Below are 144,179 nucleotides of genomic sequence, written 5' to 3' on the forward strand. Positions count from 1 at the left end.
CTTGGTAATACTTGCACAGTTCACCAGAACTGTAATTTATGAGAGAGAAAGAGGGGAGAAATCTGCAGCGGATTGAGTGCCAGAATAGATTTAGAATTCATATAGTTTAATGAGGTTTGGATTCACCGCTGTGGATGCTCTGATGCTGACTGAAATACATTACCCAGTCGTACTTAGACTGTGTGTTTGTGTGTGTGTGTATTTGATAAAGTTGAGGGAAAGTACAAAAAAGTTGGAGCTGGCACAATCCCTTCATGTATTGGTGCATAATATGTTAACTATCTGAATGAACATCATGTTTTGACCATGCTTCATTTAGTCACTGTCCATTCTAGCTTTTTTATTTCCCACTATCAAAGGCCTTGCACCATGTACAGGTTCCTGTTCCCTTTGAGGAGCTGGAGACAAAGGCAGGAGGGTCTCTCGTCTCTGAACATGAACACTTGGTGGGTCTTGGACAGACGTCTTGGGTTCACACTAAAATAATCAGCCCCAGTGCCCACCTCGTGCCAGAGAATTAGCCTGGGAAATTCACCAAAATGGGGGAACAGCTTGGTAACAGAAGGGTGAAAAGGGCTGTGTGTGTCCCCGTGTGCGTGTGTGTGTCCCCGTGTGCGTGTGTGTGTCCCCGTGTGCGTGTGTGTGCGTGCCAACCCAACAGTGCATGTCTGTGTGTGTGTGTGTGAGTGTGTGTGCTCTACAAGCTAATTCCATAGCAAACAGGGGAAAGCTCCTCCTAAGTAACTCAGCTCTAGTGTGTTGTGGCCCTGCTGGCCTCTCTTCTGTGGCTTCCATCATGGCTGCCACAGACCCTCTTCACATAGCTGCAGGTTTGGTCTCCCTCTCCCTCCCATCAGACATGCTCAATGGATTATAGAGAATATGGCATGGTGCAATTAATAAGGCCCCATTCATTTAGAGGTAATTTTACCTTTACATTTAGCATTGGCAAATATAGAAACCCAGTAACCTTTTCACATTTCAGTTTATTCATGGATCTCCTTTCACCCTAAAAAGTCAATCTCGGTTAGTCAGTTTAAATTCATTTAAATTCAGATTAATCTTTCTTTCCCCCGTATCATAGACCACAGGCAAGCTAAAACATCCCTGCATTACCATAGTCATGTCAAAGAACAGAGCTGGGTAGTGTGTATAGAGATCTGCAGTATGTTGGCGTGGTCTGGCATGCTGCAGGCTGGGTTTGGTTGGAGCTCACTGAGGTTAATGTTACCGCTGTTTCCTGGGTGACACCTTCAGTCTGTGACAAGGCCGTGAGGAGAGGGCCTGACGTTACTGGCTCTAAACACTGACTCCCCACTGCTCTGTGGCTTGGGCCCGGTTCAGGTGAAGGGCTGGCTGCTCAGTTCAGTACAGAACACGCCCTGCAGGCCCAGTTGACCTTCTTTTAGGAGCGATTGTTTGTATGTTTGGGGAGAAGGAGCGTGTGTTGAAACTGTAACCTACTACATGGTCGTTCTGTAAAGGGCCAGTCTAGACTTTCACTGTGATATTGTTGTAATGAGTCGGATGCACATGTTGAAGTAGACTTTAGATGGGAGATTTAGTTAGAGAGACATCATCACACACTATGTTATTCCCTTGAAAATGCATTTGTTTTTTTGGGATATGTATTTTCCTTTTTGACTTAACTACGTTTTTAACATTTTAAATAGTTGGCTGTACCATTGGTCAGTCTGTGTTCTTGGTCAGCTGACCGGTTGACCGTGGCGATGATCTGATGGCGATGCGTAAGTCTCTGCCATGCCCTAAGCCTTATCTGTGAGCACCACAGGCCGGCTGGCGTACAGTATGTCAGTGTGTTGCACGGGGATGGAGCCGGACATGCGGGCTCACGCTCTCACTACGCCGGCTGTTGTCCTCAAACTGCAGCACATTGCCACGTCGCCCCAGGACAGAGAATCAGGGACAGCAAAGGACAATGACATGCATAGGGAGCACAGTGCTGCTCAGTGTCCGTGTGCCATAGGTATGCTATGTTTTCCTGTATGTCTGCATGTCTTCATGCTGTATTTGTAAGCCCTCTGTCCAATGAACTGGATCTTTGTGCAAAAAGAAGAATATCCAATGAACTGTTGGTTTTCTAGCACGCACTGGAAGTTACTGTTGACCATGCTTTACGAAAACATCGCTTTTTTCTTTTTCTTTACAATAACAGCCTTTTTTAACCAAATCCCTGTGGCTTTCTAGTCGTGGTGCCGTTGTCAGCAATGCATCTGATACAGTTATGAGCACCCAAAGGTATAAATGATGCGTAGGAAGGAGTGTTGCTTCATTCATTGTTTCAGCTATGTGCTTGAATAGTGCATCTTCTCTGAGTGAATCCAAACATTAGATTGGATGTAATGGAGAGAAATGAAGCTGTGCTCCAGACTGTTAAACCCTCCTGCATAAAAGAGTGCTCCGCAACGCTCGCTGTTAATCTGCGATCAACTCGGAAATCATCTCTCATGAAGAGCTTACTAAACACTCATTTACGCTGTAAATGCTCCAATGAATTACCCATTCAAATAAAGAAGTGGATTATTCTCTGAGAAATCAGGCTTTTTGACAATCAGCCATACTGCATGGTGTAGGACGGAGAGAGTTCTAGAGGAGTACCAAAGACATGCAGAGACCTGAACATGTCAGTGTTCACGTATCCTGAACCTACTCTGTAACCTCCCGGTCATCCAGTGCATATGTCAGGGAAAGGGACAACAGATTTCTGCCAGAGTCTCATACCAGGCTGAATCTGTTACCATTAGACACACGCATGAACAGACATTTGCGCACTCTGTTCTACATTTTCAGACATATTTTATTGTGATTTTTTTAAATGAAATGTAGTGTGTTTTTACATTTTATTTTTATTTTTAATTTTTTACAAAAAGTAGTGTAGCTAAAACCAGGATGAAGGCTATGTAATATTTCCCAATGTATTGAAAGTTACCAGATTGTTTTCAAACATTTTGTCTGAATTTTGAATTAATGTATACAAGATATTAATGAAATTGAAGAGCATGCTTTGAAAATGACAAAAATGCAGGCAGAGCGACAGAGACAGAACTGATCACTGACATGTCATGCCAACCCTCAGTGTTCCACAGAGCGTTTCCATGACAACATCACCAACACCCCATCCACTCCACCACTGAACATTCTGTCACGCACCGTATTTTTTCCATTATTCAGGCTCAAAACAAGGTGTGTTTTTTATGTGCATGTGTGTGTGTGTGTGTTTACACCATCATTAAGGGCCCTGAGTGGATCGTGTGTTAGTTTTTTTGACAAATTGTGCTGTGTGCGTGTGCTGTGTGTGTGAGTGTGTGTGTGTGTGTGAGTGTGTGTGTGTGTGCTGTGTGTGTGTGTGTGTGTGTGTGTGTGTGTGTGTGTGTGTGTGTGTGTGTGTGTGTGTGTGTGTGTGTGTGTGCTGTGTGTGTGTGCTGTGTGTGTGTGTGTGTGTGCTGTGTGTGTGTGTGCTGTGTATGCCATGACGGGGCCAGTGGCAGCTGAAGAAGAGGACTGTATTTGTGGATGAACAGCATGGCTACAGAGAGGAGAGGAGATCCTGGGGGAGGCCTAATGGTTCCACTCCTTCCTGCGCAGAGATAAAGACTCCTAATAAGCGTGTATGCTCACCATCTGGCCCTGTGCATGTGGTCCTTATGGAGGCGAAAGCAGCGCAATCTGTAAACGATCAGGAGCCATAGCGCTCCCCCTAGAGAGGCCGCCATGCAATCAAGGTGACAGATGGCAGCGCCTCTCTGCTGTGGCCTCATGGAGAAGATCAAAATCACCTTCAATAAACTCTGACTGGAATGGGCACGGGCACGGGCACGGACTCCCTCAAAAAGTCACTTTGTCAGTCAAACTGTGGCAGCTTGCTGAAACAGGGGACACACACAGCGGCCCGTCCGACTGGCCAGCCGACCGCCTGATTTCCATATTTTCCGTCTGACTGGTCCTGAACTGTGATCTTTCTCCAGTAGACCTCTCGGCGCATGAGGTGGTGGTGCTGTGGGCGAGGAGGCTGCCAGGCCGAGCTCCGTTATTGGGGGGAATTGGGAACATGATGCTGTTAATAATATAGGGCAAAAGGAGTGGATGGCAGTGGGGACACGCAGGTGGTTATGAGGGTCGGGGACCCCTTTAGAATTTAGAATGACATGGCAAGGACATGAGAGGGGACTCTCTCTTTCCCCTCTCTCCTCCCTCTCTGTCTCTTTCTCTCCACCCACTCTGTCTCTCTCTTAATAGACATTCTAAAGCCAACCCCTTAATGACAGATTTACTGATTGTCAATGAAATACAGAATCTCTCTCAGATCTACACCCATAGATATACATACTGTCTACACCAAATGATAGAGCAGCATTGTCCCTGCCTCCGCATTGTTTCCTAGTCTGTTTCCTGTCTGTGTCCTGTCTGTTTCTGGTTCTATTTCCTGTCTGTTTCCTGTCTGTTTCCATGTCTATTTCCATGTCTGTTTCCATGTCTGTTTCCATGTCTGTTTCCGATCTGTTTCCATGTCTGTTTCCATGTCTGTTTCCTGTCTGTTTCCATGTCTGTTTCCATGTCTGTTTCCATGTCTGTTTCCGGTCTGTTTCCATGTATGTTTCCATGTATGTTTCCTATCTGTTTCCATGTCTGTTTCCATGTCTGTTTCCTGTCTGTTTCCATGTCTGTTTCCATGTCTGTTTCCATGTCTGTTTCCGATCTGTTTCCATGTCTGTTTCCATGTCTGTTTCCTGTCTGTTTCCATGTCTGTTTCTATGTCTGTTTCCATGTCTGTTTCCATGTCTGTTTCCTGTCTGTTTCCATGTCTGTTTCCTGTCTGTTTCCATGTCTGTTTCCATGTCTGTTTCCATGTCTGTTTCCATGTCTGTTTCCGATCTGTTTCCATGTCTGTTTCCATGTCGGTTTCCATGTCTGTTTCCATGTCTGTTTCCATGTCTGTTTCCTGTCTGTTTCCATGTCTGTTTCCATGTCTGTTTCCATGTCTGTTTCCGATCTGTTTCCATGTCTGTTTCCATGTCTGTTTCCTGTCTGTTTCCATGTCTGTTTCTATGTCTGTTTCCATGTCTGTTTCCATGTCTGTTTCCTGTCTGTTTCCATGTCTGTTTCCATGTCTGTTTCCTGTCTGTTTCCATGTCTGTTTCCATGTCTGTTTCCATGTCTGTTTCCATGTCTGTTTCCAATCTGTTTCCATGTCTGTTTCCATGTCTGTTTCCATGTCTGTTTCCATGTCTGTTTCCTGTCTGTTTCCATGTCTGTTTCCATGTCTGTTTCCTGTCTGTTTCCATGTCTGTTTCCATGTCTGTTTCCATGTCTGTTTCCATGTCTGTTTCCAATCTGTTTCCATGTCTGTTTCCATGTCGGTTTCCATGTCTGTTTCCATGTCTGTTTCCATGTCTGTTTCCAATCTGTTTCCATGTCTGTTTCCATGTCTGTTTCCATGTCTGTTTCCTGTCTGTTTCCATGTCTGTTTCCATGTCGGTTTCCATGTCTGTTTCCATGTCTGTTTCCATGTCTGTGTATGTGTCTGCTGAGCATGATGGAGACAGCATTGCTGGGCAACGCTATTTCACACATCCCCTTCATCTGAGCCACAGTCTGTCTGTCAGTCTGTCTGTCTGTCTGTGATGTGAGAAAAACAGGCTGACTCTCCAAGCTTTTTTGCTCCAGTGCAAAAGTTCAACATTGAAACACCATCTGTTCAATAGGACTAATCTAGGCAGGAGAGAACCAAGTCCAAGGCTTCCTTGATTATGAGGCTTTCTTGTCTTTGGACTTTCTGCCATTAGCTTGGACTTCCTGCCATAAGCTTGGACTTGAAACCAAGGTAGTGTAGATTGAGAGAATATTTATTTCAATGTTTGATTATATAATGAGAACAATATGAGACAAGTATTGTGTTTTAGTTAGAGTGATTATCTGAGGAAACAAACCTGAATTTTAATTGTAGTTGAGAGTAGTACCACTTTATCTATTTAATGTGATCACTGCATGCAGCTGGAGGTAAAAGGAGCATATCTTTAGCACTTTTATTGCATATGTCTGAATTTAAAAGCCCTTGATAGTGGACACTTTGAACACAGCCAACCCCTCAACCAGAGGTGGCTTCTTCAGTCTCCAATCAAAAGAGTGCTATAGGTACAGTACTTACACTAGAGAGAAATCCTTTGTCCTCTCTTTTCCCCTCCACTCCCCCCACCCCTCAACCTTAAGCACTCACTTAGTTAATTGCTGCACTTATTTGATTAATTGTACAAATTCCATTGTACTCTCTCTCCCCACTCGTTCAATGTCTCCCTTTCCTCCCCCCTTTCTCAGTCTCTCTTTCTTTCTTCCCTCTTTGTATCTCTCTCTTTCTCTTTATCGCTCTCTCTCTCACTCTCTGTACCTCTATGTTTTATTGGGGTGTCCTGAAGAACTCTTAATCATCCACTTTTACATTTTACGAATGTTAAATATGTGCACTTCAGCTAATAATTAGATCAATTACACTAATTAATATTAAGTTTCAAGTTTTAATGTCACTTGCACATTTACAGTAAAATGCGTTTCTTGAAATCTTTAAACACAACAATGCAGCAATCAATATCAAAGAAGTACTAAAATTAATTAGAAGGTAGATCAAAAACACACGAGCAATAAAGATAAGAAATCAGAAGAACGTGAGAAGTCAGTAAGCTGTATACAGAGTCAGTCAGTTCCAGTACCATGTTTACAATGTCCAGGAATACTGTGGAGTGATAGAGATACACACTGTAGGCATCGAGGTATGGTGACAGAGTAGTAGCAGGTATGATGATTGTATGTGAGTGTGTGCGCGTGCATGTTATGTGTGTGTTGGAGTGTCAGTGTGCGTGAGTAGGGTCCTGTGAGTGTACATAGAGATGTATATAAAACACAAGGGTCAACTCAGATAGTTTGTGTAGCCATTTTGTCATCTATTTAGCAGTCATATGGCTTGGGGACTTGATGCACTGTTACCGCTTCCTGTGCTGAAGCAGGGAGAACATTCTATGGCTTGGGTGGCCCCTTCCATTTCCTGTAGTCCACAATCAGCTCCTTGGTCTTACTGATGTTGAGGGAGATGTTTTTTCCTGGCACCACACTGTTGGGGTTGGGGTTGAGGGGGTTGAGATTGGTGTGGTCAGGGCTCTGTGCAGGCCAGTCACGTTCTTCCACACCAATCTTCACCAAACCATTTCTGTATGGACCTCACTTTGTACACGGAGGCATTGTCATGCTGAAACAGGAAAAGGCCTTCACCAAACTGTTGGCACAAAGTTGGAAGCACAGAATGTCATTGTATGCTGTAGCATTAAAACCCCAGACCATTATTCCAAACCTTACAGTTGGCACCATGAATTCGGGCAGGTAGCATTCTCCTGTAATCCACCAAACCCAGATTTGTCTGTCGATCTGCCAGATGGTGAAATGTGATTTATCACACCAGAGAACGGGTTTCCACTGCTGAGTCCAATGGTGGCAAGCTTTACACAACTCCAGGTGACGCTTGGCAATGCGCATGATGATCTTAGGCTTGAAAGTTACTGAGCTCTTCAATAAGGCCATTCTACTGCCAATGTTTGTCTAAGGAGATTGCATGGCTGTGTCAGCAACGGGTGTGGCTGAATAAGCTGAATCCACTAATTAGAAGGGGTGTCCACATATTTTTTAATATATAGTGTATATGTCACGCCTGCTCCCACTCTCCCCATCGGTTCTCGAGGGCGCCAGGCTGCCCTGCATTACGCACTCCTGCCACCATCATTACGCACACCTGCTTCCCTCGCGTATCATCGATTCATTGCACTCACCTGGACTCCACCTGTGTTATTTCCTCCCCTTTATCTGTCTGTTCCCCAGCTCTGTTCCCTGATTCAGCATTAATTGTCGTATGTCTTTGTATTACCCGGTTCTGACACTGTTCCTGTCCTGTTCCATGTCTGTGTAAATAAAATGTTCACTCTCCATACCTGCTTCTCATCTCCAGCGTCGGTTCTTACAGTATATATATTTTATTTTTATTAGCCACATGTTTTCAACTATGCTTTGATGTTTCACAAAAGTTCTGAACCTGTCTATTTTCATGGTTTCTTCAGATTGTAAATTAAAGAACGTTTTTTTGCTGCGAGTATCATTAATGGATTGACTATGACTTTCAGATCACCCAGAAGTGCTATTTGCAGAGTTAACTCCAGGTAAATGTTGTCCTTCTTCAGCCTTTCATGAAGCTGTGGCCAAAAACAAGCTACGTATGGACAGTACCAAAACAAATTATCTAATGATTCTGTCTCTTCACAGCAAAATCTGCAGAGCTGGGAAGGTTGTATCCCCCATATATATATCATTCTATTGGTTGCAAGAATGTTGAATAATAATGTCATCAGCAAACTTGATGATTGTTTTGGAGTCGTACATGGCCACGCAGTCGTGGGTGAACAGGGAGTACAGGAGTTTAATTAAAAACACTGGGAAGTGGTCGTGGACTCTGGATTTGTTATCCATAGTGTGGGCAGCTTGAGGTCTTTGTGACTTGAGTCTTTAATCTGTTCCCACTAATCCATGTGGCTTTACTCGGTAAGCCCTTTTCATAATGTTTGTCATTGTTGTAGAGCACCCTTGCTTTCCTTTGTTTGCTGTAGCGCATAGGCCCACCTGAACTCCCACCACAGATATCTTATTCATTTTTATCAGTAGTAACAATCAATTCTTTCTAGTGCTAGTACAATTCAATATAGCCCACAATCTCAGTAGCCGATGTAATTTGTAACTAAAATGCTGAAAACATATTGTTCGTATCTGCGATTTCGGTTAAAATTAAGAGGTGCTGCTTTCATAATCACAAAACAATTAGCGGGTGACCCAGCTAGGATATTTGGTATCTTGGAAGTTGTGGGAGCATACATTTTTGGTTTCCCATTGGTTCTGGTGTATTTCATTTCAGTGTATTCAAACAGACCCCATTTCAAAGGATCATTCATTAAGATCAGGTGTGGCCATTTAGTGGAAAAGGCCAACACACCTGAACACACTTATCAAGATAGAACTTAGAAACTTTGCTGAGAGTTACTTGTGGTATTTATAGAAACTTTTCTTAATTAACCTCTTAGAGCTCTAGGGGCGCTATTTCATTTTTGGATAAAAAACGTTCCCGTTTTAAGCGCGATATTTTGTCACGAAAAGATGCTCGACTATGCATATTCTTCCACAGTTTTGGAAAGAAAACACTCTGAAGTTTCAGAATCTGCAAAGATTTTGTCTGTAAGTGCCCCAGAACTCATTCTACAGGCGAAACCAAGATGATGCATCACCCAGGAATTAGCAGAATTTCTGAAGCTCTGTTTTCCATTCTCTCCTTATATGGCTGTGTTTGCGCAAGGAATGAGCCTACACTTTCTGTCGTTCGCCCAAGGTCTTAGCAGCATTGTGACGTATTTGTAGGCATATCATTGGAAGATTGGCCATAAGAGACTACATTTTCCAGAGGTCCTCCCGGTGTCCTTTGTCTAAATTTGTGCGTAATCTTCAGGTGCGGGCATTTTCTCCTGGGATTCAGGAGAGAAAGCATGTGTCCAAGAACGATGTATCAATGAAGAGATATGTGAAAAACACCTTGAGGATTGATTCTAAACAACGTTTGCCATGTTTTCAGTCGATATTATGGAGTTAATTTGGAAAAAAGTTTGCGTTTTGAGGACTGAATTTATGGATTTTTTTTGGTAGCCAAATGTGATGTATAAAACGGAGCTATTTCTAATACACAAGGAATCTTTTTGGAAAAACTGAGCATCTGCTATCTAACTGAGAGTATCCTCATTGAAAACATCAGAAGTTCTTCAAAGGTAAATGATTTTATTTGAAGGCTTTTATGTTTTTGTTAATGTTGCGTGCTGGATGCTAACGCTAATGCTAACGCTAAATGCTAACGCGAAATGCTAACTCTAGCTAGCTACTTTTACACAAATGATTGTTTTCCTATGGTTGAGAAGCATATTTTGAAAATCTGAGATGACAGTGTTGTTTACAAAAGGCTAAGCTTGAGAGATGGCATATTTATTTCATTTCATTTGCGATTTTCATAAATAGTTAACGTTGTGTTATGCTAATGAGCTTGCTGATAGATTTACACAATCCTGGATACAGGGGTTTTTTCATAGCTAAACGTGACGCAGAAAACGGAGCGATTTGTCCTAAACAAATAATCTTTCAGGAAAAACTGAACATTTGCTATCTGAGAGTCTCCTCATTGAAAACATCTGAAGTTCTTCAAAGGTAAATTATTTTTTTGAATGCTTTTCTGTTTTTTGTGTAAATGTTGCCAGCTGAATGCTAATGCTAAATGCTACGTTAGCCATCAATACTGTTACACAAATGCTTGTTTTGCAATGGTTGAGAAGCATATTTTGAAAATCTGAGATGACAGTGTTGTTAACAAAAGGCTAAGCTTGAGAGCTAGCATATTTATTTCATTTCATTTGCGATTTTCATGAATAGTTAACGTTGCGTTATGGTAATGAGCTTGAGTCTGTATTCACGAACCCGGATCCGGGATGGGGAGATCAGAAAGGTTAACATTCTGAGCACGGAATGTATTTAAAAAAAAGAAGTTCTTAGAATGTTCTCTGAACGTTTCATCAATGTTTGGTTTGTTTTTCTATGGAAAGTTTTAATGTTTTCAGAACAATTTGAGGACGTGACTTTAAATAGAACCACAAGGAAACCTGTAGGAAACGTTATGCTGAAGTACTGATATTCCCACAGAATAACGTTGTTAACATTCTTGGAACAATTTCAGAACATTCCCAATGTCAAACTGGTTGGATAATGTCCCTCGAACATTAACATTATCAACATTGAAATGAAATGTAACCATGTTTGAACTTTTAGGAAACGTTCTGTTTACGTAATGAAATACCAAAAAAATTAAGTTTTTTTGTCAAGTTTCTTAATAAATGCGATGAGAATGTTCTAAAGCCAAGCAACTCTCCTGCACCATTTCCAGAACGTTGTGGGAAGGTTGTATGCTAAATAACCTTAGGACAACTACAGTCTCACCAAACATATGGTTCTCAGAATATTATGTGCTAGCTGGGGAGTTTCTTGCTTGGTCATGGCATGGTGGAGAGTGGAAAGAAGGGTGTCAGAGTGTCATAGTCTACACTCTCACCCCAGATGGAAATGCAAAATTACAGTCTGGTAGGCTAAACAAAGTTTGAGTAGGTTGGCCATTTCATGCTTGACCATTGACCTTTATGGCCTCATCATTGGTTCATATTTTACTGATTCACTCAATTGACCTCAATGGAACAAGATGCAGTTTGTCATTCTGTAAAAGTTATTTCTACTACATCTAACTTAGAGCTGTTGTCAGATGTATTATTTATCCATATGACATGCATGAAAGCGGCCAGTGTTGAATGCATTTGCTTTACACAATAGTCTGATTTCGACACACTTGTCATATTTGTAATGTAGTACTTAATGCACACAGCATCACACAGTCAATTATATTAAGGGGTTCTTATGTTGTACGGTTCAGCTGTCGTTGTTACAGATGAAACTGTCAGGCCGAACACATCTTACATATCAGAGCACTTTGATGCTCACTGATAAGTCTGTTGATTACTCCCCCTGTATAAATAAAACAGCACACAAATCTAACAGCTGTCGCTATTGTTGGTAATAGATTAGATGGGAAGTTGGGGGATATTCTTTTCCTTGTACATTGAAAGGTCACAGCTGAGAGCTGAAGGTCGTCTTCAAACATGAAAGATACCTCTCAGACCTGAAATACTCCCTATACCAGTTAATGAAGATAGAATGTGACTATGAGAACAGTTCTGAAAAGGAAAACACACCAAGGCGATTGGTCTGATCCTGACTAGTAATATTTGTCTTTGGGGGTTTGTCTGTCTGTGTGATTGTGTTAAATCATATTGATTCATGAAGGAGCCTCAGACTGGTTTGTCAGATGAGCCTTTTAATTTCAGCCTCTCTGATGGATACCAGTAATTTATGCTGATTAGAAATAAAGCATCATATTTTCCTTTATCCCCCCTCTTTCGAACGGGGAAGATCTTTCCGGAAGGGTAGAGAGGAGAGCAGTTGATTAGTTGTAATGTGACCGCAGAGCCCCACGGGCTGAAATTTATGTCCATCATTTGAACTGTGGCTACATGTGCTGTATACATCAGGTTGGTTAATGAAATTTGTCGCCAGGAGGAACTCAGAGGCTGCTGCCTCTCTCAGCTTTGACACTTAATTGTGTGATGCACCAGAAAAACCTTTCTAACCTCCGCTCAACTTTCAGCTAATGTTCATGTTGTTTAAGCCCACATCACAATGTCCATGAGAAGGTGGAAAGTTTTAAGTTCCTCGGCTTACACATCACAGACAAATTGAAATGGTCCACCTCCACAGATAGTGTGGTGAAGAAGGCGCAACAACCTCAGGAGGTTGAAGAAATGTGGCTTATCACCCAAAACCCTGACAAACGTATACAGATGCTCAATCGAGAGTATCCCGTCGGGCTGTATCATAGCCTGGTACGGCAACTGCACCGCCCTCAACCGCAAGGCTCTCCAGAGGGTGGTGCGGTCTGCACAACGCATCACCAGAGGCAAACTACCTGCCATCCATGACACCTACAGCACCTGATGTCACAAGAAAGCCAAAAAGATAATCAAGAACAACAACCTCCCGACAACCTGTTCCCACCACTACCATCCAGAAGGCGAGGTCAGTACATGTGCATCAAAGCTGGGACCGAGAGACTGAAAAACAGCTTCTATCTCAAGGCCATCAGACTGCTAAACAACAATCACTAACTCAGAGGCTGCTGCCAACATTGAGACCCAATCACTAACTCAGAGGCTGCTGCCTACATTGAGACCCAATCACTGGCCACTTTAATAAATGGATCACTAGTCACTTTAAACAATGCCACTATAATAGTCGTTACATATCTTACATTACTCATATCATATGTACAGGTATATACTCTATTTTACACCATCTATTGCACCTTGCCTATGCTGCTCGGCCATCGCTCATTCATATATTTACATGTACATATTCTCATTCACCCCGTTAGATGTGTGTGTATTAGGTAGTCGTTGGGGAATTGTTAGATTACTTGTTAGATATTACTGCACTGTCAGAATTAGAAGCACAAGCATTTCGCTACAATCGCATTAACATCTGCTAACCATGTGTATGTGACCAATACAATTTGATTTGATGTACAAATACTGTGTGCTCTTGAATTAGAAAGTTGTGCTGACTTTATTCTGTTCCTCTGAAAGGATTTAATTTCACTGCCAAGCTATGGAAAGGGATACCTAGTCAGTTGCACAACTGAATGCATTCAACCAAAATGTGTCTGCTGCTTTTAACCCAACCCCCTCTGCTGCCTTAATCGACATCATCGGCACCTGTGAAGAAGTTGTTGGGGATTTCCACCTTGCCGGTTTGGGGATTGGATCCAGTGACCTTTTGGCTACTGGCCCAACACTCTAAACGGCTAGACTACCTGCTGCCCCATTCTGAGAACCATATGTTTCTTAAAGCTTGGTGAGAGTGTGGTTGTTCTATGGTTATTTTGCATACAACCATTCTGGGAATGGTGCAGGATAGTTGCTTGGCTTTGGAAAATTCTCAGCACATTTAACGAACTTGACAAAAAAAATCAGAATGTTTCCTTAAAGTTCAGACATGGTTACATTTAGTTTCAATTTTGGTAATGTTCTAGGATTGTTCTCCAACTGGTTTGACATTGGGAATGTTCTCAAATAGTTCAGAGAATGTTAAGAAACAACATTATTCTGTGGAAATTTCAGTACTTCTGTATAACGTTTTCTGCAGCTTTCTCCTGTTTAATTTTAAGTCATATTCTCAGAACATTAAGAAAACTTTCCATAAAAACCACAAGAAAGCATTAGTAATGTTCAAAGAACAATGTAAGAACATATACATTCTGTTCTCAGTGTCAACAAAACTATCTCACTAATTGGCCACACATGATCTTAATGAGTGCCTGTTTCCTTTGAAATGGAGACTGTTTGAATAGACTAAAATTAACAGCTTTGTATGAGTAAAAAATAACTTAAACATGGCATGTTGCTCCATCCTGGTGGACTAATTCCACAGCCAGCAAACAAAAGATCTGTTGGGTATGCTAGTTTTGTATTGTTTAGGGTTTTTGTATGTCTAGGGGTTTAGTAGGTCTAGGTATTTGTATGTCTATGGTGGCCTGATATGGTTCCCAATCAGAGGCAGCTGTTTATCGTTGTCTCTGATTGGGGATAATATTTAGGTAGCCATTTACCTTTTGTGTTGGTGGGTTCTTATTCTATGTGTAGTTGCCTGTCTGCACTATTCGTATTAGCTTCACGTTTCATTTGTTTTGTTGTTTTGTTAGTTTGTTCAGTGTTCTTTCTTTATTAAAAGAAGAATTTACGCATACCACACTGCACCTTGGTCTCCTCCTTACAACAAACGTGACAAGATCATAGGTTCAAATCGCACTGATGCTGTGACGCAATAAAAGAGAAATGTGTGTCACACCCTGATCTGTTTGACCTATCTTTGTGATTGTCTACACCCCCCTCCAGGTGTTGCCCATCTTCCACATTATCCCCTGTGTATTTATACCTGTGTTGTCTGTTGCCAGTTTGTTTTGTTTCGTCAAGCCTACTAACGTTTTTCCCTCTGCTCCTGTCTCCCGATTGTTCCTGTTTTCTAGTTTTCTGGGTGACCTTTTCTGCCTGCCCTGTCCCTGAGCCTGCCTGCCGCCCTGTACCTTTGCCCCACCTATTTGGATTACTGACCCCTGCTTGCCCTTGACCTGTCTTTTGCCTGCCCAGTTGGGTTAATAAACTGTTGTTACTTTGACGTTGTCTGCATCTGGGTCTTACCTGAAATGTGATAGAACGAACTGGTAACCCCACAGCCCCTCAGTAACTCAGCTGTTAGCAGCGCCATCTCATCAGTCACTACACCTTCTCGGGAGTCCTGCTTACCTCGCCAGAATGCTTCAAAGGAGAGCCGAACACCTGTCAGGCATTTCTAGCTCAGTGTGCCCTCATATTCGAGCTTCAGCCCTCCTTCTCCTAGGATCTCTCCAAGATAGCCTACCTTATCACGCTGATGTCCGGGAGGGCTCTCACCTGGGCTACTACTGTATGGGAACATTTGCGTTAGTCTGGAGGGGTTCGTGGGAGAAGTGAAGAAGGTTTTTGATGCCCCGTTCTCCGGGAGAGAAGCTGCCCGGGAGCTAATCCAGCTTCGGCAGGACTCCCGCAGTGTGGCAGACTATGCAGTGGATTTCCACACGTTGGCAGCGGAGATTGTTTGGAATCAAGAAGCACTGTTCGATATGTTCCTGCACGCCGTCTTGGAAGAGGTCAAGGATGAGCTTGCAGCTCAGGATTTCCCTACGGATCTCGATTCCCTCATCGCATTGACCATCCGTATCGATGGGTGATTATGGGAACGATGGAGGGAGAGGACATTTGATTTTGCTCGCACGTCCAGGGATTCCACCTTGCCTCATCCCGGAAGTCCCCAACAGTCCCGTTGATGAGGGAACCTGAGGCTTTCTGACCACCCCTGAGAGTCGCCGAAGACAGCTGAGTCACTGCATCCTGAGCCTATGCAACTAGGCAGAGCTGGGCTGTCGCCAGCGGAATGGCAATACAAGATCAACACGCAGAGTTGTCTGTATTGCGCGACTCTTGGTAATTTTGTGTCCTCTTGTCCTTTAAAAGACCAGGCTCACGGGTAGGAGCGAGTACTCTGGTGGGCCATATGGAGAACTTTTCTGCTTCCCTTGCTCACACACTTTTTCATGCCATTCTGCTGTCAGGAAACCAGTTTAAACTCTCCGGGTCCTCATTGACTCTGGGGCTGATGTAAGCTTTTTGGACGCTACCCTGGGTTCCGAGCTGAACATCCCCACTCAGCCCCTCTCCATTCCCATGGATGTTAGAGCACTTGACAGGCTCTCTATAGGCCTGGTCACTCATAATACCACTCCAATCAACCTACGGCTGCCATCATTGGCTGTAGTCCGTTCTGCCACACCCATTGTCTGAAGTCAGCGCAACCTGCCCCGGGACATCTTCCTGGGGGCTTGGAAGGTGTCTCAGACCTCTCCGCCATCCCCGCAGAGTACCAGGACCTACGGGAGTTGTTCTGCAAGGCCCAGCAACTTCACACCGTCCCTATGACTGCGGGATTGACCCTAACACCACGCCACCCGAGGGATGTTGGTACTCTCTGTCGGGACCGGAGACCAAGGCTATGGAGACCTACATGCGGGACTCCCTAGCTGCAGGATTTATCCATACCCTCTTCCTCTCCCTCTGGCACAGGGTTCTTTTTCGTGGAGAAAGCCTTCTGTAGAATCAGCTGTTTGTGAAGGTGGAGAAGTGCGAGTTCCATCGCTCCAACATCCCCTTTCTGGGTTACATCATCTCTGCTGGGAGTATGCAGATGGATCCCGGGAAGGGGAAAGTGGTGGAGGATTGGCCTCAGTATACGTCCAGGGTGCAGCTCCAACATTTCCTGGGGTTTGTCAACTTTTATCGCAGTTTTATACCTTTATACCTTTCTAGCGCAGGGGTTCCGCTGGAACACCTCGACAACATTTAGCTGAAAAGGCAGCGCGCAAAATTCAAAAATATTTTCAAGTCCAATACAGCAAATGAAAGATAAACATCTTGTTAATCTACCCATCGTGTCCAATTTAAAAAATGCTTTACAGCTAAAGCACAACATATGATTATTTTAGATCACCGCCAAGTCAAAAAAAACACACAGCCATTTTCCAGCAAAAGATAGGAGTCACAAAAAGCAGAAATATAGATAAAATTAATCACTAACCTTTGATGATCTTCATCAGATGACACTCATAGGACATCATGTTACACAATACATGTATGTTTTGTTCGATAATGTGCATATTTATATCCAAAAATATATATCTCAGTTTACATTGGCGCCTTACGTGCAGTAATGTTTTGATTCCAAAACATCCGGTGATTTTGCAGAAATACTCATAATATACATTGATAAAAGATACTAGTGTTATTCACAGAATTAAAGATAGACTTCTCCTTAATGCAACCGCTGTGTCAGATTTCAAAAAAACTTTATGGAAAAAGCATAATCTGAGAACGGCGCTCAGAACCCAAAACAGCCAGAGGAATAGCTGCCATTTTGGAATCAACAAAGTTAGAAACAACACCATAAATATTAACTTACCTTTGATGATCTTCATCAGAAGGCACTCCTATGAATCCCAGTTCGACAATAAATGACTGATTTGTTCCATAAAGTTCCATCATTTATGTACAAATAGCCACTTGTTGTTAGTGTGTTCAGCCCAGTAATCCATCTTCATGAGGCGCAAGCATTTCATCCAGACAAAAACTCGAAAAGTTCCATTACAGTCCTTTAGAAACATGTCAAACGATGTATGGAATCAATCATTAGGATGTTCTAAACATAAAACATCAATAATGTTCCAACCGGAGAATTCCTTTGTCTTCAGAAAAAGCACTGGAATGCGAGGTAACTCTGTCGGGAGCGCGCATCATGAGACCGAGGCACTATGCCAGACCACTGACTCAAACAGGTCTCATGAGCCCCTCCTTTATAGTAGAATCCTCATTCAAGTTTCAAAAGACGGTTGACATTTAGTGCCAGCCCTAGGAAGTGCAACCTCATCCATATCTCAATGTGTACTCGGGAGGCCAAGCTTTGAAAAACTACAAACCTCAGATGTCCCACTTCCTGGTTGGACTTTTCTCAGGTTTTCACCTGCCATATGAGTTATTTTATACTCACAGACATCATTCAAACAGTTTTAGAAAGTTCAGAGTGTTTTCTATCCAATGATACTAATAATATGCATATATTAGCATCTGGGACAGAGTCGGAGGCAGTTCACTCTGGGCATGCTATTCATCCAAAAGTTAAAATGCTGCCCCCTACCCCAAAAAGTGTAAAGCATCATGGCTTCCCCACTGTCTGCACTCACCTCTACCAAGGTTCCGTTCATGTGGTCCTCTGCCGCTGACCAGGCGTTCCAGGACCTCAAACACGGCTTCACCACTGCTCCTATCTTGGTTCATCCTGACCCTTCCCATCAGTTCGTGGTGGAGGCCGATGCTTCGGATGTCAGAGTGGGGGCTGTCCTGTCCCAATGTTCTGCTCTGGACCTTAAGTTGCATCCCTGCGCTTTCTTCTCCCACCGCCTCAATGCCTCAGAAAGGAACTACGATGTGGGGAATCGGGAGCTTCTCATGATGAAGATGGCATTGAAGGAATGGAGGCACGGGCCGGAAGGGTCAGAACATCCGTTCATTGTGTGGACCGACCACAAAAACCTGGAGTATCTCCGCACTGCCAAGCGCCTCAACTCCAGGCAAGCGAGATGGGCCCTGCTGTTTACCTGGTTCAACTTTTCCCTTCTTACCAGCTGGGGTCCAAGAACGTTAAGCCGGATGCCCTGTCTCGCCACTATAGCCCCACGGTTACCATCCCGGAGCCTGAGACCATCCTCCCCACCTCGTGCCTGGTGACGGCACTCAGCTGGGGTATAGAGAAACAGGGGGGGGAAAGATAACCGGATGTTTGTGTCTGACGGCGTCCGCTCCGCGGTCCTGGAGGGGGCCCAGACCTCCAGGCTTGCCTGCTCCCCTGACTCCCGTCGGACCCTGTCCTCCATGCGACAACACTTTTTGTGTTCTACTATGGTTCCGAATGTCGCCACTTTTGTCACTGCCTGCATGGTCTGTACTCAGAACAAGACTCCTCGGCAAGCTCCAACTGGTCTTCTTCATCCACTGCCTGTTCCTCCTCGAGACCACCTCCAGGTATCAACGACAAGCGGATCACCATCGGACCCCAGCTCCCCAGAAGGTATGGCTTTCCACCCGGGATCTGCCCTTCCGGGTGAACTACTCCAGAGTTAAACCAATTGCTCACAGCCCTTTGTCTCCTGTTTCCAGGGTGTGTGTCACACCCTAATCTGTTTCACCTGTCTTTGTGATTGTCTACACCCCCCTCCAGGTGTTGCCCATCTTCCACATTATCCCCTGTGTATTTATACCTGTGTTCTCTGTTTGTCTGTTGCCAGTTCGTTTTGTTTCGTCATGTCTACCAATGTTTTTCCCTCTGTTCCTGTCTCTCGATTGTTCCTGTTTTCTAGTTTTCCTGATGTTGCCTTTTCTGTCTTTTGCCAGCCCAGTTGGATTAATAAACTGTTACTTCAACATTGTCTGCATCTTACCTGAAACGTGATAATGTGTTTGCATGATTAATGCCTAAGGAAATAAATTTCCATGTGTCATATCTGTGCTTGCAGTTGAAAACTGTTAAACTAAGCTAGCAGTGTTGAAAGTATTGAAAGATTCAGTGAAAGTTTTAAGGTTATTTAAAAATATCTTAAAATATCCTTATAGAGCGTTAGTAAAACCTCCCTGTAAAACTTTCAAAGGACCAGAGTAAATCGTTCTCAGAACCTCCCTGCTACCTAAAAATAAACCTTCTCAGAACAGACAAAATGTTCACTTCTTTTCTCAGAATGTTTAAGAAACGTTCTGTTTTACTGGTCAGGAAACGTATGGCTTCGTTCCCACAACCAAAGCGAAACCAAAAACATATGTTCCCACAACTTTCAAGGAACCAAATGTGCTAGCTGGGGTGTGTGTGTGCCACTGATTGACAGGTGCCAGGGCTGAGATGGTTCCTGCTCTCCACTGTGAGTGAGATGTGGTGGGACAGAGAGATGGAGGGATGGGGGAAGGAGGGAGAGAGGGATGCATGAGAGAGTCTGCCCCGGATTCAGGGTTTGCTGCTCGCGACACACACCCATACCCCGTATTGTCTGCCAGCATCAGCAGATGACTGAGAAAGGAACTGCTCAACTTCAGACATGACCAGACAGCGTGTGTGTGTCTGTGTGTGTGTGTTGAATATAACTGAGATTCCTGTTTTGTAAAAAAAATCTGAATTATTTTTGATGTCAGACAAATTTAGACGGGGTAACTTGAGAATATTATACGAAGTTCCACTTGCAGTTAGTAAGTTTTTACAACACAAATGATCACGTACACAAATTCAGCTGGGTCACAGCTCCTCAGCAACATACAGCAGACATAATAATCACACTGCCACTTAACCATACCCTCCTCTTGATGCTCGCTGCCCTCCCCATTGGCATATAAAACCTGACTGTTTTCCAACAACGTGATTTCACAAATGGAGGAACGGCATCTGCTTTCCCGCAGCTTCACATTCTGCTGCCATGGTCGCTTGGATGAGCTGAAGCAGGTAATGGAGGGAGGGGGGTGTGGGGCAGGGGGTGAGGAGGGCAGGGGCTAGCCCCTAGGGGCCCCTGAACAGAGGGCCTGGCCCTGGGGGACTCTACTGGGAGGCTCTGCAGTGAGGGGCCATGCCTTCCCGGGCCAGATGATTCCACATACGTAATGAGGACAGAGAAGCGACAGAGGGACAGAGAGTAGAAAGAGAAGGCACCATGACAGATCAGTTCAAAGAGAATGAAAGTGCTGCTGTTGTCTCTGGGCTGTTTGGGAGATAATGTTTGGGGAGTGTTAAACTGTGATACTTTAGGGTTTTGAAGCCTGCTTATGATTTTATAAGGTTTTCTTTGCCAAGCACTCAGCAAATATTCTCCATGTGATTTCACTACTGGGTTGTTTCTCTCCTCGATTTTGTTACCACTCTATCTCCTCTCTCCTCTCTCCCCCCTCCACTACCCCTCCACTTTCCTCCCCCCTCCACTCTGGTGCCTCCTCCCCTCTCGTCCCTCTCCCCTCCGGTGCCCCCTCTCCTCTCGTCCCTCTCCCCTCCGGTGCCCCCTCCCCTCTCGTCCCTCTCCCCTGGCGGTGTTAGCGGTGATCAGAGTGTGACAGGCGGTCCTTGGGGAGCCCTGAGCACCGTTTACAGCTCTTTTGGTGTTAATGTCTCCTGTCTTCTCCTATTTCCTTCCCACCACACCTCCACCCCTGTCTCCCTCAACCTCCCCTGCCTCCTTCTGTATCTCCTGCCCCCATCTACCTCTCCTGTTTCCCTCCTCCTCCCCTGCCTCCCTCTACCTCCCCTGCCTCCCTTTATCTCCCCTGCCTCCCTCTGCTAGACTTATCCCTAAGGAGGTAGATTATAAGCATTGTACAACCGTTGTTGTAGAGTCTACCATTTTAATTGGAAAATGTGCCCAATTAAATTAAATTAACAATTTTACTTTATATTGGGTACATAGAACAATAGAAAACAGTCTATAGGTTCAGAGACCTAGGTTCCTAGAGACCCAGACCCAGACCTCTTCACACCCAGACCCAGGTTCCTAGAGCCTCAGACCCAGGTTCCTAGAGACCCAGACCCAGGTTCCTAGAGACCCAGACCCAGGTTCCTAGAGACCCAGACCCAGGTTCAGAGAGACCCAGACCCAGGTTCCCAGAGATCCAGACCCAGGTTCCCAGAGACCCAGACCTCTTCACACCCAGACCCAGGTTCCTAGAGACCCAGACCCAGGTTCCTAGAGACCCATACCTCTTCACACCCAGACCCAGGTTCATAGAGACCTAGACACAGGTTCCTAGAGACCCAGACCCAGGTTCCTAGAGACCCATACCTCTTCACACCCAGGTTCCTAGAGACCCAGACCCAGGTTCCTAGAGACCCAGACCTCTTCACACCCAGACCCAGGTTCATAGAGACCCAGACCCAGGTTCCTAGAGACCCAGACCTCTTCACACCCTGACCAAGATCCAGTGTATCTACACCGTCACAAGACCCAGACCAATGTGTAAAACCCAGACTGAGATGTTCATAGTATTTACCCATCAGCACCCAACAGCCAGACATCAATGGGTTAAATAAACTCTGTAGGCACCAGGAATAAGATGTGTAACGATTGCTAATTGCCTCGTTAGTATGAAACAAAAGCAGTGTTTTTCTCCCAGTGCTGAAGGGCTAAATTAGCAGCAACAAACAAGCAGGAAAAACATGTGAATAAGGATGTTGTTACAAGAGCATCTGTGGATACAGCTGCCACTCGCTCTGTCCCTCCTGCCTGTTTCTCTCTCTGGTTCGCTCTGTTTCAAATTAACAATGCTCACGCTTCTACATGTTCCTTGCTGGGTTGACAGTTGTCAGGCTCCATCATCAGTGTTCATGCCTGACCATGGCTTTAACCTCTTACTGCAGTGGGCTAAATCAGGCTCAAAGAAAGTGTTTCTTGGTAGTCTTAAACAGATCTACAGTACCGTGCAAAGGTTTTAGGCAGGTGTGAAAAAATGCTGTAAAGTAAGAATGCTTTCAAAAATAGACATGTTAATAGATATTTATCAATGAACAAAACGCAAAGTGAGCGCACAGAACAAAATCTACATCAAATCAGTACTTGGTGTGACCCCTCTTTGCCTTCAAAACAGCATCAATTCTTCTAGGTACACTTGCACACAGTTTGAAGGAACTCGGCAGGTAGGTAACCCAAACATCTTGGAGAACTAACCACAGTTCTTCTGTAAATTTAGGCAGCCTCAGGTGCTTCTCTCTCTTCATGTAATCCCAGACAGATTCAATGATGTTGAGATCAGGGCTCTGTGGGGGCCATACCATCACTTCCAGGACTCCTTGTTCTTCTTTACACTGAAGATAGTTCTTAATGACTAACAGCGCTGTATGTTTGGGGTTGCTGTCATGCTGCATACTAAATCAGATGCCTCCCTGATGGCATTGCATGTACTTCTCAGCATTGAGGAGACCATTCATTCTGACCAAATCCCCAACTACATTTGCAGAAATGCAGCCCAAAACTTGCAAGGAACCTCCACCATGCTTCACTGTTGCCTGCAGACACTCATTTGTGTACCGCTCTCCAGCCCTTCGGCGAACAAACTGCCTTCTGCTACAGCCAAATCAGTCCAGAGCACCTGCTGCCATTTTACTGCACACCAGTTCCTGTTTTTTTGTGCATAGTTGAGTCGCTTGACCTTGTTTCCACGTTGGAGGTATGGCTTTTTGACCTCAAGTCTTCCATGAAGGCCATTTCTGACCAGACTTCTCCGGACAGTAGATGGGTGTACCAGGGTCCCACTGTTTTCTGCCAATTCTGAGCTGATGGCACTGCTGGACATCTTCCGATTGCGAAGGGAAGTAAACATGATGTGTCTTTCATCTGCTGCAGTAAGTTTCCTTGGCCGACCAATGTGTCTACGGTCCTCAACGTTGCCCGTTTCTTTGTGCTTCTTCCAAAGAGCTTGGACATCTGGAAACCCCTGTCTGCCTTGAAATGTCATTCTGGAAGCTGTGCTAAGTCTTGCCATGGTGTATGACTTTTGACAGTAAATTGTCTTCTGGAACCTCACCTTGTTAGCTGAGTTTGGTTGTTCCTCACCCAGTTTTATTCCTTATACACAGCGATTTCTGTTTCAGTTAATACTTGTGTTTCAACCTACATATTGAATTGATGATCATTAGCACCTGTTTGGTATAATTGTTTAATCATACACCTGACTATATGCCTACAAATCCCTGACTTTGTGCAAGTATACCTATAAGAATTGATGCTGTTTTGAAGGCAAAGGGTGGTCACACCAAATATGGATTTGATTTAGATGTTTCTTCTGTTCACTCACTTTACATTTAGTTCATTGATAAATATGATCTATTAACATGTCTATTTTTGAAAGCATTCTTGCTTCATAGCATTTTTTCTCACCTGCCTAAAACTTTTGCACAGTACTGCATTTTGAAACAAAAGTACAGTATACATCTCATACACATGGTTATGGGATTTAAAAAAAGAAGACATCTGTACCATGTAAGATATAGAGTTGAAATGTATTAAATTGAGTTTGCATCCCAAAATTACACTTTATATACATCACAAAAGAGTTAAATATAGCGGAACCGTTTGACATAGAAACACCAGATTTTCTGTGGTGTTTTAAATAATGTTGATTAATTATGAAATTATTACAAATATTAAAAACATTCCAACCATGAGGCCACTAGGTCATTTGACAGCGGAAACGTTTTATCACGATCTTACTCCTTCTTCATGAACTGATAAATCATCTCCAACAACCTTCAGCCTCTTGTGGCCATGGCAGTTTGGCCCTCACCGTAGGCTAGCTCTAGCACTTTAATACAGACATCAGACGATGAATCCCTCCTTGTGCCTGTCTGTGTGTAGTGTCTCAGAGGAGGAAAGAAGTGAGACATTAAGACATTGAACCTTCACCACCTCCACCAGCGCTACGCTGCGGCAGATTTAAGTCATCCTGGTAATGATGGAGACAAATAGCACCTCTGGGTATTCCTCTGTTCCTCTACAATGGAACACAACTTCAGCAGCAGCTGTCAGTCTGATAGAAAGAGAAAAAAACAATCCTTCTCTCCCTCTTTTGCTTTCTCTTTTTGGGTCTTCCTCTCCCTCTCTCTAGATCTCATTCTCTTTCACTTTCCCTCTCTCTCTCCCTTTCTCTCTCTCTGCCTCTCTCCCTCTCTACCTCTCTCTCTCCCGTTCTCTCTCTCTGCCTCTCTCTCTCTCTGCCCCTCTCTCTCTCTCTCTCTCCCTCTGCCTCTCTCTCTCTTTCTCTCTCTCTCTCTCTGCCTCTCTCTCTCTCGCTGCCCCTCTCTCTCTCTCTCTCTCTCTCTCTCTCTCTCTCTCTGCCTCTCTCTCTCTTTCTCTCTCTCTCTCTCTCTCCAGAGATATTTGTGTTTTCCTCAGCAGTCACCTGCCACAACGGGAGCCCAAATGAGATTCAGAGGCTTTTTGTCCCAATCAGCTTCTCCTGTCACTCTAATGCTCTCTGGAGACACAGCTTAATACGCAACATGCTCCTCAGATGTAGATAAACGGGCGGCCGTGTTGCGAGCCGTGCCCCAACTCAGTGTGTGTGCGTACGTGCGTGTGTGTGCAATGGACAGCTCAGGGCCTCTAGAATGAATGGAATCCACAGCCTTATTGACATTTTAATCAAAAACAGTTAGCACTGAGTCAGTCTGAAACAGGGGAGGGAAAGGGAGGCTTTGTATCAAAGCTTCTTCAAAATAATATGCAAGAATTGAAATGCAGACCTCACTGACACATCATTTACCTGCTGTCACTCTGCGTGTGTGTGTGTTTGTGTGTGAATACCTGTTGTGATGCCCCCCCTCTGCCCCCCTCCTCTCAAATCCCTCTCTAGCATGTCAAGTGCTAAGGAGAGGAGATGAAAGCCTGAAGGGAAGACAGGAGCAACAGGGTTTCTAGAGGCTGGGGAGGCAGAACAGGAGAGGAGTGGAGTGGAGTGTTGTGCTGGGTTTCTGGAGTGGGGTTACTCTGTTAGATAGACTGAGTTGTAACTGCACTGATGGTCTGAGGGGGTTGCAAGCAAATGATATGAGTGAATAAAAGTCATTGAGCGTTTTGAGCATTTTGATTACAAGAATGTATAAGGGATGTCTGTCTGTATGACTACATACAGAGAATAGAGGCTGAGTGGATAATGTTAACTAACCGTAATGTTCATTTGTGTTTAAAGCAATGACAGTCCACGGATTGAAGATGTAGAAATACACTGCAAGCACTGTAAACAACTTTCTGGTGAGATGTCAGGGATATTTCTGTATAATTCATGTCACGTTCATGTTTGGTTTCTAGTTTTACTTGTCATGTCCTCTAACTAATCACACTATGAAATATGCATCCTAATGTCATCCCTTCACACAACTCCAGACAGAGGATGCGTCCCAAACAATATAGTGTACAACAAACTATATAGTGCCCTAAGGGCCCTGGTCAAAAGTAGTGCACTATATAGGGAATAGGGTGACATTTAGGATGCAGAATGTGTGTCCCGTGAAGGTGACTCTGACTTCTCATTGTCACATCTGATCTTTCTTGTGAGTTGGAGTGTTTAGAGAACATTTAGAGAGCATCAGATTCACCGCAAATTCCACAACATTAGCATCCCTGTTAAATGATTCATTGTGTACCCCCTTTCCTCTGAGTAAGTTAAAAAGATGCAGACAACAATTTTCATTTCCAAACCCGAATCTACACAACTCATTGTTAAACACAGTCCATTGGGTTTTAAAGATGTTGTCACAGACTTTTCATCAAACATTAGTGCACGGTTCCAATGATTTCATGCAATCCGCTTTTTACATCTCGCCTTTAATGACACCCTCAAAAAAGCATTAAAACTTATCATAAATCGCACAATAATAATGATGGGAGACAGAGAGAGCGAGAGAGAGAGAGAGAAAGACTCCCCATCCCTAACCGGTCATAAATTGATCCTCTACCACAGAGCGGCAGGTAGGAGGTGACAGCGGATTCATTTGGTATTGTCACTGTGGTAACTTAATCCAGTAACGGGCCTTCCTGACAACAGACACAGACGGCAGCGGCGACAGTGAGAGAGAGAGCGAGAATGGCACTCCCGTTGCCCGTTCGCTCCAGCATCAGTAACAACCAAGGTCACTTTAATTAACTGCCAAATTACAATTTAAATGATAATACTAATCACTCACTTAGCGATAGCGGGAAGCTACTGGCCTGTCGTGTTAATTTAGGGCTGTGGGGGGAAAATGGCCACTTCCCCCCTCTGCCTCGCAGCAGGGTTGGTTTCTGTGTGTCTGCTATTTATTTGGACTGTCTGGGATATTCTTTCTCTCAAGATTTTCAATTAGTCATCACGATGCGTTTGTCTCAAAGTATTCCCTGTCGTCGTCAGACACTGCTGCTTCTCTCTGAAGTCTCTGGAATTGAAATGAATGGCTCTCTCAATTCCATCGAGGGTTCCTCAACAATATCCTTAGGCCTTTGTTTAGTGTAAATGTTAGGAAAATTGCCAGTGCAAAACGTATGTGAAATGCTAATTGAGGTAACCAATCTCTTGGGCATACTTTACGATCGTTGTCACTTAACTCTCTGGACACAACACAGGAAACGCTTGGACGGTGACTGCCTGAATCTTACCCCTCTTTCTACTGTGCTTATGAGGCTTGCTTAGTTGGACGCTGAGAAGAGCAGAGCCCTGCCAGTTTCCAGACCAGACCAGATATTTATTCCAGCCAACCTCCAACCCATTACTGTTACTGCCCATCTGCCATGACTGACACTCTCCACCCGCCCTCCTAAAGGTTACTCATTTACATACGGAACACTGCTCCACCAATAACAGAGCTTCAATCAATCACTTCCTCATGATGATGATTCTGTATGTAAAAACCCAACAGTGAGATAAAACTCTGGAAGCCTGTTTGGAGGGTGGTTCTGGAATATTGGGGTTCCGGAATGTCACAACAACTGGCCACCTGTTCTGCTCTCTGAAGGAAACAGTGCATCATTTCCTAGATGAATTATAATGGTGGATATCTGAACTTGATGTATTATTGTAATCGTTAGCCATATGGCGCAAACTGCCTTCCTTCCCCCCAACCCCGTAACATTCAAATAAGCACAGATTACAGGGCTAGGTCATCACAACCTTTACCACCGTGCAAATGAATCTCAGTCTGGTCAGAGGGGAGGGGGAACAGACAAATGATTAGAATAAATTAAATCACTCCTGCATTTCTCAAAATTGTAACACATCGGCATGGTCCAATCACTCACGGAGGCACACACACAGAGAAAGACAACCCTGCAACTTCAGCTGTTATTGAACCAAATAAAACCCACTTTGTTTTGACTGAGATTCAAGCACTCAGTGAGTTACTGGAGCCTGAAACTAGAGCATTAATTAGAGGATATGCCTACCTACAGTGGGGCAAAAAAGTATTTAGTCAGCCACCAATTGTGCAAGTTCTCCCACTTAAAAAGATGAGAGAGGCCTGTAATTTTCATCATAGGTACACTTCAACTATGACAGACAAAATGAGAAAAAAAATCCAGAAAATCACATTAATTTTTAATTAATGTATTTGCAAATTATGGTGGAAAATAAGTATTTGGTCACCTACAAACAAGCAAGATTTCTGGCTCTCACAGACCTGTAACTTCTTCTTTAAGAGGCTCCTCTGTCCTCCACTCGTTACCTGTATTAATGGCACCTGTTTGAACTTGTTATCAGTATAAAAGACACCTGTCCACAACCTCAAATAGTCACACTCCAAACTCCACTATGGCCAAGACCAAAGAGCTGTCAAAGGACACCAGAAACAAAATTGTAGACCTGCACCAGGCTGGGAAGACTGAATCTGCAATCAGCTTGGTTGAATCAGCTTGGTTTGAAGAAATCAACTGTGGGAGCAATTATTAGGAAATGGAAGACATACAAGACCACTGATAATCTCCCTCGATCTGGGGCTCCACGCAAGATCTCACCCTGTGGGGTCAAAATGATCACAAGAACGGTGAGCAAAAATCCCAGAACCACACGGGGGGACCTAGTGAATGACCTGCAGAGAGCTGGGACCAAAGTAACAAAGCCTACCATCAGTAACACACTACGCCGCCAGGACCTCAAATCCTGCAGTGCCAGACGTGTCCCCCTGCTTAAGCCAGTACATGTCCAGGCCCGTCTGAAGTTTGCTAGAGAGCATTTGGATGATCCATAAGAAGATTGGGAGAATATCATATGGTCAGATGAAACCAAAATATAACTTTTTGGTAAAAACTCAACTTGTCGTGTTTGGAGGACAAAGAATGCTGAGTTGCATCCAAAGAACACCATACCTACTGTGCAGCATGGTGGTGGAAACATCATGCTTTGGGGCTGTTTTTCTGCAAAGGGACCAGGACAACTGATCCGTGTAAAGGAAAGAATGAATGGGGCCATGTATCGTGAGATTTTGAGTGAAAACCTCCTTCCATCAGCAAGGGCATTGAAGATGAAACGTGGCTGGGTATTTCAGCATGACAATGATCCCAAACACACCGCCCGGGCAATGAAGGAGTGGCTTCGTAAGAAGCATTTCAAGGTCCTGGAGTGGCCTAGCCAGTCTCCAGATCTCAACCCCATAGAAAATCTTTGGAGGGAGTTGAAAGTCTGTGTTGCCCAGCAACAGCCCCAAAACATCACTGACTAAATAGTTTTTAGTCAGTGACTGAATAGCTGCATAGCTGATAGACCCATGTCTTGTTTCCCTATCTCACAGAGATGAGACTAGACGTCTTTACATGACGCTCGAGTAATGAAATCCAGTTTGAGTTCTACCATTGTGTCTCCTCTTCATCCCCTCTTACAAAATGTCCCCTTACGACTCCTCACTTCAAATAGGGGGAGGCATAGAAATATCATCAAGAAACATCATTATTTATAATTATTTTCTTGAGCCCCATCAAGCATTTATATTACAATCTCTGTTGCTAATAATTACTGAACCACAAAGATATTGCCTCACAGCTATCTTATATTAGGTTGTATCTTCTCCTCAGATCTGCGGGACTGTTTCCTGACACAAAGTTGATGTGTCGTGGTGATTGGCGTGTGGGAGATGACGTGCGGGGGGAGCGGGTTGTGAGGGACTGACAGAGAGTTGTCAGGTTGATGCCTCCCCTGTTGGCTGCTCTAGGCCAGTCACCTGTCATGTCAGGTGAAGGCTCGTCACTGCTGAAGACCAGAGGAAGCAGAGTGAATACAACCGAATGAGCAGACAGAGAGAGAGAGAGAGAGAGGCTTGAGAGAGACAGACAGAGAGAGAGAGTGAGAGAGTGAGAAAGAGAGAGAGAGAGAGAGAGTGAGACAGACAGACAGACAGAGAGACAGACAGACAGAGAGACAGACACAGGGAGCGAGAGACAGACACAAAGATAGAGAGACAGACTTGAGAGAGACAGACACACAGAGAGAGAGCGAGAGAGAGAGAGAGAGAGAGAGAGCTAGACTTACAGACAGACAGACTTACAGACGGACGGACGGACGGACGGACGGACGGACGGACGGACGGACGGACGGACGGACGGACGGACGGACGGACGGACGGACGGACGGACGGACGGACGGACGGACGGACGGACGGACGGACGGACGGACGGACGGACGGACGGACGGACGGACGGACGGACGGACGGACGGACGGACGGACGGACGGACGGACGGACGGACGGACGGACGGACGGACGGACGGACGGACGGACGGACGGACGGACGGACGGACGGACGGACGGACGGACGGACGGACGGACGGACGGACGGACGGACGGACGGACGGACGGACGGACGGACGGACGGACGGACGGACGGACGGACGGACGGACGGACGGACGGACGGACGGACGGACGGACGGACGGACGGACGGACGGACGGACGGACGGACGGACGGACGGACGGACGGACGGACGGACGGACGGACGGACGGACGGACGGACGGACGGACGGACGGACGGACGGACGGACGGACGGACGGACGGACGGACGGACGGACGGACAGACAGACAGACAGACAGACAGACAGACAGACAGACAGACAGACAGACAGACAGACAGACAGACAGACAGACAGACAGACAGACAGACAGACAGACAGACAGACAGACAGACAGACAGACAGACAGACAGACAGACAGACAGACAGACAGACAGACAGACAGACAGACAGACAGACAGACAGACAGACAGACAGACAGACAGACAGACAGACAGACAGACAGACAGACAGACAGACAGACAGACAGACAGACAGACAGACAGACAGACAGACAGACAGACAGACAGACAGACAGACAGACAGACAGACAGACAGACAGACAGACAGACAGACAGACAGACAGACAGACAGACAGACAGACAGACAGACAGACAGACAGACAGACAGACAGACAGACAGACAGACAGACAGACAGACAGACAGACAGACAGACAGACAGACAGACAGACAGACAGACAGACAGACAGACAGACAGACAGACAGACAGACAGACAGACAGACAGACAGACAGACAGACAGACAGACAGACAGACAGACAGACAGACAGACAGACAGACAGACAGACAGACAGACAGACAGACAGACAGACAGACAGACAGACAGACAGACAGACAGACAGACAGACAGACAGACAGACAGACAGACAGACAGACAGACAGACAGACAGACAGACAGACAGACAGACAGACAGACAGACAGACAGACAGACAGACAGACAGACAGAGACTTTGTCTATAGACCTTGCTGCGGGTAAATATGTATGGGTAAATGGAACCACACAGAGAGTCTCAGCACTGAACTGTAGCTCCACTTTAAGGTTTCATATGTGCTGTTCAATAACTGATGTTGGGTGCAGACTGTTGTATGCTGTACATTATGTGTAGATTGGTTTTAGTTGAGTGACAAAAATAAATCTAAATGTTTTTGTCTGGCAAAACTTCATGGCTTTTTGTGAATATACTATCCCCTTGAAAACAAGTAAAAATGTCACTCTGAAGTTACTTGCATCCCAAGACATGAACGCTCAATACAACATCAGCAGACACCTACAATAGCCAAGAGGCCCAATAGCCAACAATGACTGGATTTCCTCACTGTCATCTTTGTGCCTGAGCTGGTTGACGTCTGTTCCTCCAGACAGCCATCAGCAGATCTGACGGGCCAATCCAACCCTCTCACTGTTACTCCCGGGGTTGATGGGAAAGGAAAAGAGACGTCTCGGAGTGTACCCACATCTCCTCAGAGCTTGTCATACTGTAAGGTAGCAACATGAGGCACATCAAGGGGTGGGGTGGAGGGGTGGTGGAGGGGTGTATGTAGTGTCCCAGAGTGTGGGGGTGCAGAGGACCAACCTCATAGCCCTGATGCTGTTTTTGTTCAGTTTCCTCAAAAGAACGTCCTGCCAAGCATGGAGAAAGCATGTGTCCATCACTGTCAGGCCAATATGAAGCGTCAGTGCTGAGGCCTGCTGAGAAAGATGGAAGACTGGATCTGACGCCTGACTCAAGATGGAAGAATGGGACTGATGCCTGACTCAAGATGGAAGACTGGAACTGACGCCTGACTCAAGATGGAAGAATGGGACTGATGTCTGACTCAAGATGGAAGAATGGGACTGATGCCTGACTCAAGATGGAAGGATGGGACTGATGCCTGACTCAAGATGGAAGACTGGAACTGACGCCTGACTCAAGATGGAAGGGTGGGACTGACGCCTGACTCAAGATGGAAGACTGGAACTGACGCCTGACTCAAGATGGAAGGATGGGACTGACGCCTGACTCAAGATGGAAGACTGGGACTGATGCCTGACTCAAGATGGAAGGATGGGACTGATGCCTGACTCAAGATGAAGGGATGGGACTGATGCCTGACTCAAGATAGAGGGATGGGACTGACGCCTGACTCAAGACGGAGTGATGGGACTGATGCCTGACTCAAGATGGAGGGATGAGACTGATGCCTGACTCAAGATGGAGGGATGGGACGGATGCCTGACTCAAGACGGAGGGATGGGACCGATGCCTGACTCAAGATGGAGGGATGGGACTGATGCCTGACTCAAGATGGAGGGATGGGACTGATGCCTGACTCAAGATGGAGGGATGGGACTGACGCCTGTCTCAAGACAGAGGGATGGGACTGACGCCTGACCCAAGATGGAGGGATGGGACTGATGCCTGACTCAAGATGGAGGGATGGGACTGACGCCTGACTCAAGATGGAAGGGTGAGACTGACGCCTGACTTAAGATGGAAGGATGGGACTGATGCCTGTCTCAAGACGGAGGGATGGGACTGATGCCTGTCTCAAGACGGAGGGATGGGAGTGATGCCTGACTCAAGACGGAGGGATGGGAGTGATGCCTGACTCAAGACGGAGGGATGGGAGTGATGCCTGACTCAGGACGGAGGGATGGGACTGATGCCTGTCTCAAGACGGAGGGATGGGAGTGATGCCTGACTCAAGACGGAGGGATGGGAGTGATGCCTGACTCAAGACGGAGGGATGGGACTGATGCCTGTCTCAAGACGGAGGGATGGGAGTGATGCCTGACTCAAGACGGAGGGATGGGAGTGATGCCTGACTCAAGACGGAGGGATGGGAGTGATGCCTGACTCAAGACGGAGGGATGAGTCAGGCAATCCCCCAAAATGTTTCCTGTAATCCCGGTTATGGACTCCTTGAGCAATTATTGCAAGAATAGGGGAAATCAGCTCAATCTGATGAGTATAGTTTCTTACTAAACTATTTGGAACTGGAATGCTGCACTTATTAACAATGACCAACACATTTCCAGTCCAAATAGAATATAGTCGGAAATACTGTAGCCTACCATTACTATATCCAACCACAACTCCATTTGTCATGCCACTAGCATGTATCTCAGTGCTTTGCAAACTTTTTGACCCGCGAGGCTGCGACACCCAAAGAGGAGTGGTAACTTGCGACCTCCCCCCACCCACATACACGTGTGCACATACGAACATGCACGCACAATCGCTGCGTAGATGTACAGTAGCCTGTCATTACAGCCGTAAACGATTATGCATGTTCAAAACACAAGATAGGCTACATAAATAAACTGCGTTTTACACCTGTATTTGGAGCTGAAAGTCATTCCTGTTAGCAGCCAATAACAACAGGGAAATATCATGTGACTTCTCTGGAGTCCAGAGCAAGCTAAATCATACGGCCTACCTGTAGCCAAGGTTGTAAGATCGAATGTTCTGTCTGCAACACACCATCAATTTGGGAGGGCAGCGCTACAGAGGGTAGTGTGTACTGCCCAGTAAATCACTGAGGCTGAGCTTCCTGCCATCCAGGACCTTTATACCAGGCGGTGTCAGAGGAAGGCCTTAATGCCAAGAGTGTGCAAAGCTGTCATCAAGGCAAAGGGTGGCTATTTGAAGAATCTGAAATATAGTTTGATTTGTTTAACACATTTTTGGTTACTACATGATTCAATATGTGTTATTTCATAGTTTGATGTCGTCACTATTATTCTACAATGTAGAAAATAGTACAAATAAAGAATAACCCTTGAATGAGTAGATGTTCTAAAACTTTTGACCGGTAGTGTATATGTATACACTACTGGTCATTTTTGGGGAAATTATACCACCGCCGAAAAGAGCTCTGAAAAGGTAGAACCCTATCTGTGCGCTCGCCTGGTCCACACACACCAATGCAGTGGTGAAGAGGGCAGTATGTTACCTCTTCTCCCTCAGGAGGCTGAAAAGATTTGGCATGGGCCCTCAGATCCTCAAAAATCTGCCTCACCGCCTGGTATGGCAACTGCTCAGCTTCCGACCGCAAGGCGCTACAGAGGGTAGTGCGTACAGCCAAGCTTCCTGCCACCCAGGACCTCTATACAAGATGGTGTCAGAGGAAGGCCCTAAAAATGGTCAAAGTATCCAGCCACCCAAGTCCTGGACTGTTCTCTATGCTACCCTCACGGCAAGCGGTACCGATCCTCCAAGTCTGGAACCAACAGGACCTTGAACAGCTTCTACCCCCGAGCCATAAGACTTCTACATGATAAAATAGTTAACTAAATAGCAACCAGGACTATCTGTATTGACCCTTTTTGTACCAACTTTCACTCATCACAGATTCTGCTGCTACTGTTTACTTTCTGTCACTTTATTCCTAGTTATATGTACATATCTACCTCAATGACCTCGTACCCCTGCACATCCACTCTGTACTGGTAAAACGGGTATATAGACAAGTTATCATTACTCATTGTGTATTAATTATAACTTGTATTATTACATGTTATTACTTTTCTATTGTTTCACTATTTTCTTTCTCTCTGCATTGTTGGAAAGGGCCTATAAGTAAGCATTTCACTGTTAGTCCACACCTGTTGTTTACGGAACGTGACAAATAACATTTGATTTGATTTGACACACACACATACAACACATGCACACACTCGGCTGAAGTAAGACTGCTATAGTGATTACATGCACATTAACTTTATGGAGCGACTCGAGACAAGTGTTTTCAGAAACCATTGCACTACAGTTCCTCTCATGTCTGTCTCCTCACACGTCTGTCTCCTCTCCTGTCTGACTCCTCTCATGTCTGTCTCCTCTCCTGTCTGTCTCCTCCCATGTCTGTCTCCTCTCCTGTCTGTCTCCTCTCCTGTCTGTCTCCTCTCATGTCTGTCTCCTCTCCTGTCTGTCTCCTCTTCTGTCTGTCTCATCTCCTGTTTGTCTCCTCGCATGTCTGTCTCTTCTCCTGTCTGTCTCCTCTCCTGTCTGCCTCCTCTCTTGTCTGTCTCCTCTCCTGTCTGTCTCCTCTCTTGTCTGTCTCCTCTCCTGTCTGTCTCCTCTCTAGTCTGTCTATTCACCTGTCTGTTTACCTGTACAGCAGCAGCAGGTCTGGATGAGTCAGCTGACCCCTACAGCGTTCACTGTGTCTCCCTATCAAGCCTACTGCACACAGCCTCATCCAGAGACCCCCAAGGGCCCGTCAGACTGGCCTGTCAGTTATTGACTCCGATCTGTATTCATAACTTCTGTCGAAACAACGGACATTCAATCTGTGCTCTCAACCTCAGTGAAGAGCAGTGGAGTGTGTGTGTGTGTGTGTGTGTGTGTGTGTGTGTGTGTGTGTGTACTGTATATAATCTCTTCTGTCATGGCAGGAAAATGTGACTTTATATCTGATTTTGAGACTCCTAAGATAAAGAGGGGAGTTCCATTCTGAGTGATGTTTTTTGATCGATGGAGCTGTGTCCCCTGGGTTCTGGGTCACGCTACCCATCAGGGTTAGGATCTAACCATGGACCTGGCTTTATCTGTTGTAACCTCATGGATTATGGAGGGGAATCCAGGTGGTCTGTGTACTGTAGACTGTCGGAGGTAGAGCCGTAGGGGAATCCCGGTGGTCTGTGTACTGTAGACTGTCGGAGGTAGAGTCGTAGGGGAATCCAGGTGGTCTGTGTACTGTAGACTGTCGGAGGTAGAGTCGTAGGGGAATCCAGGTGGTCTGTGTACTGTAGACTGTCGGAGGTAGAGCCGTAGGGGAATCCAGGTGGTCTGTGTACTGTAGACCGTCAGGGCATGGGGTTGTGTTAGAGTGATGTGTATTTTGGCTTGAGGGCTTGGGGGTGTGTTTATCTGGAGTTGGTTTTAAAAATACATTTTTGACAGGTTATGTGTTGTGATGACCAGTGCTATACTCTAATATCTGTCAAAATCAATAACAATTGTAGCATATACTGTATATATTGGACTCTGCTATAGTGCATGTAACATTCATTCTACATTTTTGGATGTATATAGTTCTTGGAAATATATAAACTGCATTTTCACTCAAACTAAAAACCTGAGCGTCAGTAATTGAATGTTGAATGAACTCTGTAGTAATCAGCGGAGTCGGGTCCCTGATCACTTCGCAGGAGGCATGTTTTCATTTCCTCTCTATCCTGTCTACATCTATCACACACTGCTGCAGGTGATTCTCCCTCTCCTCTCCTCAGGGCCTAGCTTCAAACACACACACACACACACACACACACACTCATACACACAAATATTAGTACAAAAACAGAATTACTTTGCCTGGGTATCCTTGGTGTGCTGGAGCTAAACCTCACTGTGGGAACTCCAAGACTCTCGCTGGTGAGATTTGCATGATGCTGTTGCCCTGTGTCCCGTGTCTCTCCCTGAAGAACCAGACTTGTTAATATAGTCAACAAACTCTGGTGGTAATTAATGAGAGAAGGCCTTTAAAACGACCCTGCTTGTCTCTCAGTATCCCGGACCAACAACACCACATAAGCACCACAACAACACTGCTGGGTTGGGGATAGGTTAGCCAGAGGTTGCCTTGAGGCTGTCTGTCTGTCTGTGTTCTGTTTTGGTGTTTTGTTCAGTGTTCTGGTTTCCCTCTCCTTGCTCCCGGGCCCGACTGGGAGAATCTTCATTCTCTAAATGACTAAGTAATGTTTCTGCACTGTTTGGACCTGCTGAGTGACTGGTCTATCTAATCTTATTCACAGAGGGAATAAACCTGGACACACACACACACACATCCTATTCACAGGGGTGCTATTCTTTAAAGGGGAGGGCCAAGTCTGGTTGTTGTGCCCCTGGCGTGATGTTTAAAACTAAAATAATGAAGTGGCTGAAGCCAGAGTGCTCCTTGCCGCCGAACTCTATGGGCTGGCTTTGACTGACAGCTGAGAGAGGAAGGGTAGTCAATGTGCTGACATCCTTTGGCTAGGGAATATGTGTTACAGATACAGTTGAAGTCGGAAGTTTACAAACACTTAGGGTGGAGTTATTAAAACTAATTTTTCAACCACTCCACACATTTTTTGTTAACAAAGTATAGTTTTGGCAAGTCGGTTAGGACATCTACTTTGTGCATGACACAAGTAATTTTTCCAACAATTGTTTACAGACAGATTATTTAATTTATAATTCACTGTGTCACAATTACAGTGGGTCAGAAGTTTACATACACTAAGTTGACTGTGCCTTTAAACAGCTTGGAAAATTCCAGAAAATTATGTAATGGCTATAGAAGCTTCTGATAGGCTAATTGACATCACTTGAGTCAATTGGAGGTTTACCTGTGGATGTATTTCAAGGCCTACCTTCCCACTCAGTGCCTCTTCGCTTGACATCATGGGAAAATCAAAAGAACCTAAAAAAAAGAAAATAATTGTAGACCTCTACAAATCTGGTTCATCCTTGGGAGCAATTTCCAAACGCCTGAAGGTACCACGTTCATCTGTACAAACAATAGTACGCAAGTATAAACACCATGGGACCACGCAGCCGTCATACCGCTCAAGAAGGAAACACGTTCTGTCTTCTAGAGATGAACATACTTTAGTGCGAAAAGTGCAAATCAATCCCAGAACAACAGCAAAAGACCTTGTGTAAATGCTGGAGGAAACAGGTACAAACGTATCTATATCTACAGTAAAACTAGTCCTATATCGACATCACCTGAAAGACCGCTCAGCAAGGAAGAAGCCACTGGTCCAAAACCGCCATAAAAACGGTTTGCAACTGCACATGGGGACAAAGATTGTACTTTTTGAAAAAATGTCCTCTGGTCTGATGAAACAAAAATAGAACTGTTTGGCCATAATGACCATCCCAACCATTGAGCACGGGAGTGGCAGCATCATGTTGTGGGGGTACTTTCCTGGTGCACTTCACAAAATAGATGGCATCATGAGGGAGGAAAATGATGTGGATATATTGAAGCAACATCTCAAGACATCAGTCTTGAGTTAAAGCTTGGTCGCAAATGGGTCTTCCAAATGGACAATGACCCCAAGCATACTTCCAAAGTTGTGGCAAAATGGCTAAAGGACAAGAAAGTCAAGGTATTGGAGGGGTCATCACAAAGCCGTGACCTCAATCCTATAGATTTTTTGGGGGCCAGAACTGAAAATGCGTGTGCGAGCAGGGAGGCCTACAAACCGACTCAGTTACACCAGATTTGTCAGGAGAAATGGGCCAAAATTCACCCAACTTATTGTGGGAAGCTTGTGGAAGGCTACCCGAAATGTTTGGCCCAAGTTAAACAATTTAAAGGCAATGCTACCAAATACTAATTGAGTGTATGTAAACTTCTGACCCACTGGGTATGTGATGAAAGAAATAAATCATTATCTCTACTGTTATTCTGACATTTCACATTCTTAAAATAAAGTGGTGATCCTAACTGACCTAAAACTGTCAGGTTGTGCGCTACTGGTGTAGAAGTCTGGTGCAGGAGAGCAGAGAGTTGTGCTCTACTTTTGTAGAAGTCAGGTGCAGGAGAGCAGAGAGTTGTGCTCTACTGGTGTAGAAGTCAGGTGCAGGAGAGCAGAGAGTTGTGATCTACTGGTGTAGAAGTCAGGTGCAGGAGAGCAGAGAGTTGTGCTCTACTGGTGTAGAAGTCAGGTGCAGGAGAGCAGAGAGTTGTGCTCTACTGGTGTAGAAGTCAGGTGCAGGAGAGCAGAGAGTTGTGATCTACTGGTGTAGAAGTCAGGTGCAGGAGAGCAGAGAGTTGTGCTCTACTGGTGTAGAAGTCAGGTGCAGGAGAGCAGAGAGTTCTGATCTACTGGTGTAGAAGTCAGGGGCAGGAGAGCAGAGAGTTGTGCTCTACTGGTGTAGAAGTCAGGTGCAGGAGAGCAGAGAGTTGTGATCTACTGGTGTAGAAGTCAGGGGCAGGAGAGCAGAGAGTTGTGCTCTACTGGTGTAGAAGTCAGGTGCAGGAGAGCAGAGAGTTGTGATCTACTGTTGTAGGAGTCAGGTGCAGGAGAGCAGAGAGTTCTGATCAGGTGCACACTTTATTTGTCAGAAGCGAACAACAGACGGACACTGCGTCAAACAAACCTCCAGCCAAATGCAAAAGTGAAAAGCGCAATAAAGTCACAAAGATGCTAAATGTTTAACAATTAAACATACTACGGGTTGAACATGGCACTCAGAGAAAAACCAGCCAGGCGCGTCACACAAAACACGGAACAAAAACAATTCCACACAAAGACATGGGGGGAACAGAGGGAATATATACGTATTGTGATTAGGGAATGAAAACCAGGTGTGCGAGGAAACAAGACAAAACACATGGAACAATGAAAAGTGGAGCAGCGATGGCTAGAAGGCCGGTGACGTCGACAGCTGAACGCCGCCCGAACACGGAGAGGAGCCGACTTCTGCGGAAGTAGTGACAAAAACAACGAGTTGTTACTGGGATTAAATGTCAGGAATTGTGAAAAACTGAGTAAATGTACTTGGCTAAGGTGTATGTAAACTTCCGACTTCAACTGTATATATTAATAATTTGAATATGAGGTATTCATGTCTACATTGTACCGGATCACATAAGCAGATCAATAATCAACATTATTATGAAGAATATAGACAGCACCATTTGTTCATTGCTAATAAGTTACATTCTAATGATGTCTTTTATGACAAACAATGACAAGATAGTCGGGCACTCTATCAAACTCTCAGACATGAAGACTCAACCTGTGTTCTCAACCCTGACACAGATCTAGCTACCATTTTTTTATGTGATCGTTATCCTATCTGTTTATCTCCCAGTTCTACCAGCCAACTAGGTGAAGGATCCTCTGTCTGTCTCCCCACCCAAAGTCCTGGTCCCATCTGCTCGCAGAGAGATACAACATTTGTCAAAGTAGACTGCATAATGGCTTTGGCATCCTTATTATAATCTCAGCGTAATCTTCATTTGTCCACTGTTGGCAATGGGACACTTCTGGGTTTGGAAACATCAGGATCCCTAAGGGTCCTCGTTTCTTTCCCATGAACTCAAATCAGCCATGAAAGCTCATTTAACTCCCATTTACAGTGGGGAGCTAGCATTTTAGCATATTTTTTGAGGGGCAACATGAACTGCAGGTTTGTTGGTTTTCTATTGTGTTAGACTACATGTCCCAGAATTCATATGGGTAAAGTGAACTCACAAAACGTTCAGATTTGAAGGAACATGCCTTCCAAACATGCTCTGATATGAGTCTAGTACCGCCACCACCTAAAAACAAGGAAAGGCATAACGGTGGAACAAACCTTCCATTCTGTCTCTCCATTTGGCAGGGGCCCTCAGACGGCCACTACTCTGGCTGTATGTGGGTCACACACCGTTCCCAGCTGTTCGCCCCCCAGTCAGCTGTGCCTTTTTCCATGCCCGCCAACATCTGCTACACAAAAACAATATCCAGCTTTTAGCACTCAAATAGAGGTTACGCCATATGCCAGCAAGCCACTTAGTTTCTGCCAGGGGAGCCGGGCCCTGCCTGCCTGCAATCGTTGAGGTAACAATGAAGCAGAGGGGTGCTGGGAAGTGAAGGGGAACTCAGCTAACTCTCGCTCTCCCTCTCTCTTTCTCTCTCCCCCTCTCTTTCTCTCTCTGCTCTCTCTATCTTTCACTCTCTCTCTCTTTCTCTTTCACACTCTCTCTGCTCTCTCTTTCTCTCTCTCGTTCTCCACCTTCTTTCTCTCTCTCACGCTCTCTCTCTCCCTCTCCCTCTCTCCTCCCTCTCTCCTGTGCATGTTAGGCTTGGTGCTGATAATGTGACTGCTCACTAAGGCCGTCACAGATGTGTGCCAGTGTGCATCTGCTCAAGGTGCTTTGGCAGCGTTGCCTTTTGAATATTAAAGTGCCGCCTAAACAACTGTTTGTCGGCCACAAGGTCTGCTCAAGTTGCTTTGTGTGTGTGGGTGTATGTGTGTGTGTGTGTGTGTGTGTGTGTATGTGTATGTGTGTGTGTGTGGGTGTGTGTGTATGTGTGTGTGTGTGTGTGTGTGTGTGTGTGTGTGTGTGTGTGTGTGTGTGTGTGTGTGGTGTGTGTGTGTGTGTGTGTGTGTGTGTGTGTGTGTGTGTGTGTGTGTGTGTGTGTGTGTGTGTGTGTGTGTGTGTGTGTGTGTGTGTGTGTGTGTGTGTGTGTGTGTGTGTGTGTGTGGGTGTATGTGTGTGTGTGCGCGTGCGTGCGCGTGCGTGTGTGTGCGTGTGCGTGTGCGTGTGCGTGTGTGTGTGTGTGGGTGTATGTGTGTGTGTGTGTGTGTGTGTGTGTGTGTGTGGGGAGGGGGGGTGTATGTGTGTGTGAGTGTGTGTGTTTACACGACAGGTAAAACCTACAGTGTGTCTACTGATGTTGTCACAACATAGTAATTAAATACAGACATGCTGTTCATTTTTTCAGTGGTGTGATGTGGTGCACGATTTCTACTTTCAGTGAATGACTTCTATTGACACTGAGAGAGTTACGGTCACTATTCATAGCAGTTAGTATCCATCTGTTTACACAGGCCTTATATACAGGCTTCATAACTATGGAGTAGGATGTTTTCTTCACCAACATCTCCACTTGTCAATAGGTCCCTATCAACTTCCCTTATTAGTGAGCTAGAAAGACAGGGTGAGAAATCATGCCATGTTAGTAATTTAAGATGAATAAAGACAGCAAATCTGGAACGTATGGGCCGCAGTGCAGCTCAGTAACACCAAGATCTGATGGACTTTTAATTCAATATGGGAGCCTAAGGTCCCAAAATAGAGATCACAGGTAACCATGCAGCAGCCATTTGGTGACTGTACAGACAAGAGACATTCTTGTCTCTTTGGTCTGCTCTGCTGCACATTGCAAATAGACTGTCTGTAGTTCTCTTCAACTTCCACTGTCCTCTAACAGTGGCACGATTAACATTTATTTATTTAACATTCATTGTCTTTTTCTACCTCTGCTCTCTAGCCAAGATCTGCTCTGTTCCACTCTGCTCTCTTCTGCTCTGCTCTGTTCCACTCTGTTCTGCTCCGCTCCGTTCTGCTCCGCTCTGTTCTCCTCCGCTCCGCTTTGCTCTGTTCTGCTCTGCTCCACTCTGTTCTGCTCCGCTCTGCTCCGCTCTGTTCTGCTCCGCTCCGTTCTGCTCCGCTCTGTTCTGCTCCGCTCCGTTCTGCTCCGCTCCGTTCTGCTCCGCTCCGCTCTGCTCCGCTCTGCCTGTTCCACTCTGTTCTGCTCCGCTCTGTTCTGCTCTGCCTGTTCCACTCTGTTCTGCTCCGCTCCGTTCTGCTCCGCTCTGTTCTGCTCCGCTCTGTTCTGCTCCGCTCCGCTCTGCTCTGTTCCACTCTGTTCTGCTCCGCTCTGTTCTGCTCCGCTCCGCTCTGTTCTGCTCTGCCTGTTCCACTCTATTCTGCTCTGCTCTGTTCCACTCTGTTCTGCTCTGCCTGGAGTGGAACAGAACGGAGCGGAGCAGAGCAGAGCGGAGCAGAACGGAGCAGAGCAGAGCAGAACAGAGTGGAACAGAGCAGAGCAGAACAGAGTGGAACAGGCAGAGCAGAACAGAGTGGAACAGGCAGAGCAGAACAGAGTGGAACAGGCAGAGCGGAGCAGAGCAGAGCGGAGCAGAACGGAGCGGAGCAGAACAGAGCAGAAGAGAGCAGAGTGGAACAGAGCAGAGCAGAACAGAGCAGAGTGGAACAGAGCAGAGCAGAAGAGAGCAGAGTGGAACAGAGCAGAGCAGAACAGAGCAGAGTGGAACAGAGCAGAGCAGTGAGTGCAAATGAGGTAAGTTAAGGAAATAAATAGGCCATGGTGGCGAAGTAATTACAATATAGCAATTAAACACTGGGATGGTAGATCGGCAGAAGATGAATGTGCAGGTAGAGATACTGGGGTGCAAAGGAGCAAAATAAATAAATAAATACCAGTATGGGGATGAGGTAGGTAGATAAATGGGCTGTTTACAGATAGGCTAAGTACAGGTGCAGTGATCTGTAAACTGCTCTGACAGATGGTGCTTAAAGCTAGTGAGGGAGATGTGAGTCTCCAGCTTCAGATATTTTTGTAATTCGTTCCAGTCATGGGCAGCAGAGAACTGGAAGGAAAGACGACCAAAGGAGGAATTGGCTTTGGGGGTGACCAGTGAGATATACCTGCTAGAGCGCGTGCTACGAGTGGGTGCTGCTATGGTGACCAGTGAGCTGAGATAAGACGGGGCTTTACCTAGCAGAGACTTGTAGATAACCTGTAGCCAGTGGGTTTGGCGACGAGTATGAAGCGAGGGCCAACCAACGAGGGCATACAGGTCGCAATGGTGGGTAGTTGTATGGGGCTTTGGTGACAAAACGGATGGCACTGTGATAGACTGCATCCAGTTTGTTGAGTAGAGTGTTGGAGGCTATTTATAGATGACATCACCGAAGTCGAGGATCGGTAGGATGGTCAGTTTTACGAGGGTATGTTTGGCAGTCGATGAATATGGCTGCACAGTAATGTCTCTTATCGATGGCGGTTATGATGTCGTTTAGAACCTTGAGTGTGGCTGAGGTGCACCCATGACCAGCTCTGAAACCAGATTGCATAGCAGAGAAGGTATGGTGGGATTCGAAATGGTCAGTAATCTGTTTGTTAACTTGGCTTTCGAAGTGCTTAGAAAGACAGGGTAGGATAGATATAGGTCTGTAGCAGTTTGGGTCTAGAGTGTCACCCCCTTTGAAGAGGGGGATGACCGTGGCAGCTTTCCAATCTTTGGGAATCTCAGACGATACGAAAGAGAGGTTGAACAGGCTAGTAATAGGGGTTGCAACAATTTCGGCAGATCATTTTAGAAAGAGAGGGTCCAGATTGTCTAGCCCGGCTGATTTGTAGGGGTCCAGATTTTGCAGCTCTTTCAGAACATCGGCTATCTGGATTTGGGTAAAGGAGAAATGGTGGGGGCTTTGGCGGGTTGTTGTGGAGGGTGCCGGGTAGTTGACCGGGGTAGGGGTAGCCATGTGGAAAGCATGGCCAGCCGTAGAGAAATGCTTATTGAAATTCTCAATAATAGTGGATTTATCGGTGGTGACAGTGTTTCCTAGCCTCAGAGCAGTGGGCAGCTGGGAGGAGGTGCTCTTATTCTCCATGGACTTTACAGTGTCCCAGAACTTTTTGGAGTTTGTTCTACAGGATGCAAATTTCTGTTTGAAAAAGCTTGCCTTAGCTTTTCTAACTGCCTGTGTATATTTGTGCCTAACTTCCCTGAAAAGTTGCATATCACGGGGGCTATTCGATGCTAATGCAGAATGCCACAGGATGTGTTTGTGCTGTTCAAGGGCAGACAGGTCTGGCGTGAACCAAGGACTATATCTATTCTTAGTTCTACATTTTTTGAGAGGGGCATGCTTATTTAAGATGGTGGGGAAGGCACTTTTAAAGAATAGCCAGGCATCATCTACTGACGGGATGAGGTCAATGTCATTCCAGGATACCCCGGCCAGGTCGATTAGAAAGGCCTACTCGCAGAAGTGTTTCAGGGAGCGCTTGACAGTGATGAGGGGTGGTCGTTTGGTCGCAGACCCATTACGGATGCAGGCAATGTGGCAGTGATCGCTGAGATCTTGATTGAAAACAGTGTATTTGGAGGGCGAATTAGTTAGGATGACATCTATGAGGGTGCCCGTGTTTACTGATTTGGGGTTGTACCTGGTAGGTTCATTGATAATTTGTGTGAGATTGAGGGCATCGAGCTTAGTTTGTAGGATGGCCGGGGGGTTAAGCATGTCCCAGTTTAGGTCACCTAGTAGCACAAGCTCAGAAGATAGATGGGGGGCAATCAGTTCACATATAGTATCGAGGGCACAGCTGGGGGCAGAGGGAGTTCTATATAGCAAGCGGCAACAGTGAGAGACTTGTTTCTGGAAAGGTGAATTTTTAGAAGTAGAAGCTCTAATTGTTTGGGTACAGACTTAGAAAGTAATACAGAACTCTGCAGGCTATCTTTGCAGTAGATTGCAACACCGCCCCCTTTGGCAGTTCTATCTTGGCGGAAAATGTTACAGTTAGCAATGGAGATTTCAGGGTTTTTGGTGGTTTTCCTAAGCCAGGATTCAGACACGGCTAAGACATCTGGGTTGGCAGAGTGTGCTAAAGCAGTCAGTAAAACAAACTTAGGGAGTTCTAATGTTAACATGCATGATTAAGAGTATGTACATATAAATATATGGATGAGCGATGGCCGAACGGCATAGGCAAGATGCAGTAGATGGTATAGAGTACAGTATATACAGTGGGGCAAAAAAGTATTTAGTCAGCCACCAATTGTGCAAGTTCTCCCACTTAAAAAGATGAGAGAGGCCTGTAATTTTCATCATAGGTACACTTCAACTATGACAGACAAAATGAGGAAAAAAATCCAGAAAATCACATTAATTTTTAATTAATGTATTTGCAAATTATGGTGGAAAATAAGTATTTGGTCACCTACAGACAAGCAAGATTTCTGGCTCTCACAGACCTGTAACTTCTTCTTTAAGAGGCTCATCTGTCCTCCACTCGTTACCTGTATTAATGGCACCTGTTTGAACTTGTTATCAGTATAAAATACACCTGTCCACAACCTCAAATAGTCACACTCCAAACTCCACTATGGCCAAGACCAAAGAGCTGTCAAAGGACACCAGAAACAAAATTGTAGACCTGCACCAGGCTGGGAAGACTGAATCTGCAATAGGTAAGCAGCTTGGTTTGAAGAAATCAACTGTGGGAGCAATTATTAGGAAATGGAAGACATACAAGACCACTGATAATCTCCCTCGATCTGGGGCTCCACGCAAGATCTCACCCTGTGGGGTCAAAATGATCACAAGAACGGTGAGCAAAAATCCCAGAACCACACGGGGGGACCTAGTGAATGACCTGCAGAGAGCTGGGACCAAAGTAACAAAGCCTACCATCAGTAACACACTACGCCGCCAGGGACTCAAATCCTGCAGTGGTACTGTATTGTCCTCAAAGCGAGCAAAGAAATTGTTTAGTTTGTCTCGGAGCAAGACATCGGTGTCCGCGACAGGACTGGTTTTCTTTTTGTAGTCCGTGATTGACTGTAGGTCCTGCCACATAAGTCTTGTGTCTGAGCCGTTGAATTGCAACTCTACTTTGTCTCTGCCATGATTAAAAGCCGTGGTTCGTGCTTTCAGTTTTGCACGAATGCTGCCATCAATCCACGGTTTCTGATTGGGGAAGGATTTAATAGTCACCGTGGGTACCACATCACCAATGCACTTGCTAATAAACTCGCTCACCGAATCTGTCACATGGAATGATGCTAGAGAGACAAAGCAGGTATGGGGAGTAGCATTTAATAAATAACTGACATAGATGAGACAGAACATCGTCAAAGACTAAAACTAAAGACAAAATACAATCATTGCAGCTCCCTGGGAACAGAGCTGGGGAACTGTCAAATATAGGGGAGGAAATAAACAGGAGATAAGTGAGTCCAGGTGAGTCCAATAACGCTGAATACGTGTGACGAGGGAAGGCAGGTGTGTGTGATGGATGGCAGGAGTGTGTGATGAAGGGTCATCTGGCGCCCTCAAGCACCAGGGGAAGGGAAGAGCGGTAGCAGACGTGACAGAATCAGCGTATACAGCGTCAATCAGCGTCAATATTATTGTCCGATGCTATCCGGAACATATCCCATTCCACGTGATCGAAGCAATCTTGAAGCGTGGAATCAGATTGGTCGGACCAGCGTTGATCAAACCTGAGCAGGGGTGTTTTCTGTTTTAGTTTCTGTCTATAGGCTGGGAGCAATAGAAATCTCATTCCTTTGGTCAGCCGGTGAGTCCACTCTACTTCATTGATCCTTGAGTTGCATTGTCTCCTATCCTTAGGCTGGTGGAGGTAGATGAAGGCAGGTGGAGGCAGGTAGAGGCAGGGGAGAGGAGGGGGAAGGCAGGTAGAGGCAGGTATAGGCAGGTAAAGGCAGGTGGAGGCAGGCATGAGGAGGCTGGGGAGAAGGGGGGAAGGCAGGTGGGGGCAGGTAGAGGCAGGTAGAGGCAGGTGGAGGCAGGGGAGAAGAGGGGGAAGGCAAGTGGAGGCAGGTAGAGGCAGATGGAGGTAGGGAAGAATAGGGGGAAAGCCGGTGGAGGCAGATAGAGGCAGGTGGAGGCAGGGGAGAGGAGGGGTAAGGAATGTAGAGGCAGGTAGAGGCAGGTGGCGGCAGGGGAGAGGAGGGGGACGGAAGGTAGTTGCAGGTTGAGGCAGGTGAAGGCAGGTGGATACAGGGGGAGGCAGGGGAGAGGAGGGGTAGACAGAGTGATCCTGTCCCACAGACATGCACTCAGGGGGTGGATACACAGATGAGCCATGGACGACAGGTCGGGGCTGCTTTTTGGAGGTCATGGTTAGTTAAGGGGGGGGTTAATAGCAGGTGGGCACACAAAAATACACACACACACACACACACATACACACACACACACACACACACTGTCCTGTGACAGGACTTATATTACACTCTGAGATTAATCCAGTCCTGAATGCTGATTAGATCAGCTGTGAGCTTTAATGACCTTGCTTTGATGTAGGTACTGTGGGGGATACTATAGCAGTAAGGCCACTTTGGGGTTTGAAAGACCCTGGAGAGGATGGACTTACCTGTCTTAGTTACCAGTCATCATGTTCCAGCTGACGACATGCATACAGTACATACTCATATCACAAGCTTGGACCGCAAATAACCTTTTCAAAATAGCTTTTGGCTCTCTGTTGCATTTCATTTAATCTGATAAAAAAATATATATTTAATCGCCTTTTTGTCCAAATGCTGTTATTGGTGTTACTCTGAGTGTGAAAAAAGGCTGGTGCATATTTGGCTCCAACCAATCCCAACCGGAGTCTATCTTCAGCAGAGAGGAAGAGGTGAAGCGAAAGGGCTTACTCAGCCTCAAAATCTGTCCACGCGAGAAGAAAGCATGAAGCAGACCAAGTGAGGATTTTTTGTCTGGAGGTCAATGAAAGTGTCGCATTTGGTCAACATAAAGTTTTGCTAATTGCTAATTTGCTAAGTGATGCTTATTTGAGTGAACAGAAGTTTCGTAAAATTTAGACTGTTGCGAATGTACTGATATAAGTCACACATGGCATCCCGGCAACTTTGAGAAAAAACTATTTTATATATTTTGCCTGTTGTTCATTGGCTAGAATGGTCCCCGCCTGCTCTCGTCTCCTCCTGACTGCCATTGCTTAAATGTATTCCCATTGTTAGAGAAGACAGTCCAATATCTTTTCCATATAATAGATCATGTTTGTCTGTAGTCACGTGCCACACAATGTTCTGTTCTGAGGAGCAGCTTACAGAACATTAAGTCATCCATTCCCAAAGGTCTGCAGGACAACAACAACAAATGTTACAGAGGGTTCCGCTCTCATCCACAGTTCCAATGGCTTCATCCATTCCTCTAATTAATACAAACATGTTTCCTACGGTATTTGAGCTTATCTTCTATAAAACTAGATTTCCACTCTACTTTGAGGCATAGATATTCCCCTTGTTGAAATAGACTGTTGAAGTAGATGTGGACAGTTCTGTCTCGTGCACTTCCTTGTGTAGTCAGAGGAGGGCACTGCTTAAGAGGGCGACCACATGCTCTCAGTTGATGATCAATTTGGTGTGTGTGTTAATGTGTGTGTCCTTATGTGTATGCGTGTGTTTATGTGTTTGTGTGTGTTTATGTGTGTGCGCGTGTGTGTGGGTGTGTTTATGTGTCTGTGTCTGTGTGTGTTTGTGTCTGTGTGAGTGGGTGTGCGTCTGTGTGTGTGTGTGTCTGTATTTCTATGTGCGTGTGTTTACGTGTGTGTGTGTGTGTGTGTGTCTGTGTGTGTGTCTGTGTGTGTGTGTGTCTGTATTTCTATGTGTGTGTGTGTGTCTGTGTGTGTGTCTGTGTGTGTGTCTGTGTGTGTGTCTCTGTGTGTGTCTGTGTGTTAGGGGAAGGGTGATGGTAAATACAAACGTAGGTATGAATAAATGGTCAGTACAACGACAATATACTGTAATAACCACATGCCAACAAACAACATTACACTCTCTCTCTTCCAGGTCAATCAGGGTGCGTTGTATCAGGCTGTTAGGTGTCTCTGTTGTGCTATACATTACAATAAGTAACATAGACAGACTAGCACAAGCATTATGCAAATGATCCAATGATTATGTTAATTCATTTGTACTAGTCCAGTGCTGGGATAGCGTTTTAGTTGGACTATTAATAGGATCACTACCAGTTAGATCACACGGGATAAACATGCTCTTTATATCTCTATAGTACTGTTTGTCCTTACTAGTCTTGGCATGTGTTTTCAGTGGCCCAGAGGATATGGTATGAAATAACAATGTGGAATGCATTGTTTCCTGTCTGCATATTAATTCAATCAATCTTATCACTGTATCAGCATCACTCTATCAGACACTGATTTGCAGAAGAGAAAATGCTGATATTGCAATATTTTTTTAAATGTCCAATTATGAAAATAATTGTGTTATTTTCATCCTCAACTGTCCACCTGCTCGTTGTCTTCTCAGCTGTATCTACAATATTAACTGAATATCATATTTAGTCATATTTAGTCAGATGTAATAATATGTATTCGTATGTAATCATATGTTATCATATTTAATCATATTTAGTCATATTTATTCCTATTTAATCATATTTACTAATTGTGAATCCCACTGTTGCTCCGTGTGAGACAAAGGGCACATGTTAACGTGCTCTATGCTGTACATCCATGTTTAAAGTGAGGTCTCTGTCATGTTACAGTCAGTCACATTACATCTAAGAGATGTTCAACAGCAGAATGTCTGGTTGGGACTTCCTCAGCCATACTCCAGCTGTGATGTCTGTCTGTGATGAGCATCATTAAAGGCTATGGCGTGGCTCAAACAGGAAGAGTGAGACACTCTGTCACCAAACAAAACATTCAACTGTGGCGTCATTGGGCCGCACCCCGGATGTTTTTGATCCAGCCCCAAACATTTTGAGAGGTGGACCGCTCACGTCCCTTGAGCCGTCCCTCACCCCTACAGCACCGGTTAGATGTCAATGTCATCACTCAGCAAAACGCCTGTCACTCAGTCAGAGTCTGCAGCATAGCACAGAGCAAATACGGTACGTCTTCCAAAAGAGTTGCAAAACAAGCGAGCAAGTTGAGCAGGTTGAGGCAGCAGTGAATGAGGTGGTGCAGAACAGCCAGAAAGTCAAAGCGCAGCAGCAGAGTTACCCACATGTTTGTGCAGGGTTGGTGGTAGCTAACTAGCTATTCTCCCTCAGCATAATGGTTGGTGGTAGCTAACTAGCTATTCTCCCTCAGCATAATGGTTGGTGGTAGCTAACTAGCTATTCTCCCTCAGCATAAGGGTTGGTGGTAGCTAACTAGCTAGTCTCTCTCAGCATAAGGGTTGGTGGTAGCTAACTAGCTATTCTCCCTCAGCATACGGGTTGGTGGTAGCTAACTAGCTATTCTCCCTCAGCATAATGGTTGGTGGTAGCTAACTACCTAGTCTCCCTCAGCATAAGGGTTGGTGGTAGCTAACTAGCTCGTCTCCCTCAGCATAAGGGTTGGTGGTAGCTAACTAGCTAGTCTCCCTCAGCATAAGGGTTGGTGGTAGCTAACTAGCTAGTCTCCCTCAGCATAAGGGTTGGTGGTAGCTAACTAGCTATTCTCCCTCAGCATAAGGGTTGGTGGTAGCTAACTAGCTAGTCTCCCTCAGCATAAAGGTTGGTGGTAGCTAACTAGCTAGTCTCCCTCAGCATAAGGGTTGGTGGTAGCTAACTAGCTATTCTCCCTCAGCATAAGGGTTGGTGGTAGCTAACTAGCTAGTCTCCCTCATCATAAGGGTTAGTGGTAGATAACTAGCTATTCTCCCTGAGCATAATGGTTGGTGGTAGCTAACTAGCTATTCTCCCTCAGCATAAGGGTTGGTGGTAGCTAACTAGCTAGTCTCCCTCAGCATAAAGGTTGGTGGTAGCTAACTATCTAGTCTCCCTCAGCATAAGGGTTGGTGGTAGCTAACTAGCTATTCTCCCTCAGCATAAGGGTTGGTGGTAGCTAACTAGCTAGTCTCCCTCAGCATAAGGGTTGGTGGTAGCTAACTAGCTAGTCTCCCTCAGCATAAGGGTTGGTGGTAGCTAACTAGCTATTCTCCCTCAGCATAAGGGTTGGTGGTAGCTAACTAGCTAGTCTCCCTCAGCATAATGGTTGGTGGTAGCTAACTAGCTAGTCTCCCTCAGCATAATGGTTGGTGCTAGCTAACTAGCTAGTCTCCCTCAGCATAAGGGTTGGTGGTAGCTAACTAGCTAGTCTCCCTCAGCATAAGGGCTGGCTAGTGCTAATAAGATAGCCTTAGCGCTCAGTATCTTTAAGCTATTGAGTGTCAGTCAGAGTTATTTCACAGTATATTTAGTTTAAAACTAACTAATGACATGTTGCATCCTTACCTTGCTTCCTTGTAGATGAACAAAGGAGGAGGATAGATGACAACAGCAGGTCAGTGGCAGAAGCAGTCAGGGGTAACAGTAGGGAAGAGGATGATTTAGGTGACTCAGATGTAGGCCCAAAACAAGTTAAGCTTCCTCAGTATACCCTTGCAAACTAAAGACACACACCAGACAAGACACAGAGACAGCAACAGAAGAGTAGAGGATGAAGAGAGACAACAGACAAGACACAGAGGCAGCAAAAGAAGAGCAGAGGATGGAGAAAGACACCAGACAAGACACAGAGACAGCAACAGAAGAGCAGAGGATGGAGAGAGACACCAGACAAGACACAGAGACAGCAACAGAAGAGCAGAGGATGGAGAGAGACACCAGACAAGACACAGAGACAGCAACAGAAGAGTAGAGGATGAAGAGAGACAACAGACAAGACACAGAGGCAGCAACAGAAGAGTAGAGGATGGAGAAAGACACCAGACAAGACACAGAGACAGCAACAGAAGAGCAGAGGATGGAGAGAGACACAAGACAAGACACAGGGACAGCAGCAGAAGAATATGATATGATGGAGAGGGACACCAGAAGAACAGAACAGGCCATAATAGAAGAGGAATAGACAAAGAAGACAGTAACAAACAAGAAGCTGCGACAGCAACAGACAACACACAGAGGAAGTGACAGAAGAGGGCAGATGGAGGGTGTTGAGCACACAGTCAACTTTATCACTTCAAGCTGCTCTATAGATTCTCATTAGTTTTATTTAGTTGCACAAATTATAACAGACAGGGAAAAATTAAAACAGGGTTTACATAGAATTTGCAGGAGAGGTGAAAAAGCCTGTGAAATTACTATTAAAATTATTGTTTACTTTTACCATTTTTACAACCAGGACCGGACGAGAGAGGAGAGCAGTCAAGAGACAGCAACAGACGACACAGAGAAAACGATGGAGAGAGGCAGAGGAGGGGTGAGCACACAATAATACACTGTACCACTTAAAGTTGCTTTATGGATTCTAATTACTGCAGTGTGTGTGTGTGTGTGTGTGTGTGTGTGTGTGTGTGTGTGTGTGTGTGTGTGTGTGTGTGTGTGTGTGTGTGTGTGTGTGTGTGTGTGTGTGTGTGTGTGTGAGAGAGAGAAGGTGTTTGGGTATGGTTGAAGGTTTTTGGCAATGAACAGTTTACAAAGAATTTGCAGGTAATGTACATGTTGTTCCAGAGTAGAGTGTTCCAGAGTACAGAGTGTTCCAGAGTACAGAGTGTTCCAGAGTACAGTGTTCCAGAGTAGAGAGTGTTCCAGAGTACAGAGTGTTCCAGAGTAGAGAGCGTTTCAGAGTAGAGAGTGTTCCAGAGTAGAGAGTAGAGAGTGTTCCAGAGTAGAGAGTAGAGAGTGTTCCAGAGTAGAGAGTGTTCCAGAGTAGAGTGTTCCAGAGTAGATTGTTCCAGCGTAGAGAGTTCCAGAGTAGAGATTGTTCCAGCGAAGAGAGTTCCAGAGTAGAGTTTTCCAGAGGAGAGATTGTTCCAGCGTAGAGAGTTCCAGAGTAGAGTTTTCCAGAGGAGAGCATGTTCCAGAGTAGAGAGTAGAGAGTTTTACAGAGTAGGGGGGGGGGGGGGGGGGTTTACAGGCTCCTAACCAACTCTGCTATTTTGTTAGTTTTTCGCATTTGTAACTTATTTTATTACTTATTTTTAACTTACCATCTCTTATGACTGAAAATAACTTCCGGACGTCAGAACAGCGATAACTCCCCTCAAACTGGACAAAGATTTTTTTCTTTAACGAGTCCGACACGACAGACATAATGCTTTCTCGGGAACAGGCCCAAATCCCCGTCATTTGATTGAAGAAAAGACGGAGGAAAGGGGGAGGTTGCCGCCTTCTGACAATTCGTAGGCGAGTGAGTAAACCTCCACTACCATCTGTTCTATTGGCCAACGTGCAATCATTGGAAAACAAAATGGATGATGTATGATCAAGACTATCGTGACATTAAAAACTGGAATATCTTATATTTTACTGAGTGGTGACTAAACGACGACACAGATAATAAGGAGCTGGCGGGATTTTCCATGCATCGGCAGGACAGAACAGCTACGAGGGGTGGGGGTGGGTGTCTATTTGTCAATAACAGCTGGTGCGAGGTGTCTGATATTAAAGTAAGTCTCGAGGTATTGCTCGCCTGAGGTAGAGTAAATTATGATAAGCTGTAGAACACACTATCTACCAAGAGATTTCTCATCTATATTTTTCGTAGCTGTCTATTTACCACCACAAACCGATGCTGGCACTAAGACCACTTTCAACCAGCTGTATAAGACAATAAGCAAACAAGGAAATGCTCATCCAGAAGCGGCGCTCCTAGTGGCCGGGGACTTCAATTCAGGCAAACTTAAATATATTTTACCTAATTTCTACCAGCATGTCAAATGTGCAACCAGAGGAAAAAAACTTTAGACCACCTTTACTCCACACACAGATACACAACAAGCTCTCCCTCGCCCCTCCATTTGGCAAATCTGACCATAATGCTAACCTCCTGATTTCTGCTTACAAGCAAAAACTAAAGCAGGAAGTACCAGTGACTTGCTCAATACGGAAGTGGTCAGATGATGTGGATGCTATGCCACATGACTGTTTTGCAAGCACAGACTGGAATATGCTCCGGGATTCATCCAATGGCATTGAGGAGTATATCACCTCAGTCATCGGCTTCATCACTAAGTGCATTGACGACGTCAGCCCCACAATGACCGTACGTATATATCCCAGCCAGAAGCCATGAATTACAGGCAACATCTGCATCGAGCTAAAGGCTGGAGCTGCTGCTTTCAAGAAGCGGGACACTAATCTGTACGCTTACAAGAAATCCTGCTATGCCTTCAGATGAACCATCAAACAGGCAAAGCGTCAATACAGGATTAAGACTGAATCCTACTACACTGGCTCTGACACTCGTCGGATGTGGAAGGGCTTAAAAACTATTACGGACTGCAAAGGGAAACGCCGCCGCGAGCTGCCCAGTGACGCAAGCATACCAGCTGAGCGAAATGCAAGCTAAATTTGAGACAAGCAACACTGAAGAATGCATGAGAGCACCAGCTGTTTCGGGACGACTGTGTGATAACGATCTCAACAGCCGATGTGAGCAAGACATTTAAACAGGTCAACATTCACAAATGCGGGGACCAACTGGCAATTGTCTTCACTGACATTTTAAACTTCTCCCTGACTGAATCTATAATACCTACATGCTTCAAGAATTCCACCATAGTCCCTGTGCCCAAAGAAGCCAAGGTAACCATTCTATTCTACCGCCCATAGCACTCGGTAGCCATGAAGTGCTTTGAAAGGCTGGTCATGGCTCACACCAACAGCATCATCCCTGATACCGTAGACACACTCCAATTTGCATACCGCCCAACAGATCTACAGATAATGTAATCTCAATCGCACTCCACACTGCCCTTTCCCAGCTGGACAAAAGGAACACCTATGTGAGAATGCTGTTTATTGACCACAGCTCAGCGCTCAACACCATGGGGCCCACAATCTCATCAATAAGCTAAGGACCATGGGACTAAACATCTCCCTCTGCAACTGCATCCTGGACTTCCTGACAGGCCGCCCCCAGGTGGTAAGGGTAGGCAACAACACGTCTGCCACGCTGATCTTCAACACGGGGGCCATTCAGGGGTGCTTGCTTAGTCCCCTCCTGTAATGCATGGCCAAACACTGCTACAAAACCATCATTAGGTTTGCTGACGGCACAACAGTGGTAGGCCTGATTATCAGCAATGATGAGACAGCCTATATGGAGGAGGTCAGAAACATGGCAGTCTGGTGCCAGGGCAACAACCTCTCCCTCAATATGAACAAGACAAAGGAGCTGATCGTGGCCTACAGGAAAAGGCGGTCCGAACAGGCCCACATTAACAGTGACAGGGCTGTAGTGGAGCTGGTTGAGAATTTCAAGATCCTTGTTGTCCACATCACCAATGAACTATCATGGTCCAAACATACCAAGACAGTCGTGAAGATGGCTCGACAACACCTTTTCCCCTTCAGGAGATTGAAAATATTTGGAATGGGTCCCCAGATCCTCAAAATGTTCTACAGCTGCACCTTCGAGAGCATCCTGACCGGTTGCATCACCGCCTGGTATGGCAACCATTCAGCATCTGACCGCAAGGCGCTACAGAGGGTAGTGAGTACAGCCCAGTACATCACTGGGGCCAAGCTTTCTTTCATCCAGGACCTATATACCAGGCGGTGTCAGAGGAAAGCACCAAAAATAGTTGAAGATACCATTTACCCAAGTCATTGACTGTTCTCTCTGCTACCGCACGCAAGAGCAGAGAGTGTTCCTGCGTAGAGACTGGAGAGTGTTCCAGAGTAGAGACTGTTCCAGAGTAGAGTGTTCCAGAGTAGAGAGTGTTCCAGAGCAGTCTTTCAGAGTAGAGAGTGTTCAAGAGTAGAGAGTGTTCCAGAGTAGAGTGTTCCAGAGTAGAGTGTTCCAGAGTAGAGTGTTCCAGAGTAGAGAGAGTTCCAGAGTAGAGAGAGTTCCAGAGTAGAGACTGTTCCAGAGTAGAGAGAGTTCCAGAGTACAGTGTTCCAGAGTAGAGAGTGTTCCAAATTAGAGTGTTCCAGCATAGAGTGGAGAGTGTTCCAGAGTAGAGAGTGTTCCAGAGTAGACTGTTCCAGAGCAGAGAGTGTTCAAGAGTAGAGGGTTCCAGAGTAGAGGGAGTTCCAGAGTAGAGAGAGTTCCAGAGTTGAGTGTTCCAGATTAGAGAGTGTTCCAAGTTAAACTGTTCCAGCGTAGAGAGTGGAGAGTGTTCCAGAGTAGAGACTGTTCCAGAGCAGAGAGTGTTCAAGAGTAGAGAGTGTTCCAGAGTAGTGTTCCAGAGTAGAGACAGTTCCAGAGTAGAGTGTTCCATAGTAGAGAGAGTTCTAGAGTAGAGTGTTCCAGAGTAGAAAGAGTTCCAGAGTAGAGAGTGTTCCAGAGTATAGAGAAATTCAGAATAGAGGGAGTTCCAGAGTAGAGAGAGTTCCAGCTTAGAGAGTGTTCCAGAGTAGAGAGTGTTCCAGAATAGAGGGAGTTCCAGAGTAGAGAGTGTTCCAGAGTAGAGAGTGTTCCAGAGTAGAGAGTGTTCCAGAGTAGAGAGTGTTCCAGAGTAAAGAGTGTTCCAGAGTAGAAAGTGTTCCAGAATAGAGGGAGTTCCAGAGTAGAGAGAGTTCCAGCTTAGAGAGGGTTCCAGAGTAGAGAGTGTTCCAGAGTAGAGTGTTCCAGCATAGAGAGAGTTCCAGCTTAGAGAGTGTTCCAGAGTAGAGAGTGTTCCAGAGTAGAGAGTGTTCCAGAGTAGAGTGTGCCAGCGTAGAGAGAGTTCCAGCTTAGAGAGTGTTCCAGAGTAGAGTGTGCCAGCGTAGAGAGAGTTCCAGCTTAGAGAGTGTTCCAGAGTAGAGTGTGCCAGCGTAGAGAGAGTTCCAGCTTAGAGAGTGTTCCAGAGTAGAGAGAGTTCCAGCTTAGAGAGTGTTCCAGAGTAGAGAGTGTTCCAGAGTAGAGTGAGCCAGCGTAGAGAGGGTTCCAGAGTAGAGAGTGTTCCAGAGTAGACTGTTCCAGAGCAGAGAGTGTTCAAGAGTAGAGGGTTCCAGAGTAGAGGGAGTTCCAGAGTAGAGAGAGTTCCAGAGTTGAGTGTTCCAGATTAGAGAGTGTTCCAAGTTAAACTGTTCCAGCGTAGAGAGTGGAGAGTGTTCCAGAGTAGAGACTGTTCCAGAGCAGAGAGTGTTCAAGAGTAGAGAGTGTTCCAGAGTAGTGTTCCAGAGTAGAGACAGTTCCAGAGTAGAGTGTTCCATAGTAGAGAGAGTTCTAGAGTAGAGTGTTCCAGAGTAGAAAGAGTTCCAGAGTAGAGAGTGTTCCAGAGTATAGAGAAATTCAGAATAGAGGGAGTTCCAGAGTAGAGAGAGTTCCAGCTTAGAGAGTGTTCCAGAGTAGAGAGTGTTCCAGAATAGAGGGAGTTCCAGAGTAGAGAGTGTTCCAGAGTAGAGAGTGTTCAAGAGTAGAGAGTGTTCCAGAGTAAAGAGTGTTCCAGAGTAGAAAGTGTTCCAGAATAGAGGGAGTTCCAGAGTAGAGAGAGTTCCAGCTTAGAGAGGGTTCCAGAGTAGAGAGTGTTCCAGAGTAGAGTGTTCCAGCATAGAGAGAGTTCCAGCTTAGAGAGTGTTCCAGAGTAGAGAGTGTTCCAGAGTAGAGAGTGTTCCAGAGTAGAGTGTGCCAGCGTAGAGAGAGTTCCAGCTTAGAGAGTGTTCCAGAGTAGAGTGTGCCAGCGTAGAGAGAGTTCCAGCTTAGAGAGTGTTCCAGAGTAGAGTGTGCCAGCTTAGAGAGAGTTCCAGCTTAGAGAGTGTTCCAGAGTAGAGAGAGTTCCAGCTTAGAGAGTGTTCCAGAGTAGAGAGTGTTCCAGAGTAGAGTGAGCCAGCGTAGAGAGGGTTCCAGAGTAGAGAGTGTTCCAGAGTAGAGTGTTCCAGCATAGAGAGAGTTCCAGCTTAGAGAGTGTTCCAGAGTAGAGAGTGTTCCAGAGTAGAGAGTGTTCCAGAGTAGAGTGTGCCAGCGTAGAGAGAGTTCCAGCTTAGAGAGTGTTCCAGAGTAGAGTGTGCCAGCGTAGAGAGAGTTCCAGCTTAGAGAGTGTTCCAGAGTAGAGTGTGCCAGCGTAGAGAGAGTTCCAGCTTAGAGAGTGTTCCAGAGTAGAGAGAGTTCCAGCTTAGAGAGTGTTCCAGAGTAGAGAGTGTTCCAGAGTAGAGTGAGCCAGCGTAGAGAGAGTTCCAGCTTAGAGAGTGTTCCAGAGTAGAGTGTGCCAGCGTAGAGAGTGTTCCAGAGTAGAGTGTGCTAGCGTAGAGAGAGTTCCAGCTTGGAGAGTGTTCCAGAGTAGAGTGTGCCAGCGTAGAGAGAGTTCCAGCTTAGAGAGTGTTCCAGAATAGAGAGAGTTCCAGCTTAGAGAGTGTTCCAGAGTAGAGAGTGTTCCAGAGTAGAGTGCGCCAGCGTAGAGAGAGTTCCAGCTTAGAGAGTGTTCCAGAGTAGAGAGTGTTCCAGAGTAGAGAGTGTTCCAGAGTAGAGAGTGTTCCAGAGTAGAGAGTGTTCCAGAGTAGAGAGTGTTCCAGAGTAGAAAGTGTTCCGGAATAGAGGGAGTTCCAGAGTAGAGAGAGTACCAGCTTAGAGAGTGTTCCAGAGTAGAGAGTGTTCCAGAGTAGAGTGTTCCAGCGTAGAGAGAGTTCCAGCTTAGAGAGTGTTCCAGAGTAGAGTGTGCCAGCGTAGAGAGTGTTCCAGAGTAGAGTGTGCTAGCGTAGAGAGAGTTCCAGCTTGGAGAGTGTTCCAGAGTAGAGTGTGCCAGCGTAGAGAGAGTTCCAGCTTAGAGAGTGTTCCAGAGTAGAGAGAGTTCCAGCTTAGAGAGTGTTCCAGAGTAGAGAGTGTTCCAGAGTAGAGTGCGCCAGCGTAGAGAGAGTTCCAGCTTAGAGAGTGTTCCAGAGTAGAGAGTGTTCCAGAGTAGAGAGTGTTCCAGAGTAGAGAGTGTTCCAGAGTAGAGAGTGTTCCAGAGTAGAAAGTGTTCCGGAATAGAGGGAGTTCCAGAGTAGAGAGAGTACCAGCTTAGAGAGTGTTCCAGAGTAGAGAGTGTTCCAGAGTAGAGTGTTCCAGCATAGAGAGAGTTCCAGCTTAGAGAGTGTTCCAGAGTAGAGAGTGTTCCAGAGTATAGTGTGTTCCAATTGACTACTGGAAGTGTCTGCAGTGGGAAAAATATCTCATCTCTCAATGTTCATCTCAAAGTCACCAAATCCACACATTCAGCTGTTGAAATTCATATTTTTGCACCGGACCCCCCTACTGGCTTTTGGTGAAGCCATGTATGTCTTCCAATCCTAGAAACACCCCTCACAATGTCAATTCAGTAGCTCCAACTTTGGCATGGATTAATCATGATAGAGCTGTCAGAACCCTGACCAGAATTAGCATGAAAACTTGAGCAGACAGGAGGTAATATTGTACGTCCAGATGGTTGTAGAGCAGAGACAGACATCCAGTGGCCATGTTGGCTTTATCTTTAATTCACATCCTCTCAGGCGCTCCTCGCCACATTGTTAGACATTCCTCTAGGGAGCTGGAAGCCACGCAAGTTGCAGCTATTTAAATATGGAGAGTTAAATAAGTTTAGTTAGTGTCAGTTTGCCTGGCACCCTAGCTAATGCATCTGTACAGTACATTGTAATGATATAGTACTTATTATGTGAAGGCTTTTCTCAGAACTGAAGATGACTTTTCGGGGGGACGTTGCCAAGAACTTGATGATGATTCTTAGAAAGGCAGTATGGCTTACGCATCACTGGTTCCAATAGCCTTATGACAACAATACAGTATTGGATTCATTTGTAAATTGTAAATCTTTATTGATACATTCATAAAACAAAATCAGTCTTGGATAAAAAAAAAATTTGAATCATATAATTCCTTTTCTGGTTTTTGACTACCAAAACAGCTCAAATAGACAAGTGACAGGTCAATATCTAAAAGCCCAGCTGTAGACACACCCAAAACCAGGAGTCCAGATGTAGGCTCCAGAGACCCAGAGTTCCAGGGGCCTCATACCCAGGACTCAGACATTCCATCCTGGAGAGGTCTTGCCTGGTACCCCCTCCAGATGGCCAGGGCTCTGTGGTTGTTCCATCTGGCACTGAGAGAGAGAAAGTGATGAAAGATTTAGGGCTTGGGACTCACTCATCTGTTATCGATTATGCTGCAGATGTGCATGTGTATTTGTGTCATTTTGATTGACGGGGGAGAGACAGACTGGACAAAAGCACAGCACATGAATGAACTCACAATGTTAAGTTGGCAACTCCACAAATAGACATTGGCACTGAGGCCTATGACGATGCTATCTAGTTTATTGCTGTATAAACTTTTCAGAGATTCAAATGTGAATATTGGTGGAAAACTTAATGTTGACTTACTTTCCATCAAACTTTGTAAACTTGGAAGGACCCGATTGGGCTCAGAAAATTCCATGCGCGTTCACATTTGAGGAGCAACTGACAAACACATGTAAATGTGTTGGCGACAGGTTTGAAAAAGGCAAAATGAGGCGGTGCCCATCTTTTCAGATCAGTCATGTGTCACAAAGCCAGAGCTTCACTGCTCCACAGAGCCAGGGTAACCTTAATAATTAAGGTACAATTTTATAATGCATTTCTAATTTCCTACCAGACTGAAAAGCTTTATTGTGGAGTGGCTGACAACAAACCCACCCCCTGAATGGAGCTGACTCCTGGGCTTCCACTAAACTGGTCATGAATGCACAAACCATCTGTTTTGCTGGCCGTTTGTCAATGCGAGCGTGGCGGTGGCAGCTGTCGGAGTGGTCCCGGGTTTGAATGATGGAGCGCAGGACCTTTGTTTAGCACTGTGACGGTGGCAGTGTGATGGCGGTGTGAGCTCTCTGTGACTCGGCCCACTCACACCGGCCAGGCCAGCACCCAACACCACGCAGGAGAGACGGCTGCTATTATCAGCCTCACCAGTCAATCCTGACGTCGCCATAGAGATGAAGAGAGAGAAGGAGAGAGGGAAAGAGAGAGAGAGAGAGGAAGAGAGAGAGGACGGTAGGGAGAGAGAGAGAGAGAGGACGGGAGGGAGAGAGAGAGAGAGGAAGAGAGATAGGAAGGGAGAGAAAGAGAGAGAGAGGAAGAGAGAGAGGACAGGAGGGAAAGAGAGAGAGGAAGAGAGAGAAAGAGAGGGATGAGAGAGAGACAGGAAAAAATATAACAATAGATAGACCAGAGATCATCAACTAGTTTCAGCCGCGGGCCGATTTTTTCTTGAGCGGAGGGTCAGGGGACCAGAACATAATTATAATAATAATTTCTAGACTGCAAATTGACCTCAAGAAACCTAAACAGAAATACAATTTAACGAAAACATAATCACTTCAAACTTTGCTTACATTTGTATATCGACCACATGTACAGTATCTCTCTATTATGTGTGGGAATCTTTTGGAACAGACTTGCTTGGAGCTGATTTGCTGGTGTTTCTACAGTCTTTGTGTCCAACAATCTGTTTGTTCAAAAAAGTTAGGGTACCAAATAAAATCAACTGTGGATAAAATTCATCCTGCAGGCCGCCAGTTGGGGAACCCTGAGATAGAGCATACTAAACAAGTAAAGGTAGATGGCTGGTGTGTATTGTGTTGGTGTTTGTGCTGGTGAATGAGGATGTGGGGCATTGTGCTGGGGCCAATCTGTAGCTTAGCGGGTGAGGTTTTCACGAGCCAGAGTCTGAGGGGTGAATGCCAGAGGGCTCAGAGGAGAGCGGAGAGGAGCCAGCAGGGTTGAGGCAGGGGAGAGCGAGGGGAAGAGAGAGATAGGGCAGAGAGATAGGGCAGAGAAGGACATATAACGAGAGACAGGAAGGTCAATGGAGCCATAGGTCTAGGACTGGGGTTCTGGTTCAGAGACAGAAGGGAGGAAGGGAGAACTGAGGCTCATAAACTTGGAGATGAAAGACAGGTGGAAACAGAGCAAGGCCCAGACAAGAATGAATTTGTCACTGAGGCTGGGGCAGGGAGAAAAACAGGGCAGTGATGGGAAGGATGGAGAGAGATAGAGAAGGCCAAAGAAGGCTGGGACACAGACTTAGTATTACACACTTTGGCAGCCTCGCCACAATCTGCCCGCATATTTCCACATTTAAAAAAGGCCAGCACCGGGTAAACACAGCATATTGGAGCGTAATTTAATTCTTATCTTGCACAGTCTGTACACACGCTCTCCTCACTTTATTTATCTCCTTCAAGTCTGTCGCCTTTTTTTTTTTAGGAAAATTACACCCTAGGATTGTCCTTTCTCCTAATTAGATATCACTTATATTTTGTATCAATGACCCGTGATCTGTGCCACATATATAGGCTATCACAGTGACCTAGTTGCATAAATTTGGCTGGCTGAGGCACTTGACCGGAATGAAAAGCCAATCTGTGATTTGAGGAAACAGGACCAACCTGTCTGGATGGGTTTGTGTGTGTGAGGTCATGTGTGGCAGTTCACAGTCCTACAGAAACACGCACACACTATTCAACAAAGCACTTTAATGATCACTCTGCGTTATAGTTTCAGTGGTTGTTTCAGGAACTAAGCTGAATTACATATTATTTTCATCTATAGATGTTTTATAAACAATTTTATTGGAGTTTTTAATTTTCATTTGTATTGAGTAATACATTGTTTTGTTTGAAAAAAAACCCCATTAAACTTTATCAGTAAATGTTTTATACTCCCCACATTCCTGTGCTATGTGTAATGCTATTCCCTTAAAACATCCCTCCACTCTTCTCACCAACTCCTCAGACAAACAATAGCCGGCAGCACCTGCCCATCCCTGTGACTCAATACAAATGTGAGGCTCTTTCACATGCACAGGATGATCATGTAGAAGGGTTGAAAGGAGGGGGAGCTGTTAACTCTTCTCTCCTCCTTTCTCCATCCCTCCTTTGTGTCAGTGTGTTGTTCCTGATCACCGACTCGAGGCCTCATTGGAGGCTAATTGCAGAGAAGGAATGGCTTTAATTGTTGTCACGAGTTTAATGAAGTGAAATGCATTGTTGTTTTCTCCTCGTCACGGGACAAGTGTGGTGAATAAAAGTGATGTGGAATTTCACTTTCTTTGTGTGCAAACCAGGAGCATATGCTGTGGTTTGATTTTTAAATGCATTATTTCAGGCAATTTACTTATTGATAAAATGTTTTGCTAAACAGATCATAGAACACCATTAAGATTACAATATATTACCTAAAGAAAAATCAGCATTTCAATGTTTTAACCCACTATCTTTTTGAATACTTCAGACCTTTAAAAAGTATCTGACACAGTAGAACGAGCTACAGTCTAGGCTATGTTCCTTCTCACATAACAACACTGATACAGCTACACGGATGGCTGCTAGTGCTGCTAGCTGGCAATGCTGAGCCGAGTATAGTCTGGTTTAGCAGGAAGCAGTGGTGTTCTCTCCTCTCACAGTGGTGTTGTCTCCTCTCACACTGGTGTTCTCTCCTCTCACAGTGGTGTTCTCTCTTCTCACATTGGTGTTCTCTCCTCTCACATTGGTGTTGTCTCCTCTCACACTGGTGTTCTCTCCTCTCCTAATGGTGTTCTCTCCTCTCACAGTGGTGTTCTCTCCTCTCACATTGGTGTTCTCTCCTCTCACATTGGTGTTGTCTCCTCTCACACTGGTGTTCTCTCCTCTCCTAATGGTGTTCTCTCCTCTCACAGTGGTGTTCTCTCCTCTCACATTGGTGTTCTCTCCTCTCACAGTGGTGTTCTCTCCTCTCACAGTGGCGTTCTCTCCTCTCACAGTGGTGTTCTCTCCTCTCACAGTGGTGTTCTCTCCTCTCACAGTGGCGTTCTCTCCTCTCACAGTGGTGTTGTCTCCTCTCACACTGGTGTTCTCTCCTCTCACAGTGGTGTTCTCTCCTCTCACAGTGGTGTTCTCTCCTCTCACATTGGTGTTGTCTCCTCTCACACTGGTGTTCTCTCCTCTCCTAATGGTGTTCTCTCCTCTCACAGTGGTGTTCTCTCCTCTCACATTGGTGTTCTCTCCTCTCACAGTGGTGTTCTCTCCTCTCACAGTGGCGTTCTCTCCTCTCACAGTGGTGTTCTCTCCTCTCACAGTGGTGTTCTCTCCTCTCACAGTGGTGTTCTCTCCTCTCACAGTGGTGTTGTCTCCTCTCACAGGGGTGTTCTCTCCTCTCACAGTGGTGTTCTCTCCTCTCACAGTGGCGTTCTCTCCTCTCACAGTGGTGTTATCTCCTCTCACAGTGGTGTTCTCTCCTCTCACAGTGGTGTTCTCTCCTCTCACAGTGGTGTTGTCTCCTCTCACAGTGGTGTTCTCTCCTCTCACAGTGGTGTTCTCTCCTCTCACAGTGGTGTTCTCTCCTCTCACAGTGGTGTTCTTTCCTCTCACAGGGGTGTTGTCTCCTCTCACAGTGGTGTTCTCTCCTCTCACAGTGGTGTTCTCTCCTCTCACAGTGGTGTTCTTTCCTCTCACAGGGGTGTTGTCTCCTCTCACAGTGGTGTTCTCCTCTCACAGTGGTGTTCTCTCCTCTCACAGTGGTGTTGTCTCCTCTCCTAATGGTGTTCTCTCCTCTCACAGTGATGTTCTCTCCTCTCACAGTGGTGTTCTCTCCTCTCACAGTGGTGTTGTCTCCTCTCACAGTGGTGTTGTCTCCTCTCACAGGGGTGTTCTCGCCTCTCACAGTGGTGTTGTCTCCTCTCACAGTGGTGTTGTCCCCTCTCACAGTGGTGTTGTCTCCTCTCACAGTGGTGTTGTTTCCTCTCACAGTGGTGTTCTCTCCTCTCAAATAAAATAAAATGTATTAGTCACATGCGCCAAATACAACAGGTAGACCTTACAGTGAAATGCTTACTTACAAGCTCTTAACCAATAATGCAGTTATAAACAAATCTATAAAAAAACGAATTAGAAAAATAAATAAAATTAACAAGTAATTAAAAATAAAAATAGAGGGATTACACAGGGATACACAGGGATACACAGGGATTACACAGGGATTACACAGGGATTACACAAGGATACACAGGGATTACACAGGGATTACACATGGATTACCGGTACAGAGTCAATGTGCGGGGGCACAGGTTAGTCGAGGTAATTGAGGTAATATGTACATGTAGGTAGAGTTATTAAAGTGACTATGCATAGAGGATAACAACAGAGAGTAGCAGCAGTGTAAAGGGGGGGGGGGGGGGGCAATGCAAATAGTCTGGGTAGCCATTTGATTAGATTTTCATGAGTCCTATGGCTTGGGGGTAGAGGCTGTATTGGACCTAGACTTGGTGCTCCAGTACCACTTGCCGTGCGGTAGCAGAGAGAACAGTCTATGACTAGGGTGGCTGGAGTCTTTGACCATTTTTAGGGCCTTCCTCTGACACCGCCTGGTATAGAGGTCCTGGATGGCAGGAAGCTTTGCCCCAGTGATGTACTGGGCCGTACTCACTAATCTCTGTAGTGCCATACGGTCAGAGGCCGAGCAGTTGCCATACCAGGCAGTGATGCAACCATGCTCTCGATGGTGCAGCTGTAGAAACTTTTGAGGATCTGAGGACCCATGCCAAATCTTTCATTCTCCTGAGGGGGAATAGGATTTGTCATGCCTTCTGCACGACTGTCTTGGTGTGCTTGGACCATGTTAGTTTGTTGGTCATGTGGACGCCAAGGAACTTGAAGCTCTCAACCTGCTCCACTACAGCCCTGTCGATGAGAACGGGGGGATGCTCGGTCCTCTTTTTCCTGTAGTCCAAAATCATCTCCTTTGTCTTGATCACGTTGAGGGAGAGGTTGTTGTCCTGGCACCACACGGCCGGGTCTCTGACCTCCTCCCTATAGGCTGTCTCATCATTGTCGATGATCAGACTTACCACTGTTGTGTCATTGGCAAAATGAATGATGGTGTTGGAGTTGTGCCTGGCCATGCAGTCATGAGTGAACAGGGAGTACAGGAGAGGACTGAGCACGCACCCCTGAGGGGCCCCTGTGTTGAGGATCGGGAGATGTGGTGTTACCTACCCTTACCACCTGGGGGCGGCCCGTCAGGAAGTCCAGGATCCAGATGTAGAGGGAGGTGTTTAGTCGCAGGGTCCTTAGCTTATTGATGAGCTTTGAGGGCACTATGGTGTTGAACGCTGAGCTGTAGTCAATGAATAGCATTCTCACATAGGTGTTCCTTTTGTCCAGGTGTCCAGTCCTTTTGTCCAGTGGTCTCACAGTGGTGTTCTCTCTTCTCATAGTGGTGTTCTCTCCTCTCGCATGGCATTTTCTCTAGCCCCAGGGTAGCCAGCCAGCCAGGCAGGCAGGGACCTAAGCAGGCACCCAGTGCTAGGCTAGCACACGCCGTGCCTGGCCTCTCCCTTCCGAGCTGTGTGTCACCAGTCAAACCTTGTTAAGGCTGACAGCTCTCTGATGTGGACAAATTGTCACAGAGGGGGGACCTGGAGACACTGTTACTGCTGTAACACACCCAGGAAGGGGAAGGAGAGGCTCTGCATTTAGATTAGGATGTTGGAGGTAACATCAGACAGTGAATGTTTACTATTGGCTTCATTTTGTGCTTTTGTAGAGTAAAGAAAAGTCACACCTGACCCCGATGGCTAATTCTGCAGGTTACCGAATTGAGGCTCCGCTATGTGTAGACGAAATATATCAGTTTTGAGACTGGGTAGGATATGTGTTACTCTATTGTGCAGTAGAGGATGGAGACCACGACCAATATGTCAAGGACATTACGTTAGGCCTCTTTCTGTCATAGAGAATAGAGAGTGAGTGTGAGTCAAGAGAATGTGAGTGAAATGTATGTAAAACCTCTATTTAACGTGGCCATTCTGGCAGAGAGCAACATTAGGCCGCCTCTTTTTCATCCCCCACTTTCAAAGCAGAGGCTTGAATTGCATCAGGGGCACATTCTCATTGCAGTGTGTGGGTACGGCCAATAGACTGCCAAGCACTCATTCATGATCTCAACGCTTTTGTCTCTTAACCTTAAAAGGCCATACAATAGCCTATGTTGTTATGGAGTGCGCCCACTTTTAACAGTTGACGGGCCGAGAGAGGGCGAGCAGCATCCACACCGGGCTTTGAGAGAGAGAGAGAGAGAGAGAGAGAGAGAGAGAGAGAGAGAGATAGAGAGAGAGAGGTCTGGAGAAGCATATGGAGAGCTAAATACAATTCTAATCAAACACAATGATGTCTGAGGCCTGCTTTGTGCCAGGGCCAGCCCTGTGAAAGACATGGGGAGGAGTGGAGAGTTAGATCCTCATATTAAGATCATGAGGCGTGGGCAAATGAATGCATGGTCCAGTAATGGGGAAGATATCCCTTTGAGTGCAGCAGGCAGCAGCCAGGAGTACACAACAGCAGTATCATCAGGGGAAAACTCCCCAAACTCTTCCTTTTCTTTCCCTTTTCACTCTTCAACGGTCAGCTTCAATGAAGCCTCATCATCCGGCTAGAGTTCTGCTCCCAGCGGGTGACACTTGACAGATTGTCCGAGCTCTGGGCCTTTGTTTGCAGGTTGATGAAGTGAAAGGGTTGGGTGGTAGCCCAATGAATAAAGATGTTTTGAAGCCAATAAATAAATCCTCTAAAAGCTGCTATATATCGCTTTGCTGCTTGACCGTTGGAGTGTTAAAAATAGGCTTTTCTCTCTCTCTCTCTCTCTCTCTCTCTCGCTCTCTCTCTCTTTTCTCTTTTTTTCATTCCCTCTGCTTTTTTTCACACTTGCAGAATGTGCTTGCTTTGAAGGACTTGTGAAGCCGAAGGCGTCTCGTTGCTCAATCAAATAGATTAAGTCGGTCAGACAAGCAGCGATCTGTCCTATTCAATAAAGTTGCTTTTGTCATGTATGATCTCAGAGGGCTTCTTCCATACACAACACTGTCCATGGACATGTCATATCACACGGAACACAGTTTTACCTTGATGTAATTATTGCTTCATTTATCTTACATTATATGTGCTGTAGCATGATATATTGTTCCCTGTGCGCTTTTGTTTGCAAAATATCTCAAATTCCTAATAATAATAATAATAATGAAATAAAATCAACATGCTTCACTAAAAGTCACTAATCAAGCCCTTACACTTTGCTTCTCTCTATCACCTCTTAAAACAGGTCAGAAAGCTGTTTGAAAGGCGATCCCGTAATGACGACATCTGTTTTCATATGGTCGTTGACACGTAGCACCCGAAATCAGACGTCATCCTGTCCAAACCCACGGCTGCCAGACAGCATTCCAACCTCTGATTGGTTCTGACAAGCCCCTGACAGCTCTGGAGGTGAGGAGGGCAAGTGACAAAGGGCAAGCACGGGATGAGCCAACCAAATCAGGGTATACGCCCCCCCCCCCCCATACATGAGACAAATCAGAGACGCTTCAACGTGAGTGTGTGACAGAAAAAGATAGGTTAAAGAGTTGAAAAATAATTGTTATTTAGTATTTATCAGAACAAAGGGAACTCTCACTGCCTCATATTTAAAGTATACAACCTCCTTGTTGTTGTAGCACGGGTGGCTAAATGTAGCATGTAGGTTCTGTGTCTGGTGGATGATGTTGTGAATTTAAAGGGGCACCACCTGCCGTGATAGATATCTGGGTCTTGTATCGCCGCGCAGACAGCTGAGCACTTCAGGTGCCAAAGAGCCTTCCATGACATTGAGCGTTAAGCAGATTTTTGCCAGCAGTTCCATTTGATCACTTCTCCCCCTCTCAGACCCATACGGAATCATCCACTCGATATAATCACGATTTATTCAACTTCTTGATGAAGAAAGACATGCTCAAATGTGCCATAATTGAAGAGACTTGTGATTTAGAACAATGACACCTAACTTAAAAGACCATTCGATCATATCTGTAACATTCCTGTTGTAAAGAACGTGGATAGTGTGTGTCAGTCTTGGGTTCTCAGGGCAAAGCGGATGGAGGTTGTGTTGTTCTCATGTGGACCAGTCGGCAGTGTGACCTTGCATTAGTGCATATGCTCACAGCAGGGTTACTGGTTGGGGGCATGATCTGTCAGCCTTTGTTTATGAAGCTCACACAGCACATATTTGATGTAATTAGTGGTCAGTAATAACACACTATAAGCGTCAGGAGAAAGAGTGTTTGGTTTTGGAGCAGTTGTTTTGATTTTTTGTAGTATGTTATTTTTGTGATAATATTTGTTTTAATATGTCTGCTGATGTCTATTTTTCCAAAACATAAAACACATGAAATTATAAAACTTGTGAACAGTCATCTAGTTCTGGATTAGATATGGGTTAGATAGGACAGATATGGGTTAGATATGATAGATATGGGTTAGATAGGACTGATATGGGTTAGATAGGACAGATGTGGGTTAGATATGATAGATATGGGTTAGATAGGACTGATATGGGTTAGATATGATAGATATGGGTTATATAGGATAGATATGGGATAGATATGATATATATGGTTTCAATATGATAGATATGGGTTAAATAGGATAGATTTTGGTTAGATATGATATATGTGGGTTAGATGCGATATATATGGGTTCCCACTCAGGAGACTGAAAAGATTTGGTATGGGTCCTCAGATCCTCAAAAGGTTCTACAGCTGCACCACTGAGAGTATCCTGACTGGTTGCATCACTGCCTGGTATGGCAATTGCTCGGCCTCCGACCGCAAAGCACTACAGAGGGTAGTGTGTACGGCCCAGTACATCATTGGGGCCAAGCTTCCTGCCATCCAGGACCTCTATAGTAGGTGGTGTCAGCCTTAAAAATTGTCAAAGACTGCAGCCACCCTAGTCATAGACTGTTCTCTATGCTACCGCACGGCAAGCGGTACCGGAGCACCAATTCTCGGTCCAAGAGGCTTCTAAAAATCTTCTACCCCCAAGCCATAAGATTCCTGAACACCAACTCAAATGGCTACCCAGACTATTTGCAGTGCACTCCCCCGTTACACTACTGCTACTCTCTGTTGTCATCTATGCATAGTCACTTTAATAACTCTATATACATGTAAATACTACCTCAAATAACAGGTGCCCCTGCACATTGAGTCTGTATCGGTACCCCCTGTATATAGTCTCGCTATTGTTAATTCACTGCTGCCCTTTAATTACTTGTCACTTTTATCTCTTTTTCTTATTGTCATTTTTAAAAACTGCATTGTTGGTTAGGGGCTCGTAAGTAAGCATTTCACTGGAAGGTCTACACCTGTTGTATGAGGTTCATGTGACTAATAACATTTGATTTGATTTGATTGATTTGGTTAGATATGTTAGGTATGGGTTAGATAGGATAGATATTGGTTAGATATTATAGATATGGGTTAGATAGGATAGATATGGGTTAGATATGATAGATATGGGTTAGATATGATAGACATGGGTTAGATATAATATAAATGATTTAGATATGAAGCAAGGGCATTGAAGATAAAATGTGGCTGAACACACCGCCCGGGCAACGAAGGAGTGGCTTCGTAAGAAGCATTTCAAGGTCCTGGAGTGGCCTAGCCAATCTCCAGATCTCAACCCCATCAAAAATCTTTGGAGGGAGTTGAAAGTCCGTGTTGCCCAGCAACAGCCCCAAAACATCACTGCTCTAGAGGAGATCTGCATGGAGGAATGGGCCAAAATACCAGCAACAGTGTGTGAAAACCTTGTGAAGACTTACAGAAAACGTTTGACCTCTGTCATTGCCAACAAAGGGTATATAACAAAGTATTGAGATAAACTTGTGTTATTGACCAAATACTTAATTTCCACCATAATTTGCAAATAAATTCATAAAAAATCCTACAATGTGATTTTCTGGATTTTTTTCTCATTTTGTCTGTTATAGTTGAAGTGTACCTATGATGAACATTTCAGGCCTCTCTCATCTTTTTAAGTGTGAGAACTTGCACAATTGGTGGCTGACTAAATACTTTTTTGCCCCACTGTATATGGGTTGGATATGATAGATATGGGTTACATATGATGGATATTGGTTGTATAGGATATAGTTATATATATATATAGAGAGAGAGAGTTATATAGGATAGTTATGGGTTAGATAGGAAAAATATGGGTTAGGTAGGATAGATGAGGGTTAGACATTATAGATATGGGTTAGATATGATAAATATTGGTTAGATATGATAGATATGATCGATACGTGTTTTTTCTTAGATTGGTACCCAAGGTAATCTTAGGTTCTATTACATACAGTCAGGAGGAACTACTGGATATAAGAGCAACATCAACTCCCCATCATTACGACCAGGAATATGACTTTCCCGAAGCGGATCCTGTGTTTTGCCCACCACCCAGGACAATGGATTGGATCCCAGCAGGCGAACCAAAACAACGGCGCTGTAAAAAGGTCAGAAGAAGCGGTCTTCTGGTCAGGCTCCGGAGACGGGCACATCGCGCACCTCTCCCGAGCATACTACTCGCCAATGTCCAGTCTCTTGACAAAAAGGTAGATGAAATCCGAGCAAGGGTAGCATTCCAGAGAGACATCAGAGACTGTAACGTTCTTTGCTTCACGGAAACATGGCTCACTCGAGAGACGCTATCAGAGTCGGTACAGCCAGCTGGTTTCTTCACGCATTGCGCCGACAGAAACAAGCATCTTTCTGGTAAGAAGAGGGGCGGGGGTCATGCCTTATGATCAACGAGACGTGGTGTGATCATAACAACATACAGGAACTCAAGTCCTTCTGTTCACATGACTTAGAATTCCTCACAATCAAATATCAACCGCATTATCTACCAAGAGAATTATCTTTGATTATAATCACAGACCCATATATTCCCCCCCAAGCAGACCCATCGATGGCCCTGAACAAACTTTATTTGACTCTATGTAAACTGGAAACCACATATCCTGAGGCTGCATGTGTAATGACAGATTTCCTCTTCCTCGTCTGAAGAGGTGTAACAAGGATCGGACCAAAACGCAAAATAACAAAGTGAAATTAAATGAAACAGTCCCGTGTGGCACTGACACAGGAAACAAACACCCACAAACCAACAGTTAAACCCAGGCTACCTAAATATGGTTCTCAATCAGGGACAATGATAAACAGCTGCCTCTGATTGAGAACCATATCAGGCCAAACACAGAAATAGAAAAAACCTAGAAACACAAACATAGACTGCCCACCCCAACTCACACCCTGACCATACTAAATAAAGACAAAACAAAGGAAATAAAGGTCAGAACGTGACAGCATGTAACTCACTTCTCTGAGTATTGGGTGCGGAGTCAGGCGCAGGGAACAGAGGGTAAAGGACAATCTTTTTATTCCGGCACAGTAAAATGGTCACGCCAAAACACCAGGGGCATAACAAAGACCGGCCCAAAAACAGGACTTAACCAGTCCGGAGAAAAACAAGAAAATAGCACAACCACAAACACAAACAGAGGAAATAAGCCCGCACAAAAGCAGGCGGGCATCACCGGCTTAAATAGCCCAACTAAAACCTAAACAAGAAACAGGTGTAACCAATAAGACAAAACCAACAGAAAAGGGAGAAGGGATTGGTGGTAGCTAGTAGGCCGGCGACGACAACCGCAGAGCGCCGCCCGAACAGGAAGAGGAGCCATCTTCGGTGGGAGTCGTGACACCGCATTCATTTAGCTGGGGATTGAAACAAGGCTAATCTGAAAACAAGACTCCCTAAATTCTATCAGCATATCGATTGTGCTACCAGAGCTAGTAAAACCCTGGATCATTGTTATTCTAACTTCCGCGGTGCATATAAGGCCCTCCCCCGACCTCCTTTCGTAAAAGCTGACCACGACTACATTTTGTTGCTCCTAGCCTATAGACAGAGACTAAAATAGGAAGCTCCCGCACTCAGGTCTGTTCAACGCTGGTCCAACCAATCTGATTCCATGCTTCAAGATTGCTTCGATCACGTGGATTAGGATATGTTCCTCATTGCGTCAAACAACAACATTGACGAATACGCTGATTCGGTGAGCGAGTTTATTAGCAAGTGCATCGGCGATGTCGTACCCACAACAACTATTAAAACATTCCCAAACCAGAAAGTGTGGATTGATGGCAGCATTCGCGCGAAACTGAAAGCACAAACCACTGCTTTTAACCAGGGCAAGGTGACCGGAAACATGACCGAATACAAACAGTGTAGCTTTTCCTTCTGCAAGGCAATAAAACAAGATAAGCATCAGTATAGAGACAAAGTAGAGTCGCAACTCAACAGCTCAGACACAAGAGGTATGTGGCAGGATCTACAGTCAACCACGGATTACATAAAGAAAACCAGGCCCATCGCGGACCAGGATGTCTTGCTCCCAGACAGACTAAACAACCTCTTTGCTCGCTTTGAGGACAAAACAGTGCCACTGACACGGCCCTCTACCAAAACCTGTGGACTCTTCTTCACTGCAGCCGACGTGAGTAAAACATTTAAATGTGTTAACCCTCTCAAGGCTGCAGGCCCAGCCGCATCCTCAGAGCGCCCCAATAGGTCCAATCAATCCTTATCCCAGTCTGCTGTTCCCACATGCTTCAAGAGAGCCACCATTGTTCCTGTTCCCAAGAAAGCTAAGGTAACTGAGCTAAACGACTACCGCCCCGTTGCACTTACTTCCGTCATCATGAAGTGCTTTGAGAGACTAGTCAAGGACCATATCACCTCCACCCTACCTGACACCCTAGACCCACTCCAATTTGCTTACCGCCCAAATAGGTCCACAGACGACGCAATCACAACCACACTTTACACTGCCCTTACCCATCTGGAAAAGAGGAATACCTATGTGAGAATGCTGTTCTTCGACTACAGCTAAGCATTTAACACCATAGTACCCTCCAAACTCGTCATCAAGCTAAAGACCCTGGATCTCGACCCCGCCCTGTGCAACTGGGTACTGGAATTCCTGACGCCCCCCCCCCCCCCCAGGTGGTGAGGGTAGGTAACAACATCCCCACCCCGCTGATCCTCAACACTGGGGCCCCACAAGGGTGCATTCTGAGCCCTCTCCTGTACTCCCTGTTCACCCACAACTGCGTGGCCATGCACTCCTCCAACTCAATCATCAAGTTTGGAGACGACACTACAGTGGTTGGCTTGATTACCAACAGCGACGAGACGGCCTACAGGGAGGAGGTGAGGGCCCTCAGAGTGTGGTGTCAGGAAAATAACCTCACACTCAATGTCAACGAAACAAAGGAGATGATCGTGGACTTCAGGAAACAGCAGAGGGAGCAGCCCCCTATCCGCATCAACGGGACAGTAGTGGAGAGGGTGGAAAGTTTTAAGTTCCTCGGCGTGCACATCACGGACAAACTGAAATGGTCCACCCACACAGACAGCGTGGTGAAGAAGGCGCAGCAGCGCCTCTTCAACCTCAGGAGTCTGAAGAAATTTGTCACCAAAAACACTCACAAACTTTTACAGATGCACAATCGAGAGTTTCCTGTCGGGCTGTATCATCACCTGGTATGGCAACTGCTCCACCCCCAACTGTAAGGCTCTCCAGAGGGTAATGAGATCTGCACAACACATCACTTGGGGCAAACTACCTGGCCTCCAGGACACCTACACCACCCGATGTCACAGGAAGGGCAAAAGATCATCAAGGACAGCAACCACCCGAGCCACTGCCTGTTCACCCCGCTATCATCCAGAAGGCGAGGTCAGTTCAGGTGCATCAAAGCTGGGACCGAGAGACTGAAAAACAGCTTCTATCGCAAGGCTATCAGACTGTTAAACAGCCATCACTAACATTGAGTGGCTGCTGCCAACATACTTACTAATCTCTAGCCACTTTAATAATAAAAAATTGGATGTAATAAATGTATCACTAGCCACTTTAAACAATGCCACTTAATATAATGTTTACATACCCTACATTACTCATCTCATATGTATATACTGTACTCTATACCATCTACTGCATCTTGCCTATGTCATTGGGCCATCGCTCATCCATATATTTGTATGTACATACTCTTATTCATTCCTTTACACTTGTGTGTATAAGGTAGTTGTTGTGAAATTGTTAGATTATTTGTTAGATATTACTGAATGGTTGGAACTAGAAGCACAAGCATTTCACTACACTTACATTAACATCTGTTGACCATGTGTATGTGACAAATACAATTTGATTTGATTTGATAATTATGGGTTATATATGATAGACATGGGTTATATATTACATATATGGGTTATATAGGATATATATATATATATATATGGGTTTTTATTTTATTTGTATTTTTATTTTACCTCTATTTAACCAGGTAGGCTAGTTGAGAACAAGTTCTCATTTACAACTGCGACCTGGCCAAGATAAAGCATAGCAGTGTGAACAGACAACACAGAGTTACACATGGAGTAAACAATTAACAAGTCAATAACACAGTAGAAAACAAAGAAAAAAAAAGAGAGTCTATATACATTGTGTGCAAAAGGCATGAGGAGGTAGGTGAATAATTACAATTTTGCAGATTAACACTGGAGTGATAAATGATCAGATGGTCATGTACAGGTAGAGATACTGGTGTGCAAAAGAGCAGAAAAGTAAATAAATATAAACAGTATGGGGATGAGGTAGGTAAATTGGGTGGGCTATTTACCCATAGACTATGTACAGTTTAGATAGGATAGATATGGTTAGATAGGATATTTGGGTTATACAGGATAGATATGGGTTAGATATGATAGTTATGGGTTATACAGGATAGATATGGGTTAGATATGATAGATATGGGTTAGATAGGATAGATATGGGTTAGATATGATAGATATGGGTTAGAAGGATATATATGGTTTATATATGATATACATGGGTTAGATATGATATATATGGATTATATATGATAGATATGGTTAATATATGATATCTATATGGGTTAGATAGGATAGATGTGGGCTATATATGATAGATATCGGTTATATATGATATATATTGGTTTGATATGATAGATTGGGGTTTGATATTATAGATATGGGTTGGATATGATTGAAATGGGTTAGATAGGATAGAGATAAGATTATGTTTTATGGTAATATGATAAAGACTAGTTAGCTGTCTATATAAAAACAATTCACATGATGGATCCAGTTTTGATTTAGCTGTGTTGATGGAGTCTGTTAGTTTTCAGTCAGTCAGTCTTCTGTCAGTCAGTCAGTCAGTCAGTCAGTCAGTCAGTCATTCTTCAGTCATTCTTCAGTCAGGCTGGGTGGATTCTAACAGTCTATACATTTTCCTAACCAGCCTTTTCCCCAGGAGGTGTTTACTGTCACGTTGCGTTGGGTGTCTGCCTGGCAGGCAGCAGTATTTCTCCAGGCTGTCAATCTCCACACACACTAACCTGCCATGTTAGATTTGACCTCCACTGGGAGTGATTACTGCCTGGGCTGCGGAGGGAGAGACATCCTTCATCTCTGCTGTACAGATACTCTGTGGGGTTACCTGGAAGACACTTGAATACACCCAAACCCCACACAAGTGTGTGCGCAAACACGGCATACTCTCTCTCTCTCTCTCTCTCTCTCTCTCTCTCTCTCTCTCTCTCTCTCTCTCTCTCTCTCTCTGTCCTCTCTCTCTCTCTCTCTCTCTCTCTCTCTGTCTCTCTCTCTCTCTCTCTCTCTCTCTCTGTCTCTCTCTCTCTCTCTCTCTCTCTCTCTCTCTCTCTCTCTGTCTCTCTCTCTCTCTCTCTCTCTCTCTCTCTCTCTCTCTCTCTCTCTCTCTCTCTCTCTCTCTCTCTCTCTCTCTCTCTCTCTCTCTCTCTCTCTCTCTCTCTCTCTCTCTCTCTCTCTCTCTCTCTCCCCCCTCTCTCTCTCTCTCCCCCCTCTCTCTCTCTCTCTCTCTCTCTCTCTCTCTCTCTCTCTCTCTCTCTCTCTCTCTCTCTCTCTCCCCCCCCTCTCTCTCTCTCTCTCTCTCTCTCTCTCTCTCTCTCTCTCTCACACACACACACACACTGTGCAGTTTGTATTGAACTGCGTTAGAGTAGAGAGAGTGCCATTGGTTTTGGCTGGTGCCATTGGCAGTCATTGTGATCCAGTATGTATGTGGGAGGCGTCTGAGAGGCCTGTTAATTAATGCTGTTATATGATAACACTCTACCCTGGGATTTGGGCAAACTACAAGCTTTTAGCTTCTCTTATACTTCATGTTTATGGACTATAGGCATTTTTTACGAATGTATTTACATTGAAGAATTAGTTGTCTTTCTGGCAAGGAGTTCAGAATTTCAAACAGTTTACAACTATTCCCATATAACTACTTCTTTATCTCAAAACGCAGGATCCTAGCGATGTGGATCCTAGCGATGTGGATCCTAGCGATGTGGATCCTAGCGATGTGGATCCTTGCGATGTGGATCCTAGCGCTGTGGATCCTAGCGATGTGAGGAGACTTACTGGAGTTCTAACTCTGGTGAGGAGTTTTACGAGGAGCTGTACTGTAATCCTCTGGTCTAGAGTTCACCTTAAACATTCACCAGCATGGGGCAAGTCCCTTTACCTCTCACAGTCACAACACACTGTCTTCAGGCTGTCTCTGACTTAGTCATATTGACATATTTCACTTGTAGCTAGGGGGGAAAGGTATGGTACTGATGCCTTTTAAGCTGAGAGAGGAGTGACTCAGGCCTCCTAGATCAGACAGTCAGACAGTGTGTGTTTGTCACTATTGGACTGATCATACTGCTTGCCTTAAGCCCCACTCTGAGGATTATGACTACACAAGTCAAGCTTCCTACCAGTGATTCATCATACAGTATGTGTTTGGTGGTTAAATTCCAGGATATTACTTTCTATTTGAATATTGAGGAGGTTAAGTCACTATGACCAGGGCTCACTAGTTAAATAGATATACATCGCAATGTGACTTCTCTGGTTAAATAAAGAATAAAGGATAAATACCCCTCCCATCCCCAGTATTTCACACTGTTATATTGTTTTTTTGTTTCTATTCCATGATGGGCGCTTGTAATGTACTCAGTTTCATTTATTGCATAACTGCCTTACTGTCAAAATATTACAGATGTCTGGAAGATTTAGCGTTCCTTGTCATTTTGGGGGGAAAAATAGAAGAACAAGCATTTTTATTGTTGTTTCCTATAGCAGTGTCAGCTTCTCCATTACAGAAGAACCAGTGCCTCTGTCTAGTACCCCCGGGGATCTGATCTGCATAGCCATGTTCTACCAGGGGAGTGGTCCGCTCATGACGCTGTTAGCAACCAACTGGTCTGTCAGCCATAAATGTACTAGCTTATTCCATCATCATTGATGGAGGGGTTGGGGTTGGCAGTAACACAGCCGTATAACTCACCCAGGTACAGGCCTGTGTTCTGTTTAGCCCTTGATAGAAACTCAGCACTGCCTCCCTTCCCTGCCTATTTCTGGCTATGAAAATTATAATATGGAACAAAGATTAGAATGGAATTATCGTGGCCCGGGAGGCATTTACCCACCCCGCTACGGCAGACGGTCAGCGGTTTAGCTAGCTGGTAGGGGAAGGAGGGGAAAAACCCCTTGGCCCTCAAGAGTAATGGTAATACATTAGGTTGTGAGCACGGCTGCTATTCTAGCTGTACATTATGTATGTTCCATTTATACTACCTCAGCGCTGACGGATAGGTCATTACTCCCCGCGCCGATGAACACTTATCAGGGCCCACCGCTGTTTATGGCAACGATCAAGAGCACCTGTCAGTCAAGGTCATCGCTTTGTGTGTCCTCTTTAATAGGTCCCTCTTCACAATTGTTGAACTTTGCATGGAGGCCGCCCTCTATGTGTGTGTGTGTGTGTGTGTGTGTGTGGGGGGGGGGGGGGGGGGTTCAGGCCGGCTGCTTTATGTGAAGAAGGTGCTGCCTGGGTCTTTAATATCCTATCCAGGGAGAGTCCCTTCACCATTACTGTACTTACCACTGTGTATGATCAACTGAGATATCCCATGGAACAACTCATATGTAGGGTTAGATAGAGAATGATGTCTTGAGTGGTCTGTGGAGCTTATGGGTAGTGCGTGTTGGCTCACAGGATGATGTGAATTGGGATTGCAATGTGTGTGTACGAGTATGAAGGCATGCGGTATGTGTGTGCATACATATGTGCATGTGTATGAAATGTAGTGTGTGTGCATGTTTTTATGGATGTGTCTTTCCATGTGTGCGTGTGTGCGTGTGTGCGTGTGTGTGTGTGTGTGTGTGTGCGCGTGCGTGCGTGTGTATGATAAGTTCAGCTGACAGGATCCTCAAAGCCTTTTCGTCACTGCAGGGCCAATGCTAATGCATGGCTGGTTCTGTTATACCAGCTAGCTAGCGCTGCATGCTGAAATCACAAGTGGCCCACAGTGCAGCTAAGTCAGCTTTCGGCCCTGGGACAAACATACAGCTTCTGGTTGTGGGATTCTTATAGCCAAGAGTCACTAACATTTGTCGTAGTGACTCTGCTGAATCTCATAGCAGTGTTTTGGATTGAAACACCTTCATTTACTTATCCAGACTGCTTAGGTAATACGGAATAATCTTGTCTATTCTGACCATAGTAACGCTTGAGTCTGTTTCAATCTCTCTGCCAAGTTGTGTCTGTGTAGGAAGAGGAAGGATGGTCTTCTGACATGTTATTGCCATGTCAAGAGGATTCAATATCACATAACCAGTTTGACATGTATCTGTGAGGACCAGCATGGCTCCTGATGAATCAGGATCCTACATGATAGAGGTAAATGTGTTGCCAAGGTGTTGCACCATGTGCCAAAAAGCGGATTCAAAATGTTGCAAGTAAAACAAGGTCTATTCGACGAGCATTGTTGCATGAATGACAAACTGCATATTTTAAAAGTCACGAACACATGATGAGAAATAAGTCTTACACAGCATTCCACCACCCTGTATTTTGACTGAAGTGTATTGATAATTTTGTACTCCTAGAAAATTGAAATCCTCTACTGTGGCTTGATCATACTAACTGATTAAGAAGGACAAGATGTTTCACTGTCCTCATTTTTCTCTCAGTCACTCAGCAACATTATTTACAACCAGCCTCTCTCTCCTCTCAACCCTCTGAAATCCCTCTAACTTCCAGTCATAATCTGAGCTGTAAAAATGAACAGTTCCTTTTCTTCCCTTTGACACAATGCTGACAGGAGTCACTTTGATATACTTTAGGAGTATGAATTTTCCATCGCTTCTGCTTTTTTCCAACCCGAGGGTCCATCTCTGCAGACATTGGGAGCTGTCATTCTGCGACACCCCGTGACGTGGCTGACACTCAGCCATTATGACAAGTGCTGGACAGCAGGCACTGTTCTAGGCAGTCTGGCTGTATATCTTCAGGTAAAGTGCCCAAACATGTAAACGGATAATCTATAAATGTGTCCCTACTGAAGACGTTTTTTTCTCAGATCCAGATCAAATTTGAAAAAAAGAGAAAAAAGAGAAAACAATGCATAATCTTTTAGTCTTGGATAGTGAAATTTGATCATTTTGCAGTCGTTCTAACATTACTAAAAATATATCACCATTATCTTTTTTCTACAACAATATAATGTGATATAGCTGGTTGATAATGATTTACATGGTAGAAATATTATTTTTAACAGTCTGGACCAGACGCCATTTATTATATACTGACTCTGACCACCGCTGGGCTGCCAGTGCAGTAAAAACATGATTTCATGTGTTTTATATATATTTCAACACTATGAGGTAGGAGTAATACAGTGAAATTGTGAAAACGATAATAGTGGTCTGTTAGTGGTGGGATGGAGTTTTGGCCTGCCTGGTGGCATCATATTAGTTAATAGACCAATAAGAAAGCGAGGTCCAAACCTCTCTGCCAGTAACATGTTTTGTTTTCTTCTCCCCACTCCCAGACAGCCCTATCAAAATTCTTGCTTGAGAAATTGATCTTTGTTAAAAAGCTATTTTTGTTTCTTTCTGATGACTTTAGCTGAGAACAATCACAGTAAGGTACTTAATTGTTAACCAGAAATGATTTGATATTTAGATTAAAAACAGCTGCAGTGGGTTTTTAACCACTAAACCATTTCCTTTTGGACGGTGAACCAGAGACAGCACAAAAATACACAACCACAAAAATCTCACAGCTCTCACTAACCGACCACATGCTACAGTAATGGCCCCCGATCAGGTACTACATACTACTCCTGCCTGACCTTCTCCTAAACCTTGTGTCTGTTACCAGTCCTCTATCCAGAAGTTCCAGGAGGGGTAGTGTGTATTGTGTGCATTGTGCGAGCCAGTGGGGTGTGTGTTCACTGAGCGTCGTGGATTAGACACCTTGGTCGAGCCTGTTGAGAGATCGTCACAGTATGCTGTTCACGCAATCTGCCTGTTACAGCTGATCTGACCAATGCCTATAGGCACACAGAGACAGTAGACAGATTTAGATGTAGCTGTAGTTATTATGGTGTCAGTGACACATTGTTTTATTTGTCCTGGGCTGATTCAGGTGATAGTTCTGTATGTAGTCTGCCTCAATCTATCAATTCAAATAGTCATTTTTGTAGGTTAAGGTTCTGGGGTGTTTTAAGTGTTTGGTTTGACTGAGTTTCTGGGGTGTTCTCTATTTGTCCTGTGTCAGAGCTTAGGGCTAGAGTGAGCCAGGGTGTTTGTGGTGTCGATATGGGCAGCTGAGATGCTCTGATGCGTCTCAGATTGATATGTTGGTGGCCAGACCGCTGGTGTTTGCTGTAGCCTGCGTCCATAGCCTGGGATCTAAGTCCTGAATGCAGTTCACAGCTTACAAGGCCCCTCCTGTCACCACACACTCACCACTGCAGGGCCCCACACACACAGACACACGCACACACACACACACACACACACACACACACACACACACACACACACACACACACACACACACACCACTCTGGGGGCAGTCTTACCACACACACATGTCACCACGCTCATCTGTCACCAAGGAAACCACCACAGGCTGCAGGCTTGGCACAAAGACATTCTCTGACTGAGGGTGCTGGGAGCCAGTCAAAATGTTAAGGATTTGAGATGCCAAATCGGACAAGTGTTGATTTGAGGAGAAAAGCTGTTGAAGCAACAGGAATAGACAGTTAGATAGATAATGATGTATTGTAGTAGCATGACATTGGCCTTCCTTCTTCATGGCTATCTATACACTGACTGAGTCAGTGAACAGATAAAAATAAGGAATATATAAATGTATTCCAGAAGGATAAAAGACAGATAGATAGGGTTGAATACCACATTCTTGGTCATGTAGATATTGAAACAGTTATCACATATTTGAATGGAAATAGTGTCCTTGCAGTCTAAATCCTGTGATGATCGTACTCTCACCCTCCAGAGGGTACATTATGCCCATCACTGTCTGGCTGTAGACATCTGCCTCTTTGTTGCTGCTGCTGCTGCTGTGATACAGAGATGGTCTATTTACTGGGTGTGGTCAAGACGTTTTGTTTACTTCGGACCAGGAGCTGTAAGTAAGCATTATTATCATTATTTTCCATCTGCATTCGCTCAAGAAACAGCTGTTGAAGTTTGAGCGCGATCCAAAGTGGCAGGGCCTGGAGTTGTTCTTGTTCATTCGGCAAACTTGGCTTTGACGCGATGGCTTCTGGCAGCGTTTTGTGCTGAATTCAACATCTGTGACAACCTTTAGCACCGCTCCCTCACTGTCCAGCTCTCTCTCTCTATCTCTCTCTCTATCTCTCTCTGTCTTTATTGCTCTCTCTCTCTGTCTCTCTGTCTCTCTCTCTCTCTCTCTGTCTCTCTCTCTCTCTGTCTCTCTCTGCCTCTCTCTGCCTCTCTGTCTCTCTGTCTCTCTGTCTCTCTGTCTCTCTCTCTCTCTCTGTCTCTCTCTCTCTCTCTCTATCTCTCTCTCTCTCTCTCTCTCTCTCTCTATCTCTCTCTCTCTCTCTGTCTCTCTGTCTCTCTGTCTCTCTCTCTCTCTGTCTCTCTCTCTCTCTCTCTCTCTCTCTCTCTATCTCTCTCTCTCTATCTCTCTCTCTCTGCCTCTCTGTCTCTCTGCCTCTCTCTCTCTCTCTCTGTCTCTCTCTGTCTCTCTCTGTCCCTCTCTCTCTCTCTGTCCCTCTCTCTCTCTCTCTATCTCTCTCTGTCTCTCTGCCTCTCTGTGTCTCTCTGCCTCTCTCTGTCTCTCTCTGTCTCTCTCTGTCTCTCTCTGCCTCTCTCTGTCTCTCTGCCTCTCTGTCTCTCTGTCTCTGTCTCTCTCTCTCTCTCTCTCTCTCTGTCTCTCTCTCTCTGTCTCTATCTCTCTGCATTTATTGCTCGCTCTCTCTCACTTTCACTCTCGTTCTCTCCCTCTCTCTTATCTTTCTATTTCTCACTCTCTCCTCTCATGTCTCCTCTATCTGAAATATGGAACTGAAGGGGAAAGTGAGAACCTCCTGGATTTGATGCCACTGGATCATTGTGGGCTGCCAGGCCCTATCTCCAACATTGTGCCAGTCAGCTGGTCCCAAGGTCGTTGGGTCACCTAAACATATGGACTCTCTGCCTTGTCCTTAAAGGTCATTGCCTAGCATCTGTTTAGACTAGAGAACCCTGATGATGACATCAACGGCAGCATGAGGGAAAATATCACTCCCATCACCTCGGCAGTGTGGACAGTTGCCTCGGCAATGCAAGCCACAGTGTCAGACTCCTCAAATGGTCTTCATTTTAACACACTCATGTGAGATCTTGTTCTATTTAATGAGTTTTTGTTGATTGTGAATAGTTTAAGCTTGTTCTTTTAACTTATCGGCAAACCCCTTCACAATAACCTTGTTGGAGTCTGTTTTGTTCAGTTCGACAAACAACAACATTTATTTACCTTTGAAAATAACAAGCTAATTTGTCCCCTGCACCTGTTCCTGTCCCTTTCCGTCTGCTGCGGTTCTGTTACACAGTCAAGTTTGAACAGCAGTCTGTCACTGCTGTGATGTCAGAGGCTCTTAGGGGTCAGAACAGGAATTATTGAACACAGGGTGGGTGACAGGGGGAGATGCCGCTGGGAGCAAACAGATGTTGCAATCATAAAGAAATACACAAGCTCTGAATGAATTATGAGGAGGTGTGAGCAGGGGAGGGCACAGGAAGGGTCGAGCAACAGACGACTCACTATTCTTCTTCTCTGTGAATCACAGCGACACACAGAGGATTCCGATTCAAGCGAATCGTCTTGGAGGTGAGAGCCGGGTGAATTATCTCAACATTGTTGTGGTTCTGTGTTAGAATGCCTGATGAGACCTAGCCATTGTCCTTCAAGAAAACGTCTTGCCACTAGACAGCTGTTCTGAACATACTGCAGATCCATTATTTATATCCACTGGGGTCTCAGGACACTCCATGCAATGTCAATGTGTTTTAAAGCATTTACACCACCCAGCTTAGCGATGAAATCTGTAAAAAAGCAAAGAACCTGACAGAATCTCCTCAGAACATGGATTTAGCAGAAGTGCTTTGTTTCCCAGTAATTTTACATTGATCCTTGCTTGTAAAGAAGTCAAAGGCTGAGTCTGTTTGAACATTTTCCCCATGATGACTGATGGCTGTGCACATGGCTGTGCACCCTGAAAGAAGAAGAACATCAAACTAGGTCCAGGGTTGCTCCTGGATCATGACAGGATTATTAAATGTCCTAAATATCCTAAATGCTTCCAAATCTTTTGGCCCAGAACATGCTATAGTATTTATAACATTGTAAAATGTTGCATCAGTGTAGTTGTATGACCTACAGTATGGGACAATCTCTTTCTGTCAAGTTTGACAAATCAATGTACAGTCACACTCAAACTTTAATGGGCCTTCCAATCCACTCCCCATCTCACTCTGCTGGCCCGTTAGTCCCTTCATGTGTCTCTGTCTCTGTGAATACAGCAGAACAGTATAGAGAGTAGCAGTCTCTACATTGGATGGCGTGTTGCCAGACAAAGAGGGTGTCATCTAGACCTGCCTCTATGACTGCGCTGCAGTGTCAACAGCGCCAGGAGGAACTGAGCGAAGGCCAGAGGGGTGATGTAAGTATTGACACACTCCATGAAGTCACTTCCTCGTTGTCTCTGCCAGGGCCCAACTTCAGGGGACCACACAATGGGAGAAACATAGATTGTGAATTCTTGGCAGAGGGAGGAGAGACTCCATTAAAAGGCAAATGTGATTTTTTTTTATAAAGTAAAGACGTTGAAGTCTTGGCGATTGTCAGCAAGGGGTCAGCCTAAAGGGATGTGACATGGAAATGATTCTTCCTCTCTGCGCCTAATGTGGCTCGTCACTCTGAGGAAAAATCTGGAAGAATGACAAAAATGCTCGTCTAATTGACTAACAATTTATCCAGCCCCCCCCTCTTACGACACAACACAGAGCCTGTCAGAGAGATGTACTGTAAACGCCCAGAGATGTATTTGTCCACTGACACTGTTTATAGTAGAGGAGACAAGAGGGTCAATTATTTCGGAGTGTCTTTGTATTCATCCCAGCAGGGTCCTAAAGTAGAGACAGAAGACAATCAAATGGAAGTGATAACTAACTATTATTCCGTTTTTTTTTGTCTCCAACCAGGTCTGATTAACATCAGGCCACCCAGGTCTAACCACCATTGTCAGTGCCCTAGCTGTTTCTGTATCTCTTCCTATGAATGTCAGTGTGTGTGGTGTTTTGCGTTCCATCTTTTCAAACCTGTGTGAACCAGAGGACTCCCTGTGGAGTGACATTTTGGAGGAGAGACAAAGGAGAATGTCACACTTTAACCAGACCCCCTGACAAACATGGCTACACTACAAAAGTTCCTCTGTCTGGTTCTGGATGAAACACTTCTGCTGACACGATGAGACATTCAACAGGCCGGACAAAAGGTTAAGTCTGGAAAGATCAGATGACATTCAGTACAAAAGGTATTTTTCTCTAAAAATGTTCCTAGGCCTATACAGATTCCATTTATCCCCAATATCAATTACCTGAAATATAAACTGTTATATAAACTATTAAAAAAGGCTACCGTCATATCAGCAGCCACAGCCCTTCAGTCCCACTTCTTCCCAGCTGTGCTCTGTAAAATACAACCGTCCTCATGAGTGTGAAAAACTGATCATGATGACCATGTTGTAAACCTTCAGAGGTCAACATTGTAATCTTGGATTAGTCCTTGGATTATTCCATCCCCTCTGGAATGAACTATTACAGTGCCGTGGGGAGAGCATTAGGCCACTGTACCCTATTTGGCAGAAGTTCACTCTGTGAGAAAACACCACCCGCGCTCCATGTTTCCCATTACCTCAACCACCTAGAGATAAATGGGTGTTTCTCCTTTCTGCCATAAGGTTTTAGATCAGTGGATGTGTGTTGACCATCTGACTGCCGCTAATAATACTGTTTCAGAGCAAATAAAACAGACAGTTATAATGTGTTCTTTTCCCTGTCAGGCTCGGCCTGCGGTAGGCAGTAGATATCCCTGGCTGTGCTCTCTGTCCTGTGTTTATGGGCGGTAACAGAGAGGGGACAGTGGTCTGTGACAGGTTAACTCTGCTGTGTAAATTCCTTGGGCCGTGTATGATGTAGCCTGTGATCCGGCCATCGTTGATTAGATCTGAGCCAGTAAGTATCCTGTGATTAATCCAGAAGTTTTGTTCATGTAGCCTCCCCGAGTCACCTTCACAGCTGGGAGGCAAGGGGCCGCCTTGTTTACCACTCCTTGTCTGTCACCCCACCGGCTCATCTCCTCAGCCCCACCAAGCATGACATTTTATCTCACAAGCAGGCTGAACGTTAGCTGTGTGTGTGTGTGTTTGCATGCGTACGAGCATGTGCGCGTGCTTGTGTGTAGGGTTTTGTGAACCTAAAGATATATGTCGAGTCAAATGTGTTTTTGTATTGTTTGTTTTTAAACACTCTTTATCCACACCTTGAGAGTGTATAGTAAGTAACCTTTATCCACACCTTGAGAGTGTATAGTAAGTAACCTTTATCCACACCTTGAGAGTGTACAGTAAGTAACCTTTATCCACACATTGAGAGTGTACAGTAAGTAACCTTTATCCACACCTTGAGAGTGTACAGTAAGTAACCTTTATCCACACCTTGAGAGTGTACAGTAAGTAACCTTTATCCACACATTGAGAGTGTACAGTAAGTAACCTTTATCCACACCTTGAGAGTGTATAGTAAGTAACCTTTATCCACACCTTGAGAGTGTACAGTAAGTAACCTTTATCCACACATTGAGAGTGTACAGTAAGTAACCTTTATCCACACCTTGAGAGTGTACAGTAAGTAACCTTTATCCACACCTTGAGAGTGTACAGTAAGTAACCTTTATCCACACATTGAGAGTGTACAGTAAGTAACCTTTAAACACACATTGAGAGTGTACAGTAAGTAACCTTTATCCACACATTGAGTGTACAGTAAGTAACCTTTATCCATACATTGAGAGTGTACAGTAAGTAACCTTTATCCACACATTGAGAGTGTACAGTAAGTAACTTTTATCCACACTGAGAGTGTACAGTAAGTAACCTTTATCCACACATTGAGAGTGTACAGTAAGTAACCTTTATCCACACATTGAGAGTGTACAGTAAGTAACCTTTATCCACACATTGAGAGTGTACAGTAAGTAACCTTTATCCACACATTGAGAGTGTACAGTAAGTAACCTTTAAACACACATTGAGAGTGTACAGTAAGTAACCTTTATCCATACATTGAGAGTGTACAGTAAGTAACCTTTATCCACACATTGAGAGTGTACAGTAAGTAACCTTTAAACACACATTGAGAGTGTACAGTAAGTAACCTTTAAACACACATTGAGAGTGTACAGTAAGTAACCTTTATCCACACATTGAGTGTACAGTAAGTAACCTTTATCCACACATTGAGAGTGTACAGTAAGTAACCTTTATCCACACATTGAGAATGTACAGTAAGTAACCTTTAAACACACATTGAGAGTGTACAGTAAGTAACCTTTAAACACACATTGAAACTGAGCTGGGCATGCAGTCAATATTGCTGAGTAATGTTTGTTGAAACCCAGATAACAATTCTAGGGAGAGAGAACATGTTTGTAATGTTACCCATAATGTTCCCATAATGTTACCCATAATGTTCCCATAATGTTACCCATAATGTTCCCATAATGTTACCCATAATGTTCCCATCATTTTGAGTGTCCAGTTTTCCATTAGTTAGGTGAACATTCTATCTATGTCAGCAAAAACCTTCTGAGAACCTTTTTAGAATGTTGTGGTGTTAAAGTTAGAAGGACATTCCCTTAATGTCAAACAGAACTTATCTAGAACATGGTTATAATGTTCTCAGAATATACAACATTAATGTTCTGGACAAGTTTCATGGAACCGTTGCAATAACATTCCTGTGCCCAGTTTTCTGAGGGTTAGGAGAATATTCCATCATTCACACACACGGAACATGGTTGCCATGTTCTCAGAATGTAAGATATTAACGTTCTAAACCTGTTTCATGGAACCGTTGCAAGAACATTTCTGTGTATTAGTTGTCACCTGATGGTCCCATAGAAACAGGGATTCATTTCATTTTTTGCTTTCACCAAGCCCATCAAGGCCCTGATTGGTGAACCGCTAATCCATTCACAGCTCTTTTTGTCTATTGAAAAGGTTAGGAATACTCACACACAGTGCTTTTAACACTCAATGTTTTAAATACACTGTACATATTTCACACACTTTGACTGCTTGTTCATGTATGCAGTAATAAGTATGTCCTCATCGGGGTTTTGAACTCACAACCTCTTGGTTCAAGACATTTAGATATTCCTGCTATGCCACTATGTCTGTGTCAGTCATCAATAAATTTGACTCTTTTCTCATCGTTGTTCTGATTTCATTATTTCAACAATTGAAGGGCTTTCTGTATAGTTGTGTAATGTTGGTATGGCATATCAACCGGTTTTAATGATACTCCTGAATCACTATGATCAAAAAATATTTTTACCAGAGCTGATAGTTACTTCAAAGTGCTATTGTTTATTCCTATCAAGTTGTTTCAGATCTACACAGGTGCCGAGGGGTTAGGGTTTATTCTGTACATGGCTAACTACACTGGCCCAATAAGCACAAGCTCTACAGATATCCCTTATAAGGACAGTGGTTAGGGTGTTTGTCATTGGTGCTGATATTCTGGATTTGAGACATGCTAGTGGAGTCATCCTACTCTCACATACTTAGCAATATATGTTAATATCATTGTTTGGCAACAGTTATGAGAAACCGATCTGATCTAATTAAAATGAGTTTCTCGTTGAAATATGGGAATCAGAGGAATTCTAGATAGCTGAGCATCCCTCTCCATACAGTCCTTTTAAAATCCACAACACAAATACCAAGTAGAACAAACGTGTCTCTGATAATGAATCACATCAGCTCTCATCATGGCATTTCAATCTGGAACATTCCTCATTTGTTGCCAAAACATGGTCCAGATGGTAGTGTTGGTTCTGGTAGAAACATGGTCCTGGTGGTAGTGTTGGTTCTGGTAGAAACATGGTCCTGGTGGTAGTGTTGGTTCTGGTAGAAACATGGTCCTGGTGGTAGAAACATGGTCCTGGTGGTAGAAACATGGTCCTGGTGGTAGTGTTGGTTATGGTAGAAACATGGTCCTGGTGGTAGTGTTGGTTCTGGTAGAAACATGGTCCTGGTGGTAGAAACATGGTCCTGGTGGTAGAAACATGGTCCTGGTGGTAGTGTTGGTTCTGGTAGAAACATGGTCCTGGTGGTAGTGTTGGTTCTGGTAGAAACATGGTCCTGGTGGTAGAAACATGGTCCTGGTGGTAGTGTTGGTTCTGGTAGAAACATGGTCCTGGTGGTAGAAACATGGTCCTGGTGGTAGTGTTGGTTCTGGTAGAAACATGGTCCTGGTGGTAGTGTTGGTTCTGGTAGAAACATGGTCCTGGTGGTAGTGTTGGTTCTGGTAGAAACATGGTCCTGGTGGTAGTGTTGGTTCTGGTAGAAACATGGTCCTGGTGGTAGTGTTGGTTCTGGTAGAAACATGGTCCTGGTGGTAGAAACATGGTCCTGGTGGTAGTGTTGGTTCTGGTAGAAACATGGTCCTGGTGGTAGTGTTGGTTCTGGTAGAAACATGGTCCTGGTGGTAGAAACATGGTCCTGGTGGTAGTGTTGGTTCTGGTAGAAACATGGTCCTGGTGGTAGAAACATGGTCCTGGTGGTAGTGTTGGTTCTGGTAGAAACATGGTCCTGGTGGTAGTGTTGGTTCTAGTAGAAACATACCCACAACATGGTTGCCATATTCTCAGAAAATCAAAAATGTGTGTATTTACAGTAGCATTTATGTACATGCCATTTAAAGCAATGATGATGCCAATTATAGCAAAACCATACACAATACAGGGTTCCATCTCCAAACTGCAACAGAATCACTTGGGACACATCACAGAAATCACAATACGTTAAAGGAGCAATCTGCAGTTGCTGCATCCATTTTGGAACCTTTAAATGAATGATATACATGGTATGTAGTGTGGATTTCAAGAAGACGATGGAGAGATGCTCAGCTATAAGAATGATTATAAACTGATAATTTATGAGAGGTAGTGAATGTGGTCGTAATTCATGCTCAAGGGGTAATCCTACGGGTTTCCATCTTTCGTTGAGAAACTAATTTTAATTAGATCAGATAAGGGTGCTGTAACATTTGCCAAATAATGACATTGACATATATTGCTAAGAATGTGAAAGTACGGTGACTCCCCCAGTGGGTCCCAAACCCAAGCTACCAGCCCCAATGGGTGATTTTATTTTGCCCCCCATGTTTTTTTGAGCCCCCCCCCCCCCAAAAACAATTTCTAAATCTAAGTAATAGACTGTAAATTTACCAGGAAAATGAGCTCAAAGTGATTTTAATTTAGGAAATCTGTTCCCAAGTATTCCCACAATTAAATAGAGAGGTATATGTGATGTTATCAAGGTTTGAATTGATTTAGTTGTTGTCAAATACTGTGTCTGTTTGGGAAAATCTGTTTTTAACATCTGGAGAACCTGCAATCAATCACTGGAGAATAAACTAGATGAGCTCCTTTCAGGACTATCCTATCAATGGGACATTAAAACCTGTAATATCCTACGTTTCACCGAGACGTGGCTGAACAAGGACATGGATCATGTACAGTTAGCTGGGTTTTGAGTGCATGGGCTGCACCCAGGGGGTGGTGTACGTAGGATGACCACATTTAAAATATCCAAATGCGGGTCAACAGGATGATTTTGCGGGACATTATAATTTACATGAATAAAGAGATCTGCCTAATGTGCCCGCCCCAGAACTACCCCCTGCAGTCCACTGCACCGACCAAGCGATTGAAGCGCAGCCCATTCTTGATGCAGAAAGGAGAGACCGCATGTGTGGTGGCTGTTTTATGAACATTTTGGAATATTTGGCCAAGAAAACATTTCTGGTTGGTCTCAGGGAATGTAAAACAGTAAGGATGGGAGCCTTTTGTTCAAATGGAATTGACTGAAGTAGCAGAACGTTTTTTGAATGAGCAACTAGTGAGCAAGTTTGTTGAAATTAGTTTATATATTTCGGTCTAATACTGTACGTCTATTTAAGTACTTTTGTAGCTCTTCATCAGAAGCACGCTTTTGGTAAGTAGTTAGGAGGCCTAACCATCCTCTCCAAGGTTAGCTGAAATTTCTCCTGAAAGGATTTGAGAAAGGATTTGAGAAATATGATTGGTTGAGGATAGCCCCATGGCATTTCTTGCACTGTGCATGATATCAGATCTCAACAACGATTGGAGGTGTTTAACATCACCAGTAGGCTACCACATACTTATGATATATTTTCATAAGCACAACCTGACTGCAAGAGACAAGTTGGAATGTCTGACTGAAATACGGGACAATTCAACCTTTAAAAAAAAGGGGTGGAGTTGGAATTTGTTGATAAAATGTCAGACATTTAAACAGGTCAACATTCTGGCCGATTACCAGGACGCGTACTCAGAGCATGTGCTGACCAGCTGGCAAGTGTCTTCAATGACATTTTCAGCCACACAGTCTCTAATATCTACATCTTTCAAGTAGACCACCATAGTCCCTCTACCCAAGAACGCCAAGGTAACCTTCTTAAATGACTACCGCCCCCTAGAACACACATCTGTAGCCATGAAATGCTGTGAAAGGCTGGTCATGGCTCACATCAACACCATCATCCCAGACACCCTGGACCCACTCCAATTCACATACCACCACAACATATCCACAGATGAGGCAATCTCTATTGCACGCCACACTGCCCTTTCACACCTGTACAAAAGCAACACCTATGTGAGAATGCTGTTCATGAGACTACGTACAGGTCAGCGTTCTACACCATAGTGCCCTCCAAGCTCATCACTAAGCTAAAGACCCTGGGACTAAACATATCCCTCTGCAACTGGATCCTGGACTTCCTGACTGGCCGCCCCCAGGAGGGGAGTGTAGGCAAAAACACATCTGCCACGCTGACCCTCAACACGGGGGCCCCTTAGGGCTGTGTGCTTAGTCCCCTCTTTTACTCCCTGCTCACCCACGACTGCTTGGCCAAGCACAACTCCAACACCATCATTAGATTTACCGACGACACAACAGTATGCCTGACCACCAACGATGATGAGAGGAGGCGGTCAGAGACCTGGCAGTGTGGTGCCAGGACAACAACATCTCCCTCAACGTGAGCAAGACAAAGGAGCTGATTGTAGACTACAGGAAAAGGAGGGCAAAGCACGCCCCATTTACATCAAAGGGGCTGTAGTGGAGTGGGTTGATAGCCTCAAGTGCCTTGGTGTCCACATCAATATTGACCTATAATGGTCCAAACACACCAGCACAGTTGTGAAGAGGGAACGACAAAACCTATTCCCACTCAGGAGGCTGAAAAGATTTGGCATGGGACCTTAGATCCTCAAACAGTTCTACAGCTGCACCGCTTGGTATGGCAACTGCAAGGCGCTACAGAGGGTAATGTGTACCATCCGGGACCTCTATACCAGGCGGTGTCAGAGGAAGGCCCTAACGATGGTCAAAGACTCCAGCCACCCAAGTCATAGATTGTTCTCTCTGCTACAGCATGGGAAGTGGTACCGGAGCGCCAAGTCTGGGACTAAAAGTCTCCTTAACAGCTTCTACCTCCAAGCCATAAGACTGCTAAACAGTGAATCAAATGGCTAGCTGGACTATTTCTATTGACCCCATCATTTTATTATGATTTATTATGATGTTTTGCACTGACTCTCAAGCACAGGTGCAATGTACACTCTTTGGACTCTAACCACACACTCACACACACACACACACACACACACACACATTCCTTCATTCTTGCCACATACACTACTGCTGCTCTCTGTTTATTATCTATGCATAGTCACTTTATCCCGTCCTACATGTACATATTACCTCAATTACCTCGACTAATCCATACCCCTGCACATTGACTCGGTACCGGTACCCCTTGTATATAGCCTCGTCATTGTTGTTTTATTGTGTTACTATTTTTAGTTTAGTTTATTTAGCACATTTTTCTTACTTACATTTGAAAAATTGTGCATTGTTGGTTAAGGGTTCATAAGTAAGCATTTCATGGTAAGGTCGCATGAGACAAATAACATTTTATTTGATTTTTGCTCTGTAAAATTGTTTAACTATGTTCCAGCCCCAGATCATCCACTCAAGGGGAGATTGGCTTGGCAACAAGATGTGATGTGTAGTTATTATTATTTTTTAATGCAAATCTTCTTGGAACATTCCCATGAAATGTCTAGAACATTAATATCGTGTGTTCTGAGAACATGGCAACCATGTTCAGTGTGTGTCTGGTGGGAAGTTGATGGAATATTCTCCTAACCCACAGAAGACTGGACACAGAAATGCTCTTTCAAAGTTCTCTATTTCACGTGTCCTCCATAACATTAGTTTCTTATGCTGTGAGAACATGGCAATCGTGTCCTGTGTATTTTTCGAGGGACGTTGACGGAATATTATCCTAACCCACACAAAACTGGACACGTTCATGTTCTTGCATTGTTCCCATGAAACGTGTCTAGAACATTAATTTCTTAAGTTCTGAGAACATGGTAACCACATTCTGGGTACGTGCTATTTGACAGGAAAGGAATGGTCTCTTGGAAACATTCTTTGCACTTCCTGGGAAGATAATGACCTAATGAGACTCTTAAGGGAATGTTCTCTAAAGTTGTGGGAACGCTTGTTGTTAGCTGGGAAGATGCCTTTACATTTTTTTTCATGATGTAACATCCTCCTTACAGGGATAGGAAGAGTTATTGAAAACAGTGTTTTACTGGAACATTACATGGCTGCAACATGTTATAGATGAACCACAACACTTGGTTAACACCATAATGGTTCATTCGGCTAATGAATAGACTGAACTAATTACAGTATCCAGAGTGTATCCATGTAACGCCAGGGAGGAAATGAAGTGTTTAAACAGAGCTTGTCGAACTGCAACTGAATCTAATTAACAACCCTTCCTTTATGCAGCCACCAGAACACTGTCTCCAAGTGGCATCTTTGAATAGGACATCTCCCTGTGTAAAAACTCCTGTCTCATTTCGACATCTCTCCAGCTAGCTCCGGTAAATACCTCTATCTTATCTCAAGCACTGTCACTTCAGTCCGTCTTTGTTTCGCAATTACTCATTTCCAAAACCAGTTCACTTGTGTTATGGTGAGTGAATGAGGACCCAAAAGCGAATTAACAAAACAGAGTTACTTTAATGACGAAAACAAAACGTAGGCTCAGACGGACAGGCAGATTCCGACAGGACAGGACAAGGTTACAGCAACACGACGATGGTCTGGTACAGGCATGAATGACACAAACAAACAAACAAGAATCCGACAAGGACAGGAGCAGAAACAGAGAGAGATATAGGGACCTAATCAGAGGGAAAAAGGGAACAGGTGGGGAACGGGGTGAATGGGTAATTAGGAGGAGACAAGGCACAGCTGGGGAAAAGAGGGGGAGAAAAGGTAACATAACAACGACCAGCAGAGGGAGACAGGGTGAAGGGAAAGGACAGAGACAAGACAACATGACAGTACATGACAGTACCCCCCCACTCACCGAGCGCCTCCTGGCGCACTCGAGGAGGAAGCCTGGCGGCAACGGAGGAAATCATCGATCAGCGCACGGTCCAGCACGTCCCGAGAGGGAACCCAACTCCTCTCCTCAGGACCGTACCCCTCCCAATCTACTAGGTACTGATGACCACGGCCCCGAGGACGCATGTCCAAAATCCTACGGACCCTGTAGATGGGTGCGCCCTCGACAAGGATGGGGGGGGGGGGGGGAAGACGAGCGGGGGCGCGAAGAACGGGCTTGACACAGGAGACATGGAAGACCGGGTGGACGCGACGAAGATATCGCGGCAGAAGAAGTCGCACTGCGACAGGGTTAATGATTTGAGAAATACGGAACGGACCAATGAACCGCGGGGTCAACTTGCGAGAAGCGGTCTTAAGGGGAAGGTTCTGAGTGGAGAGCCAAACTCTCTGACCGCGACAATATCTAGGACTCTTAGTTCTACGCTTATTAGCAGCTCTCACAGTCTGCGCCCTATAACGGCAAAGTGCAGACCTGACCCTCTTCCAGGTGCGCTCGCAACGTTGGACAAAAGCCTGAGCGGAGGGGACGCTGGACTCGGCGAACTGAGATGAGAACAGCGGAGGCTGGTACCCGAGGCTACTCTGAAAAGGAGATAGCCCTGTCGCAGACGAAGGAAGCGAGTTGTGGGCGTATTCTGCCCAGGGGAGCTGTTCTGACCAAGACGCAGGGTTGCGAAAAGAAAGACTGCGTAAGATGCGACCAATAGTCTGATTGGCCCGTTCTGCTTGACCGTTAGACTGGGGGTGAAAGCCGGAAGAGAGACTGACGGAAGCCCCAATCAAACGGCAAAACTCCCTCCAAAATTGAGACGTGAATTGCGGACCTCTGTCCGAAACGACGTCTGACGGAAGGCCATGAATTCTGAAAACATTCTCGATGATGATTTGTGCCGTCTCTTTAGCAGAAGGAAGCTTAGCAAGGGGAATAAAATGAGCCGCCTTAGAGAACCTGTCGACAACCGTAAGAATAACAGTCTTCCCCGCTGACGAAGGCAGTCCGGTGACAAAATCTAAGGCGATGTGAGACCACGGTCGAGAGGGAATGGGAAGCGGCCTGAGACGGCCGGCAGGAGGGGAGTTACCGGACTTAGTCTGCGCGCAGACCGAACAAGCAGCCACGAAACGACGCGTGTCATGCTCCCGGGTGGGCCACCAAAAACGCTGGCGAATGGAAGCAAGCGTACCCCGAACGCCAGGGTGGCCGGCTAACTTGGCAGAGTGAGCCCACTGAAGAACGGCCAGACGAGTAGGAACGGGAACGAAAAGAAGGTTCCTAGGACAAGCGCGCGGCGACGGAGTGTGAGTAAGCGCTTGCTTTACCTGCCTCTCAATTCCCCAGACAGTCAACCCGACAACACGCCCCTCAGGGAGAATCCCCTCGGGGTCAGTGGAGGCTACTGAAGAACTGAAGAGACGAGATAAAGCATCAGGCTTGGTGTTCTTAGAGCCCGGACGATAAGAAATCACGAACTCGAAACGAGCGAAAAACAGCGCCCAACGCGCCTGACGCGCATTAAGTCGTTTGGCAGAACGGATGTACTCAAGGTTCCTATGGTCAGTCCAAACGACAAAAGGAACGGTCGCCCCCTCCAACCACTGTCGCCATTCGCCTAGGGCTAACCGGATGGCGAGCAGTTCGCGGTTTCCCACATCATAGTTACGTTCCGACGGGGACAGGCGATGAGAAAAATACGCGCATGGGTGGACCTTGTCGTCAGAGAGGGAGCGCTGAGAAAGAATGGCTCCCACGCCCACCTCTGACGCGTCAACCTCGACAACGAACTGTCTAGAGACGTCAGGTGTAACAAGGATAGGAGCGGATGTAAAACGATTCTTGAGGAGATCAAAAGCTCCCTGGGCGGAAACGGACCACTTAAAGCACGTCTTGACAGAAGTAAGGGCTGTGAGAGGAGCTGCCACCTGACCGAAATTACGGATGAAACGACGATAGAAGTTCGCGAAGCCGAGAAAGCGCTGCAGCTCGACGCGTGACTTAGGAGCGGGCCAATCAATGACAGCTTGGACCTTAGCGGGATCCATCTTAATGCCTTCAGCGGAAATAACAGAACCGAGAAATGTGACGGAGGAGGCATGAAAAGTGCACTTCTCAGCCTTCACAAAAAGACAATTCTCTAAAAGGCGCTGGAGGACACGTCGAACGTGCTGAAGATGAATCTGGAGTGACGGTGAAAAAATCAGGATATCGTCAAGGTAAACGAAAACAAAGATGTTCAGCATGTCTCTCAGGACATCATTGACTAATGCCTGAAAGACAGCTGGAGCGTTAGCGAGGCCGAAAGGAAGAACCCGGTATTCAAAGTGCCCTAACGGAGTGTTAAACGCCGTCTTCCACTCGTCCCCCTCCCTGATGCGCACGAGATGGTAAGCGTTACGAAGGTCCAACTTAGTGAAAAACCTGGCTCCCTGCAGGATCTCGAAGGCTGAAGACATAAGAGGAAGCGGATAACGATTCTTAACTGTTATGTCATTCAGCCCTCGATAATCTATGCAGGGGCGCAGAGACCCGTCCTTCTTCTTGACAAAAAAAAACCCCGCTCCGGCGGGAGAGGAGGAGGGGACTATGGTACCGGCGTCAAGAGCTACAGACAAATAATCCTCGAGAGCCTTACGTTCGGGAGCCGACAGAGAGTATAGTCTACCCCGGGGGGGAGTGGTTCCCGGAAGGAGATCAATACTACAATCATACGACCGGTGTGGAGGAAGAGAGGTGGCCCTGGACCGACTGAACACCGTGCGCAGATCGTGATATTCCTCCGGCACCCCTGTCAAATCACCAGGCTCCTCCTGTGAAGAAGAGACAGAGGAAACAGGAGGGATAGCAGACATTAAACATTTCACATGACAAGAGACGTTCCAGGAGAGGATAGAATTACTAGACCAATTAATGGAAGGATTATGACAAACTAGCCAGGGATGGCCCAAAACAACAGGTGTAAAAGGTGAACGAAAAATCAAAAAAGAAATGGTTTCGCTATGATTACCAGAAACAGTGAGGGTTAAAGGTAGCGTCTCACGCTGAATCCTGGGGAGAGGACTACCATCCAGGGCGAACAAGGCCGTGGACTCCCTTAACTGTCTGAGAGGAATATCATGTTCCCGAGCCCAGGTCTCGTCCATAAAACAGCCCTCCGCCCCAGAGTCTATTAAGGCACTGCAGGAAGCTGACGAACCGGTCCAGCGTAGATGGACCGACAAGGTAGTGCAGGATCTTGAAGGAGAGACAGGAGTAGTAGCGCTCACCAGTAGCCCTCCGCTTACTGATGAGCTCTGGCTTTTACTGGACATGAAGTGACAAAATGACCAGCAGAACCGCAATAGAGACAGAGGCGGTTGGTGATTCTCCGTTCCCTCTCCTTAGTCGAGATGCGGATACCTCCCAGCTGCATAGGCTCAGCTCCCGAGCCGGCAGAGGAAGATGGTAGTGATGCGGAGAGGGGGGCAACGGAGAACGCGAGCTCCTTTCCACGAGCTCGGTGACGAAGATCAACCCGTCGCTCAATGCGAATAGCGAGTTCAATCAAGGAATCCACGCTGGAAGGAACCTCCCGGGAGAGAATCTCATCCTTTACCTCTGCGCGGAGACCCTCCAGAAGACGAGCGAGCAACGCCGGCTCGTTCCAGCCACTGGAGGCAGCAAGAGTGCGAAACTCAATAGAGTAGTCTGTTATGGATCGATTGCCTTGACATAGGGAAGACAGGGCCCTGGAAGCCTCCTCCCCAAAAACAGATCGATCAAAAACCCGTATCATCTCCTCCTTAAAGTCCTGATACTGGTTAGTACACTCAGCCCTTGCCTCCCAGATTGCCGTGCCCCACTCACGAGCCCGTCCAGTAAGGAGAGATATGACGTAGGCGACACGAGCAGTGCTCCTGGCGTAAGTGTTGGGCTGGAGAGAAAACACAATATCACACTGGGTGAGGAACGAGCGGCATTCAGTGGGCTCCCCAGAGTAACACGGCGGGTTATTGATTCTGGGCTCCGGAGATTCGAAAGCCCTGGAAGTGGCCGGTGGATCGAGGCGGAGATGGTGAACCTGTTCTGTGAGGTTGGAGACTTGGGTGGCCAGGGTCTCAACGGCATGTCGAGCAGCAGACAATTCCTGCTCGTGTCTGCCTAGCATCGCTCCCTGGATCTCGACGGCTGAGTGGAGAGGATCCGAAGTCGCTGGGTCCATTCTTGGTCGGATTCTTCTGTTATGGTGAGTGAATGAGGACCCAAAAGCGAATTAACAAAACAGAGTTACTTTAATGACGAAAACAAAACGTAGGCTCAGACGGACAGGCAGATTCCGACAGGACAGGACAAGGTTACAGCAACACGACGATGGTCTGGTACAGGCATGAATGACACAAACAAACAAACAAGAATCCGACAAGGACAGGAGCAGAAACAGAGAGAGATATAGGGACCTAATCAGAGGGAAAAAGGGAACAGGTGGGGAACGGGGTGAATGGGTAATTAGGAGGAGACAAGGCACAGCTGGGGAAAAGAGGGGGAGAAAAGGTAACATAACAACGACCAGCAGAGGGAGACAGGGTGAAGGGAAAGGACAGAGACAAGACAACATGACAGTACATGACAACTTGGAAAACACACTTGGATGACCCTGGATTGTCAACACAGGACTCGTACCCGGAACGTGATCTCACTGATTGCCGTCCCCCGTTCTCAATGACGACCGTGTGATTGTCATTCTAAGATGGTGTAACATCCACGGACATCCATGTCATCTTAATAAAGACACTAAAGCGCACATCAGCCCTCCAACATAGAACAGAGTCCTGACCTGTCTGGGAATATAGACCTCTAATTGCTTCTGTGTGGTGGTGCAACAGAATCCTTTCCCTCTCCACACGTCATATCAGCCCAACTGTACTGGTCGTCACTGTCAATAGGCCTGAGAAATGTACTTAACAAGCTCCCGATTACATAAATCTAGCCTGTCTATATCGCACAGGAGCCACCTCTCTGAGAAACTTTTACGGAGACTTTTATATTTGAATTCCAAGGCAAGATTATATTGGATGGATGGAGAGAAGTTGAAAAAAAAAACACTACACTTTGCTAATTCTGTCATTGTCAATATCAGACGCCGGCCGTGAAGAGAGGGAGGGATCGGATTAAGTTTCTGGGCTCTGTGTAAGGGGGCGTCAGTGGCTTTGACAGGCCCAGTGAAATATGTTCGCCTCTACCTTTTTCATTACTAGGAGCAGGGACCCAAAATGCAAATGTGGATGTCTCCCTCCAGGGAGCTCATTAGAAATGTGACACATCCAACAACCGCTTCAAAACACCCGACAAGATAGTCCAATACCACCATATCAATATTGTTTCTTCAAATTCAAATGTCACTTTTCTGTAGTCTTTGTGGTTGCCCTTCATATTTTTTAAACTTGATCTCTGACATTTAGGGCTTCAATACTTAAATGGGTGTCAATGTATACATTTCTACGTTGGGTTATTGTTGCTTTGTGTTTTGCATCTCACGTCTCTCTCGTGTTATTGCTCAGATGACCTCAGCGTTCACTCTAATCACTCTCATCATGACTATTGTTCAAGATGTCTGGAAGCCACATTACCAGAAGACAAAGACCAGACCATCCACGGTCTATTTTCAGTCTGTGTGAGAAGGAGATGACAGGTAAACTGAATCTGTCGTCGTGGCTGTCTTACGGGATGATGCATTGACTTAATGGGGGCTAGACTGGAAAGCCCTGATGAGGGGGCTTAGAAGGGGAGTGGGCGGGGGGTTAAATGACATGGTTTTATAGCCTATCACCATAGTTATATCCGCATGGTAATTTCGGCCATCTCTTTCTGCATCATAAGGCCGATGGGATGGTTGGTCTTAAGCTCGGTTAAACAAACATCTCTCTGACGGTACCTGGCACATGTGTCATATCACAGCCAACCAGCTGACAGACAGACACGTTCACTGAGGCTCTGGCCAGACCAGTATATCAGCTCTGGGGTTGACAGTGGGACTGGATATGGAACGGTGTGGAGGCTAGAGGGCAGACTTGATTGTGACTTTATGCTGTATAGAGGCAAGAGAGCACATTCATTTCCATTTCAATCCAGTTGAATTGGACATAGAATTAGAATTTTCTTACTTAGTTAGCTGGAATTCAACATTGAAACGGCATAGACAAACGGCATAGACAATACGTCTGTCTCTACATGAAATGTTTAACAGCAGTCTAATCATCAACAATCCATTATAAGGCATTCATTCTTCTTGACTATTTACCAGAGTTTGTTTCAAACCCAACTCATTACTTGTGATAGATTAGTTAATTACAATGAGGTGTTGTTTATCATTGATTCTAATAATAAATAGGCCTCATCAGTAAGTGAATGGGACGTACCTATCAGGAAGACTCATTCTCTAATAACTGTCATCAGATTAATGAATAAAAACCTCACTAATGTTGCTTCACTCAATTATTATTGTCTCTCTCTCTATTTCTCTCTCTGTCTCTCTCTCACTCTCTCTCGCTCTCCCCCCCTCTCTCTCTCTTTCTCTCTCTCTCTCTCTCTCTCTCTCTCTCTCTCTCGCTCTCTCGCTCTCCCCCCCTCTCTCTCTCTTTCTATCTTTCTCTCTCTCTCTCTCTCTCTCTCTCTCTCTCTCTCTCTCTCTCTCTCTCTCGCTCTCTCGCTTCCCCCCTCTCTCTCTTTCGCCCTCTCTCTCCCTCTCTCTCTCTCCCCTTTAAATATTCTCTCTTATCAAGCATCACTTGTGGCAGGGCCTGGTAGTACTGGTATTGTGTATTGTCACACCATTACTCTTTGTCATCTCTGCCACTGCTACTGTAATGTTTGTTTGGTCGCTGTTTCCATAAAGACACAAACAACTGAAACAAATTCAATAGAGTATGTCATTAGAACTACAGGTACTTTAACAGTAACCAGAGTCCTTATGTTCCTCCTGCTAACCACAACGCCATCAGAAAGTGGTTGATTCATCACATCCCGCCTGGGAGGGAATCACAGACCACCTCAGTTCACCCTACACACCGCTAGGCTAAGAGACGGGTGAATTAACGAGAGAGAGAGAGAGAGAGAGAGAGAGAGAGAGAGAAACAGTGACAGTAAGATAGAGAGTGAGGGGGAGAGAGAGAGGGGAGGGATAACTTATCATCCATTAAAATATACAACCCCCGTTACTCCTGGAAGCGCTTATCGTAACACAAGACAAGGGGCCATGTGACCTTCAGACATTAAACAGTCCTGTTAATTGACTAATAATAAAATATTTTTATTGTGTAAAAAAAACCTTTAGGATAATTGAATTCTCCTTTTTGCTGAGGTTGTAAAACATGACTGTTAATGGTACTAATGAGAAAGAGTATAAGATGGGAGCTCTCCGTGATTGCTCCCTCCCCCTCCCTCATCTCTCCATCCCTCTCTCCATTCCTCCTCCCCCACTTTCCTCCCTGCAAACTTTACATTTAAACCACTCTCATTAGTGGTGAAATTACAGCGCTGAAGCCGATTGGTTCTCATTAGCGCCCACTGATCCTTGGCAGGGCCCATGTCCTAACATCCTTTAATTAGCTCTCTGGAAATCTAATCAATGTAATAACTCGGATTAATATCCTCTTTTACATGTATTTTCTGTCCCTCTTTCATTCCTCTGTGTTCTTGGCCCCTTGGAATATTTGTGGTTAGGCGACATCAGGGGTGTGTTAGAACTGGCCCTGGAAGGCTTCAGTGTCTTCTGGGATCTGGTCCAGTTTAATCAGGATGTGATCAAATAACATTTTATTTGCCACATGCTTCATAGACAACAGGGCCTGGTTTCCCAAAAGCATCTAAAGTCTAAGTTCGTCATTAAACAATGCTTTAAGAAGTTAAGAAAACTAAGTGTAAGTAAAAAAGTAAAAAATTGAAAATTAAAATAAAAGTTACAAATAATTAAAAGGCAGCAAGCAGTAAGATAACAATAGTGAGACTATATACAGGGGGTACGGTACAGAGGCAATGTGCAGAGGCACCGGTTAGTCGAGGTTATTGAGGTAATGTGTAGAGTTTGACTATGCATAGATAATAAACAGAGAGTAGCAGCATTGTAAAAGCGGTGTCAGAGTAGCCAATTGATTAGCTGTTCAGGACTCTTATTGCTTGGGGGTAGCTGAAGCTGTTTCGTTACTGCTTGCCATGTGGTAGCAGAGAGAACAGTCTATGACTATGGTGGCAGGTGTCTTTAACAATTGTTGGGGCCTTCCTCAGACACCACCTGTTGTAGAGGTCCTTATATAAAAGGAGTAGAAAATAACATGGCTATACAGTATACAGGGAGAAGAAAATAACATGGCTATATACAGGGAGTATAAAATAACATGGCTATATACAGGGAGTATAAAATAACATGGTTGTATACCGGGAGTAGAAAATAACAAGGCTATATACAGGGAGTAGAAAATAACATGGTTGTATACAGGGAGTAGAAAATAACATGGTTGTATACAGGGAGTAGAAAATAACATGGTTGTATACAGGGAGTAGAAAATAACATGGTTGTATACAGGGAGTAGAAAATAACATGGTTGTATACAGGGAGTAGAAAATAACATGGTTGTATACAGGGAGTAGAAAATAACATGGCTATATACAGGGAGTGTAAAATAACATGGCTATATACAGGGAGTATAAAATAACATGGCTATATACAGGGAGTAGAAAATAACATGGCTGTATAGGGAGTAGAAAATAACATGGCAATATACAGGGAGTATAAAATAACATGGTTGTATACAGGGAGTATAAAATAACATGGTTGTATACAGGGAGTAGAAAATAACATGGCTATATACAGGGAGTAGAAAATAACATGGTTGTATACAGGGAGTAGAAAATAACATGGCTATATACAGGGAGAAGAAAATAACATGGCTATATACAGGGAGTATAAAATAACATGGCTATATACAGGGAGTATAAAATAACATGGCTATATACAGGGAGTAGAAAATAACATGGCTGTATAGGGAGTAGAAAATAACATGGCAATATACAGGGAGTATAAAATAACATGGTTGTATACAGGGAGTATAAAATAACATGGTTGTATACAGGGAGTAGAAAATAACATGGCTATATACAGGGAGTAGAAAATAACATGGTTGTATACAGGGAGTAGAAAATAACATGGCTATATACAGGGAGAAGAAAATAACATGGCTATATACAGGGAGTATAAAATAACATGGCTATATACAGGGAGTAGAAAATAACATGGCTATATACAGGGAGTATAAAATAACATGGCTATATACAGGGAGTATAAAATAACATGGCTATATACAGGGAGTAGAAAATAACATGGCTATATACAGGGAGTATAAAATAACATGGCTATATACAGGGAGTAGAAAATAACATGGTTGTATACAGGGAGTAGAAAATAACATGGCTATATACAGGGAGTAGAAAAGAACATGGTTGTATACAGGGAGTAGAAAATAACATGGTTGTATACAGGGAGTATAAAATAACATGGCTATATACAGGGAGTAGAAAATAACATGGCTATATACAGGGAGTAGAAAATAACATGGCTATATACAGGGAGTATAAAATAACATGGTTGTATACAGGGAGTAGAAAATAACATGGTTGTATACAGGGAGTAGAAAATAACATGGCTATATACAGGGAGTAGAAAATAACATGGTTGTATATAGAGGAGTAGAAAATAACATGGCTGTATACAGGGAGTAGAAAATAACATGGTTATATATAGTGGAGTAGAAAATAACATGGCTGTATACAGGGAGTAGAAAATAACATGGCTATATACAGGGAGTAGAAAATAACATGGTTGTATACAGGGAGTATAAAATAACATGGTTGTATACAGGGAGTAGAAAATAACATGGTTGTATACAGGGAGTAGAAAATAACATGGTTGTATACAGGGAGTAGAAAATAACATGGTTGTATACAGGGAGTAGAAAATAACATGGTTGTATACAGGGAGTAGAAAATAACATGGTTGTATACAGGGAGTAGAAAATAACATGGCTGTATACAGGGAGTAGAAAATAACATGGTTGTATACAGGGAGTAGAAAATAACATGGCAATATACAGGGAGTAGAAAATAACATGGTTGTATACAGGGAGTAGAAAATAACATGGTTGTATACAGGGAGTAGAAAATAACATGGTTATATACAGGGAGTAGAAAATAACATGGCAATATACAGGGAGTAGAAAATAACATGGCTGTATACAGGGAGTAGAAAATAACATGGCTATATCCAGGGAGTAGAAAATAACATGGCTATATATAGGGAGTAGAAAATAACATGGCTATATACAGGGAGTAGAAAATAACATGGCTATATATAGGGAGTAGAAAATAACATGGCTATATATAGGGAGTAGAAAATAACATGGCTAAATACAGGGAGTAGAAAATAACATGGCTATATACAGGGAGTAGAAAATAACATGGCTATATATAGAGGAGTAGAAAATAACATGGCTATATATAGAGGAGTAGAAAATAACATGGCTATATATAGAGGAGTAGGAAATAACATGGCTATATACAAGGAGTAGAAAATAACATGGCTATATATAGGGAGTAGAAAATAACATCCCTATACAGTATATAGGGAGTCAAAAATAACATGGCTATATACAGGGAGTAGAAAATAACATGGCTATATACAGGGAGTATAAAATAACATGGCTATATACAGGGAGTAGAAAATAACATGGTTGTATACAGGGAGTAGAAAATAACATGGCTATATACAGGGAGTAGAAAAGAACATGGTTGTATACAGGGAGTAGAAAATAACATGGTTGTATACAGGGAGTATAAAATAACATGGCTATATACAGGGAGTAGAAAATAACATGGCTATATACAGGGAGTATAAAATAACATGGTTGTATACAGGGAGTAGAAAATAACATGGTTGTATACAGGGAGTAGAAAATAACATGGCTATATACAGGGAGTAGAAAATAACATGGTTGTATATAGAGGAGTAGAAAATAACATGGCTGTATACAGGGAGTAGAAAATAACATGGTTATATATAGTGGAGTAGAAAATAACATGGCTGTATACAGGGAGTAGAAAATAACATGGCTATATACAGGGAGTAGAAAATAACATGGTTGTATACAGGGAGTATAAAATAACATGGTTGTATACAGGGAGTAGAAAATAACATGGTTGTATACAGGGAGTAGAAAATAACATGGTTGTATACAGGGAGTAGAAAATAACATGGTTGTATACAGGGAGTATAAAATAACATGGCTATATACAGGGAGTAGAAAATAACATGGCTATATACAGGGAGTATAAAATAACATGGTTGTATACAGGGAGTAGAAAATAACATGGTTGTATACAGGGAGTAGAAAATAACATGGCTATATACAGGGAGTAGAAAATAACATGGTTGTATATAGAGGAGTAGAAAATAACATGGCTGTATACAGGGAGTAGAAAATAACATGGTTATATATAGTGGAGTAGAAAATAACATGGCTGTATACAGGGAGTAGAAAATAACATGGCTATATACAGGGAGTAGAAAATAACATGGTTGTATACAGGGAGTATAAAATAACATGGTTGTATACAGGGAGTAGAAAATAACATGGTTGTATACAGGGAGTAGAAAATAACATGGTTGTATACAGGGAGTAGAAAATAACATGGTTGTATACAGGGAGTAGAAAATAACATGGTTGTATACAGGGAGTAGAAAATAACATGGTTGTATACAGGGAGTAGAAAATAACATGGCTGTATACAGGGAGTAGAAAATAACATGGTTGTATACAGGGAGTAGAAAATAACATGGCAATATACAGGGAGTAGAAAATAACATGGTTGTATACAGGGAGTAGAAAATAACATGGTTGTATACAGGGAGTAGAAAATAACATGGTTATATACAGGGAGTAGAAAATAACATGGCAATATACAGGGAGTAGAAAATAACATGGCTGTATACAGGGAGTAGAAAATAACATGGCTATATCCAGGGAGTAGAAAATAACATGGCTATATATAGGGAGTAGAAAATAACATGGCTATATACAGGGAGTAGAAAATAACATGGCTATATATAGGGAGTAGAAAATAACATGGCTATATATAGGGAGTAGAAAATAACATGGCTATATATAGGGAGTAGAAAATAACATGGCTAAATACAGGGAGTAGAAAATAACATGGCTATATACAGGGAGTAGAAAATAACATGGCTATATATAGAGGAGTAGAAAATAACATGGCTATATATAGAGGAGTAGAAAATAACATGGCTATATATAGAGGAGTAGGAAATAACATGGCTATATACAAGGAGTAGAAAATAACATGGCTATATATAGGGAGTAGAAAATAACATCCCTATACAGTATATAGGGAGTCAAAAATAACATGATACCCCATAAAGCAAAAACAGTTTTTTAAATGTTTTTTGTGTGTAAATGTATTAAAAGTAAAAAACTGAAATTTCACATTTATATAGGTTTTCAGACCCTTTACTCAGTACTTGTGTTAATGCACCTTTGGTAGCGATTACAGCCTTGAGTCTTATTGGGTATGACACTACAAGTTAGGCACACATGTATTTGGGGAGTTTCTCCCATTCTTCTCTGCAGATCCTCTCAAGCTCTGTCAGGTTCGATGGGGAGGGTCGCTGCACAGCTATTTTCAGGTCTCTACAGAGATTCTTGATCTGGTTCAAATCTAGGCTCAGGCTGGGCCACTCAAAGACATTCAAAGACTTGTCCAGAAGCCACTCCTGCATTGTTTTGGCTGTGTGCTTAGGGTCGTTGTCCTGCTGGAAGGTGAACCTTCGGCCCAGTCTGAAGTCCTGAGCGCTCTGGAGAATGTTTTCATCAAGGATCTCAAGGTACTTTATTCCATTTATCCTACCTTCGATCAATGTTTTTCAGCGGCAGGGACAGGGAGACTAGTCAGTCATACTACTGTGGTGACTAGTCAGTCATACTACTGTGGTGACTAGTCAGTCATACTACTGTGGTGACTAGTCAGTCATACTACTGTGGTGACTAGTCAGTCATACTACTGTGGTGACTAGTCAGTCATACTACTGTGGTGACTAGTCAGTCATACTACTGTGGTGACGTCGCCGTCGATGCATTTATAAATTAATCCTGTGACTGATGTGGTAAACTCCTCAATACCATCGGATGAATCCCAGAACATATTCCAGTCTGGGCTAGCAAAACAGTCCTGTACCTTAGCATCTGCTTCATCGGATCACTTCCCTATCTACTTGTAAGCAGGAATCTGGAGGATAGAGTTATGGTCAGATTTGCCAAATGCAGGGCAAGGGAGAGCTTTATATGTGTCTCTGTGTGTGGAGTAAAGGTGATCTAGAGTTTTTTTCCCTCTAGTTGCACTGGTGTCATTCTGGTAGAAATTAGGTAAAATGGATTGCTGTTTTCCTTCAATAAAATCACCGCCACTAGGAGTGGTGCCTCTTGGTGAGCATTTTGTTTTTGGGTTATGGCCCTATATAGCTAGTTGGGTGTGGTCTTAGTGCCATATCTAGATTAGATATAGATCCTGTAACCAGGTAAGTGTGCTCTCCAGCTATCAGTGATGATCGATCAAATAATCTTCCAAGTGCCTCTGCCATTGCCCCAATTTTGTAGCACATGAGAACTGACCAATATAGTGGCTTGGTCTGTATTGGGTTGTGATATGAAGTTAAGGCCTCTGCTAACCTTGGTGCACAGCAGTCATTTTGTGCCCAGAACAGCTCATACCCTTATTGAGTGTCACTTTGGTTGCATGTCACAGATATGTGGCGACTGGCGAGCCACGCTGAAGGTCTCTTTTGGACACATTTAGTCCAACTGCTCTGAGGCGTGTAGGGATCCAGATCTTTAGGGTTTTATTGTGACCAGTATCAGAAATTCTGTTTTCACAAATCAAAAATTTAGGATACAGTTCATAGCCACCTGAATATCTTCCATTACATTGTGTCCCTCAGTTTAAGACTTGGAATGATGGGTGTTCACTTCGATGTTGCCATGGTGTTACAGACAAAGACCCTGTGTGACTGGCCGCATGCTTGCTCTACACAAGGATCTCTGGCATGCCTCTCAGTGTGTGACGATGAATATTCACACACACACACAGCACACACACACACACACACACACACACACACACACACACACACACACACACACACACACACACACACACACACACACACACACACACACACACACACACACACACATATAAACAAACACAAACTCAGTCCCCACACCCATACACACTCAGAGCATCTTCCCCTGTGTTGGTGGTTGAATATTCAGACCCAGGCGTGTGAGACAGGGGGAATAAGGTTGTGTTTATTAGCTGCTCCCTTGGTGTGTTCTAAATTGCCTTGTTTGCTCGGCACAAGCACACAAACAGATGCTGTCTCCTCTGCTATGGGTAATTCACTCTGTCTCTGGGTAACTACTGGAGGACCTCCCATGCCACACACACTCATGTCACATCTCTCACACACATGCACGCATGCTTGCACGCACTCACGCACTCACACACGCAGGCACACACACTGAAGCGCCACATATAGTAAACCTCAGCTCTTTGCCTCATCAGAGACACAATTTCACTCCTATTAAGAAAATCTGCATTTAGGTGGGCAGCATTGCTATCAGTCGAAATTAATCTGCTTTGACTGAATCCTAATGTGACCACAGTCATCCAGTAATTCTTGTCTGGATAGCTCCTCAGCACCAGCCTGAACCTTTTCACCCCCATACTCTCACCTCCTCTAACCCATCTCCGCTCCCCAGACAGGAGCTGTTTTCAGTGGGTGAACCCCCTCAGATGGGCTGGTTATGGTGGGTGAACACATGGGCTGGTTATGGTGGGTGAGGGCAGGCATGTCATTTAGCGCTCCATCAGTGAACCGCCGCTTCTCCTGCCTGCATTACTGTGATTAACATCCGCACAGAAGACCACTGTCACAAACAGACACACACACACACACTACCCTGTGATTGTCATCCGAGATAGGGTCTGCGATCTAGAGGGCCAACAGTAGAGGGCCAATGAGAAATTGTTGTGGTACAGTGCTTGTTCCTGTTTGTCTTTTTGTTCTGTCTCTTCTCTTACTTCCTCCCCAACAAAGGCAATTTGACTGTGTGATTATAGTAACGAAGCCAGTCCAGTTGAATATGTACAGCCCTACTGTTCGCCACATTAGCTCACACCCAGAGGCTCGACAAGGGCTGACCACAGTCTCTCCTCCTCAACCAGACAGAGAGGATCCGCAGTCCACAGACACACTGTTGCTGCTACTGCTGCTGCTACTGTTACACTGTTACTGCTACTATTACTGTTACACTGTTACTGCTACTGTTACACTGTTACTGCTACTGTTACTGTTACACTGTTACTGCTACTATTACTGTTACACTGTTACTGCTACTATTACTGTTACACTGTTACTGCTACTATTACTGTTACACTGTTACTGCTACTATTACTTTAACACTGTTACTGCTACTGCTACTGTTACACTGTTACTGCTACTATTACTGTTACAATGTTACTGCTACTGCTACTGTTACACTGTTACTGCTACTATTACTGTTACACTGTTACTGTTACTGTTACACTGTTACTGCTACTGTTACACTGTTACTGCTACTGTTACACGGTTACTGCTACTGCTACTGTTACAATGTTACTGCAACTGTTACACTGTTACTGCAACTGTTACAATGTTACTGCTAATGTTACACTGTTACTTCTACTGCTACGGTGACACTGTTACTGCTACTGCTACAGTTACACTGTTACTGCTACTATTACTGTTACACTGTTACTGCTACTGCTACTGTTACACTGTTACTGCTACTGCTACTTTAACAATGTTACTGCAACTGTTACACTGTTACTGTTACTGTTACACTGTTACTGCTACTATTTCACTGTTACTGCTACTGTTACACTGTTACTGCAACTGTTACACTGTTACTGCTACTATTACACTGTTACTGCTACTGTTACACTGTTACTGCTACTGCTACTGCTACTGCTACTGTTACACTGTTACTGCTACTGCTACTGTTACACTGTTACACTGTTACTGCTACTGTTAAACTGTTGCTGCTACTGTTACACTGTTACCGCTACTATTACACTGTTACTGCTACTATTACACTGTTACTGCTACTATTACACTGTTACTGCTACTGTTACACTGGTACTGCTACTATTACACTGTTACTGCTACTATTACACTGTTACTGTTACTGCTACTGTTGCACTGTTAGTGCTACTATTACACTGTTACTGCTACTGTTACACTGTTACTGCTACCACTACTGTTACTGTTACTGCTACTATTACACTGTTACTGCTACTATTACACTGTTAGTGCTACTATTACACTGTTACTGCTACTGTTACACTGTTACTGCTACTATTACTGTTACTGTTACTGCTACTATTACACTGTTACTGCTACTGTTACACTGTTACTGTTACTGCTACTATTACTGATACTGTTACTGTTACACTGTTACTGCAACTGTTACAATGTTACTGCTACTGTTACACTGTTACCTCTACTGCTACGGTGACACTGTTACTGCTACTGCTACAGTTACACTGTTACTGCTACTATTACTGTTACACTGTTACTGCTACTGCTACTGTTACACTGTTACTGCTACTGCTACTTTAACACTGTTACTGCAACTGTTACACTGTTACTGTTACTGTTACACTGTTACTGCTACTATTTCACTGTTACTGCTACTGTTACACTGTTACTGCAACTGTTACACTGTTACTGCTACTATTACACTGTTACTGCTACTGTTACACTGTTACTGCTACTGCTACTGTTACACTGTTACTGCTACTGCTACTGTTACACTGTCACACTGTTACTGCTACTGTTAAACTGTTGCTGCTACTGTTACACTGTTACCGCTACTATTACACTGTTACTGCTACTATTACACTGTTACTGCTACTATTACACTGTTACTGCTACTGTTACACTGGTACTGCTACTATTACACTGTTACTGCTACTATTACACTGTTACTGTTACTGCTACTGTTGCACTGTTAGTGCTACTATTACACTGTTACTGCTACTGTTACACTGTTACTGCTACCACTACTGTTACTGTTACTGCTACTATTACACTGTTACTGCTACTATTACACTGTTAGTGCTACTATTACACTGTTACTGCTACTGTTACACTGTTACTGCTACTATTACTGTTACTGTTAATGCTACTATTACAATGTTACTGCTACTGGTACACTGTTACTGTTACTGCTACTATTACTGATACTGTTACTGCTACTATTACACTGGTACTGCTACTGTTACACTGTTACTGCTACTGTTACACTGTTACTGCTACTGTTACACTGTTACTGCAACTGTCACACTGTTACTGCTACTGTTACACTGTTACTGTTACTGCTACTATTACTGTTACTGCTACTATTACTGTTACTGTTACTGCTACTATTACACTGGTACTGCTACTGTTACACTGTTACTGCTACTGTTACACTGTTACACTGTTACACTGTCACTGCAACTGTTACACTGTTACTGCTACTGTTACACTGTTACTGTTACTGCTACTATTACTGTTACTGTTACTGCTACTATTACACTGTTACTGCTACTATTACACTATTACTGCTACTATTACACTGTTACTGCTACTGCTACACTGTTACTGCTACTATTACACTGTTACTGCTACTGCTACACTGTTACTGCTACTATTACTGTTACTGCTACTATTACACTGGTACTGCTACTGCTACACTGTTACTGCTACTATTACACTGGTACTGTTACTATTACACTGTTACTGTTACTGCTACTATTACTGTTACAATGTTACTGCTACTGCTACTATTACACTGTTACTGCTACTATTACTGTTACACTGCTACTGTTACTGTTACACTGTTACAGCTAATGTTACACTGTTACTGCTACTGTTACACTGTTACTGCTACTGCTACTGTTACACTGTTACTGCAACTGTTACACTGTTACTGCAACTGTTACACTGTTACTGCTACTGTTACACTGTTACTTCTACTGCTACGGTGACACTGTTACTGCTACTGCTACAGTTACACTGTTACTGCTACTATTACTGTTACACTGTTACTGCTACTGCTACTGTTACACTGTTACTGCTACTATTACTGTTACACTGTTACTGCTACTGCTACTTTAACACTGTTACTGCAACTGTTACACTGTTACTGTTACTGTTACACTGTTACTGCTACTATTTCACTGTTACTGCTACTGTTACACTGTTACTGCAACTGTTACACTGTTACTGTTACTATTACATTGTTACTGCTACTGCTACTGTTATACTGTTACTGCAACTGTTACACTGTTACTGCTACTATTACACTGTTACTGCTACTGTTACACTGTTACTGCTACTGCTACTGCTACTGCTACTGTTACACTGTTACTGCTACTGCTACTGTTACACTGTTACACTGTTACTGCTACTGTTAAACTGTTGCTGCTACTGTTACACTGTTACCGCTACTATTACACTGTTACTGCTACTATTCAACTGCTACTGCTACTATTACACTGTTACTGCTACTTTTACACTGGTACTGCTACTATTACACTGTTACTGCTACTATTACACTGTTAATGTTACTGCTACTGTTGCACTGTTAGTGCTACCCTTTACACTGTTACTGCTACTGTTACACTGTTACTGCTACTACTAATGTTACTGTTACTGCTACTATTACACTGTTACTGCTACTATTACACTGTTAGTGCTACTATTACACGGTTACTGCTACTGTTACACTGTTACTGCTACTATTACTGTTACTGTTACTGCTACTATTACACTGTTACTGCTACTGTTACACTGTTACTGTTACTGCTACTATTACTGTTACTGTTACTGCTACTATTACACTGGTACTGCTACTGTTACACTGTTACTGCTACTACTACTGTTACTGTTACTGCTACTATTACACTGTTACTGCTACTATTACACTGTTAGTGCTACTATTACACGGTTACTGCTACTGTTACACTGTTACTGCTACTATTACTGTTACTGTTACTGCTACTATTACACTGTTACTGCTACTGTTACACTGTTACTGTTACTGCTACTATTACTGTTACTGTTACTGCTACTATTACACTGGTACTGCTATTGTTACACTGTTACTGCTACTGTTACACTGTTACTGCAACTGTCACACTGTTACTGCTACTGTTACACTGTTACTGTTACTGCTACTATTACTGTTACTGTTACTGCTACTATTACACTGGTACTGCTACTGTTACACTGTTACTGCTACTGTTACACTCTTACTGCTACTGTTACACTGTTACTGCAACTGTTACACTGTTACTGCTACTGTTACACTGTTACTGTTACTGCTACTATTACTGTTACTGTTACTGCTACTATTACACTGTTACTGCTACTATTACACTGTTACTGCTACTATTACACTGTTACTGCTACTGCTACACTGTTACTGCTACTATTACTGTTACTGCTACTATTACACTGGTACTGCTACTGCTACACTGTTACTGCTACTATTACTGTTACTGCTACTATTACACTGGTACTGTTACTATTACACTGTTACTGTTACTGCTACTGTTACACTGTTACTCCTACTGCTACCATTACAATGTTACTGCTACTATTACACTGTTACTGCTACTGTTACACTGTTACTGCTACTATTACTGTTACTGCTACTATTACTGTTACTCCTACTATTACACTGTTACTGTTACTATTACTGTAAATGCTACTATTACACTGTTACTGCTACTGCTACTGTTACTGCTACTATTACTGTTAATCCTACTATTACACTGTTACTGTTACTATTACTGTTACTGCTACTATTACTGTTACTCCTACTATTACACTGTTACTGTTACTATTACTGTTACTCCTACTATTACACTGTTACTGCTACTATTACACTGTTACTGCTACTGTTACACTGTTACTGCTACTATTACTGTTACTGCCACTATTACTGTTACTGCTACTATTACTGTTACTGCTACTATTACACTGTTACTGCTACTATTACACTGTTACAGCTAATGTTACACTGTTACTGCTACTGTTACACTGTTACTGCTACTGCTACACACAATAGGTGTTACACTGTTAGTGCTAGTGTTACTGCTTCTGCTACTATTACACTGTTACTGCTACTATTACACTGTTACTGCTACTGTTACAATGTCACTGCTACTGTTACACTGTTACTGCTACAGCTACTGTTACACTGTTACTGCTACAGCTACTGTCACACTGTTACTGCTACTTTACACTGCTACTGCTACTATTACACTGCTACTGCTACTATTAAACTGTTACTGCTACTGTTACACTGTTACTGCTACTGTTACACTGTTACTGCTACTATTACGCTGTTACTGCTACTATTACACTATTACTGCTACTGTTACACTGTTACTGCTACTATTACACTGTTACTGCTACTGTTACACTGTTACTGCTACTGTTACACTGTTACTGCTACTATTACACTGTTACTGCTACTGTTACACTGTTACTGCTACTGTTACACTGTTACTGCTACTATTACACTGTTACTGCTACTATTACACTGTTACTGCTACTATTACTGTTACTGCTACTATTACACTGTTATTGCTACTGTTACACTATTACTGCTACTGCTACACTTTTACTGCTAGTGTTACACTGGTATTATATTGCTGTTACCATTACTTCTACTGTTATTATATGATTTTCCCTCTTACTGCTACTGTTATCACATTTCTGTTACTGCTGTTGTTATTATATTACTGTTACTGCTGTTGTTATTATATTACTGTGACTGTTATTCTATTGCTGTTACTGTTGTTATATTACTGTTACTGCTACTGTTATTATATACTGTTATACTTAAAAATATAGCGATATATTTCACCTTTATTTAAGTTGAGAACAAGTTCACATTTACAACTGTGACCTGGCCAAGATAAAGCAAAGCAGTGCGACAACAACACAGTGTGTTCAAATGGCGTGAGGAGGTAGGCAATAAATAGGTGTCACGATCGTCGTATTGAGGAGACCAAAGTGCAGCGTGGTGTGAATGCATGATTTAATGAAAGACACGAAATAAACTAAAACATACAAACAAACTAACAAGACGACCGTGACTGCTATCGAAACACTGTGCTAACATGCAACATAACATAGACAATAACCCACGAAATACCCAAAGAAGATGGCTGCCTAAATATGGTTCAAATTCAGAGACAACGATAAACAGCTGCCTCTAATTGAGAACCAATCTAGGCAACCATAGACATACATAAACACCTAGATGGTAAACAACCCCATAAACCTACAAAAAACCCTAGACAGTACAAAAACACATACATCACCCATGTCACATCCTGACCTAACCAAAATATATAAAGAAAACAAGGAATACTCAGGTCAGGGCGTGACAATAGGCCATAGTAGCAAAGTAATTACAATTTAGCAGATTAACACTGGAGTGATAAATGAGCAGAAAAGTAATTGAAAACAATATGGGGATGAGGTAGGTAGATTGGGTGGGCTATTTACAGATGGACTATGTACAGATGCAGCGATCGGTTAGCTGCTCAGATAGCTGACGTTTAAAGTTGGTGAGGGAAATATAAGTCTCCAGCTTCAGCGATTTTTGCAATTCGTTCCAGTCACTGGCAGCAGAGAACTGGAAGGAAAGGCGGCCAAAGGAGCTGTTGGCTTTGGGGATGACCAGTGAGATATACCTGCTGGAGCGCGTGCTACGGGTGGGTGTTGTTATCATGACCAGTGAGCTGAGATAAGGCGGATCTTTACCTAGCATAGACCTATAGATGACCTGGAGCCAGTGGGTCTGGCGACGAATATGTATCGAGGGCCAGCCAACTAGAGCATACAGGTCGCAGTGGTGGGTGGTATAAGGTGCTTTGGTAACAAAACGGATGGCACTGTGATAGACTATTTTGCTATTTTGTAGATGACATCGCCAAAGTCGAGGATCGGTAGGATTGTCAGTTTTACTAGGGTAAGTTTGGCGACGTGAGTGAAGGAGGCTTTGTTGCGAAATAGAAAGCCAATTCTAGATTTGATTGTGGATTGGAGATGTTTGATTTGAGTATTTGTAGTTGTCCACATATTCTAGGTCAGAACCGTCCAGGGTAATGATGCTAGTTGGGTGGGTGGGTGCGGGCAGCGAACAGTTGAAAAGCATGCATTTGGTTTAACTAGCGTTTAAGAGCAGTTGGAGGCCACGGAAGGAGTGTTGTATGGCATTGAAGCTCGTTTGGAAGTTAAATAACACAGTGTCCAAAGAAGGGCCAGATGTACACAGAATGGTGTCGTCTGCGTAGAGGTGGATTAGGGAGTCACCCGCAGCAAGAGCGACATCATTGATATATACAGAGAAAAGAGTCGGCCCGAGAATTGAACCCTGTGGTACCCCCATAGGGACTGAGGTCCGGACAACATGCCCTCCGATTTGACACACTGAACTCTGTCTGCGAAGTAGTTGGTGAACCAGGCGAGGCAATCATTTGAGAAACGAAGGCTATTGAGTCTGCCGATAAGAATACAGTGATTGACAGAGTCGAAAGCCTTTGCAAGGTCGATGAAGACGGCTGCACAGTACTGTCTTTTATGGATGGCGGTTATGATATCGTTTTAGTGCCTTGAGCGTGGCTGAGGCGTGGCTGAGGTGATGAGCTCGGAAACCCGGATTGCACAGCGGAGAAGGTAAGGTGGAATTCGAAATGGACAATGATCTGTTTATTAACTGGCTTTCAAAGACTTTAGAGAGGCAGGGCAGGATGGATATAGGTCTATAACAGTTTGGGTCTAGAGTGTCACCCCCTTTGAAGAGGGGGATGACCACGGCAGCTTTCCAATCTTTAGGGATCTCGGATGATACGAAAGAGAGGTTGAACAGACTGGTAATAGGGGTTGCAACAATGACGGCAGAAATAGAAATAGAAGGTCCAGATTGCCTAACCCAGCTGATTTGTACGGGTCCAGGTTTTGCAGCTCTTTCAGAACATCTGCAATCTGGATTTGGGTGAAGGAGAAGCTGGGGAGGCTCGGGCAGGTAGCTGCTGGGGGGTGGGGGGGGTTGTTATTATATTATGTTATTATATTACTGTTGCTTTTACTGCTACTGATTATGCTGATGCTACTGCTGATGCTGATGCTACTGCTACTATTACTGTTACTGCTACTGCTACTGCTACTGTTACTGTTACTTTAAAGCTGCTGTTACTGTTGCTGCTGTTATTATATTACTGTTACTGTTACTGCTACTGTTACCGCTACTGTTATTATATTACTGTTACTGTTAATGCTACTGTTAATGCTACTGCTACTTTTACCTTTACTGTTATTGTTATTCTATTACTGTTATTGTTATTCTATTACTGCTACTGTTATTATACTACTGTTACTGTTACTTCTACTGTTATTAATATTACTGTTACTGTTACTGTTACTGTTAATGCTACTGTTATTATATTGCTGTTACTGCTACTGCCTCTGTTACCATGGCTGCTACTGTTATTATATTGCTGTTACTGCTACTGCCTCTGTTACCATGGCTGCTACTGTTATTATATTGCTGTTACTGCTACTGCCTCTGTTACCATGGCTGTTACTGTTATTATATGATTGTTACTGTTACTGCTACTTTTATTATATTACTGTGACTGCTACTATTACTGTTATTATATTATTGTTACTGTTACAGTTATTATATTACTGTGACTGCTACTATTACTGTTATTATATTATTGTTACTGTTACAGTTATTATATTACTGTTACTGTTATTATATTACTGTAATTGTTGTTATATTACTGTTACCATTACTGTTACTGTTATTATAGTACTGTTACTGTTATTATATAACTGTTACCATTACAGGTACAGTTATTATATTACTGTTAACGTTATTATATTACTGTTACTGTTACTGCTACTGTTATTATATTACTGTTACTGTTATTATATTACTGTTACTGTTATTATATTACTGTTACTGTTACTGTTATTATATTACTGTTACTGTTTCTGTTATTATATTACTGTTACTGTTACTGTTACTGTTATTATATTACTGTTACTGTTACTGCTACTGTTATCATATTACTGTTACTGTTTCTGTTATTATATTACTGTTACTGTTACTGTTACTGTTATTATATTACTGTTACTGTTTCTGTTATTATATTACTGTTACTGTTACTGTTACTGTTATTATATTACTGTTACTGTTTCTGTTATTATATTACTGTTACTGTTACTGCTACTGTTATTATATTACTGTTACTGTTTCTGTTATTATATTACTGTTACTGTTACTGTTACTGTTATTATATTACTGTTACTGTTACTGCTACTGTTATTATATTACTGTTACTGTTTCTGTTATTATATTACTGTTACTGTTACTGCTACTGTTATTATATTACTGTTACTGTTTCTGTTATTATATTACTGTTACTGTTACTGCTACTGTTATTATATTACTGTTACTGTTTCTGTTATTATATTACTGTTACTGTTACTGTTACTGTTATTATATTACTGTTACTGTTACTGCTACTGTTATTATATTACTGTTACTGTTTCTGTTATTATATTACTGTTACTGTTACTGTTACTGTTATTATATTACTGTTACTGTTACTGCTACTGTTATTATATTACTGTTACTGCTGCTGTTATTATATTACTGTTACTGCTGCTGTTATTATATTACTGTTACTGTTTCTGTTATTATATTACTGTTACTGCTGCTGTTATTATATTACTGTTACTGTTTCTGTTATTATATTACTGTTACTGCTACTGTTATTATATTACTGTTACTGTTTCTGTTATTATATTACTGTTACTGCTGCTGTTATTATATTACTGTTACTGTTTCTGTTATTATATTACTGTTACTGCTGCTGTTATTATATTACTGTTACTGTTTCTGTTATTATATTACTGTTACTGCTACTGCTACTGTTATTATATTACTGTTACTGTTTCTGTTATTATATTACTGTTACTGTTACTGTTACTGTTATTATATTACTGTTACTGTTACTGCTACTGTTATTATATTACTGTTACTGTTTCTGTTATTATATTACTGTTACTGTTACTGTTACTGTTATTATATTACTGTTACTGTTACTGCTACTGTTATTATATTACTGTTACTGTTTCTGTTATTATATTACTGTTACTGTTACTGTTACTGTTATTATATTACTGTTACTGTTACTGCTACTGTTATTATATTACTGTTACTGTTTCTGTTATTATATTACTGTTACTGTTACTGCTACTGTTATTATATTACTGTTACTGTTTCTGTTATTATATTACTGTTACTGTTACTGCTACTGTTATTATATTACTGTTACTGTTTCTGTTATTATATTACTGTTACTGTTACTGTTACTGTTATTATATTACTGTTACTGCTGCTGTTATTATATTACTGTTACTGCTGCTGTTATTATATTACTGTTACTGTTTCTGTTATTATATTACTGTTACTGTTTCTGTTATTATATTACTGTTACTGTTGTTATAATACTGTTACTGCTACTGCTATTGCTAATGCTACTGTTACTGTTATTATATTACTGTTACAGCTATTGCTACTGTTATTATATTACTGTTACTGTTTCTGTTATTATATTACTGTTACTGTTTCTGTTATTATATTACTGTTACTGTTGTTATAATACTGTTACTGCTACTGCTATTGCTAATGCTACTGCTACTGTTATTATATTACTGTTACAGCTATTGCTACTGTTATTATATTACTGTTACTGTTTCTGTTATTATATTACTGTTACTGTTTCTGTTATTATATTACTGTTACTGTTGTTATAATACTTATACTGTTACTGCTATTGCAATGCTACTGCGCTGTCATAGATCTCAGCCTGTTAAACCACCGTATAGTCCATATCGTAGGACAGATCACATAGCTTAAGCAGACACAGCAGAATCAGATGGGGAACAGCCAAGACATCCGAAGGGGACTGGAAAGAGCAGCAGAGATACATAGGAGTAGTAGAGAATGCGTGTCTGTTAAGGTGTTTGTGTATGTGTGTCTGTGTGTGTGTGTGTGAGTGTATGTGTGTGTTTCACTTTATTGTAATTATGTGCCTAAACCCAGGGCCTCGTTTCACGGCCCTGGTGTGTCCGGCGGTGGAAAATAGTCAGTTTTGATTACAAAGTAAACGCTATGGTGTCGGACAGGCCGCTACACGCTGATATGCACTCTATCAGTGTGATTTATGCAAATTATGCACATTATTCCCGCAGGAATCTCTTCTGAAACTGCCAGGATAAATTGCCGGAAATTAGCCATAAAATCCATTGTGCAGGGAGTCTGAGGTGAAGACTGTGGAGGAGCCAAGGACACGGGGCTGCACTGGTTACGCTTGGCCTGGTGCTGGATACACATCCACATCCACCATGCACGCCATTCATGCCTGTTAAAAACCTCACACGTACACGCACAGATACACACGCACGCACACACACAGACAGACAGAACAGTCGTATTACATCTAGTAATGGATGTAAAATGATCTATTACAGTGAACAGAGCACCTGGGTTTGTTCTAATGTTTTGATATTGCACCCACAAGGCTTGTCTGGCTTCTTTGTCTCCTTTGCTTCTCTTTTTCATTAAGGCAAATTCATTTTTAAGATGTTCTAATATTATGTATTAGACCGATAGGTTAGCCATCAGCATTTTAAGAAGTTTTAATCTATCTACATTTGGCTTGCAGTTGTCATCTGTCAATTTGTAATACTGAAAATGTATAAATGATATGTATACAAAAATCTATTTAGGTTTTTTTTAGGTTATTTTTATATTTTGATGTTTCTATTTAAAATAACAAAGACCACCTTTGCCGTGTTTTTGACCCATAATCCTAATCTTTAGATCAGATTATCATCAAAACATACAATACAATCAGGTAATGGATAAATATTTGTAAAAACACTGTATACTCTAACAATAAAAAATAGTGAAAACAAAAGCCTGTCCTGTCATAGATTGGTCTGTCCCTGAGCCTGGACTCTCCATTTGTCTCGGCGCTGATGGTCACGTGATCAGCAGTACCAGTGTGTGAGCATGATGATGATGAGCGCATGGTGATTATGTCATCTTCATGTCTTTGGTGTAATGTGCAAGCCCTGGTTAATGACTATCAGAGAGAGGAGATGAATCCCACCCCACCTCAACCCTGATACACCAAGGGAGGGTCACCACATGCATACTGATGAGTTTGGCTAGATTATTACACACACACACATGTATACCCATACAGACATACACAAAACATAGCATTTCATTTTTGCATGTAAAATTACCTTTCACACTGGATTAAAATGTATACCAATGTGATGTCATTTTCAACAAACAGCAGATAATTTGTTCAGATAAAAAATATCTATACGATCAACCAAAATAGACCACAATGTGGGTCACATTAATATACTGGAATAAATAGAAATATTCTACGAACATGAGGAAATTATAATCCAATATGATAATCCAATATCAATCAGGACCCTCAACCTTGTACCCATGGCTTTGTCCTCATGTCGTCACGTTGATTTGGTTCAGTGGAGTAAACAACCGAACAACCAAATAACCAATCAACTTCGGCATCCTGTATCCCAACTCTAACAACACCAGAAATCACTAATGGGCAATTCCATGGTAAAGGTATTACACTTTGACTCAGTTTGTTTTACTTTAAAATGTATGCCAAACAAATACCATTGATTTCAAAGTTTAACAAGCCATACAACTCTATGCACAATGACTACTTTTAACAATTTCCACAGAAATTTTACAAAACCAAATTTAGTGGAAGAACGGTGTAGATTCAAACTTTGGTAACGGAATGGCAGTAAAATCTCCCATAGGTTTTTATACAACCACGTTTTCCAAAAACGTAAATATCTGCTCAGAATTAAGGTTCAAAGATGTCTGCAGAAAGAATGGGGTGTCAGCTATGACACTGCACCTTGAGTTTGAACAAATCTATTTTGGTTATTGAACTACGGTAAGTGAAGTGGATTACGGTTACGGAAATACAGCATGGGTCCCAGATCTGTACTACACAGGAATGCATCATTATTTCACAAGTTTGGACATCACAGCACAGCACAGCATTGCACAGTAGAGTACAGTACAGTAGAGTTCAGTACAGTACAGTACAGTACAGTACAGCAAAGTAGAGTATAGTGCAGTACAGTACAGTACAGTACAATATACTGCACTGTAATCTACTGTACTATACTCTACTTGTATTTACTGTACCGTATTGTACTGTATTGTGTTGGAATGCACTTTGCTGTTCTCTACTCACTATACTGTACTGTACTTGTCTATCCAAACGTGTGAAACATACCTCTATGATGGGCTCAGATTTGGTCCAATCCGGTTCGTCTGTAGACGTTAAAATGAAGGCCAGGGTGAACTAACCAAATTTCAACTATTTTACAACTTCCATGGATATCTGGTGTCGGTCGGCGCTCAGAGGGCGAGGATGCTGGTTACAATAAATGGAAAGATACGGGGCTCATGGGTAGGTGTCAGTAAGAACTGGTTGAGGTGACATTAACTGGAGAGTGAGGGAGAGAGTGAGGGAGAGAGGGAGAGAGGGCGAGAGAGAGAGAGAGAGAGAGAGAGAGGCAGAGAGATAGAGAGTATGTGAGAGAGAGAGAGAGAGAGAGAGAGAGAGAGAGAGAGAGAGAGTGGTTGTCCAGACTCAGACTGTTTTAACACTCTTGGTTAATCTTGGGGATCGGCGTCCCTTCGGGACAGTTATAAATCATGCAGCGCCTTGTGTCAAGATTTTAGAGAAACAACTAATGTTGGTACATATAAATGTCTTATATTGGCTGGAAGCTTAAATTCTTGTTAATATAACTGTCCAATTTACAGTAGCTATTACTGCGAAAAAATGCCATGATATTGTTTGAGGAGAGCTCAAACAACAAAACACTTTTTTCACCTCTGAAGGTGAAATGTGTACTTACATTCTGAAATCTTGCTCTGATTTATCATCCAAACAGTCCCAGAGATACCATGAAGGGTCATTTTGTTAGATAAAATCCTATTTCATATCCTAAAAAGGGCCATATAGCATGCACGATCGATTTTGTATTTCCACTCATTCAATTTGCAAAGAAAGAAATCTGTGAAAATCTGAACCTAAACGTTGTTTCAACCAACCAACATTTGTATGTATTCCTCAGAGATCCTAGAACGTAACCAGACTTCATTATATCATTAGGGGTGTAGTATATCCTATAGGACACCATATTTGGTCAGAGAGCGACACCTTCATGGTACGCTGATGACGCAAGCGGCCTTCACTTGAATGACTTTGTCAAATAAGCACCAATTAGGGTCAAGCAAAGCTAGCTAGACAGCCAATGAGCTGGGCTTCATGGGAGTATCTGTATATGTTGTAAACCCTGCATATGTCATAAAATGTAGCTACTAACCTTGTACGACAGCATGCCTTTTCCTTTTGGACAAAAATGATAAGAATATTCAGAGTTGTGAAGTTATGAAACTGGTTGTTTTGCAAATGTTGAACTTAAAATATGGCTACTAATACTGGAAAAGCTAAATCAACGTCCAAGTACACAGATTTGACGATATTCTTGCAGAAAAATGTAATATGAATGCAAATCTCTCCTTCACGATTTGCCCAAATGTACCTGGTGACTTCACACTAAATGTCATGTAGTTTGATCATACTTCAAGTTATTCATCTGAAACTCTGCACATACACTGTTGCCATCTTGCGGACACCATCGGAACCAGAGTGACGGCTAGAACTGGGACCTTTGTCTTGTATTTCAAAATTGTTGTTTTTTTCTTTGTATTTTCTTCTACCAGATTTATTGTGTTATATTCTCCTAGATTAAATTCATATTTCCACAAAATTCAACTTGTTTCCTTTCAAATGGTACCAAGAATATGCATATCCTTGCTTCAAGGGCCTGAGCTACAGGCAATTAGATTTGGTATGTCATTTTAGGTGATCATTTAAAAAAAGGGGGCTATCCCTTTTAAACCACCAGACAACAGAAAGACAAAGAAACAGTTATCAGCTGAACATAACAGTATGCCAGTGGAAGAGAGGACAGTAGTAGGTGATCCAACTGTGGTTTGTGACTGTTATGATTTCCCATTGTAGCAAATTCAGCTGCAATAATTCCATTACCGATTTTTGTGTAATTCCGGTACCAATTTGGTAATGGAATTACACGTTTTAATCACTTAATCATTGTATGCTGTAGCATTAAGATTTCCCTTCACTGGAACTAAGGGGCCTAGCCCGAACCATGAAAAACATCCCCAAACCATTATTCCTTCACCAGACTTTACAGTTGGCACTATGCATTGGGGCAGGTAGCATTCTCCTGGCATCCACCATTTCAGTGCAAGAGGCGTCACTACAGTCCCTGGTTCGATTCCAGGCTGTATCACATCCGGACGTGATTCGGAGTCCCATAGGATGGCGGACAATTGGCACATCGTCGTCTCCGGGTAGGCCGTCATTGTAAATAAGATTTTGTTCTTAACTGGCTTGCCTAGTTAAATAAAGGTTCGATTACAAAATAAAAATGTATCCAGATTCGTCCGTCGGTCTGCCAGATGGTGAAGCGTGATTCCTCACTCCAAAGAACACCTTTCCAGTGCTACAGAGTTCAATAGCTTTACAGCTCTCCAGCTGAAGCTTGGCATTGCGCATGGTGATCTTAGGCTTGTGTGCAGCTGCTCGGCCATGGAAACCCCTTTCATGATGCTCCCGGCAAACAGTTCTTGCGCTGACGTTGCTTCCAGAGACAGTTTGGAACTCAGTAGTGAGTGGTGCAACCGAAGTTGTAAAAATGTTTGTGAGCTAGTGTGGCTTACCACTTCGTGGCTGAGCTGTTGTTGCTCCTAGACATTTCCACTTCACAATAACAGCACTTACAGTTGACCAGGGCAGCTCTAGCAGGGCATACATTTTACAAACTGACTTTTTGGAAAGGTGGCATCCTTTGACGGTGCCACGTTGAAAGTCACTGAGGTCTTCAGTAAAGCCATTCTACTGACAATGTTAATGTATGTAGAACGCTTGTCTGTGTGCTCGATAGTATACACCTGTCAGCAACGGATGTGGCTGAAATAGCCGGATCCACTAATTTGAAGGGGTGTCCACATACTTTTGTTTACATAGTGTATTTCTGATACTTTTTAAGACTTTTTCTGATAGATATTTTCCAAGACCCCTTTTCCATCTGTTTATCCAGAAATTAAAGCCTTTACTTATGTGTAATTTTTAAGATGAAAAAATGTATCTATCCCTTAATTTCCCCAAAATATAGACTGTTAACTTTCATTTGACACCTAATGTGATATACTCCGATAAACTTCACATGTTGGTGCTCATGGATCCTTTCACATGGAAATGCCCTGCTGTGTCTGTAGGATGGTGCCTTGTAATCCCAGGGGAATAAAAGAACATCAGATTACGCCACAAAGGAAAATGCCACTGGTAAATTGGGATTGGGAGATTACGCAGAATAGGGCTTAATCTGATTAATATGGAGGGGAGGGAGAAGGCTTCTGGATGTTACTAATTGCATATTTCAGATGAGAGGATATTCACACATTACTAGGTCACATATTGGACAGCCAGCCAATCAGTCAGCCAGTCAGCCAGTCAACCAGCCAGCCAGTCAGCCAGCCAGTCAATCAGCCAGTCAGCCAGTCAGTTAATCAGTCTGCCAGTCAATTAGTCAGTCAGCCAGCCAATCAGCCAGCCAGCTAGCCAGTCAGCCAGCCAGTCAATCAACCAGTCAATCAACCAGTCAATCAGCCAGCCAGTCAATCAGTCAACCAGTCAGTCAGTCAGTCAGAGCAGTCAGTCAGTCAGTCAGTTAACCAGTCATGGATAAACGTGGGAACATGTTCACCTGACCTCAAGACTGACACACACAAACATCCTCTTTACAGTCACTCTAAAGATCACGACACAAAGACAAGCAAATATGAAAAATATATTATTTAATGTAGCCATCACTGACTGTTACCATTAGATAATTATGTGTAACTAATGTGTATAAAAATGCAGAAATGCTGATCATAAATAATGTATAATGCATGAATGAAAATGAGAGTAAAAGCAAAGGATAGTAGAAAACGACACTCAAATCAAATCAAATCAAATCAAATTTTATTTGTCACATACACATGGTTAGCAGATGTTAATGCGAGTGTAGCGAAATGCTTGTGCTTCTAGTTCCGACAATGCAGTAATAACAAGTAATCTAACTAACAATTCCAAAACTACTGTCTTGTACACAGTGTAAGGGGATAAAGAATATGTACATAAGGATATATGAATGAGTGATGGTACAGAGCAGCATAGGCAAGGTACAGTAGATGGTATCGGGTACAGTATGTACAAATGAGATGAGTATGTAAACAAAGTGGCATAGTATAGTATAAAGTGGCTAGTGATACATGTATTACATAAGGATACCGTCGATGATATAGAGTACAGTATATACGTATGCATATGAGATGAATAATGTAGGGTAAGTAACATTTATATAAGGTAGCATTGTTTAAAGTGGCTAGTGATATATTTACATCATTTCCCATCAATTCCCATTATTAAAGTGGCTGGAGTTGAGTCAGTGTCAGTGTGTTGGCAGCAGCCACTCAGTGTTAGTGGTGGCTGTTTAACAGTCTGATGGCCTTGAGATAGAAGCTGTTTTTCAGTCTCTCGGTCCCAGCTTTGATGCACCTGTACTGACCTCGCCTTCTGGATGATAGCGGGGTGAACAGGCAGTGGCTCGGGTGGTTGATGTCCTTGATGATCTTTATGGCCTTCCTGTGACATCGGGTGGTGTAGGTGTCCTGGAGGGCAGGTAGTTTGCCCCCGGTGATGCGTTGTGCAGACCTCACTACCCTCTGGAGAGCCTTACGGTTGAGGGCGGTGCAGTTGCCATACCAGGCGGTGATACAGCCCGCCAGGATGCTCTCGATTGTGCATCTGTAGAAGTTTGTGAGTGCTTTTGGTGACAAGCCGAATTTCTTCAGCCTCCTGAGGTTGAAGAGGCGCTGCTGCGCCTTCTTCACGATGCTGTCTGTGTGAGTGGACCAATTCAGTTTGTCTGTGATGTGTATGCCGAGGAACTTAAAACTTGCTACCCTCTCCACTACTGTTCCATCGATGTGGATAGGGGGGTGTTCCCTCTGCTGTTTCCTGAAGTCCACAATCATCTCCTTAGTTTTGTTGACGTTGAGTGTGAGGTTGTTTTCCTGACACCACACTCCGAGGGCCCTCACCTCCTCCCTGTAGGCCGTCTCATCGTTGTTGGTAATCAAGCCTACCACTGTTGTGTCGTCCGCAAACTTGATGATTGAGTTGGAGGCGTGCGTGGCCACGCAGTCGTGGGTGAACAGGGAGTACAGGAGAGGGCTCAGAACGCAACCTTGTGGGGCCCCAGTGTTGAGGATCAGCGGGGAGGAGATGTTGTTGCCTACCCTCACCACCTGGGGGCGGCCCGTCAGGAAGTCCAGTACCCAGTTGCACAGGGCGGGGTCGAGACCCAGGGTCTCGAGCTTGATGACGAGCTTGGAGGGTACTATGGTGTTGAATGCCGAGCTGTAGTCGATGAACAGCATTCTCACATAGGTATTCCTCTTGTCCAGATGGGTTAGGGCAGTGTGCAGTGTGGTTGAGATTGCATCGTCTGTGGACCTATTTGGGCGGTAAGCAAATTGGAGTGGGTCTAGGGTGTCAGGTAGGGTGGAGGTGATATGGTCCTTGACTAGTCTCTCAAAGCACTTCATGATGACGGATGTGAGTGCTACGGGGCGGTAGTCATTTAGCTCAGTTACCTTAGCTTTCTTGGGAACAGGAACAATGGTGGCCCTCTTGAAGCATGTGGGAACAGCAGACTGGTATAGGGATTGATTGAATATGTCCGTAAACACACCGGCCAGCTGGTCTGCGCATGCTCTGAGGGCGCGGCTGGGGATGCCATCTGGGCCTGCAGCCTTGCGAGGGTTAACACGTTTAAATGTCTTACTGTAGAAATGTCTTACTGTCTTACACTGTAGAAAAATGACTGTGTTACTTATTCATCTCATATATTATATGCTTTATTATTAAGTCAGAGAAACAACACGGCAGGTCATTTTAGGCCACAGGAATGACGTCTTAGTTGTCGAACTCCCCCAGGTCCAGCCAACAACATCCTCCCTGTGACCCGAGACTCCCTTCAAATGAGAAAAATACCTTCCAATTGAAAACAGAGTCGTGGGATAAGCATACATTAATGCAAAGAAATCTGTCAAATAATGACTGCAACTGAATTGGTTACAATGGGAAATCATAACAGTCACAAACCACAGTTGGATCACCTGCTACTGTCCTCCCTTCCATTAGCATACTGTTATGTTCAGCTGATAACTGTTTCTTGGTCTTTCTGTTGTCTAGTAGGTTTACCATTACTTGTTCCGTCTGTAAACTCTCATTATCCTCTCACCTCATGAGGGAGAAAAAACAGAATATACACTACTGTTCAAATGTTTGGGGTCACTTAGAAATGTCCTTGTTATTGAAAGGAAAGCACATTTGTTGGCCATTAAAGTAACATGAAATTGATCAGAAACACAGTGAAGACATTGCTAATGTTGTAAATGACTATTGTAGCTGGAAACGGCTGATTTGTTGTGGAACATCTATATAGGCGTACGGAGGCCCATTATCAGCAACCATCACTCATGTGTTCCAATGGCACGTTGTGTTATCTAATCCAAATGTATCATTTTAAAAGGCTAATTAATTGATCATTAGAAAACCCTTTGTAATTATGTTAGCACGGCTGAAAACTGTTGACTTGATAAAAGAAGCAATAAAACTGGCCTTCTTTAGACTAATTGAGTATCTGGAGCATCAGCATTTGTGTATTCGATTACAGGCTCAAAATGGCCAGAAACAAATAATTTTCTTCGAATACTCGCCCGTCTATTCTTGTTCTGAGAAATTAAGGCTATTCCATGTGAGAAATTGCCAAGAAATGAACGATTGCGTACAACGCTGTGTACTACTCCTTTCACAGAACAGAGCAAACTGTCTATAACCAGAATAGAAAGAGGAGTGGGAGGCCCCGGTTCACAACTGAGCAAGAAGACAAGTACATTATAGTGTCTAGTTTGAGAAACAGACCCCTCACAAGTCCTCAACTGGCAGCTTCATTAAATAGTACCCGCAAAACACCAGTCTCAACGTCAACAGTGAAGAGGTGACTCCGGGATGCTGGCCTTTTATGCTCAAACTTGAGCTCAGGCACATTCTGTTTCCATTGATCATCCTTGAGATGTTTCTACAAGTTGATTGGAGTCCACCTGTTGTAAATTCAATTGATTGCACATGATTTGGAAAGGCACATACCTGTCTATGTAAGGTACCACAGTTGACAGTGCATGTCAGAGCTGAAACCAAGCCATGAGGTCGAACAATTGTCATTAGAGGTCCGAGACAGGATTGTGTCGAGGCACAGATCTTGGGAAGTGTACAAAAAAAAATTATGCAGCATGGAAAGTCGCCAAGAACACGGTGGCCTCCATCATTCTTAAATGGAAGAAGGTTGGAACCACGAAGACTCTTCCTAGAGCTGGCCGCCTGGCCAAACTGAGCAATCAGGGAAGAAGGGCCTTGGTCAGGGAGGTGACCAAGAACCCTATGGTCACTCTGAAAGAGCTCCAGACTTCCTCTGTGGTGATGGGAGAAACTTCTAGAAGGACAACCATCTCTGCATCACTCCAACAATCAGGCCTTTATGGTAGAGTGGCCAGACGGAAGCCACTCTTCACTAGAAGGCACATGACAATCCACTTGGAGTTTGCCAAACGGCACCTAAAGACTCTCAGACCATGAGAGTCTTTAGATGGGAACGAAAACAAGAATATTGTTTTGAGAAACAAGATTCTTTGGCCTGATGAAACCAAGATTGAACCCTTAGCCTGAATGCCAAGTCTGGAGGAAACCTGACATGGTGGTGGCAGCATCATGCTGTGGGGATGTTTTTCAGCAGCCGAGACTGGGAGACTAGTCAGGATCGAGGGAAAGGCGAATTGCGCAAACTACAGAGAAATCCCTGATGAAAACAGAGCGCTCAGGACCTTGGACTGGGGTGAAGGTTCACCTTCCAACAGGATAATGACCCTAAGCACACAGAAAAGACAATGCAGGAGTGGCTTCGCGACAAGTCTCTGAATGTCCTTGAGTGGCCCAGCCAGAGCCCAGACTTGATCCCGATTGAACATCTCCGGAGAGACCTGAAAATAGCTATGCAGCAACGCTCCCCAGCCAACCTGACAGAGCTTGGGAGGATATGCAGAGAAGAATGGGAGAAACTCCCCAAATAAAGTTGTGCCAAGCTTGTAGTGTCATACCCAAGAAGACTTGAGGCTGTAATCACTGTCAAGGGTGCTTCAACAAAGTACTGAGTAAAGGACCTGTATTTGCTTTGTCATTATGGGGTATTGTGTGTAGATTGAGGAGGGGAAAAAACTATTTGATGCATTTTAGTATAAGGCTGTAATATAAAAAATGTGGAAAATGTCAAGGGGCCTGCATACTTTCTGAATGGTCTGTATATATAGAACCAGTCAAAGGTTTGTACACATCTACTCATTCAAGGGTTTTAATTTATTTTTTATTATTTTCTACATTGTAGAATAATGGGGAAGACATCAAAACTATGAAATAACAAATACTGAATCATGTATTAACCAAAACGTGTTAAACAAATTAAAATATATTTTATATTCTTCAAAGTAGCCAACCTTTGAGATAGTGTATAGTTGCTGATTGCTGTGGTAGCCATGCTGCTTAAGTGTTCCTTGAAATCTAAATAAATCACAGACAGTGTCACCAGCAAAGCAGCCCAACACCATCACACCTCCTCCTCCATGCTTCACGGTGGGAACCACACATGCAGAGATCATCCGTTCACCTACTATGCATCTCACAAAGACACTGCGGTTGAAACCAAAAGTCTCAAATTTGGACTCGTCAGACCAAATGACAGATTTTCACCGGTATAATGTTCATTACTCATGTTTCTTGGCCCAAGCAAGTCTCTTCTTTTTAATGGTGTCCTTTAGTAGTGGTTTCTTTGCAGCAATTTGACCATGAAGGCCTGATTCATGCAGTCTCCTCTCAACAGATGTTGAGATGGGTTTGTTACTTGAACTCTGTGAAGCATCTATTTGGGCTGCAATTTCTGAGGCTGGTAACTCTAATGAACTTATCCTCATGAGAGACAGTTTCATCATAGCGCTACTTCCGGCGCCGACAGAGATGGCCGCCTCGCTTCGCGTTCCTAGGAAACTATGCAGTTTTTTGTTTTTTTACGTGTTATTTCTTACATTAGTACCCCAGGTCATCTTAGGTTTCATTACATACAGTCGAGAAGAACTACTGAATATAAGATCAGCATCAACTCACCATCAGTACGACCAAGAATATGTTTTTCGCGACGCGGATCCTGTGTTCTGCCTTACAAACAGGACAACGGAGTGGATCCTATGCAGCGACCCAAAAAAACGACTCCGAAAGAGAGGGAAACGAGGCGGTCTTCTGGTCAGACTCCGGAGACGGGCACAGCGCGCACCACTCCCTAGCATTCTTCTTGCCAATGTCCAGTCTCTTGACAACAAGGTTGATGAAATCCGAGCAAGGGTAGCATTCCAGAGGGACATCAGAGACTGTAACGTTCTTTGCTTCACGGAAACGTGGCTTACTGGAGAGACGCTATCCGAAGCGGTGCAGCCAACAGGTTTCTCCACGCATCGCGCAGACAGGAAAAAACATCTTTCTGGTAAAAAGAGGGGCGGGGGCGTATGCCTTATGACTAACGTGACATGGTGCGATGAAAGAAACATACAGGAACTCAAATCCTTCTGTTCACCTGATTTAGAATTCCTCACAATCAAATGTAGACCGCATTATCTACCAAGAGAATTCTCTTCGATTATAATCACAGCCGTATATATCCCCCCCCAAGCAGACACATCGATGGCTCTGAACGAACTTTATTTAACTCTCTGCAAACTGGAAACGATTTATCCGGAGGCTGCATTCATTGTAGCTGGGGATTTTAACAAGGCTAATCTGAAAACAAGACTCCCCAAATTTTATCAGCATATCGATTGCGCAACCAGGGGAGGAAAGACCTTGGACCATTGTTACTCTAACTTCCGCGACGCATATAAGGCCCTGCCCCGCCCCCCTTTCGGAAAAGCTGACCACGACTCCATTTTGTTGATCCCTGCCTACAGACAGAAACTAAAACAAGAGGCTCCCACGCTGAGGTCTGTCCAACGCTGGTCCGACCAAGCTGACTCCACACTCCAAGACTGCTTCCATCACGTGGACTGGGAGATGTTTCGTATTGCGTCAGATAACAACATTGACGAATACGCTGATTCGGTGTGCGAGTTCATTAGAACGTGCGTTGAAGATGTCGTTCCCATAGCAACGATTAAAACATTCCCTAACCAGAAACCGTGGATTGATGGCAGCATTCGTGTGAAACTGAAAGCGCGAACCACTGCTTTTAATCAGGGCAAGGTGTCTGGTAACATGACCGAATACAAACAGTGCAGCTATTCCCTCCGCAAGGCTATCAAACAAGCTAAGCGCCAGTACAGAGACAAAGTAGAATCTCAATTCAACGGCTCAGACACAAGAGGCATGTGGCAGGGTCTACAGTCAATCACGGACTACAGGAAGAAACCCAGCCCAGTCACGGACCAGGATGTCTTGCTCCCAGGCAGACTAAATAACTTTTTTGCCCGCTTTGAGGACAATACAGTGCCACTGACACGGCCTGCAACGAAAACATGCGGTCTCTCCTTCACTGCAGCCGAGGTGAGTAAGACATTTAAACGTGTTAACCCTCGCAAGGCTGCAGGCCCAGATGGCATCCCCAGCCGCGCCCTCAGAGCATGCGCAGACCAGCTGGCCGGTGTGTTTACGGACATATTCAATCAATCCCTATACCAGTCTGCTGTTCCCACATGCTTCAAGAGGGCCTCCATTGTTCCTGTTCCCAAGAAAGCTAAGGTAACTGAGCTAAATGACTACCGCCCCGTAGCACTCACATCCGTCATCATGAAGTGCTTTGAGAGACTAGTCAAGGACCATATCACCTCCACCCTACCTGACACCCTAGACCCACTCCAATTTGCTTACCGCCCAAATAGGTCCACAGACGATGCAATCTCAACCACACTGCACACTGCCCTAACCCATCTGGACAAGAGGAATACCTATGTGAGAATGCTGTTCATCGACTACAGCTCGGCATTCAACACCATAGTACCCTCCAAGCTCGTCATCAAGCTCGAGACCCTGGGTCTCGACCCCGCCCTGTGCAACTGGGTACTGGACTTCCTGACGGGCCGCCCCCAGGTGGTGAGGGTAGGCAACAACATCTCCTCCCCGCTGATCCTCAACACTGGGGCCCCACAAGGTTGCGTTCTGAGCCCTCTCCTGTACTCCCTGTTCACCCACGACTGCGTGGCCACGCACGCCTCCAACTCAATCATCAAGTTTGCGGACGACACAACAGTGGTAGGCTTGATTACCAACAACGATGAGACGGCCTACAGGGAGGAGGTGAGGGCCCTCGGAGTGTGGTGTCAGGAAAACAACCTCACACTCAACGTCAACAAAACTAAGGAGATGATTGTGGACTTCAGGAAACAGCAGAGGGAACACCCCCCTATCCACATCGATGGAACAGTAGTGGAGAGGGTAGCAAGTTTTAAGTTCCTCGGCATACACATCACAGACAAACTGAATTGGTCCACTCACACAGACAGCATCGTGAAGAAGGCGCAGCAGCGCCTCTTCAACCTCAGGAGGCTGAAGAAATTCGGCTTGTCACCAAAAGCACTCACAAACTTCTACAGATGCACAATCGAGAGCATCCTGGCGGGCTGTATCACCGCCTGGTATGGCAACTGCACCGCCCTCAACCGTAAGGCTCTCCAGAGGGTAGTGAGGTCTGCACAACGCATCACCGGGGGCAAACTACCTGCCCTCCAGGACACCTACACCACCCGATGTCACAGGAAGGCCATAAAGATCATCAAGGACATCAACCACCCGAGCCACTGCCTGTTCACCCCGCTATCATCCAGAAGGCGAGGTCAGTACAGGTGCATCAAAGCTGGGACCGAGAGACTGAAAAACAGCTTCTATCTCAAGGCCATCAGACTGTTAAACAGCCACCACTAACACTGAGTGGCTGCTGCCAACACACTGACACTGACTCAACTCCAGCCACTTTAATAATGGGAATTGATGGGAAATGATGTAAATATATCACTAGCCACTTTAAACAATGCTACCTTATATAAATGTTACTTACCCTACATTATTCATCTCATATGCATACGTATATACTGTACTCTATATCATCGACGGTATCCTTATGTAATACATGTATCACTAGCCACTTTATACTATACTATGCCACTTTGTTTACATACTCATCTCATTTGTACATACTGTACCCGATACCATCTACTGTATCTTGCCTATGCTGCTCTGTACCATCACTCATTCATATATCCTTATGTACATATTCTTTATCCCCTTACACTGTGTACAAGACAGTAGTTTTGGAATTGTTAGTTAGATTACTTGTTATTACTGCATTGTCGGAACTAGAAGCACAAGCATTTCGCTACACTCGCATTAACATCTGCTAACCATGTGTATGTGACAAATAAAATTTGATTTGATTTTGATTTGATTTGATTTGGTTTTTGTGACTGCACTTGGAGAAATGTTCAAAGTTCTTGAAATGTTCCGCATTAACTGACCTTCATGTCTTAAAGTAACGATGAATTGTCATTTCTATTTGCTTATTTGAGCTGCTCTTGCCATAATATGGACTTGGTCTTTCACCAAAAAGGGCTATCTTCTGTACACCACCCCTACCTTGTCACAACAAAACTGATTGGCTCATGCACATTAAGAAGGAAAGAAGTTCCACAAATTAAAATTGAATTAGGCACATCTGTTAATTGAAACACATTCCAGGTGACTACCTCATGAAGTAGGTTGAGAGAATGCCACAAGTGTGCAAAGCTGTCATCAAGGCCAAGGGTGGCTACTATTACTACATGATTCCATATGTGTAATTTCATAGTTTTGATGTCTTCACTATTATTCTACAATGTGGAAAATAGTAAACATTAAGTAAAACCCTGGAATGAGTAAATGAGTCCAAACCTTTGACTGATACTGTATATATTACATATATATATTTTAAATATATATACAGTATATTTAATCCTAATCGGATCTCATTTGCTGTGTTAACTTTTTGGTTTGTTTCGATAAGCCCCTCTGAGTTCTTGTTTCAGTTTTGCCCCACATTTTCATTTTACTGTATCAATCAGCATTGAACAGTATAGTCTGCAGGTCCCCTACATTACATAATGGTATCATGTGCCTGACCAAAGAGCGTTGTATCCCAGCAGTTGATATTGGTTGGCTGAGCCCAATGCAGGATATATACTGTATCTTCCTCTGTTATGAACCGACGTGGGTCATTCAATTCCCAGAGTTTTAGCCTGTTACTGATATGAAGGGGACAGTTGAATGTATTTTCCATGTTTATCATCCTTAGCATACATCACATTTATTTTATGGATAGGTACCCTGGTGGCTCTTGATATGGTAAATTGGATATTTTATGGTTTAATGAAAAGGGAGCATTTTTTATCTTTCCCCTTTTATTCATGACCTCTGAGTCTAGCCATAAACGCCTTTAAGACAGGTTAGGCTTTGTTAGATTCATGAATAAAAACGATGCTGTTGATTATGGCTATTGGCTACTGTTAGCCGGCTGGCTGCTGAGCACTGGTGGTACAGCTAGGAACCTACCTACCTGTATTATTTTTAGTGTACCACTGCCCCATCATGCAGTTGCCAGAGAACCATAGATGTACTGTTCAGAGTTTGGGAAACTGTCCTCATGTTGGCTCAGTCAATAAATAGCTACTATCATCTATCTGAATGAGCTATACAGGAACTGATGGTGAAAAACATTCAATTCAAACCCTCTCCAGATCCCTCTTCAACAGACGTGCAGGTCTGAATCAGTGAAGCAAAAAACAACCTGAAACTCAGAATAAGACAACACATATCAAACTAACTGACACAGTTTACCAAAGTGGAAGTCTTCATGTTCTGAAAAAATGTTTTCTCAAATTACAGTTTTAGCTGCTTTGTACCATATGTGCCTTGTTCATGTTTCCTTTTGACATTGTTCTGGTTCTTCCTCACACATATGGCTCTTTCTCACCCCAGGGGAGGAGGCTCTATTGGGCTAATGTGAGTATTAGTATGGGTTAAATGCTCCCGTCATTTATGCATTAATGCCAATTGCATAATTGATGTTTTTGTGAAGTCTCAGTTTCCAATGGCCCCTAGTACTGTTATATGTCTGCCATTACTATTGGTGTAAAACTGTGCACTAGTTATTTTAATACTGGAAAGAGTACTGAAAGCTGAAACAATCCAGTCTTGTGCGTCAGCTCCTGAAAGTAGTTGATTTCTAGCAGTAATTGCTGACAGTATTTATATGCCAGAGACATTCTTGATGTGTGCCTGATTATTTCCCCTCCTGATTAAGGTTCATTGTGTGGTGATTCAAGCCGTTTATGCGCTTGATGGGATTAGATAGGACAGTGTAATGACCCTGTTGTGTAAATGGCTCATATACACACACTGGGCCCTAGATTGGAAACTGGCACAGAAATATGACAAAGCCGTGAACAGGGTAGATAATGTCAGATGGATATTCAGATTCTAAAAATAATGATGGCAAACACACAGGATTGTGTATGATCTTAGCGATGACTTGAAGGAAACCCTTTGCTTATATATGTGGCTTTTATGTATTAAAATCAAGGATACTCTACTATGATGCACGCTGCCAGAGGGCAATATCCTCCATTTCCTGAGTCTCTAGACTTGAATAAGAATCAGACACAAAATGCTCTAAATGGACAGCATTTAAAGGCATGCCATTGTGAGCAATATTTCACTGGCATTAATATGATGAAGTCCAGGTTCCTGCTTTAGAAACAATATGTTTGGTGTATTTAAAATGAATATGAAATGTAATTTAATTTAAAACGAGTATTGTGTATTTTATACTTCCATTTAATTGTTTATTTCAAAGATGAATCAAAGAAAATGATAAGTATTTCCCCCCATGATTGTGCCTTAAAGGCTTACTAGAAAGAATAATTCATCCTTAAATGCAGCAAGTTAGTTTTCTGTCTATGGGCCAGAGGGACCAGACTTATCCCATATTTTGCTGAGAACAAGGTCTTTGAGTGAGCTGTGTCAAGTCATGGTTATCTGGTCCCAAAGTAGTTGTTCAGTTGGCACAAACATTCTGCAGTTGTCTTCAGTTAAGCACCCCTGAAAACGTCTGAAAATGAGGACTTGCGCTGTCCATGGTTCTGAAATGCTCGCATTGATGACGACTGACATCAAATAGCTTACTGTCACTGTGAAGACTCAACTAAGTGGCTCAACTATTCAATGTGAATGTGAACGAAAATATTTTCGAGATTTTATAGTAGCACCAAATATTTAAAAAAATATAAATTAAACGGTAATGTTTTTTCCCTATATTATCTTGAATTACCATTATTTTTTCAATAGTATTATTGTTGTTAATATCTATCTTGGTGTAATTTGGTTTTGTTTTCATTTTGTTATTAATTTTTGCTCAACAAATGTTTGTTAAAAAGATATACTCATTGGAAAACATTACATTATCAAAACTAGTTCATATTGTTGTCGCAATGAATTCCACCAGCTAGAAAAGTAGATCAAAAGATGTGTCCTATTTCCTGTCTTCCTCTTCGACCAGCTCTTATTGTAGTCTGTCCTTCATTAATTGGATTAAGTGTGTGATTTCTAGGATTATACACAATTGCTCCAGTTTAAATACAATTTCACTAGGTTGCCCTTTGGCCCTGTCTTTTACTCTCAGTCCTGCTGATGGACAAGATAAACAGGACAATACAGGACAATACACACCTACGGCAATGCTGCTGATCACTGTGCTACGTCGTTATTAAAGACACCCAATTACGGCAATGAACAGTGTCGTAATTACGTTCCTTAATCACATTCTGGAGGTCTAATTGCCTTAACGATGTGTTTCATTAAACGAATGTAGGTATTACAGTCGACAGTTTTCATACACAGTTGTTGTCTAATTAACATATTATTAGACACCGTCGTGGAAATTGTTTAAATAATCGTAATTAAGCCTGGCTGAGCTTTGTAAAGTAATACTAACAGACATGTCTTTCTAGCCAGAGGGCAACATTGCCCACCACGTCTGGCCTATGCTCCCAAGGCTTCGTGTTACTTTACAGTTCAACGTCCAGAAAAGTTACCGCTTTTGATGGAGCAGAAAATGATCAACTCATTATTCTTACACAACATGCTTGGCATATGGCGAGGTTCCGAGGATCAACAAGCACTTTTTGGTTTTAGTAGGCTAAGACATGACCTGAGAAAATGAGAAATTAAAATGCATTGTTATTTAGGCTTTGATGCAGGAATGTAGAAATACAGATGGAATATAAAATAAAGTTAGAATAATAACTCGATAATCATGTGCAAATACAATTCCTTGAAAATATGCTAAAATAGCCAAGTTCTGATTTTTCGAAGATGAATGAGGCAAAATAACGTCGATCCTCTGAAAAATAGAATTCAGTCCCGGCTTCGTTTTCTTACATTTCTCCACTTTCAGTGACTACACATCAGACGAGCAGACGAAGGAATTCGTTATGTTCAAAATATTTTAATAAAGCTTTCCAACACATAAACACATACAAATGGCCCTCTTTATTCATATAGTACAGTAACTAATGAATCTACAATAATGCACTGCTTGACCTGACAGCGTGCCTGATCCCTCAAGACCTCGGCCTTATTGCAAGAGTGTATAAGAAATTACGCAAATCAGACACGTCGCTATGCAGTATACAGTGTACCACCATGCAAATAAAATGTTTCAAATCAATAAATAAAAGGAAAAAAATCGAAAAGGACGTAAACTGAAGATACAGGCCATTAGAGACTCAAATGCCATTATATTACAGTGCCAAAGAAACTGTCAATGTAGCGCAAGTGTTTCATAAAAAAAAAGTATTTAAATGACAATATACTTTGGGGTGAGAGATGAAAACAAATATTTCGTCTTCAACTCAGTTCACTTTGCTTTCCCTCAGGACATGCCTATGGCATGCACAGTGAATTCTCAAAAGTTCACCAAATAACGACCAATAAGCAAACGCCTTCATATAAATCAAGTTCATAAAGCAGCAAGTTTGTGGTTTCTTATATTAACTAATGTTCCGTCTATTCAAGTGAAATGGTCGCATGTTGTCAGGTCAACACTCCATACAGCGTCCATATTTGAGCAAGTAATTAACAATTGTCAATCCAGCACCACTTGCGCTCCTAAACTTCTGTTTGGTTTTTCACTTTCATTCATACCAGCACTTAAATGATGCTTTATATACACAATCAAGTATTGTCTGAACAAAAAAGCGCTTCTTTGAATGCATTTGTAAATGTTATAAAAGTAGGCCTACTGATCATCAGCTTTACTTCATGGTCTACACTGACTTGCAACCTTTCCAAAGTCGCCATGTGTTTTAAAAAGTGGTGTTGTTTTTCTCTTGCATGTGCTTCTCTGAGTCTGGTACCGGCTTGTTGTTGTGATGCTGTTAAGGCTTGTCAGTGCATTGTTTAAACAGGCTCGAGGTGACGTTGTTGAAAAGGACACATTTGTCGGGGCAGGAAGACCCGGCCAATCCGGTGGTGAAGGGGTACACAGGCGGCTGGTCGTACGCACTTATCCCCGCGCTCAGACCCGGTAGACCCGGAGCAGCAAGGGCCGTTGTGGCGGGTATGGACGCCGCTGAGATGGCCTGACCCTGGTTCAGATAGGCCACCAGCCTCCTCATCTCTTCCAGAGCCTGCGCCTGCATGAGGATGTAGTTTTTGGCGAGTAGCAAAGTGGCGATTTTGGAGAGTTTCCGCACTGAGGGACTGTGCGCGTACGGGATGACAGAGCGCAGCTCGTCCAGCGCGTCGTTCAGGTCGTGCATCCTTCGTCTCTCCCGCGCATTGATGTTTAGTCTGAGTGTTTTCTGCTCTTTATTTTTCTTACCTCCCTCCGGTTTACCGGCGGCCACCGTTCTCCCATCGGCCAGGAGGACCATCTCACATCTGCCGTCGCTGTCATCGTCCTGGCTCTGCTCCCCGCCACTGCTCTCGGCCGCCGAGGTCCTGTTGCTGCTCTCGCCAAACTTGACGCACAAAGATCCGGTCGGCAGACCCAACGGTCCCCCTCGACCGCCAGCCAGTCCACCGGGTTGAATCGGGTCTGAGTCGGTCTGGTCGAAACAGCTGATCGGTGACTGGCGGTCCCTGGACCCCGGCAGGTCAACACCAGCCGCTGACCTGAAGGAGTCCATCTTTCTGTTGGAGACAGCACTGAGTGTTTTGTGGAAAATATCTCCCGGTCCGTTCAAGTTCATTCTCCTGTCCATAGCACTTGTCCTCTCCTCCAGACTCTGCTTTAGTGGGTGGCAGTTTCTGGAGACTTTCTCCCGGCGACGGTTCTTGTATAAGTTTCTTGCTTTGTGCGCTGTCAGAGAGAGTGAGTTGGTCTTGATGCCTTATTATTGCTCGACTTGTCAACTGAGATGTGGAGACGCATCGGCTCTCTCTCTCTCCCTCTCTGCGCTCACGCTGCTTATTCGCTCTGATTCACCTTCAGCAGATCTCCACGGCGATCAGCATCACGCGCAAAAACGGGGGAGTCTTTTACATCATTATCTCGAGGCGGGTTAATATGAAGAGGATTTGCCTATTGGGATACCGCTCTCTCGCACTCTCTCTGCCCCCTCTGTCTACCCAATCAGGTTAACGATGTAATTAATGGGATTTTAACAAACAGTCCCGAGTGCTCTCCACCTCCTCCCCCTGTATCTCTCTGTCCTTCTCAGTCTGGGTGTAGTAGCTCCGTGTGCACACATGTTGTGAGGAGCTGCCTACAGCTTTATAATGGGGCGCTGGGGTTTATTATACGAGTTACCGTCTGTATAAAAGCTTGAGTACATGTTTGCAAGGTGCTGCTCCTATTAGGAACCCCAACCACTGCTTTTAAAAGTGACATGCCGAGCGACATTCACCCGTCAGTGGGCAATCTAAATGCGCCTCTCTATTTCAGAATGATGAATACGTCGTAGGGACAATATAACTCTTTATTGATTATTGAGACACTACACTGTCTTTATCCTTCCCTGCCTTCTCCTCTGTCCTAATAAGAAGCGCTTCATTTGTATACCAATATGATATTGATTCTACTCAAAGTTCACGCATCTTTTTGCTGTTGATTAAAATGTATAACTCTTTTAATCCTGTTCAAACTGTGTACTACTGAGAATAGAAAACACAGGAAATAGTCTACAGTTTCTAGCCTAAAATCCAGAACCTGTTTTACTAACATTTCATGCCTTGTACTACGTGTCATGCCAAATGTTTTGTCAAATTGAACGTTTCTGGTTTCATTGTACATGTCGTTGATAGCCCCTGGATGCGAGCCTCTCTCTATAACGTGTGACTCTCCCTAAAGGGCTCATATTATCGTGAAAATACATTTGCAATGACATCTGTTGGCTATCACGTCAATGCGTCTTACAATAAGCTTTGCAAGGCAACATTGAGCTGTTAATGCACTAACGTAACTTTTTTTTTTACATTTAATAATTGTCAGTAAGCTAACTGTAAACATTCAATGACTGAGTAAAATCGATTTATTTAAATCAGAAAGAACCAACCCATCCAAAAAGTAAAGCTGGCTATAGCCATTACTTGTGCTGACATTGCCATCTACTGTCAAGAAGTGTATCCTACATCTATGACAAAATATTTCCCAAGCAAACTTTGCAGAATTAATGCCTTCCTTTATCACCAATTAGGAACACCTCTCTCTCTCTCTCTCTCTCTCTCTCTCTCTCTCTCTCGCACGCACGCGCGCACACACACACACACACACACACACACACACACACACACACACACACACACACACACCTACACCTCAAGGTCAATGTTTCTGCTTTTCAACCAGGTCAATTAGGCTTCCTACACAGCCTCTGGTAATGATATACTGTGGTGTCTGTGAGGGGTTCTCAGCTTGCACTGACGTTGGAATACTAAAGAACTATGGTCTGGCGACGACACTCACTTTATCCTGAGACAGCGAAGGAACACCTTCATGCCCAATCAGTCTGGGCTAATGAGACAAGATGGGGCTGGATGTAGAAACAGCAGTACCAGGCTAATGAGACATGAAGGGGCTGGATGTAGAAACAGCAGTACCAGGCTAACGAGACAAGATGGGGCTGGATGTAGAAACAGCTGTACCAGGCTAATGAGACAAGATGGGGCTGGATGTA

The 144,179-nt window shown here is 43.9% G+C and overlaps 1 protein-coding gene and 2 long non-coding RNA genes across 7 annotated transcripts; 1 reads left to right on the plus strand and 2 right to left on the minus strand.

Moving 5' to 3' along the window:
- The first annotated feature begins 9,506 nt into the window (after positions 1–9,506).
- On the plus strand, positions 9,507–71,046 carry LOC118937318 (uncharacterized). Of its 5 annotated transcripts, XR_016484386.1 has the most exons (5): positions 9,507–9,857; positions 10,226–10,287; positions 52,551–52,628; positions 68,378–68,541; positions 69,829–71,046. It is a non-coding gene; the product is annotated as an uncharacterized LOC118937318 (long non-coding RNA). The 5 variants fall into 5 exon arrangements; XR_016484385.1 differs by having other exon boundaries at positions 68,378–71,046; XR_016484387.1 differs by lacking the exon at positions 10,226–10,287 and having other exon boundaries at positions 68,378–71,046.
- On the minus strand, positions 39,209–40,742 carry LOC149979505 (uncharacterized). Its single transcript, XR_016484389.1, has 2 exons — positions 40,477–40,742; positions 39,209–39,596 (listed from the first exon to the last, which is right to left on the minus strand). It is a non-coding gene; the product is annotated as an uncharacterized LOC149979505 (long non-coding RNA).
- A 69,444-nt stretch (positions 71,047–140,490) lies between the features above and the next one.
- On the minus strand, positions 140,491–142,744 carry LOC110535332 (class E basic helix-loop-helix protein 22-like). The gene has a single exon (XM_021620269.3). The coding sequence runs from the start codon at positions 142,263–142,265 to the stop codon at positions 141,438–141,440; it is 828 nt and encodes a 275-aa protein (XP_021475944.1). The 5' UTR covers positions 142,266–142,744; the 3' UTR covers positions 140,491–141,437.
- Between the last annotated feature and the right edge of the window lie 1,435 nt (positions 142,745–144,179).

The sequence above is a fragment of the Oncorhynchus mykiss genome, chromosome 11 (assembly GCF_057628025.1).
Source record: "Oncorhynchus mykiss isolate SJ-2025 chromosome 11, ASM5762802v1, whole genome shotgun sequence".
NCBI lineage: Eukaryota > Metazoa > Chordata > Actinopteri > Salmoniformes > Salmonidae > Oncorhynchus > Oncorhynchus mykiss.

Excerpts from the sequence above, each read along its gene's own strand:
- LOC110535332 (XM_021620269.3), bottom strand. The coding sequence starts at position 142,265 with ATGGACAGGAGAATGAACTTGAACGGACCGGGAGATATTTTCCACAAA.